Here is a 139,597-nt window from a genome sequence, read left to right on the forward strand (position 1 = left end):
GGATAATTTCACCAAATACTTCGATCCACAATTCGGTACCGGACATTGCTTACAATATCGCTTGCACATGTTCACTCCACGAACCCTTTTGTACAACTAAACTTTTATCGCAATTGCACACAAATTTAACTGAAAAACGAGGGACAAAAGGTAACAAAAGGAGACAACAGGGACATTAAGAGAGTAAAATACTAATGGAAGAGTGGTGACTCCATCCTCTTACACTTTTCTCTTACGATAAAAATAGGAAAAACCAGCACAAATTTGACTTAAAAACGAGGGACAAGAGGGAAGAGAGGGAAGAAAGGGATAAAAAGAGAGAGAGATGTTTTCACTTCCAAACTCTATTTATTGGAAATTTGTACATTACTTACATTACCCTTATCATATACCAAGAAGTATTCTATTTATAATATTATATTTAATATATATAAATATTATAAATATTAAAATATACGTTATTATTTACAAAATTTAACGGTCTTAAGTTATACATATCTTATTCGATTCCGAACATAGAATAAGAAATACTATATACATTAAATTCATATGTAGCTGCATACCGCGACAGTCGTGACGTCATCACCGGCGGACGGCGTGGTTAGAAGCCAACGTCGTTCGACGGTGAGACACACGGTTTTTCTCATCTGTAGTTTAGAACGAAGTTTGGCTCTAATAAAGAACAATGTAAAACGTAAAACGCTTGAATTCAATTATTACAGTCGAACGACGACTTCTAAAAGGAATTTTAGGGAATTTAAACGACATCTAAGTGATTTAACGACCAAAAATTCACCGACCACATGAATTATGCAAACGAAATCAACAGCCTCATTGAGCAAGCCGACGTTCTTCAAGAAGCTATCGAAGGAATAAAGACCAGAAAAAGAACTCAGACTACGAAAGGGAAAGAATTTCGGTTGGATCAGCTAAGGAACAAGTACAGATTAACAGCGAGAGCATGGAAGAGAAGTGTAAACAGAACACGATCAATTGTGTCACACGAGACCGACGTGGAACTCCTGAAGAACGAAGGACGAAATTTGCAGGTAAATATGGACGAATTAACGAAAATAAAGGAAGAATTAGAGAGTATCATAGAATCTGAAGAAGGAAGGATAGATTTACTTAAGGATTATGATGATATTTCGAAAGAAAATTTCGAAATGTTGAAGCCCGTGCACGGAAAAATGATCGGAATGAATGGAATGCAAGCCCGCGAAACTGAAGATAGAGGCCAATCGGCCCATGCGTTGAAATCGGAAAGAGAAGAATTAGAACGAGTGAAACAAAGGACTTTAGAGGAGATCGAGAAACGCAGACAAGAAGTATTGGAAGAAGAAAGAAGAATGAAGGAAAATCTAAAGAAGATTGAAGAGCAGATTGATCTTAAACTGAAATTGATGGAAGAAAAAATGAGCCACCCTGGACAAGAACAGATATCTTCGACACCGACGGAAGGGTGCTGCGAGCAGTACATCGATGAACAAATACAACAGTGTATTGACGATCAGCAAGAAGGAGCAGACTACAGCCGAGTGATCACCAACAGCAGCCCAAGAGCTAAGAGCACTCCAAATCGGCCCTACGGGATTGGCCAAACAGAGCATGCGCCAGACGTACAAGACCATAGAAAGGCAGGAGAACCACAGATAAATCCCCACGATCCTCCGTTTGCTTCAGCACGCCCACGAGAAGACCATCATGATCTGCCATTGCATCAGAATGCAAATACAACCTCTGTTAGTGTACCACAGGAAGCCCATTCCTACCCTAAGCAAGGTGAATCCAGTCAAGACTCGACGGTATCCCAAGGTCAGCTGCTGGAAGTGGTCAAACTCTTAGCTGAAAATCAGAGCAGACTCCCTCTTCCGGAGCCTAGCATTTTCTGTGGAGATCTTCTAGAATATCCGTCCTGGGTTAAGGCCTTCGAGACGCTCGTCGAAGGAAGAGCGACAAGACCTAGAGAACGACTGCACTTTCTATCTAAGTACGTTGGAGGAGAAGCTAAAGAAGTTGTTGATGGATTCCTTCTGCTTGACTCAGAAGACGCCTACCTCAAAGCCAAGGAGATGCCTGCAAAACGCTATGGAGACCCATTTTCTGTTGCATCAGCTTATCGTAAGAAACTCGACGAGTGGCCAAAGATTCGTCCAACCGACAGTAAAGGACTAAGGAAGTACGCAGATTATCTTGTCCAGTGTGAGAAGGCGATGGAGAAGATAAATAACCTAAACGTCCTTAACGATGATCAAGAAAACCGAAGGATAGCATCTAAGCTTCCAAGGTGGTTAATCGACCGGTGGGGACGAACAGTGTACCAGTGGAAGGAGGAGAAAGGAAGGTTCCCACCCTTCTCAGTATTCGTCAAGTTCTTAGTTAGAGAGGCAGACATTGCATGCGACCCCATCATCTCGGTACATGCTATGAGGGGAGACCACGACGAACCCAGACAAGCGTCAAGAGAAATTGGTAAGCCCAACAGATTCAAGTTTGACCGAAGGAAACCAAGCCGTGCAAGCGGCGCCTTTGCTACCTCCACGAGTCAAGAAGTCGACATGGGAATGGCAAAGGTTACGTCTAAGGAACAGTCGTGTTTAAATTGCAACGACAGACACGATATCGAAGCGTGTAGTGAATTTCTCGAAAAACAATCAAGGAAAGAAAGGAGGTAGCGAGGAGAAAGGGACTTTGCTTCAAGTGTTTAGTTTCTTAAAGCAACTGGGGCATGGATTTATCATTCCTCTGCCACTTTGCTAGACTCAAAAGATCTTTTCCAAGATGTAATTGAAAGCCCAGATAAAGATCCAGGATTTCAGGATTATGGGAGTAATATCGAATCTAAATATTATACCATTAAACAAATGGGAAATTTTTTCACTGAGACCAGCAGGAAGAATGGATTCTCCATGATACATTGCAATATACGCAGTCTATCTAAAAATATATCTATGCTGCATGATATTCTTTCTATAACAAAAGAGGTTCCAGATGTTATAGCTATTTCTGAAACGAAACTTAACGAAAATAGTCGGCTAAATATTAGCATACCAGGATACGAATTCTTGAATACAAATTCCAAAACTTCGGCTGGAGGTGTTGGCCTTTATTTGTCTAATCAATTGGAATTTGTCCGAAGAAAAGACCTTGAATTATCAACAATTGACGTCGAGTCATGCTGGATTGAAATTATGCGTAAGAAAGAAAAAAAACATTATGATTGGTTGTATCTATAGGCATCCCTCTGGTGACCGTGAGCTTTTTAGTGAAACTATGAAGGACCAATTGGAAAAATTTAACAATAAGGGGTATGAGGTATTTATTTTAGGAGATATAAATATCAACTTCTTGAAATATAATGTCGATAATCAAACATCCGAGTTTCTTGATATGTTGTTGAACCATGGATTTTTTCCTCTTATTACTAAAGCAACAAGAATCACGGATCATACCTCAACTTTAATAGATCACATTTATACGAATGTACCTCATAAAATATTGAAAGCAGGAATTTGTTTAGCTGATATTACCGATCACCTTCCGGTATTTTGTACAGTATCAAACAGGCTCCCTGTGACAGGCGAAAATAAGTATTATAGAGATTATTCGAACTTTGATAATGATGCTTTCTTGAAAGACATAAAAAATGTTGACTTTAAAAGCCTTATTACAAATGATGTTAACGAAAGTATGAATAGACTTGTTGAAACGCTTCAGAAGATATCTGATTGTCACGCTCCAATACGGAAGGTAACTAAGCAAAAAAGAAGACAATTGAAAAGACCATGGATTACCGCTGCTGTACTTAACTCAATTAAGAAAAAACAAAAGCTCTTTAAAACACACTTCTTAAGTAATGACCCGGGAAAAATTAAGTATTATAAAACGTATAACAATAGATTAAATAAAATCAAAGAAGCTGCTAAAACAAATTACTTTAGAGTACAGTTTGATTTAAACAAAGAAAACTTAAAAACTACATGGAAGCTCATTGGTATGATTATCGAAAGGAAAAAAGCATCGTCAGTAACAAGTATCGAAAAGATCATTCGTAACAATAAATGTCATACTGATAAAGCTAGCATTTGTCATCAGTTAAATTCATTTTTTATAAATGTTGGCCAAGATCTTGCTGGGAAAATACTGGAGGTTGATGTCAATCCAAGCCAATACATAAAAACATCGAATCCAAGTAGCTTCATGTTTCGTGGGATACTTTCAAATGAGGTACACGATGAAATTCTAAACCTGAAATTGAACAAATCATGCATTGGTGTTCCGCAAAAGTGCATAAGAATATCGAGCAACCACCTTAGTGAAGCATTAACAATAATATTTAATCAATCCCTGCTTCAAGGTATTGTTCCCGATGTTCTTAAAATTTCTAAGGTAACACCTGTCGCCAAAGGAGGAGATGCCATGGATCCAGCTAATTATCGCCCAATTTCAACTTTATCAGCTTTTACTCAAATTTTCGAAAAGCTCGTCTACAAACAGTTGATCAATTACATTGAAAAACACAATTTTTTATTCGAGTTTCAGTTTGGATTTCGAAAAGGCCACTCAACTTCACTAGCCATTACTGAAATAGCGGACAAGCTAAGGAAAGCAATAGACAATAAAATGTATACTTGTGGTGCATTTTTAGATTTTTCAAAGGCCTTTGATACTGTTAATCACAAAATTCTAGTAGAAAAGTTAGAACTATATGGAGTCAGAGGTATTGCGCTAAATTGGTTTACCAGTTATTTAAGAAATAGGCAACAATATGTTGCTTTTGGTAACAACGTATCCTCAAAACAAACGATGAATTGTGGAATTCCTCAGGGTAGCTCTCTTGGACCTCTCTTGTTTTTATTATATATTAATGATTTGCCAAACTGCTCTGATACTCTGAAATTTAGAATATTTGCTGATGACACGAATGTCTTTGCCTCGCACTATGACTTAAGGGAACTTGAAAAACTAATGAACTCTGAGCTCCAAAAAGTTAAGACATGGTGTGACGCAAATAAACTATCAATTAATTATACAAAAACAAATTTCATGATCGTGAAATCAAGTAAAAAGAAAGACGCGGTAATTGATCTGAAATTTCAAACCAGAGATGGTTCAAGCAATTCTTTACAAAGAAAAGACCACATAAAATATTTAGGAGTCATAATTGATGACCGCATATCATGGAGATACCATATTTCTTATGTTTGCTCAAAAATTTCACGAAATATTGGAGTGATATCAAAATTACAGCATTATCTCTCCATTCATCAACTGAAACAAATTTATTACAACCTTGTTTATCCCTACATATCATATGCAATATTGGCCTGGGGAAGCGCTTATAAAACGCACATTAAGAAAGTGCAAGTCAAACAGAATATAGTTGTAAGAATAATGTTCTTTGCTGTATCTTTTGGCGAAAACACCGAAAGCGCTCTTCCCTTGCTAAATCTCTTGGAGCTTCTCACAGTAAATAATATTTATCGTCTTCATGCTTTAAAATTTACTCATTTATGGCACAAAGGTAAGCTCCCAGAGACACTTTCCTCTTTTTTCAAATATGCAAAAGATATCCATCCTTACAATACCAGGTACGCAGCAAAGCAAAATTTGCATAAATCACAAGTGCGTACCAATATAGGCAAGCAAATGACGGCTAATATGGCAATTGAACTCTGGGAACAAATTCCTAGCCACTTAAAAAATGTTAATGTATTTTCGTTTGCGAAAAAATTAAAAAGTTATTTACTTGCCGACCAATTACAGATAAAAATTTAGTTCTTCCTTAGATTTTCCTTTTTCTAAATATTCTATTTCTTTCTTCATATATGTTAATATATACCATACATGTCATTACTCTAATTGTGGATTAACAGTTTTATTGTTCAGTTAAATTGTAATTATTTTTTATGTACTTGGTTCTTCTTCAGTTTACTCCAATGTTAAATTTTAAATTGCTGGGGTCTAACTCGAAAACCTTATGGTTAATTTAGACCCCAGGCTCTGAATTATGTTCTTTTGACAATTATCTATTCTTTATTTTCTTAGTTGTTTTCTATAGTTGTTTTTCACATTTCATGTAAATTTTCTTGTATGAGCAAATAAAATTGTATTGTATTGTTTTGTATTGTATTGTATTGTTTAGCACGCGGTCACTTGTCCAAGGACTGCAAAACCCCAAGATCGTGTCGAACGTGTAACAAGCCTCACCCGACATCTCTTCACGCTGATTATAAAGGGGACGCTTCAAAGAAGAACGAAGTTGATCAAAGCGGCGACAGAGATACTCCAAAGAGAGCTGATGAAATTCAAGTCAGTAAGGCAGATCGCGGCACTTCGCACTGTTTAACGAGAAACGATGAGAAGGGTATAACTCTATGATTGTACCAGTTTGGATACACCACAGCGATGAACCTGAACGACGCGAGCTGATCTACGCACTTCTAGATGACCAATCGGACACGACCTTTGTTAAAGAGACGACGCTCAAGAAGCTTGAAGCCTCGGGAATAGAAACGCAATTACTGCTGTCTACGATGCATGCTGAGTCGGAGATGATAACGTGTCAGAAAGTCAAGGGCTTGGTCGTTAGTGATCTTAGCAACCAAATTAGCATCCCTCTGCCCAAGGCCTACACGCGGAAGACAGTTCCAGCTAGAAGAAATCAGATCCCCACTCCTGATTCAGCTCGACAATGGCCGCACGCATCGAGGATAGCAAACCGGTTAATGCCGTACCGAGACGACGTTGAGATCGCACTACTAATCGGATCAGACTGTACAAGAGCTATTATCCCTCGCGAGATCATCTCAGGTGATAACAACGAGCCTTACGCACAAAGGACAGATCTCGGCTGGGGGATTATAGGAAACATACGCCCATCTCCTCCCGACGAGGAATGGGATCCCATTGGTGTCAATCATAGATTAGTAGCACATGAAGTAGTGAACTCTATCACGAGAATTATCAACCCAAACGACAAAAAAACTTGCTTGTTTTCTGTAAAGAACGAAGTAAGGGAGTTGATAAATCCACTGCAAGTCAGAAGGCTACTGGAAGCCGATTTCTTCGAGAAACAGACACGTGGAACGCCCTTGTCTCAAGATGACAGAAAGTTTCTAACAAGGATGGAGGAAAGTATTTGGTAAGCACCGGACGGCCATTACCAGATGCCTTTACCGTTTCGAGAATCGGAACCGCGTTTACAGAATAACAAAACCCTCGCCCTGCGTCGACTTAGCAAACTAAAGTCTCGCCTAGAGAATGACAGTAAACAACACAGAGATTATACATCCTTTATGAACGATCTTATCGGAAAAGGATACGCGGAGAAAGTTCCCCAAGAAGATGGAGACGAAGAAGACAAGGTGTGGTATATACCGCATCATGCGGTATACAACCCTCAAAAACCCGACAAAGTTCGCGTGGTTTTTGACTGCAGCGCAAAGTATAACGGTCATTCTTTGAACGAACACTTGTTGCAAGGCCCAGATATGACTGGTAGGAGTGGTCTGGTAGGAGTCTTATGTCGATTCAGACAGGAACAGGTTGCATTTTCCTGCGATATAGAATCAATGTTTCACCAATTCAGAGTAGACGAGCACCACCGAAACTTCTTAAGATTCCTCTGGTGGGAGGACGGAGATACCACCAAGGAACCAGCAACGGACAGAATGACTGTGCACCTATTCGGTGCAGCGTCTTCCTCCGGGTGTGCCAACTACGGATTGAAGAAAACGGCAGATGATTACGAGGAAGAGATCGGTAGTGAAGGTGCCAACTTCATTAGAAGAAATTTCTACGTGGACGACGGGTTGAAGTCTGTAGCTAGAGAGGACGAAGCAATAAAGCTAATTCAAGATAGTCAGTTGATGTGCGCAAAGGGCGGCCTACGACTTCACAAGTTCACCTCCAACTCAAAGAGGGCAATACAGTCAGTGTTGCCTGCGGATAGGTCAAAGGAACTGAAGGAACTAGACCTACTTAATGATACGCTGCCAGTAGAACGTACTCTGGGACTTCACTGGTGCGTGGAGACAGACACTTTCCAGTTCAGGATAATACTTCAAGACAGACCTCTCACGCGCAGAGTAATACTCGCTACGGTGAGTTCCGTTTATGACCCCCTCGGGTTTGTCGCACCAGTACTGTTGGTAGGAAGACAGATCCTCCAAGAGCTGTGCAAGGAGAAATCTGATTGGGACGATCCCGTTCCTGAGACGCTGCGCGTTCGATGGGAAGGGTGGAGGAGAGATCTAACGACGCTGAAAGACCTCAAGATCCAACGTTGTTACAGACCAGCAGACTTTGGATAAATAAAGAGCATCGAATTACACCACTTTTCGGATGCCAGCTACTCGGGATACGGTCAATGCTCCTACCTGCGATTGGTCAACGAGAACGACGAAGTCCATTGTTCGTTTATAATGGGCAAGGCGCGAGTCATCCCTCTAAAACCCATGACTATACCACGACTGGAGCTGACAGCGGCATTGACATCTGTAAGAATCAGTACTAAACTACAAGAAGAGCTCGAATACAGTAACATTACAGAATTCTACTGGACAGACAGTCAAGTGGTTTTAGGGTACATTTGCAACGACGCACAGCGATTTCACGTATTCGTCTCAAACAGAGGACAGCAAATCAGAGACCATAGTTCTCCCGACCAATGGAGCTATGTACGTACAAACGAGAATCCAGCGGACGCCGCCTCACGGGGTATCACCGCCCGGGAACTAGTTCATGATTCAAGATGGTTGACAGGACCTAACTTCCTGTGGAAGGCACAGGTCAAGCCTCTAGAGGAACAAGCAGAAGTCACCCCCGTACTCTCTGACGACGACCCAGAAGTAAAGAAGGAGTCGCAAGTCTTCTCAACATCGACAAAGGAGGTCATGAAATTTGCGACGATCCTCGAACGTCTAGAAAGATTCTCTAGCTGGCACAAGGCTAAAACAGCAGTGGCGTTGTGCCTGAGATACATCAACAAGTTGCGCGACAAGGCAAGTGGTAAGAACGATAAACAACCCCCACAGTTTGCAGAGCGTACGTTTAAGAAGATAGACCAGCCGCTGACAGTTGAAGAGCTGCGTCAAGCTGAAAACAAGATTATCAAGCTTGTGCAAGTGACAGCTTATTCAAACGAGCTGCGAGTTCTACGCTCACTTAAGGTGACCGACGCCGAGACGACGAGAGAGAAGGCAAGAAGGCGAAACAAATCCATGAAGAAATGCAGTCAGTTATACCGACTAGATCCTTTCGTAGACGCCGATGGAATCTTGAGAGTCGGCGGTCGCATCCGGCGTGCAAATGTATCCAACAAACTCAAGCATCCTATTATCCTGCCACGAAAGGGACATGTTACACACCTAATAATCAGACACCACCACGAAATAGTCGAACACCAAGGCCGAGGAATCACGATGAACCAGATACGAGCTACAGGCGTATGGATTATCGGTGGGAATTCTGCCGTAGCGCAGTACCTTTACAGATGCGTAAAATGCCGTAAACTTCGTGGTAGCGTACAAGAACAGCGAATGGCCGACCTGCCTACGGATAGGGTAGAACCCTCGCCCCCATTTACCTTTTGCGCGGTAGACTATTTCGGTCCGTGGGCAATAAAGGAAAGGCGCAAGGAAATGAAGCGTTACGGAGTATTATTTACTTGTATGGCATCACGCGCAGTCCACCTCGAGAACGCCAACGCATTGGATACAGACGCGTTCATAAACGCATTGCGCCGCTTTATCGCCAGACGAGGGCCTGTCAGACAAATAAGGTCCGACCAAGGAACTAATTTTGTTGGGGCTAAAGGAGAGCTAAAGGACGCCCTCGAGGAAATGGATCAGTCTAAGATCCACCGGTTCTTGCTAGAGAAAGGCTGTGACTGGACAAGTTTTAAGATGAACGTATCCGCAGCCAGCCATATGGGCGGAGCCTGGGAGAGGCAGATAAGGACAACCCGCAACGTTCTCAACTCAATGCTCGAGAACTCTGGACAACAGCTAGACGACGAGTCCTTAAGAACTTTCCTTTGTGCCGACATGTACCTTAAACGCAGATGGCGCAGAGTACAGTTTCTTGCAAATGAGTTTTGGAATCGCTGGAAGGGAGAATTCCTCCAGTCGCTCCAGCAAAGGCAGAAGTGGTTGCCCAGGAAGAATAGAAGATGACGATTCCCCGACGAGGAGCCTTATCGATGGACTATAAACGTTTAAAGATTGAGTTTAGATAAAGAATGAACTTTAGTTTGAACAGTTTTTCACGTTTGATTGATTGTAAATACCAGTAGGGTATTTAGAGGAGCCATGTAGCTGCATACCGCGACAGTCGTGACGTCATCACCGGCGGACGGCGTGGTTAGAAGCCAACGTCGTTCGACGGTGAGACACACGGTTTTTCTCATCTGTAGTTTAGAACGAAATTTGGCTCTAATAAAGAACAATGTAAAACGTAAAACGCTTGAATTCAATTATTACATTATATTTGATTGATTTTAACTGAAAAACGAGGGACAATAGGGAAGAGAGGGAAAAAAGGGGATTTCAAAGAGGTATGTTCACCCTCAAGATCTATTTGTACATTTACATTATATTTATAACACACTAAATATCTAACGGGATAGTGGTAACCCCATCTTCCAATACTTTACGTTTGGGGTAGAAGTAGGAAAACCCATCCCGCGTCTGGGTGTACGTGTACATCCTATTATTGACTACCCTGAAACCCTTGTTGATACTCGAATTGCTTCGCTGGGTTAATAATACATTTAAGTACTTCTCTTTGTTAATTTCATTCGTCTTCTTGTTAACCCCTTTACAACTAAACTTATCATAACCTCCAAAACGATAATAAGTTTTAGAACTCAAATAAATAATCCCTTCCCCAGACCACTCTTCCTTAAACAACCCCGGCGTTCTTTTATCATAGGCTTTGTTCTCCGGAGTATCTGTAGGAGGGAACCAGTTGTGTTTATCCGATTCGAAATCCTCCCTCAACTCTGGTTTCACCAAACTTTCCACATTCTCCCCAGAAATCGCTATATATGCAGAATCAGTATCCATCTCGCAATACTGATAACCACTCCGATCTAAATATCTATCTAAAAAATCATAAAATTCTAGCATTCTTAGCTTGGCATATTGGTAAACAAAGATTCCTATCTGCATGGGAAGGTTTAGACTTATCCTCTTTTTGGCCGACTGGACTTCATACGTATCGTCATCAATAACTTCCAACTGACGGAAGAAAGCTGTTGACTAAACAGGAGGTCTTGGTCTCATCACAAAACTTGATTTCTCTGTGTCGCTCTTGGTCTGTGATGGTCTTGCCATAACTAGAATTTCCCACCTGTATAAAGACGTTGATATGAGTGTCATATATTTATCGCGTCAAACAACACTTATTTTGTAGTTTGTAGAAAAAACTTACCAGTTTCATAGTATCCGCAATGATGGCTTTGTTGGGGTCTCTATCACCATCCCTTCTAGCGTTGGACACCGCTTCTCCAAAAGGCTTGAAGCATGGACTCGGTGTATATTCCACTATCTGGTAGATGTGCGTGACTTGTAAACCATGCTCCAGATACCATTTCAACAAGGGGGTGGCCAGCAAAACTTCTTTGCCAAAGTAACTTCCAATAAGACTTCTGCGCGGACGAGGCATGATTTTGTTTTCCTCAGCATATCTCTCATATCTCAATTCGGCCATAGGTTTCTTTCGTCTCTTGTTTACTTCTTTCCCTTTGGTTAAATGACAGTCATGGACGTGCCAGAAACAACCTAGAGTTTGAAAAATAACAGTAAATAGATAGTAAAAAATTCGATAACCACAGGGAACCCATTTACAGGAGTATGATAAACCATGACATACCCAAGTTCTAACTTACCGTGAAATTGAAAGACAGTTTGGCTGGGACCATGGAACCCATTCACAGGCAGTCTTTCTAGCACCAATCCTTTTCTCGGTATCGTTGACTTGATGTCGGATGCGGATACCCCGTGCTTCAGCCTCCCACTCCAACCACTCCGTCGCCATCTTGACTGAACTTTCTTTCTTAAACCCTGTCTCTTTTCTTCTTCTCCTGAATGTCTCCGTTGGCATATCTTGCATGATTGCCCAGAGGTAGAGCGCGTTGGCATCATATTCCACGATCTTCTGACAAGTTTTGGCTTCTTTACCTTGTTTTTTTCGTGGTAGCGGTGAAATATGATGCTTGGTCCACCCACCATATTCTTTTTGAACAGATAGTACAGATCTTTGTTTTTCTCATCAAACAAAGAGAAGAAGATGTCTGGTTCCAAAGTCATGAAGAGATAGGTCAGCGTCACGCCAGCGATGGAAATAACTTGTCTCAGCATGTCGATTTCCTCGTCTTTCCAGAACGCACACATCTTCTCCAAAGCTCCACAGAAAGGCTGGACATCCAGGTTGTCAACCAAACCAGGAAATCTTGGAAACACTGCATGTTATTCTCTTGCCAGACGTGATGGCAATATTGATCATCATCTTGGGTGATATTCAGTTACTGTTGGTGAGGGCGGAGTAGAAAGCTTCATGGGGAGGAAGAGCTGGGTAGTCAAGCTTGTCCAGGGAATCCATCCACCCATAGGGAAAGAACCCTAAAAATATTTAACAAAATCATAGTTTAGTGTTAGGAAATCCTTAATGACATGAAACCGTAAAAGTCATAATTACCAACCTTTAGTTTGAGGGCATTCATAGGCTTTGAGAAACTTCTCGTAACTGAACCCTGGCGCGAGGAAGTTGGTCACATCCAAGAACTTGAGATGTTCGGTCTTGAGGCACATAAAGTTGTTGTTTCTTTTTACTGCAAATTTGACTTGTTCGTGCTCCGTCAGGACGGGAAACAGAAACTCTTTGGCAGCGTTCAAGTCGTATTTCCCCATCCTCTACCATGTTTTAACCTGTTTTATTTATCAAAATTCTCTCCTTGGGCCATGCAAAGTCCCATTTCTAAACTCAACCTTTGAAAAAGACACTATGATACAGAATAACTCATTGCTGAAGAGAGACAAGCTGTACAGACGCACAAAAAAACACAAGAAAAATTATCTTTTATTGCAAGTGAAGAGCAAGAATCGTGCCAATTATTGTAAGCAGCAGTCATTCAAAACTGTAAGAAGCCAGTGCAGTGACACAGCTGGTAACGGTGTTGATCCTGTGTCATGGTTCTGGTACAAGATTCCAGTATGATTCTTCAAATTTTCATAAGATGTGCACAGTTTGCCTTGTCTCTGATGTGTTTAATATCTTTTGTTGTTAAAAAGATGTGTGTTTGTGTGTGCTATAGTGGTACATTTGTTACCAATAATATTTAATCTTCTATTTTTTCCCAAATTCTTTATGACACAATATTTGATGGTAGTATTAGTGTATATTTCTTGCTCTTTGAGGTGGGAACATTTTTATTCCTTATGTTCTACATTTAGACTGCTGTATCTTAGTTGAAGAGGTATTCAGTGAACTATTAATTCCTAGTATGAACTTTTTATAAATGTATACTGAATGTAAAGCCTGGTCATAATAATTGTGTGTACGATAATTGCAATAATCAAAACTACACTCACCCCAACGATCGCACTTCACAACAAACTTCAACACTTGGATTCAAACCACTGATCAGCTGTTATCTTAAGCCCTGCTACTTATGCTCAGGGTTGGGGGGGGGGGGGGGGGGTAGAGAATTTGGAGGAGATGCTTGTCAAAAATGTTGAAAATGGCTTCTAAAATAATGATTTTTACCCCCAAAAAGGTACAAACTATCTATGAGTGCTAAGTGACAGAAGGGAGGTAATAATCCTAAATTTCAACTGTCAGTTTGGCTTTCATTTTTTCATTTCATTTTTTTGCAAAGAAACCACCAAACCCCCTGGGATATAATAAACGATCCGTCCCTTATGAAAAGCTGCATACAGTATGTTCATGTAAAATGTTGTCTTTTCCCCATGTCCTTTTATTTGCTTGACTTCTTATTTTAAATCTAGTAATAGTTTATGGTTGAATCATCTATTTTGTATGAATAATGTTTGTCTTTGTTGCTCAGTTGTTTTCATCTCTGCCCGCATCTCTGAGTATTATGTGGGAGCCCTGACATAACACCCTGGTCCTGATATAACAACTTGTGCAGCAATCGTAGAGATTATAAAAACATTATGCATCACAGGAAAGTTTCAGTGACATTGTTATCTACTTGTTGATACTTAGAAATCGCTCGAATTATGAAAAACAACCACAACAACTTTCAAATACACTTTCCATTCGTATTTATTCAACTTCATATATTTAATCGCGAAACACGTCAGTTTAACATTTGAGTTCTAAAAAGAACCAAAATTAAATATGAGCTCGCCCAACCTGGAATATAAGATCATATTTCATGGATTAAAATCATTTTAGGATAGGAATAGGAAAGTACAACATGGATAATACAAGCTTTACTGTACGACTTTTGTGTGTTTAGAATAAGGTGGCAAAATATTATCTACAGATAGAGTACAAACACTAAAAGTGTGCAAATTAAACAATAGAAAACAATAATAATTTAACAGTATTTAGTGGTATTTATATTACACACTTATAGTGTTTGTACTCTACTCTGGGGTAGTTTATGTTATTTATGTAAATAATTAATTTTGAATTCGATGACTTTTGATTTTTTGATTCACTCTTATCAAGTTAATTATTCACATATTTACCTTTTGCAAGTCTGTCCTTGTTGACTTATGATTTGTGCAAAACATGGTGTCAAACCCAAGGAAACGTTTTTCCAACTTCAAACAGATTGAGGAGCAGTTGTGCAAAAGGTTTCTTCACGAAACTCAGCAAATACAAAGATGAATATCTTGGTTCCTTAACCTCCTTTTGTGATGCCATACATCAAATCTTTAAGTCATCAAGGTCTTAAAATATTCTTGTGTGTCGTCTTTTTTCGAGTGGCTCTTGGAAAGGTACTTAGAAAAGAAAAATTCAATAACCAAAGATCTTTTTCGTTAAAAGCATCAAAGTAAGTGAAAAAACATTTTCGAAGGACCCCTTTACCCATATGAGTGGTTCATAAAGCAATATCTTTGAAATTTTTGGGGGGAAAAACGGGAAGATTAACACGAGCGTTTACTCTTTCCTCTTGGCCGCCATTGTGAAATCGCTGAACCGCGGCGTGACGTCATACCGTCATACATGATTCATTCATTGATTACCTTGAAGACGTCTCCTCCCTCCTGGGAGATCTGCTTCACTGTTTCGGAAACAGGTAAGCCATAGATTATCTTTGAAAGCACGATTGTTTTAAAGGTTGATCGATCTCTTCCTGTCCATAGCCCTCTTTCCTTAAACCCATGATCACATAAGAACAGTTTGTTAGCTTCACATAATCTGGTCTTAACGTGGTAGGAACATTCGCAATTGGATGACAAGGTAACACTAAGTATTGTTAGATATTCGTATTGATTAATATTAAGAGGCTGTCCGCGTAAGAGCGGATAAGGCAAAAATTGGCCCATCACCAATTTTCCTGATTTTCTCAGTAAAAGTCAACTATTATATTCAACGAACATTTATCACATTTATTTGGATCAATTCGGATTTTTAGGTACTTTACGAGACGGTTTTCGATCACACCTCAAAACTTGCAAATTGACCATTGGGAAAGCTGCGATTAGGCTGTACATATCGGGCGCTGCCAAAAATTTATTACTAACTTAAATCAACTGATGATTTTACACATGAATTTCACAACTTTTGGTTATAATTTAAAGTTTTAACGTTTAAATTTAATAACATTTTCACTGAGATATGATAATTTAAAAATATATGCTAAAATTTGAAAAAAGCGTTAGGCGCTAAAATACCTGCAGTTGAAGGCGATTTTCTCGAAAGTGTAGGACCTAACCTAGAGTTTAGTCTATTATAGCTCAAATGCACTAAGACCAGTCTACAAACTTATGAAATAAAATTGTAGGTACTCTTGTTTACGTGCCGCATGACAAGAAGTATGCAATACATTAAATTTCGCCAGGTTGAGCAAAACGGATAATTGACGGAGCGATGAAAAAAGACCAAGTTTGGAACCAAAACTAACTGAATATATCACCCAAGTCATTAAATACCAGTTTTGTGTTTAAGTAAGCATTTTGAGTCTTTTTAAGCATTTTAAGCCGTTTTTTAAAACGATATTGATTTTGTATTAGTACAATATGCAAATTATATTCAAAAATTTGCATCAAACAACACGAAAGCGTGAAGTTTTAATTTTTTTCGAACGTAAATTTTATAGGAATGAAAACGCTTTTTACTTTACAAATCAGTAATCAGTCGCTCCGCTTACAACTTTTAAAAAAAGCCGACTAGATATGACGTCCATTTGCGGACAAAATTATAAAATCATAAACACCAAAGACCAACTTGAAATAATAAAATTTGAAGCCCAAAATGTAATCATCGATGTTCAAATGACAAAATTTCAACTCCAAAACATCTGAAATGAAGTTCAAAATGCATTGTTTTGGCATAAAAAAAACAACAAAAAACGTTTGGCGACAAAAATACGAAATCAATGCGGAAAGCGAACTGAAATAGAAATTATAAAATTTAATATAAAGTCCAAAATGGCGATATCAATAACGAAAATAACGTCAATTAATATAAATACAAACGTTCAATGAACCAAAACTTGAACTCGATAGGAAACGGAAATGAGACTAGCAATGTTGAATGGACGAATGCTCATTATCGTAACACGTAATCAGTGAACTATTCAAGCTAACGAGGCCCAAAATAGTATTGAGGTACTGCATTTACTCGTTTACAGGTAAGTACCGCTCCGGATTGAACGCTGCCACATAAGCACATAAGCACTGCACCTGGGACGAAAACTATTAATAAAATTAACGTTTATAATAAGCGCGGCGGCACTTAAACGAGTAAATACGGTAACCAAAATTGTGAGAATTCCTTATTATGACAGCTTTTTCTTGAAATTTTGTTGTTGTTGTTGTTGTTGTTTTACTGTTGTAATTTTTTGTTGTTTTTTTTTGTTTTTTGTTTTGTTTTGTTTTGTTTTGTTTTGGGCACGAAATTCCTCGAAATTAGTGTGATCATATGAGGAAAACAGTTAGATAGTAAACGCTCGTGTCACTTCACCCTTGTAGCTTTCAATATAAAGCTTTGTATTCTATATCCCATACAACATTCGCGTTAATAGCGAAGCGCAACCGTGACGTCATAAAATCGAAGACAAAGGCGAAATTCAGACAAACAAACTTACAAGTTTACTTTCAGCAGATAATTTTCACAGCCGATCGCAGTTGATCTTAGTTTACATGGGTTATTATTGTAACTTTAAGTAAAAATAATAAAATCGGTTCGTATAATCCTCGTAGCGGTTAAACAGAATGCAATGTTTGTCCGAATCTTTAAGCTATTTTTAGAATCAGTGCGCTGCGCTATTATCTAATCGATCCTTACTTCTTACAAAAGAGCTTAGCCATTTTATCTCCCGTTCTGATTTTTAAGATTTCTGGACATTTGCCTGTAGAAGCTACCTTAACATGTTGCATATTTAGATTTTTTCATTGTACTGAGTAATTCTGTAAACGGTCATTGTTCTTGAAATTTATCAATTTCCAGTACACTCTATACTAGGTGGAATGCTTGTAATGTTGTTCAATATTTTCTGTTGGCAGGTATAGTTGGCATGGATTTATCAAAAGATTCTTGCTCTAAAAAACCCAAGGAAGAAGCAGGATTTTTTTCTCTTTTATCTCTGTCAACTTCCAGTACACTCTATACTAGGTGAAATGCTTGTAATATTGTTCAATATTTTCTGTTGGCAGGTATAGTTGCCATGGATTTATCAAAAGATTCTTGCTCTAAAAAACCCAAGGAAGAAGCAGGATTTTTTTCTCTTTTATTTCTATCATGGATGAACAATCTTCTATATACTGGTTATACACGGCCTTTGCAGGATAATGATTTGCACGAGTTATCAGATGATCCATTATGCCGAAGAAATAGCAGAACAAATTGACGATGCCTGGGAAGATGAGGTCATGAATGCCAAGAACAGTGGAAGACAACCTCGTCTATGGCGAGCGGTGCTTAAGATATTCCCATTGCAACAATATGTGTTAGTCCTGGTTTTGAAATTTATGCACACAGCAATGGGCATCCATATTTCCAGTTCTACTTTGGTTTTACCTCAGGACTCTCAAGGAGGATTTTCAGCATTACCAAAAGTATGCTACTCTTTCTGCTGCTGGGATCAGTGTTGCTGTATTGATTCGAGTGTTTATTTTTGCCGGCAAACATCATGATCTTCAAACAAGATCTATGGCAATAAATCTCAAAGTAGCATTGATTGGACTAATCCACAAAAAGGTATCCATTTAGCTATCTTTACAAATGTATGCTACAGTGAGGACACTCGAACCGTGAACACTTCGAGTTTTTTAGGTTATTATCTCCTAACTTTCTACCATTTCCAAACCCTCTAATATGAAGTGACACACTGAGTGATCAAAATAAACCCTTTTTCAATTACTTGGCTCAAGGGATGATGTACAGTATGCATTTTTTTAAGGGACAAAAATAAAATACCCTGTTATAACGGTTCGAGTGTCCTCAAAGCAAAGAGGTACTCCACCCCAATTCACTTTAAAATAAGATATTTATCGTAATGAAGCACATTCAATTGTTTAAGAATAAAAAAGGTAATTGAAGAGATCTAGATGAACTGAGTTTAGTAATAAAACAGCAACTACCTGCCGCTCTACTGTTCCATGCCGACAGTATTTTGCAACCATTTTTTTTTTTCAATCTTTGAAGCTCAATTACACCAAACCTATTGGGCATTTAGCCAGCCAAACTAATTTGTCAACGTATTTCTCAAATAGTACCTTTATTTAAAAGTGGGCCCATTCCAGGAATTGAGAGCCCCGTTATAAAAGGTACGAAATACAGTTTGAAACAGGCACGGAACCATTCAATTGAATGAAAGAAAGTGTGGTCACCATGGCATCTCGACCACTTGCACAAGGCATGACAGTGTCGTGGACTTCCTGCTCCACTTGTATATCAATAACTGCAGCTTATCGTTACCTACACATCAACATCTACAAATGTCTTCCCTAGAAGACCCCAAGCGATCTATGCGAAACGCTTTCAAACACGGTACCGGGCCAAACCTATGCGTAGATTCCTTTCCCGCGGCGACCCTACAGTTCCTGGTTACATTTAATTTAAGATTCTAAGCTAAGCCATGAAAAATGCACGTCAATTCAGAAACACCTTAAAGAGTCGCCGTTAGACGGATTTTCACCGCAGACTTTGCAAAACGAAAGGAGGAGGTCAGGGGGTATGCTCCCAATTCCTTTTCAAGGATTTAGGTATGTGCTTTCATTTGTAGCTAGTGTAAAATAAGATCAATAACACAACAAATAAATACTCTGCTTTGCTATTCAATTTACAGGTTCTGCAATCACAACGCTACATCCTGTCTGCAGTCACAACGGGTCACATCCAAAACCTCATATCAAGTGATGTGCAAAGAATGGAAGAGTCGTACATGGTGATATCATCCTTGATAATGACGCCATTCAATATTGTCATGTCATTGGGCGTGTTGCTTTTATTCATTGGTTGGCAGTCTTTATGTGGTGTTATACTCCTTCTCTTTTTTGTTATTCTCTCCTTTTCTATGGCCAAAAAGTACGCCACGTTGCGTAGAAAGCAAGCTGAGTTGACAGATCAGCGCCTAGGTATTTTGCACGAAATCGTCTCAGGGATTCGAGCTGTAAAGACTTACGCTTGGGAACAGAGTTTTATGAACTTGATTAAAGTTGTAAGAAGGTAAGTTGACTTGTATATATTGCTGTAATCCGATCTCAAACTTAAAAAAAAAAGCAAGATTCTGTGAGACGACATTTTTAGTATTTAAAATTAAAAATGCTTCATGAATTTCAGGGAGTCTAGAAAAATGGATTTTGCACAATAATTTCGTAACAGTTTTCTCACTGAAAACCATTGTTTCCTGAGGGACGCTTAACAGTTAACATTGCTCTTTATTGAATAGTAATGAGGGCAATTTAGACTTAATTTCCCTCATTACTATTCAGGAAGTACGGTCCCTCATGTAACAATCATTGTCAAGAACCATGCCCTTTTAATTTGGCCACATTAAGGTGGACAAATTTATTCTCGTTGGCTTCGCAAAAATATAGTGCGCCAATACTTGGAAATAGATATGTGAGAACGTCAAGACAATCCATTCAATGATACTGTTTGTACAGCGCGTAGTTTTATATGCTTCAAATTTTTGATCAAATTTTCAAGCGGCGCCATAACTTTTTTTGTACTCTAAACTTTCTATCCAAATTTATACGCAGGCTGCAATAGTACTAGATGGTAAGATTCTGAAAATTTCAGAAAAATGGTACCTGAGAAAAATCAGAAAAAAGCCAAAAACCAAAAATAGCACTGTTTGATTTTCGGTCGTAATAGGCTAAACACTTGAAAAATTTTTAAATAAATACTCTGTTAGAAGCTAGGATAATCAAAACACAATATATGAAAAATCCACTTAAATTAACGCACTAGTTTTGCGAAGCGAGCGAGAATAAAATCGTCCAAAATTCGCTCTGAATTAGTTTGGATCCACCTTTAGCATTCACCAAATCCTGATTTCTCTGTATTCCTGAACTAATTGCTATGATTAATTGCACATTGTACACATGTAACAACTTACTTATTAGCATGGATTCCCCTCGAAATGGTGGAAGATAAAAAACAACCTGAATAGACAAATGATAGGGAGATAAGATAAATACACCCAAAATAGTATGAGCTGGAGGTAACAATAATCGAAAATTCTAGCCGGTATCAATTGAGCCTCTATTTCCCAGTTTTTGACAATTTTCCTTTCAAATCAGGCTTGCATTTCACGTCATGCAGTTCTTTATCTTTTTCAGGAAAGAAATTGACTACGTCGTTCGCAAAACCATATTCTACTCACTAAATAATTCAGCCGAAGATGCTCTCAATGACGTCACAACGCTAATAGCCATAGTAGCATTGATTTACTCAGGAATTCATCTTTTTTCCTATCATATATTTACTATGGCTACGATATTTCAAAATCTAGCTAATTGTATGGCTTATAACATCGATTACTGCTATCGTTATATTCAAGATATAAAAATCTCATTGCAGAGAATAGAAAAGTTCTTGTTAGAAAAAGACTTGGATTTTGAACTAGAACTCAGTCCTTTTGAAGCTTCAGATCAAGTTTCAGGTATGACAAGCAACATCGATAACTATATGATACTAAAAGGCCTATCAGCAGCATGGAGCACTAGTCAGCAAAATGTGATTCATGATATCACTCTCAAAGTCAGTCCACATCAGTTGATGGTTATCACAGGTCCTGTTGGCAGCGGAAAGTCTTCTTTACTGATGGCTATGCAGAGAGAGATTCCCATAACATCTGGAAAAATTTCATTTCATGGTAAGATGGCTTATGTTTCACAAGTACCTTGGACATTTTCTGGGACGGTGCGTGATAATATTGTCTTTGGAAAAACCTTTGATAAGATGAAATATCAAAGGATTCTTGACCTTAGCGGTTTGCAGAAGGATATGAAAAGATTTCCAAAAGGAGATCTAAGCATGATTGGTCAACGTGGTGTCGTCCTGAGTGGTGGTCAGCGGTCTCGTGTCAGTCTAGCACGCGCAATGTATTCAGAAGCAGAGATAGTTTTACTTGACGACCCATTGAGTGCCGTGGATGCTAAAGTTGGTCAACAGATCTTTGAAAAGTGTGTTTGTGAAGAGTTGTCAGGTAGTCTTAGAATTCTAGTTACACATCAGTTGCAGTATCTTCCTCGAGCCGACTGGATAGTTATAATAAAAGATGGTCGCATTGAAGACCAAGGATCGTACGAGAAACTGAAAGCAAGAGGAACGATACAACAGGAACATATAATTGAGGTTGCTGCCAGTAACAATTCGACTGCTGATAGAGCAACTTTCATTCGAACCTCGAAACAAAAAGAACCAGATGAGAAAGAATCATGTGACCTGGTGGAAGAGGAGGAAGAGAAAGATATTGGTCACGTGACATGGCGCTTGTACTGGTCTTTCTTTAGAACTGGATCCAACAGTGTGTCTATATTAAGCTTTGCCTTCTTCTACCTATTCGTACAAGGTACTAAGAACTTTGAGTGACATTATTTCTTTTTACAAGACTTGTGCATCATTCCGAGGGTAGAACTGTTTGTATATAATAGGGGAAAGTATAGAGGCTTTACACCACCACGTGATGGCAGCCATGACAGTTGGCACAACAATAAAGTCTTTCTCCCATGGGAAACTGAATTCTTTCTCATGTAAATCAGATTAGACCAGATTCAATTGTTCCTGCCTTCTGTAATGGCTGCCATCACGTGATGATGCAAAGCCTCTATAGGGGATGCTCCTTGTTTGTCAAAAATGAACATAACCATACAACTACCGGCAACAAGCAAGCCAACAAATGACCCGGCCAAATACCCAGCAAACCATTGGACTAATCTTTAAAACCGCGCCCCTCCCCACCACGAGAAAAAACAAAAACTGACAATGTAGTTGTGTATGTGACGCAATCAACACTCCCAAAAGCGATACTGAGTCGTAACTATCTTTGTGGCAAAAAGTAAAATGTTAACTTTCCATTCTTTTGAAGGTGGTCTAGTACGAAAGTTGTCCGAATTTTAATTCGGTTAAAACTTTACTGGAATAATCCTTAAGGGTCTAATAATAACTGATTAAAGTTTGTTGTTGATATTCCGATGGGAAGTATTATAGGTTTTTAAAATTTTTAACAGAGTCTGTCTACTATAACACCAAACATCGCTCTATACATTTCTTTGTCTTTTATTTTTCATTTTTTTGATCAAAATATCCGCTAGTTTTATGCTCAGTATTGAGGAAAAGAGACGAAACAATTGATTGTTATCACAAGTAATGTGTGGTTAAGTCCCTCAGGCGACCTTTGGGCATCTATATAGATAAAATAAATCCTTAAGTTATTAATGAAGAAATGTATGGAGCGATGTTTTGGTTTTGAGTAGATGACCTCACAGACCCTATAAACATTCGTAAAAATATAATTCTTCCAGTCGGAATATCAAGAACAAACTGCAAAGCCGTGCCCTGACTTAGATTAGCCCAGAGGTTGTTTTAGGGTTCTATCTATGAGTTAACCGTGCCCTGACTTAGATCAGCCCAGAGGTTGTTTCAGGGTTTGATGCTTGTTTGGCTGCAGCTATCACCCTCTTCAGAACGTTGGTTAGATTTCTTGAAGTGGAATAGAAAGCATATTTTTCAGCTGAACTAAATTTTGGACAATTTTCGTACTAGATCCCTTATTACTTTGATATTTTTCATTTTCATACTTTTGCTTTCTCACTTTTTTCCCCCAAAGCATTCATTTTTGCTACAAGCATTTTTCAAGCATTCCTGGCTAACATGTCCTACAGCGCACAGAGGAACTCCACAACCATTTTGGAATATTTTGGGCTGGTGTGCGTATCGTTTTGTTTGGTTACCCTACGAAGCTTCCTTTCCTACTACCTCGTAATCAAGTCATCTAGAAACCTTCACGCAAACATGATGGAAGCAGTGATCAAGTCTCCAGTGCTGTTCTTTGATACCAATCCAACGGGACGAATAATGAATCGCTTTTCAAGAGACATTGGCATCATTGATGATGAGCTTCCTAGACGATATGGCACGGCTTTGCCGATTATCGTCAAGTGCCTGGGAGTGGTTGTGATGACAACAGTCATCAACTTGTGGTTTCTGCTAGTAGTAATACCACTTGTAATACTTTCTTATTATTTCTCTCGCTATTACCTCAAAACATCTCGTGAGCTGACCCGAATGGTAGCAATTCGCTACAGTCCCGTGTATTCGCACGTCACTGAAACAATAAGAGGGCTAGAAGTCATTCGTACGTCGCATAGGGAAGAATGGTTTGTCAATGAATTGATCAGGTATATATCTTATTCTATCTAATATTAGCAACGTACCCTTGGGAATAATTAAGAAATTAATTTTTGTTAACATTTATTAACATGTAATGAACATTCGTACTTTCAGACTTCAAAACCAGCACACCAAGGCTTTCTATCTGGTTGTCGCCTCGAAACAATGGTTTGCACTTCGTTTTGATATCCTGGTCGCATGTATTGTCATAGGCGTGGCCTTCATTGGTTTGTTTGCCATTGAGGACAAAGGTAGAATGCAAAATGTCATTGGTATAGAAGAGGCTGGACGTCCATGATAAACCAGCAACGTTTTAATGCAATTACTACCTATATACCAACCAATATATATACATAAAAAATGTCGTAACAATAATCTATTTCGCATACTCCCAAATTTAAGAGCATTATATAGTTACCATGCTATCAAATATGTTGAACTGTTACGACATCTCCATCATTTAATCAAAAACTCGGCAAAAACAAAACTTGGACTACTACGAATGAGAGGAAAAACAGACAAAATTCATAAGTTTTGCGGTAACATTGTGGAATGGAGGCTGTTGTAGAATGAAATCTCTCCCTACGAGTAATATATAACGTTCCGCCCCCACAGAGTCCTGTGAATATCAACATTGTGTTGCAAAGCCATCAGTAAGTCTACAAAAATGTTGTGTCTCAGAATACCTGATATATCAGTTTGTTTTTTTTTTTTCCGTACAGCTTTGGTAGGTATGCTGTTAACTCTAGCAGGATCTCTTCTTGGATTAGTTGAGTACGCACTACGCATGGCATGCGACTTAGAAAACAACATGACGTCAGTCGAGAGAGTCATGACGTACTGTTCTCTTCCATCAGAACCAGGTTACAACAGACAAGATATTAAGACAAAAACCTGGCCTGAACAGGGTATGCTTAAACTACAGGACGTGTCTCTACAGTATGTACAAAATGGGATAAAAGTGTTGGAAGATATCAACTTACTAATCCAACCAAGAGAAAAAATAGGTATCGTAGGACGTACAGGAGCAGGCAAGTCATCCTTGATAGCCGCCATTTTACGTATGCCAGAGCCTCAAGGACGGGTTCTTATTGATGGTATAGACCTGGGTACCATTAATATCCAGACTGCACGGACATCAGTAGCTGTCATATCCCAAGACGCGTTTCTTTTTTCTGGAAGTCTCAGAAGAACTTTGGATCCATTTAATAGTTTTACAGACCAACAAATCTGGACAGCACTTGAGCAGGTCCAGCTGAGTGAAATGGTGTACAACATTCCTGATCAACTAGATTACTACATAGGAGAGTTTGGAACTGGTTTCAGCGCAGGTGAGCGACAACTTCTTTGTCTTGCAAGAGCTTTACTAGAGAAACGTCAAATAATGATCATGGATGAAGCAACAGCCAACGTAGACTACAAAACTGACCCGTTAATTCAACATGTTATACGACACCAGTTCAAGAACCAAACAGGTACTAACCATAGCACATCGAATCAATACAATTATAGACTACGATAAAGTAATAGTTATGGACCGAGGTCATGTGATGGAGTACGATAATCCGGTGGTGCTTGCTGAGAATAGGGACAGCATTTTTCACGAACTTTTGAAGAATCAGGGAACATTGACCAAATAGATAAACTTACTTTTTGTACCAGCCTGCATTTTGTGTAGAGAGGGAAATCAAGAAGTTTCTTTGCCTGCTTGAGTTATTGTTTTGTTAACGCGAGTCGTGGGCCTTATTTTTAAAATGGTCTCTGGCAGACTGGTAGTATAGGAAATCATATGGTTCCAGTGAAATTTTCAACGAATTATTGCAAATTTGAGCAAGTGAGTTTTTCATTCGAGACTACTGCACTCGGTGCGCTGGGTGGGCCCGTAGGACGATAGGAATTTGCAGTCGAATTTCTCCTGAATTGAACAAGAAAACTTTACCCATATGATCTTTTTGTTATTAAGGACGGTGGTGTAGAATCATAATAGTAAAAATATTGAGTTAGGTGTGATAGTAGGGGCACATTAACGTTGACACTAATGACGTAAGCATTTTTGAATTGAATTGGTTTTGCCAATGTTCTTGAATATATATTTTTAGTTTATCACTTGATAAACGTCTACTAAATAAATGAATAAATAAATAAATCATTTACACTTGTATCGCTTCTCGCACATGTATAAACATATTCAAATTTGAGCGCTTTTCACCAAGAATGTAATTTTTCCACATAATTATAATAATATGAAAAGGAATTTACAATGATGTTCTTAATAAAATTAATATTTTAAAAATAAATATTAATGCTAAAATTTTGAATGGAAAATGGAAAGGCCTAGATTTATTAAGCCGAGTTTACACTAGAAAGTTTTGCGGCGAGTTTTTATGCGATTTTGTTCATAATAAATAATGGTAAAAAATTTACTTGTAAAGTTTTATTCAGGATACCAAGATTTTCCTAGACGAATGTCTCTTTTGAAGGATGAGACAAAAGATATTATATTTCCGAAAATTGCCACAAAAACCGCAGCAAAAATCGCCACAAAAATCGCCAGTGTAAACGGGGCTTTAACGATAGTGTCTGTGAATATTGCTTAGCGTCCAAAACCTGCTTGAAATAAAAAAGTCTAAATTTGCAATTCATAGTGTTACATTCCCTGATGCTAGGGGGAGACCGTTCCAAATCCAAGCGCTGCAACAACAAACGCTCGTTCCCCGAAGGTCTTACATCTGGGGAATGCCACGTGGTCTCAAGTGGGAAATTATTTACGTCGAGCCGAGGAGGTCTATAGCCCCGGCCCCGAAAAACAAAAGGGAGCCAGTGAAGGTTCATTGACACTGGTGTGATTTGCACGAATCGAGGACTACAAACCAGGTTACGTGCTTAGCAGCGTTACTGAAGTTCAGCAATCTCTAAAGGCGATCCATCTGGTACTGCGAAACTCAGTTCAATAACGACTTGCAGAAGCCCAAGTGTGAGGTCATAAACGCGTTTATAAGAGTCTTAGAAGACTCCTCTGACAGAGACCTCTATCTCATTTTGTTATCAATGTTAACCTCGGCCAGCCGACGGAATCCCGTAAACAGAATGACTCCGTCTTACTGTCATTTAGCATGAGCTGATGGTGAGCCGTCCGATCTCGAGTAAGACGATAAGTCAGTTGCGTATCATCTGCATATCCTTGGACACTGAGTTGGTAGATGTTTCTTCGTGACGTGGAACAGGCGAGATGCATACTTTTTAAATAGTATACACTCTTGGTCAAAAATGTTGAGAAATGTTTAGTTTTAATGGTATTTTCATGAAAAACATGAAAAATTCCCCTTAAAACGACCCCCTCCCCCCTTAACAATGTTGTTCAGGAAGACAGGGCTGCTGTCCTGAGGGAGAGGGGGTAAGGACAATAATTTTTTTAATAAAGGAAATTCTACTATTTCATGATTGGATGAAAAATTCTCAACCCTTTTTGTCCAAGATTGTAGGTCCAATAGTATAGGTCCCGCCCAGCTTCTTTGAGAAACTCCACTAAGGAGGTCAAAGTCCCGGGACTGTTGCAGCTCGATGACCTCCCGCTGTTTCATCTAAGCGTGATTCAGTTACGCCAAACTTACTCTCTAATAAGTCGACCATGTTCTGTGATCAATGGCATCGAGAATACCACAATTATATCCAGGATTTATGTCGAGTTTATGATGCTTCATGCATAATTTATAGACCACTCAGTGAATACATAATAACCAAAGCTCTTGATTTATTCTAAAATTTATCAGGGACCCATTGTTGCCAATATCGCATGCAATTTGAGATTTTACGATATCAAATTTTAATATATATATATATATATATATATATAGATTACTTCATAGAAAGTGTGGCGTACGGGGTTATATTCAGTTGTTTGTGTAAAACACGAACGACGAGTGAATATAACCCCGTACAAAGCACTTCCTATGATGTCTTCTCTTTATTATATTGAAGAAATAGAAAACGCGCGCGCGTGCTGTGTGCTGCCATAAAGCACTTGGGGGTTGGCAGAACACTCGAGAAGTGTTAGGAGAAGCACGACGCATAGCGGAGTGCTACTCGACACTTCTCGAGTGTTCTGCCAACCCCCAAGTGCTTTATGACTGCACGCAGCACAGCAAGCAAGTTTTTTATTTCTTTTATAAAATACAAATTACAATAATAGATAGGAATGACGCGACGGAAGGTGCGCGCGCGTGCAATGTGCTCATAAAGCACGCTCTCCAAACCAATCAGAACGCGACATTCACAACAGTTATTTTATAAAGTGGCACAGAACGACTCGCCATTTTGTCCACATCAACAAAACTACAGAAACACAAATTTACTTTGGCGGGAAGCCATTCAAATGTCACAATTGCTCGTTTTATGATTGGTTGGTTTGGACAATTCTATGTTTTGATTGCTTATATTTTTACACTGTGAAAAGCTGTATGCGACGCTGATTGGTCGTATTGCATTTTTCACCAGTGAAATATAAAGCATAGAGATTTTTATAATAGAGATTCATTGTATGGAATTCTAGTTATATATATATAATAAATATATATCAGAGTTAATAGATTAACTATGATTACATAAACAAGAAATATGGGAAAAAACGTTTCCTAAACCGAGGAGCTCTGGGAACGAGAATGGGGAAACGGGAAGGTATAATAAACGCATGCGCAAATCACGTGCACAATTCAAAATGGCGGAAGATTCTTGTGAAGATTTGCCTAAGGTTTTATAATCATCCTCATCTCAGCTGGTGTTTTATCGAACTGAAAATGTTGTTAAGCAAGATAAAAACGTTTGTCAACGAAGCAGTAGAAGCTGTAAGTATCTATTACTAGACATTCTTGATAGATTTAACTGATCATCAGTTTATGGCCACGTAGACGTAAAATGAAACTACAGTACCTTCAAGGTTAGGTCGTATTGACCGAAGGAATTCGTGTTTTTTTACAGCTTGCTCCTGACTTGCCTCCTCAAGAGGACTTCGTATTCCACTGGAAGGCTGTGACGAATTATTTTATAGAAGCTACAGGTGAGATTGAAACACAATCACTATCCTTGTTTACGAGTAAAATGACATAAGCTTAAGCTCTGTCAGGGGAGCAAGAGACACTTCATCGAAGATGTACTTTGTACTTGATGTACCATGACCATAATGAGGCGAGTTTTTACCACTTATGGAATGCAGTTAAATCGTTCATTTCTGTCCTTGCGAACAGCCGAATATTCCTCGAATATTCCTCGAATGTTTTACTGTAAATAAGATTCTTCGGTTTAATAGCCTCCCACTCTGTGTATGCTTATAGGATATACTGTAGCCTTTAATTGAAGCTTGTACACAAGGGCGTAGGCAGGGGGCCAAAAGGACCATGCCCCCGTTGTGGCAAAAAAATGGCGGCTTTTTAGAATTGATACTGTAATTTTCATTTTCTTTTCCTAAGTTCCACGAAATTAAAACCCGCTGCCCCTTTTATAATACCATACACTGCATTATGGATTTCCTACATACAGTACTCACAGATCTTTTCACTCCAGCCCCCTCTCCCTTAGAAAAACATTATAATGTACATTTATATTTATATCTAATGAAATTATTACTGCCTTTATCTTGTAATTAGATGAGAAAGTGCCAGTTCACTCCACTAATATTCCATATCATTTGGAAAAAATGTTGACAACTCTGAGGCAAGAAGAAGAAGAAGCATCTGGTGGATCTACTGTATGTTCAATTGACTTTTTAGTTGTGTTTTTATCTATTTTATTTATTCATGAGCTTTCCAACCAAGTGAGCATAAACATACATCTTTATAAAAATACAATGTTACAAGTTACAATGGTAAGAATTAATTAATAGACCTTATTCGTGGTGTGACAATGTTTTCCCAATTCAGCGTGACAAACCTCTGGGGGAATGAAGAGCTGTTAGTTTTGAAACTTGTTGGGATATCATCGTTATTCCTTTCGTATCCTTTGGGATACTCATGAATTTTTCGAAGAATAAAAACAAAAGAAAATGAATCCCCTGGAGGTTCGTCACTCTGAATTGGAAAAACATTCTCACACCATTAATAAGGTCTATTACAATGAAAAATACTACGCTGCTGTGCTAACTGATTGAGGTACAACTGACCAACATCACTTGGGTCCCAATTACAAAGGTCAGCCAAATTGAGACTTGTTTTTCATATTTCTAACTAATTTCTACCAAAATGATAAATAAATAAAATAAATAGGATTTAAAATTACATTTGTAAATAATTAGAAGTTGATTTTTGTAGAGGGAGGAAAACCAGAGAATCCTGAGAAAAACCCTCAAAGTACAGGAGAGAACCATCAATAAACTCTACTCACACTGACTCTGGAAATCAAACCTGGGTCTCCTTGATGAGAGGCAAGCACTCTCACTGCTCTGCCAGTTGTGCTTTAGTTTGTTACCCTTCAATACTCCATTTTACAGATCCATCTAGTGACCACGATAAATAGTTCCTAGCCGAGGCTGGAGTTTTCGCGCATAGCAAAACTACAATTTATCATGCGAGGTTTATCAGCTAATATTAATTAGCTGTAATTTAGATAAGATACTGTACATATTCTGAGTTAATATTGTAAAACATAAATGTTTTGAATAACAGGGCCCTTGTTTGGAATATCTTCTGCAACACAAGATCCTTGATACTCTTCACACCTTAGGAAGAGCTGATGTAAGTACTTTGATAATTGTATTTAACTGTCAATGGATAGAGCATCACCTACAGTATTCTTAAAATGAGCAGTTGTGTTAGAATAATCATAATAATTCAAAACTCATTTTTAAGTGCACTTGAAAAGCTCCTGAATATAGCAAAGTTGCTGGATACTCCTGGAATTCTCCTTAAAATTGTAACATTTTTTGATTGTAACATTTTTGTAGCACCAATAACGGCAAGCGGCAACTGTTAAGAAACAAATTCACAAACAAAATGGTCCTTGAAAATCATATTTTTGAGCCTTGGAAAGTCCTTGAAAAGTCCTTGAATTTTTTGTTTGAGATGTATCACAAACCCTGTGTAAATCAGATTAAACCATTGTCCTCATGAATTATTAAAATATGAGTTTGAGAATATAGTTTCTTGTGTCACATTTCATGAACTGAAACTTAGCATTCTTACCAATACCAGATAACGCTGTGAAGAACGCAAACATCATCAAGTATATACATGTACATGTACACACATTTCAAGAAAAACATGGCTTTGTGCCAAACAATATCAATAATGACTTTAAGATCTTGAAAGGATGTAACAAAAAATTTGATTGTCTAATTTTTGAAATGTTGTTTACACAAGAAAAATTTCCTTATTTTAAAGTGACTCTATCAAGGCCAAACTATTTATATAACAACACCTTTTGTTTTTTCACAAGTAATTTATATGTTAATTCAGTTGATCTTAACTACTGTACACTTGCAATTCAATAACACTTGATAATGGAGCAATGATGACACCAAAACATTGGAAAGTAAAAACTATGTGTTTCCTATGGTTGTCCTTCTTAATACCCAGATAATATTCTCATTTCTGTTGTTCATTTTGACAAAGCGTTATTTACAGTAATGGAAGGTGTTAAGTGTCGTATGTATAATCAATAAGATTAAAATATTTGCATATTGTTGTTCAGTGCCCTCCAGGAATGAAGCAGCAAGTATTATCATTCTTTGCTAATCTTCTGGCCAAGATGAAACAGCCATTACTGCCTCATGTGAATGTCTACAGACCTGTACATGTAAGTCAACTATTTCTGCACAAAGTAAATTAAATTTACGGTATAGCCTGGTTTACAATAGCGTCAGAATCAAGTTCAAAAGTGACATATGCTCACAGTATGTAGTGTACTGCTCATAAACAGTGCTGGCCTTTTTTTCACATATTGGTGATAAGTGCAATACTGAGTCATCTACATGTACATGTATGTTGCTTCCAATCCTGACGCTACATGTAGTAAGAACCAGGCTTATACAGCTATTTCAAAAAAAGGTTGAATACTGCACACTGAATAGTGCATTCCAAGACCAAAGGGCATTCTAAACATACAGCAATTAACTCTCTACATGTAGTTAGATGGAATACACTAAAAATAGAATAAATAATTATTATTAATCCTACTTTAGACAATGTCACTATGACTCACAATGCACTTCAGTCTTGGATTTTATTATGCACTATTCAGTATTCAGTATTCAACCTTTTTTGAAATAGCTGCATCTAAGCATCCTGTTATTGCATTCCATACCACCACAAGACAGGGAGATGTTTGTGTACTTTAGTGTCTATCTCCCCCCCCCCCCCCCCCCCCCCCACCCAGCCAAGCACTGAATTGAGTGCCTCGCCATAGAATGTTCCATGTGTTTCCTTCAATCACACATAATCCTTGAGAGGTTGTCAATTGTTTTCCAAGCTTTGAGATCACCAAACCCATCCTTGAGGGGATGTGATTCAAGATATGTGTCATCATATTGGTAACCAGTCGTTTCGCACAATTGCCTTTTCGCACAAACCCGTTCGCACAACTATGACCTGTTCGCACAATTCCAAGAGTCGTTTAGCAGAACTTTAAAATACAGTATATGGTCACTAAGAAGTCGTGAAAATATCTTTCCTCTGTTCCTGTAGATGGGTTTTCATCCCCAATAATTCTGTTTCAAGACTTTATTAGCATCCAAGTTGATCGAAAATTGCACGAAACAAACAGCGCCATTACTTCCAGTGTACCAAAGTGTAATCTTTCCTTGACTTGCCAACTTAATCTTCATCAAACTTTTTGTTTATTTATTTGCTTGTTGAAAGCTTGAGCATATATCTATTTTCTCCAAAGTGTTAATGAGAATCTCAAGGTGACTACCACCAAAGTGAAAAAAGAGTCAGGCTAACGAACTGTTACAATTGTAAAAATAAGAGTTTTACGACTAGTCAACAATGAAATCGACAACTAGCTACCAAGTACTTTCAGTTACCGTCGGTTCGCTAAAACCCAAAGTCTGCTACCATCATGAAGTCCTTTTGCTACCATTGGAAATTACCAAAACAAAACTTCGATGAGACTTGTTAAAAAGAAACATAGTCTCTTGAAAGACATTTGTATATGATTTTGAAGCATATTTGGAGCGATCATTTCACAATACGATCAGTGAAAGTGGAGGTCTAAACGCGACCAAGGACAGTGTTCACTAAGCTACCATATCAAGTCTGTTTCTACCAACTTTTGACTCGGATGACTTTATTTCCCCATACTCTTATCTATGAAATGTGTGTTTTGGGTAGCTTTATTATTCTTTATCATTGTTTACTTGCCAAAGTTCAAGGGAAAAAAAACCTTATACGTGAAACATCGATCGACTCTTGGAATTGTGCGAACAGGTCATAGTTGTGCGAAGGGTTCGTGCGAAAAGGCAATTGTGCGAAACAACTGGTAACCATCATATTAATGAATATCTTATTGGCTCAATTACCGGAAAGTGGGAAACAATTGTTGTTAAATTGTTAAAAACTTGACATGGAAGAAATCAAATAAAATATACCATATGAAGCTGAATCCCTTCATACAATGAAATACTCTATTTTTGACAACACTTTTGTTCCAAAACCAAAAAAGGCATGATTTGCTTTTCATTGCTTTGCCATACATGTATATAAGCACTATTAATTTGTACTGTAGCTCTATTAACTTTTGTGAATCTGCAGAGGTTGATTCGTCTGTGTGGTGAAGTGCGTGCAGCTCCTTCTGAGAATGAGGAAGTTCACTTTCTTTGTACAGTTTGTTCCAAACTGAGACAAGACCCATATCTTGTTAATTTCTTCCTTGAGGTAGGTGTTTTTACAGGTTATACAGTGTATTGTCATTTGATACAATTGCAGTACATGCACTTAACAATTATTTGTCAAAGGCGCAGTGAATATCGGGGAATATCTTATCGGGGAATGTTTACTGAGACACGAGTCTTCAAGCGGCAACATAAATATCCCCGATATTCACTGAGGCTGAGGCAAATAATTGTTTTAGTATAAATACACAGGTGATTCTTTCAAAGAAAAAAGAAAGAAAAAAGAAGATAAAAGACATTTTTTTCCGGTAACAGCAACCACCATTTTGGATTATCACTTGTGTGATAGTGTGAGTTTTTCGACCAATCAGCACACGAGATTTTCAATAATCACCTGTGTATTTTTACAGGTTGCAAGGTTCAAATTTGAATAATCCTTATGAAAGTACCTTGGTGAATTATTCTCTCACTGTTATTTGTCAGCTACTAAATCCTGCAATACAGATGCTGCAAATGCTTATTTTATATGGTGCAGATTGATCACAATAGCCTTCTTTTTCTGTCTACTGACTCAACCATTATAATTTGAATAAAAATATGCAAAGTATTCAGACTAGTTGAGTCAGTAATTTATTATAATTATGTGACACCTGGGCAGATAATTGGCTTACTATTAAAAGAATAATCAAAATATGCATTTTTAGATATAAAGAGAATAAAGATTTTCAAAGAAAACATAAATTCATCTAGAAATCAAACATATGATGTCTATTAATTCAAAATAAATTTTATTTAAAGCAATTATATACTACTTGTTTTAAATTGTCGAATGCTTCTAAATTGAAAGTGTTTCTAAAGTGTAAACCATGTGCAAGATAAACGAGTGACTAGTTATTCAACAGTATTTATAATATCTTTGTCGTTCACCTTGATCTCTTTTGTTCTGCATGAGACACTTTCTTTTCCTTTGCAGTTCCTAAATTACATAAAATCAGTTATCCATATTGATTATATCTGAATCAGATCTTCTTAATTCTCACTGTGTTTCTGTGTCTTCTAACCACAGTTCACCTCTATAAATGCCTGTTCTTGCATTGCCTGTCAACAAACACACAATAAAGACTCTTCTACTCATAACACATGTGTAAGTCTAAACTCTGTTCTTGCAAACAGAACTGTAATATTCTTATAAAGTAAAAGATTAAACCTTACTGCTTTGTATGCTATGTGACTAGGGCACAATAGGGTCCTGCAGTCAGGTTTCTAATAAATTAACTGAAGCGTATTTTCCATTAAATTAGTAATATATGCAGTATGAGTGGCCGTGTTGTATCAGATATGCAAACTCCAGGCATAGCCGAGAGTTTGTATATCGGAGACAACACAGACACAAATACTGTATATTACTTACCTTTGTGCTTCACTAAAATTTTCAAAATTAAAGTGAATCTGGCCAAGAAAATCCATCTTAAAGTTTATGCCAATGAACACAATTTCGTATCTGATTTACAACACTCTTCACGGTTGTGATTTCTGTTGTGTTTTCCTCATGAATTATTAATGAGTTTGATAAATATAATTATAGAACTTACATTTTCATTTATAACTTACATTAGATGGAGATTGTCCTTTATTATTACTCTTTTATTAACCTCTTGCTTCCTTTTTCTTATGATAAAATAAATAAAGATAGATAAAAAAACATATTTTACAACCACCACTCCCCATAAGGGGCTTTTCTTCATTATTAATCATAAATAATATGAAATCATTAATTTTTATATTGTTACAGTTCAAAATATTTTCCTCTTATTACTCGCCATGCTCTCCTCTCTTATCAGACTACTTCTTCTGAATATACTAGTAGTTTATCACAGGTATGGATTTCTTCTTGTATCAGATCCCATGCACTGCCATTCTCATCAATAAAAGTTGATTTTCCTACTAGATTCTTCTTAGCAGTGCATCTTACTTTTTTCTTTCTTACATGTACATGTATACTATAGTGTACAAATCACACTATCAATGCAGCACATTCAGTCTTTATCACAATTCTATAACATACTATACAACTGTCATGTACCTCATACCATGTTGTATCACACTACTGTCAATGCAGTACATTCAATCTGTCACATATCGCATGGTGTAAATACCATCAACTGTCTCGTTTTCTCACTCGAATCTGAAAATGACCTCCTCTCAGGTTGTCGAAATGTCAGTCACCACCAACAACAGTCTTTCTAAAAACTACGCTCACCCGGATGATCACACTTCACAACAAACTTCAACACCTGGGTTCAATTCATTTACTCTTATATCTCATACCATGCTGTATCACACTAATGTATATGCAGTACATTCAATCCTCATAATGTACCTGGGTACAAGGGCAGATCCAGCCAAAATTTTAGGGAGGGCTAATTGAGTTTGTTCCGTCAACAAAAAGCATCTAACTATTCAGTTTTGTTTTGTTTTGTTTTTTTTTCTTGCTCCTCCCCCCCCCCCCCCCCCCCCCCCCCGCCCTCGCTGAGTACCCTGTATCCATCATGTATCTCATAATCACACTACTGTCAATGCAGTACATTCAGGGCCCGGTTGTACAAAGCCTGGATAGCGCTATCCAGTGGATAAGTTGATGCTGTTATCCAATACATTTTTCCATTGGTGAGAAGATTTATCCATTGGATAGTGCTATCCAGGCTTCATATGACCAGGCCCAGCATTATAGTCAGCTTTACTGAAAACGTTTATCAAAAATGTTTACTGATTAACTTCACGTAAAATTAAAGTTTAACTAATGCTAATCAGTCTCTTTTTTAACTTACTGAACTGAAAATGATTTATTCATAAATCTTCAACTATGAATGCAAATAACACTTTGTGATTTATGAATGAGTGCAACCTTTTGTATATAACTACTAAACGTTTTTTAATGCCTGCACATTCAGGCTAAGTATTGCATAACACCATGATACAGTATGTTGCTTAGTCCTGTTCGTTCCCTTGGGATGCTATGACCAAGGGCACTAGGACACCGAATGTGGTTGGATTTCTATAGGTTTTTTTTTCCTTTCGATTATTTGAATTAAATTAACGTTATACTTGTTTGACTTATCTTGTGTCCATGTTCCTTCGTTCGCTGTTGTAATGCAGACGTTTTCATTCCAAAGGTCAAACGGTTTGAATAGCCTATGAGCATTACTTCTTTAACGGCTGTTCCGTACTTGACTCTGTTTGTACTATACCAACAACAACGCGACCGCGCAATGCTCCTTACGTCAGTAATGTGCAACCGTCCAGAGTTAATATGGTTAATCAAATTCACCTTAAGTTCCATATTCTAATTTGTTACCAACTTGTATTTGAATTAATTATTGCACTGCATGAGTTGAATCTTTGGCCAGGGCTCAGAACAGAGCAGAATGACTCCATTTTGATCCCTGAGTTAGAATTAATCTTTTTTTCTCTGCACTGCATCACAGTGTGTAGACTGTGTTTGCTTCAAAATGACTGCATGTTCATTGCACTTGTCACTTTAAGCATGCCTGTTGCATCTTGTAAATGCAATCAGTGTTAGACTTGCTTAATAACTAATAGAGCCCTTCACAGTTCCCTGCACCATCTTGAAAGGTAGCCATGCCTTTGCATTGAAGCAAGACGAATGGTGAGCTTGCAATGATAGAGACATGTGAATAATATTGTTCAAGGTGTTAAAAAAGGTCTCTATCATTCAAGCTCACCATTCGCCTCCCTTCGATGCAAAGGCACGGCTACCTTTCAAGATGGCGCAGGGAACTGTGAAGGGGTTTATTGCCAAGTAAATTGATCATCCTTTGAGTATATGTAGCTAACATTAGCTAGGGGATTTTACAAGAACTTAATCCATAAATATCTAAAGATGTAACCTGTGTAGCTTTACTTTATGCATGATTATTAAATTGCTCATCATGCTGCATCCATGCCCTTCAAAGAGTTCACACTTCTTTAAATGAAGACCATTTCAAGTTTAACAAAATAAGGTTCATTCATGCCTGGGTTTGGTGTAAACAACATTATATATTATAAGACATTACAAACAAATGGTGTTTGCACCAAAGCTGCACCACGTTCGTAACCTCAGAAAAAATGCTTGGAAATTAGGACAATGAGTATTGTACTCCCTTCACTACCTTTGGGCACAATAATTGTACTATAGGGAATAAGATCAATTATTTACTAGACTAAAAGTACATAATTGTATTGCTATTTGTTTAATTAGACACACTTTGTTGTGGTGCAATGTTTTCCCATTACAGACCATGTGTCATTCCCTAGAGAATGAGATTCTTTGTTTTAGTTATATCCATATTTATGTGTCTTGTTATTTGCAACTGTTAATAAAAAATGGTACTCTAGGGAATGTCATGTGTTCTGGTGTTCTGTATTTGGGAAACATTGCATCATAATGAATAAGGTCTATTGCCATGCCCAGTTACCTCTTCAAAAGGAATTCTTAAGTAGGAATGTACTTATAATGTACTTATAATGACCCAAAACATTAATTGAATAATTACGTTTTAGTCGATAGAGAAAAATGTACCTCATGAATCTGGAGCTGGCCAGGATTCATCAACACTGCAAGACACCAGACGTAGGGACAAACCTGATTATACACTAGTAAACTCTCTGCTTAACATGACCAAAAGTGAGGTAAATACTACTGATAATGGTTGATTTAATTAAGCAAGCATATTCCACTCTTAGTAATAATTAGACCAATGTGTCGTCAGTTAATCCCACTTTTCTTACCCTTTCTATGCTAAGAAATGGAGTGCAGAAATTATGCACCTAATTGATTTGAATATTTTTTTCTTTTCAAATGTACATTTTTATAGCAAATTTCAGTAAATTAAGAACTAAGTTTAGACTCAAAACCAACCATGTCTGTACATACATCAAACCCTGTTGCATTTCAACTCAATATCACAGCTTAATTAAAGTATCATCATTATCCTCCATGCCTGTTTGGCACGTAGTGCTGACACCAAGGACTTCAGAATCAAAGTACAAACACCACATAATATTGGGGCACCCTATTTGTCCATCATGTCATGCACTCTTATCACTCATATTTTGTTTGTGTGTGTTTTTTGTAATAGGTTAGTTTACTTTCACTCTCATCTATCAAATACCTTACTTGGTTTTCGTTTTGATCTCTTTTTTTTTTTTTCATTAGGACAGTAGAATAGCAGTGAAGGCTTGTGAAGGACTCCTGCTGTGTGCATCATTACCTGAGGACCATGCAGCTACTGTTATAATCCTCTATACACCATTCTGTGAAATTATGGTCAGTAGTAACGGTCCCTCAAAACACTCAATCACCAAGTCTTAAGAGATATAAAATAACTGTTATAAATGTCGCGTTATGATCGGTTTGGAGTGCGTGCTCTATGAGAGCACATTGCACGCACGTGCTTTTTCCATTGCATCATTCCTATCTAAAATAACAGTTATTGTAATTTGTATTTTATAAAAGAAATAAAAAACTTGCTTGCTGTGCTGTGTGCCGTTATAAAGCACTTGGGGATTGGCAGAACACTTGAGAAGTGTCCAGAAGTACTCCGCTACTCGTCATGCTTCTCCTAACACTTCTCTCTTGTTCTGCCAACTCCCGCATGCTTTATGACTACACACAGCACATGCACGTGTTTTCTATTTCTTCATTATAATAATAAAAAATTTAACTATAATTTAGACTTGAAGATAGAATTTCACACGCTGCGATTGCTCGAGTGACCAGTGATTCTGAAACGATATTCACTACTCCAGCCGTTATTATGAGGTTTCCCAAAGTTTGCCAGAGCAGAAGTAATACCAAAACCTTTTTTAATCCTGAATTTTGTCTTTTCTCTGATATTCAATTCTAAAATTATACTAAAACAATATTGTAATCACTTCGCTTTCAGTCAGTAATTCGTTAGATAAAACCTATTATTTGCCAATTATAACAATAATCTTTATTCCCATTTATATTTTCAAATGTGTAATGAGAAGTGAACTTTGTCATCTAAAAAAATAATAAGCAAAATAACAAATTAAATAGTCAATTATTTTTTAATCAAAACTTGTGCAATTATAGACTGAATTTTCGATACTAACTTGATAGCTGTTGGTTTATACTAAAACGGATATTACTATTTAAAACAGATATTTTTATCAATCTATGGGGGGGGGGGATATTTTTCTACTAATTCCTTTTTATTGTATTTTTCTTTTTATGTGACGACGTTCGTGCAATTTGATGTATATAGTTTATAATCAATAAAACTTACTCATCTCATTTCCATTTTTTTTTTTCTTTTACACATGTAGGCAGATCGATTAAATCCCTTATTCCAAGCTCTTCAACAGTCCATGGATCCTGCAGATATATCTAATGCCTCGGCAAAATGGGGGTAAGTCTGTCCTTTAGCAGTATCGACAGTTTATTTTTACTTAACAGAACAAAATTATATATGAATTGGCAGCAGCCCACTACCTTTAACAATAATATCCACATTACATGTGAGCAGCACAAAGGGCTGTATACAGATGATAAAGCTAATTGTCTCGTAAAACTAGAGTTAAATTACATTAAATAAAGGTTATACAGGAGTCTGATCATCCATCTTGGATTACTGCAAAGCAATACTATCTTGTATTATCCAACTATCCTTAGTAGAGTACAATAAATTGTTTTGCAAAATATCCTGCAACATTTTGTATCTTAGGTTACTGTATTTTGTACAGTGAAAAAAGGTATTTGGTTTTTGAAAACTAGTTCACCGTAAAGCCTCAGTGGCTGAGCGGTTGAGATCTCGTCTAGCAAACGAGAGGTCAGCGGTTCGAGTCCCGCAAGAACGCAACTGAGGCAGATTTTTTAATCTGCTTATACACTCGATGTAGCATACACTTAACATATAGATCTTAACCGAGTGACACAAAAACATTTCATTAGTTCAAAGTTATTTATTAATTAAACAAACATTCTTGGACTAATCAAACAAATGCTTGATATAATATGAGTCTTACAATGACCCAGGAACACTAATATTTGATTAAATACACAGTTGACAAAACAAAGAATGTCAATATGTCTGCAAGAAGTTCCATGGAAACACATGATATTTTCACTGTACGCTGTATTCAGGGACAGATTTTTGCTGGAGTGTACTGCCTGGGTAATATTATTATGTTTGAGTGTCTGAGTCTTTCTTTCCAGTCTTGATCACATTGATAATGATGAAGATATATCAATCTTTCCTGGCAAGAGGCAATTGATATCATTTCTGTCCTGGTTTGACTATATTGATCAGCTGGCCAAGAATTCTCACAAGGTAGCTTTCTCTTTTTTGACAGTCTACCCCTACCCATGGGATCATATCACATATTTGTATAATAGATCAGCAGAGTGAATACTGGGCTGAAGATATAAAACTAGTCTACATGCTATGTTGAGTCATATATTAAGCACTTGGAAAATTTTGAGAATCCAAAGGAGGGCTCGGAGAAGCACAAATCCTCGTGATCTGTGTTAAGTTATGTAAATTAAGGGGTAGTTGACCAATCAAAGCATGCAATTTATTTGAATTATTTTATAATAGGCCATATCACGGATCTTGTTAATCAACCTCAGCCTCGTCAGCGTGTAATTATTCTTTAGAATTTGACTACAGTCCGCAGTAATGAAAGGAATTTACACATCAACAAACAATTGAAACACTTAAAAATTTCACAGGTTGTAGGCAATTTCTAAAGTATATATTACACACTGACGAGGCTGAGGTTGAGTAACAGGATCCGTGAAATGGCCTATGTAAGTATACATGTACCCCACATCCTATTAAGCCTTTTCAGTGCCAGTATAGTTATCCTGGGTTCCAGAGGGTCTCACTCCAGTCAGCTTCCCAGTTGTAGGTTTTATAATTGTTGTAACCACTTTATTCCCATGCTGGGAATACACACGACCACAGTAGCAACACTGGAATTTATTATCATGTTTAAATAAAAGCCATTATTATTATTATAGGTGTAGTACCTACATTTGTAGTCCATAAGTGAATCAAATGTATCAAGCTGATTTTTTTTCATTTTTTCGTCTTTCAGTTAGTTGCCAAAGCACTTGCTGTCAGTGTAAGAGAGAGGTTCCTTCAGCCTATTGTTGAGCCACGTTTTATGCAGCAGTAAGTTACAGCCCCAGCACTGCAAAAGTATGACTGGTGACAATGTATTCAATTAATTTTATGCACAGCGTTTTGTAAATAAAACTGATACATTTTGGTGCAAAGCTGGCTGGTTTTACAAAAGAAGGCATTTAAATGGCAGCAAAAAACATGCGCATGGAAGCTTGCAGTTACATGAAATGTGGTCATACTTTCACATGTCGTGCTTTTAATGTGGTAAAGTCTGTATTGTGATTGGTTCATGGCGTTAAGCTGTCATTTCATAACACAAAATAGAGGAGTCTAATCTGTGTAATTCTTGCTACAAGAACGTTTTGGGAGGCTGAATTGGATTTGCTCCATCCACTGAATCTTTTAAAGGAAAACTTAGACATTCCTATTTGACGCATTATTATTGCAGTGTATATATGTATATTCATTTATTCACTAATTATTGATTTATTCTGTATTGTAAGAGAATTGAGATATTATGTAATGCGCTAGAATAAAATTATTATTATTATTATTATTATCATTATTTTTTAAAATTTTATTTATTAATTTGTTGTAAATGTATTTAGATATTGTATATATAGATTTTGATTACATTCTTTGGCTAGGATCCAACGATATTGCATTATTAAAGCTACTGATTGTTTATTATTATTATTATTATTATTATTATTATTATTATTATTATGCTGTTACCCATGTTAGGACATCAGCTATAATGTAATAAATACGTGATCAGATTTTCGTAACTATTTTTGATGTTATTCACACTGCTGAAATGTGACCAATGAATTATTCCATTAAAAATATTTCTTTTCTCTTTTATTCACCCATCGTTTCTTTTCTTTATTGTTAATAATCAGGTCAGAGCCAGGAATCATTACGACCACAGCTATAATGCGGAGATGTTTAAAATCTATAACGTCCAATCACTTGCTAACAGGTACAGACATAGCCTCTTCCACTTGGCTACTCCATATTTATCCTTCAGAATATAATAGAGATTCTTGTGTTAAAAGAGAGGGAGAGGGAGAAGTAGCATCTTTTCTTCTTTCTTCCTTCCACTCTCCCTCCCCCGTCGTTTATTTTCCTGTCCACAGGAAGACCAAGGAGCCCAAAGGAGATTCCTACTGAGGAAGCTAGTGTATAGACAGCCGAAATGACATGACTTATCACACCAGGGCCGTAGCCACTGGTACGGTTGGTCCAGTTTCAACCAGACCAACTTTCGGGAATAAAATATAAGAAAAATATTTTTAAAATGTAACAAAAACCGGAAACCCTCGAAAACCGGACCAATCAGAAATTTGTGGCTACGGCCCTGCACACTGTATATTGTACTTCCTTTTTCTGTTTTAATTTAATCCATTTTCACTTCATTTACAATCATGATAGTAAATAAAGATATGAACTATATATTGCAGTGGGGGAAGGACTAGAAAGAGACATAGGAACCATGATTTAAGTGGATTTTGTTTTCGCCTTTCACTGTTATCTTAATTGGGCCTCCTGTGATTGGCCATTGCTCCATATGGGAAATCATTTTCTATCCTATCCTATCCTATCCTATCCTATCCTATCCTATCCTATCCTATCCTATCCTATCCTATCCTATCCTATCCTATCCTATCCTATCCTATCCTATTCTATTCTATTCTATCCTATCCTATTCTGAAAAACAAATCTATTGCAGTTTCCTATAATTGTTTTCGAGAAAACACTGACACTTGATTAAGTTTATCCATTTTTTGTGTAACTAAAATTGATAATTTTTCGTACAGAATTTTCCATATTCCTTCTCGGTGAAAGTACTAGTCCTGAGACGGAAACTCTAGCGGCTGAGAATGCCCACAAACTACGCCAAAAACTGATTGAACGATGTGATCATATCAATGATGAGGTAAGTATCTGGTGCAGTTATGACTGTCTACCTCCCCCAGAGGTTGAACGTTCTACGAATGTGCTTACCTCACCAAAACTTAATACTGCTTTCATATGCATTACTCGCTAAGACCATAAACTGAAATTCTCAATGAATGAGAAAATTATGACCTATGACGTTGCAAATGTATGGCAATAGCAGAACACCTCTTGTAGCCAATGGCAGACCCAGAACGATTTTAAGGGGGTGACGGTTACCTAGAAAGGCATCGAACAGTGTCCTTTTAGGTCTTACCTTATTGTTTATTCTTATTACTTTTTTAACTCCAAAGGGAGAAAGGGGGTGATTAGTCATCCAATCCCCCCCCCCCCCCCCCCGAATCTGACCGTGGTACCATTAAGGCTTTTCACTGAGAGTTCGTTACTCGATAACCGTAAGATGAACCGTGATATAACCTGTTTTTACTTGGTATTTTAACAAGTTTACCTCTTACGTATTTTTTAATTTGTTAACAAAATTATGCCGTACCATTCTGGAGTTATTATCATAATAATAAATGAAAAATCTTTATCACCAGACCTTCGTTAAAGGCCTAACGTCTGCAACGTTTGTATGTTGACGAACACGGTGTTAAGAAGTTTCCGTTTTGTTAACTTATTTTTATACAGTAATGATAAAAAGGTAAATTATACACCGTGAAAAGATGAAAAAACTTACTGACGTTTCGGACGCTAGTCCTTTGAACGCTAGTCCTTCGAACGCTACTCCGACGAAAGACTAGCGTCCGAAACGTCAGTCAAGTTTTTTCATCTTTTCACGGTGTACAATTTACCCTTTTATCCTTACTGTTTCATTAGAAACACCGACGCAGCTTACGCTAGTTTTTAGCTACTTATTTCTTCTTATTTTTATACAACTTTACTTGAAGTTGTTCCTTAGATTGTGGTCTCCAGCCTCCTTAACAAGCCCTAACAAGCCCTTCCCTAACAAGCCCCTCCCTCCAGGGACACACTTATGGGTTTTTAATGTTTTTTCTTTCTTTATTTTTAGTTGAGTATCGAAACTCTGAAGCTATTTGAAACCCTCCTATTAAAACCAGCTCAAATAATCCTCGACAATTTGGTACTTCGTAACCTGACAAGCAGAAAGTATTCTAGCACACCTAGTCTAGCTAATGGTGATGTGACAAATAACGATACACCCCCCTCCCCTAAGACACCAATATCGCCTTCTTTGACCCCAGATGGAAGTACGTCGCCTACATTAACCACAAGTGCAGGAGATGCAAAGAGGGAAGAAGTAGTAAAAACTGTTAACAGGTGGGATTTTTCAAACACAGTATATCGAACAGGGAATATTCTTCGTTTGCAATAGACGTCATAGCCGCCATGTTGGAAGAATTTGACAAAAGATTTTTCAATGAATTCTTTTGTTATATCTTCCAACATGGCGGACATCCCTTTTGTTATTGTGCTCTCTTGGGATTGATTGCAAACCAAGAATTGACTGCGAAAAGGATATTACTTATTCACTATTTTCCATTAATCGGTTCACTGGTCAAATTCAAAGCATTCAGTCGAGGTTGCAAGGTTCAATTTTGAATAATCCCTTTAAAAGTACCTTGGCGCCTCGCTTGAGCGCTTTGTGTTTGACCAATGATCATGAACTGATGTATGGAAAATGGTGAATACTCCATTTTATAGTTCAGTTTAGTGACCACGAATAATAGATCCAAGTCGAGGTTGGAGTTGCCGCGCATGATAAAGTATAGTTTTGCTATGCGCGGAAACTCCAACCTCGACTTGGAACTATTAACCGTGATCAATGAACGCAACTGTGAAAAGGAGTATTGATCATTGGCAAGAATAATGGTACATGTTCCTGGTTTTTTTGCTTTGTTTGGGTTGCATTTTTGAAAAACAATTAGGAAGCCATTTAATAGACTTCTCACGGTAGCGTGACATAATATATTTGATGAATTGGAAACAGGAGCTCACGATTAAATCTGTCACATTGATAATAGTAAAAAATTGTAATGTTTTGTAGAGATTGCTCATAAACAAATATATGAATGTTTGTAAAGAAATGTATGTGAAATACATGAAAACGAGGCTCATTGGGCATACATTTCTTTGTAAAAATACTTGGATGCAAAAATTTATATTTCAGTTTGTGGGCAATCGCTACGAAACTTTGCGACATTACCATTATCAATGTGACAAATTTATGATGGCAATTGAACTGAGTGGAGTGCAATTTGTATAAGAAAAAGGCGAGTGCAATTAAAGAACTTTCAAAACATTACGAGTGTCTATTAATTCCAAATTGTACGAGAAGATCGTGCGATTTTTTGTTTATAGTTCACTCAACAAAAGTTCAGTAAAAAATGCGAAGCGACGCCGTTCATCTTTGTCTATTTGGCGGCCGATTTTCAGTCCATCGCGCAACTGAAATGCATAAAAAAGATTAGTTCTTACGGTTTTGAAATTTTATTTATATGTTTTTTAAGTACAAAATGATAGAAAATAATTGTTTTGACATTGTTTTGGCCGTGTTGCCATAGCGACTTAATTCGGTACTCCTACGGAGTACAATTAACGCTATAATTGTACTCCTCTCGACCAATCAGAGTCGAGTAATTTTGTTGAGTGTACTATAAGGTCTGAAATCAAACGCGCGATTACAAAATTTTATAAAGATTTCAGACCAAAATTGCACGACACGAAGTTCAATTACCACTTAATCATATCCTTTTTGTAATCATACACAAGAAAAAGACACAATAAAGAGTGCAGAATAATCAATTCAATGTAGTAGAAAAACTAAATGCGAACAAAAAAAACATCTAAAAAAAATTTTTTTTGTTGATTTTTTTGTTTTATTTTGTTTTGTTTTATTGTTTAAAAAACATATTTTAAGGATGCGATTAAGAGCTCCAAAGGATGCGATTTGGGAATTAATCGCACTCCTTTGAACCAATCAGATTGCAGGATTTGTTAGTGATTACAAAAAGGATATGATTAAATCGTAAACTCCCTTTTCCAATCAATCAAATATCTTCTAATATCACGCTACCGTGAGAAGGTTAAATTGTCATGGCACTTTTTTTTACAATTTCAACAAAATTTTTTCTCTCGAGGAAAATAGTCACTCTCTGGCATTTTATCAAAAGAAAAAGGTTTGGGGCTTTGGTATCCGCGGAAATTTAGAAGAGGAGCGTGAGAAACGGCAGATTGGTCCAGTATTCAAAGTGGAAACCAATATTACTCAAAATTCCTATTCGTGCTGTCCGTTGGCTGTCTTGGGGTATTTATTAATAACAGCTGGTTTCGTTGCTTCTGTCACTAGCTTCTTATCTCTTGTTCCCGAACAAGTGAAGTCTTCAGCGTTAGCGGGAGACACAGGCTACGATATGTATCTAGGTGATGCACACAAACAGGTATGACTCATTTTTAACCCCGATGTACCGTATAAGACTGAAGCGATATGACGTTTTACCCCCAACTCTATACCGTAATAGTTTTTGAAATTCTTTCATATTAAAATTTTTGATTCCTTAGAGAATACAGGAACAATAGTCATAATTAAAGAACAAAAGCAATGTGAAAAGGATTATGGTCTAGAGACGGGGGTAAAACGTCATCTCGCTTCAGGCTTATTGAATGCAACCTTTGGATCATAATAGCTAATTTATTATGTGTTCACGTCTTTTGTAAACAGTTTCGAGACCGTGCTTTCCAGTGCTGTCAGTTTCGATGGCCGTCGTCTGCTGCTCCAACAGATGGTAAGGTTCTATTAAGGCTCCTATTGCACGTGGACTGCTTATATGCAAAATAGTCTATTGGTTTTAAAAAAGAAAGCGCTTTGGTGTTGCCTTCGCATTGTTTTGATGCACTTTCTGTATACACCTATTTCAAAAAACGTTGTCATCGCCAGAGGCGATTGGCAATAGGCGCAAAGCGATAGTCGATAGGTCTTTCCAAGATCCAACAATAGCTGGAATGACTTGTGTTTCTGCTTCTTATTCTCGTCAAGAACATGGACCTTAGTGTTAAGACTGATTCAATGTTCTTTGTATTCAACGAAACCATTTCCATATCTAAATGACCTATCGCCTATCGCCGTTGGCGAGGACAACGTTTTTTGAAATAGGTGTATACTCAACCCATGAATCTTCGTTTTGTCTTTGTTTTCATGGAATTGCCGGGTGTTTTTTGTGTACATTTTGCACTTGTTATTAGTTTAAGGAATATAAAACGCGCGCGCGTGTCTCTGTACTGTAATATAAACACGCTGGGAGATGTAGAGCAAGAGAGAAGCAAGCTTAGGAACATAAGGCATAGCCAAGTGTTTCTCTTGCTTCTCGAGTGCTCTAGATCTCCCAGAGTGTTTACATAAGCAGCCGTTTTATAATGCTTTTATAAAATATTTTTGAATGATTTTGCGCGAGTGTCTCTCTGTCCTCTGATATAAACACGGTAACCAACCAATCAACGCGCGCGTTAAATCTCAAACATTGTATAATTCCTAATATAAGGTGTACTTTTGTCTTTTAGGAGAAGACGCAAGAGAATCTTTTTATGAAGGAGCTTTTTTGAATATGTTGTTTAAAAAACTTCAAAGATTGCTCGATCAAGTAAGTAAAACATAGCCATGTCGTATAGGTAATCCTATATGTTAAGACTTGTTTACGTATTTGTCCATACCTTAGCGAGTCTTGCCCCCCACCCCCTCCCCCCCCCTCATTTTGCTTTTTTCTTCGTTTTCACATGACATCATAGCCACCATGTTCGAAGAATGTGACAAAAGATTTTTCCATGGCTTTTGCTATTTTACTCCCTTGGAAATGAAACCAAAAATTAAGGTCTGTTGCTATAGCATTTACACGGCTCCATGCGGAACAGAATCATGGTTCGAGAGCAAGCAGTTCAGATAGATATTTAACGAATACACATCAGACTTTCACGTGTTTGTCCTCTTATTGACGATAGATTGCGTCATCACATTGTCAAAGTAGTATGCGGATCCGCTCGGCTACGCCTCATGGATCCACACTACTTTGACAATGTGATGACGAAACGTATCGTCAATAAGAGGACAGACACATAAAAAACCGGTTTATTTGTTTTTTACAATAACAAAAACGATAACAACTTCTCATTTTTAATGATCAAAACAACCAACGAAAAGAGCGCGCGCTCGTTGACGTCAGCTTTATCTGTCTGTAATCTCATTGATGATAAAAAAATAACCAATCAGCGCGCGAGAAATTTGTAAGTTTTTGTAAAAAAATAGAATACTCACATAAAGCCTTGCTATTTTTCTTTTTCAGACTTACGAAATGAACCTGCAAGTTACTTGTGTTACAGCGTTATTGGCTCAGTTCAATCACCCTCATCTACACGAGTATCTACTAAACCCGGATCTACAGTTAGCAAAGGGATGCAGATCGCTATACACTACACTACAACATGTAAGCGATTAGTATATAGAAGATATTACATGGTGGCGCGAAAATATGAAGTTTACCTTCGAGTGGTGAAATATTTTTAAACGTGAGAAGATAAACTTCATATATTTTTCAACATGAAAGATAAACTTCATATCTCCACGCCAACGTATAATTTTCTTTTTATGCAATATATACAGTATGAGTGGCCGTGTTGCATCAGATATACAACCACGAGGCGTAGTCGAGTGATTGTATATCTGATACAACACAGACACGAATACTGTATATGACTTATCAAACGTCTAGGTTAGTTCCTTTGTGTTTCACTAAAATTTTCAAAATTAAAGTGAATCTGGCCAAGAAAATCCAACTTAAAGTTTATGCAAATGAACACAGTTTTGTATCAGATTCACAACACTCTTCACGGTCGTGATTTCTGTTGTGTTTTCCTCATGAATTATTCATGGTTTGATAATATTTATACACACATTCTCATACTCATTAATAATTCATGAGGAAACCAGCCAATCAGTGGGCTATTTTTTGGGTCACATGATGTTACTTGAAACCTGGTAAAGTCCTGTCAAAGGACAGAATTAATTTTGTTCAAGTCCTTAGGCTGGATTAATTCAGTTCAGGGAAAATCTGTCCCTTAATTATTTCATTCCTAAACAAATAACCTCCCGAATTATTAATGAGTTTGAGAAATATTACTTCACAAACAAAGGCTTGTTGAAAACTTCAGGGTGACTTCATCGATATATTGACGTGTGAGAATATGGAAAACTGAATGTGTCAATGAGGTCCCGGATGTAGTTCGCATAAAAAATACGAGTGGCGTACTTCCCAGTAAAACACTAATGTCTATATAATATATAGACTTGGATATTGTCTAAGGCGTTTTAAGGTCACTGGGTAAATAAACACTGGAGCTAAAAAATGTTCAGAGGCCCATAAAAATACCCTTATAACTATAGAAATACTCTTTGTAATTGACAGGTTGTTAAAGACCTGAATGGTAGAATAGATAGAATACCTAACTTCCAAAAGAGCGTGGTAATGATACGAAAACAGTTAATGGGCGTGGATACGACAGCGCCAGAAACCAATAGGTACGTATGTCTGTTGGAAAAGGAATTGGAACACCAAGGGTTTCATTTAGAAATACAGTCAATGTCATTAACGTTGTCCACCGAAAAAAGACATTTACACATTTACACATTTACACATTTACACATTTACACATTTACACATTTACACATTTAGATATTTAGACTAAAAGAAACATCACGTGTTTCCTCGAACGTTCTGACATAAAACAAACGCTGAAATACCATTCTCCATCTTAAATCCTCACTAAATGGTCAGGGCATTCTGGATTTTCGATTCACGAGTTGAATTTTACATTTAAAGTTCAGGCTGACGCACACGAGGCAAAGAATACACAATGAAACACGTGATATTTCTTTTAGTCTAAATGTGGAAATGTGGAAATGTCTAAATGCCTAAATGCCTAAATGTCTAAATGTGTAAATGTCTTTTTTCGGTGGACAACGTTAAGGACATTGACTGTATAACCCAGAGTGATTCCCTACGCTTCTCTCTCGGCATCTCGTCTGTTTAGACCAAAGCATTCAAAACGGTAAACTGTTTTATCTCTTTTAAGTCCCGTTTACACTGGCGATTTTTGCGGCAATTTTTGCTGCGATTCTTATGGCAATTTTCGGAAATATGAAATCTTTTGTCTCATCCTTTAAAAGAGACATTCGTCTAGGAAAATCTTGGTATCCTGAAAAAAACTTTACAAGTAAATTCTTTACCATTATTTATTATGGACAATATCGCAAAAAAAAAAAAATCGCAGCAAAAATCGCCGCACAAATCGCTAGTGTAAACGGGGCTTTACAAATAACAATTTCAAACTCAGAGCGTGCGCCCCGAAAATAAAATGACGTGAAGGTTCTAGATACCACCCGATCTAAGGCATTTCGACTAAACACGCGCGTTATCAACTCAGTTATTTTACAATCATCTTTTCAAAACTGGGGCTAGTTTTGAGGTTATTAAAATGTATCAGCCTCTTATAATCTTCTGTTCGTTTGGTTTAGTATGGCGCACAATAATCTTTTGGAAGCATGCATCGTCCTGGAGGAATTCTGCAAGGTATGTACGGACCATCTATGAAATCATCCCTAGTAGTTCAATGTCGGTACAGCTGTATAAGCCAAAGAAAGCAATATCGCAGAACATTGCCCTTTCTCCCTTTGCTATATGTAAGCAGATGCGCGATGCATTGCTGCACTTCTCTTACGATAAGTGGTAAAGTAGAGTACAAACATTAAAAGTGTGCAACACTTATTTAGTAGTAAATAGTGCTAATTAAACAATAGGATTAACATAGTTTAGCAGTATTTAGTGGTGTTCATGTTACACACTTACAGTGTTTGTACTCTACCAGATATGATTTTTTAAAAAATACTGTTATAAGTAAGAGCAACGAACATGCTGTTGTTTTTCTATTTTTTCGGCTCAATCTCGTGTGATTCTTGCCCTTCTGCCGTGCTTACAGCCTCTCAGTTCACTGGCTTTCTTCCCATTCCTTAATTAATAATGGCTTTAATATTTTGTCATAGGAATTGGCTGCCATTGCCTTCGTTAAGGCTACGTCATCCCTACATCACCAATAACCAGAGACAAATTTTATTACACAGAAATTAATAGCAAGCTTTCAAAGATAGTCATCTATTATTTGCAAGAAACAGCATCTGGGATCGCTGTGGTAAAAGTTTTGAATCTTCATGGTTGTTATAGAAACAAATCAGGTTCCAGTGATTATTACCAAAATATCTTTTTAATATCGAATATTAGTTCTTTCTAGATATTAAAGGACAAAGAAAATTATTTTATCAAACAGATTGAAATGGGAAAACTCGTTATATAATACTTGGCCAAGGGTTAAGGCTATTAAATTAATACATTAGAATATAATTCAAATGGTAATTTTTGAAGGTGATTCTATTGCAGCACTTACTTCTCCGCTAAATCAACTCAGGGTCTGCTTACAAGAAAAGAAGCAATGTTTTTCTTCCAAGACACATCCATTTAAAATTATTTTTATAACTTGGTCATGCCACCTTTGAGCAAGTAGGCCCTTGTAACAAAGTAAGGCGCAAGAGTGTGTAACCAAAGTGCGTCATCTCTATTTAACCAATAAAAAAGCACGACGAATGACCATGAGTTCTCATAGTCATACGTCGTCCTTTTTAGCATGACGTAAACTGAAAAACACACTAGTATCGGTGTTGTGATCGGTAATGAACAGTCTTACTAGTAAAGATAGTTGGAGAAATACCAAGGGCATTTTTAGCTGAGATCCCCAGACTTGTGTAGATATCAGGCTTGTAAGACATCCATGTTCGAATACCCGCGTTTCTCAGGCTTCTCTCCACTCTTCTGACATCGGGTTCATCTGTGAAGTCTTTAGTGTAGACAAAGATCACATGTTCTTCGTTTGGCTTTTTCGTGCTGACTTTTGCTTCGTTTCCAAGGCTGCCTGCAATAACAGCTTTGGCAACAGAAAACCAAAGATCATCTACTTCATATCTGAAATAAAAATATTCAGGGATCGGTGAAAGCAAATATACTTCTTAGCCTCAGGTCAAACGTCGAACTTCACATGAGCCGAACCAAATTGAAGCAATGAATAGCAAGGCGGTCGTCTTTGATGTTATTAGGTTTACATGGCAGCAAACGAATTTTTAAACTTACAAATATTTGACCAATAAATACCATTTCAGTACACGGAACCCTTACTTTCATTTTATTCAAAGTACGTTATGTTTACACGAAAGCGAATCAATACGCTATTGGTGGTTTTTCATCTGATCATGCGCAAAGCACACTCCCTACAGTTTACCGTACGAAAAGTTATACGAACAAGGTGTTGACGACACGAGTGAAAAACGTCTGCGCATGCTCTGAATCCGTATGCAAATTAGTCAAAATATTTGTAAATTTGACTTTCAAACATGCCTGAGAAATTGGACTTCACAAAATGCCAAAACTCAGTGTCCATGCTTGAAACTTAAGGCTAATTCTTTCATATTGTGTTTGTTAATACAGTATCTTGGTTTGACAAAAGTATACTCTCGAACTTTTTTGTATACTTTGAAAAAACAAAAAAATTTCTCACTCAATTTCTTCAAAATTCTTAGAAAACGTGCTGAAATGCACGCATGCGCAAACGTTTTTCTCTAGTGTCGGTGTTGACACGGTACCGTCCGATTCACATTCGTGCTAGTTAAAAGTTCGACCTCAATTTTGCAGGTCCCAAATTTGCACGGCTAGGCATATGAAGTTTTTGTACGGATAGCACGGAATGCCTAACGCACAACATTTTGAAAGGTTTGAATTTTTTTTTAAATTCGTTGGGTACCGTGTTAACGCAGCCTTAGTCTAGATACAGAAAACCAAAGAAGATTGGGTTGGTGCGCGCTATTATTAGGCCACACTATTACGACGACAGTTTACTAACGAACCCCACCCCTCATTACCACGTAATGGGGCGTTTGCACGGTCTAGCGTGACATTTAAAATATTAATTCAAGACAAATAACAATGCCATGACTCGAAAAAGTATCTTAAAGCAGTCGTACATTATGTATGGATTTGTATTTTGTACCTAAAATATGTGTGGAATGTTAAACAAGTTCTGACCAATAACATGCGGCAGTTAATTAGAAATTCATTCATTCTCGCATGTGATTGGTCAGAACACGATGCTTAACAGACATATTTTAGATGTTCACGGTTTTCTTAGTTTGACTGTAACAAACCTGCTTGTAAATATCATCCATTTTCCAGACATGTACCCATACTTGTATGCAAGGTCTCTGAGGAGTTGTGCTCCAAACAATTTTATTCCCCTCTTCTTTTGTAGTTCTTTCCATTCATCCTCGATTTTTACAAGCATATCACGACAAAAGGGGCTATCTTGGTGTGTATTACTCACAGATATCCACAGAGCATCTCTACCATTTATCTGCGAAGGCTTGTTTCCTTCCAAGAACAAATCAAGAGATTCTTTACCATCATAGCTCTTACAATCTACGTGATGGACTTCGCGTCCTTTGGTATTCCCAGTCTCTTCTCGCGTTCCATATCTCATATCACGAGTTACTTTAACGGCTTCGCTCTTAAAAATAGTTGGAGCAATACCAAAATCATTGTTCACATAAATTCCTAATATTGTATATATGTCAGCCTTGTACGACATCTTTCCATAGAATCCCAAATCTCTCAGGCCTTTCTCTACTCTTCTGACGTCATCTTTGTTTGTGAAGTTTTCAGTATAAACACAAATTACGTGGGATTTTTTGGGGGGGTTTTTCGTACTCACTTTTGTTGTCATTCCAAGTTTACCTGCTACAACTGCCTTCGCGATAGTGAACCAAATATCATCTATATGCTTGCTAGAAAAAACAAATATAAATAAATTTAAAAAGGGTCGGTTGGTTAAACTGCTTCTATTAGGCCCCGTCCACAGTATGCCGGATAAATTCGAATCCGAATTTTTATTTATTCGGTTAGGCCTACCATCCACACTAGTCCGGGCGAATCCGGAACAATTCTTCACCGAAAACGAATTTTCGAAATGGAACCGAATAAATAAAAATTCGGATTCAAATTTATCCGGCATAGTGTGGACGGGGCCTTATTGTCGTTCTATTTAACCCTGAACACTCGAGTTTGTCAACCAATCAGATTACCAATCCAAAACAATAGAATTGGAGTTTCTCGTATTTAAAGTGCCTATCACCCTTCTGACAATATTCATAGTATTGATTCTACATGGTGTAAGATTTTGAATAACACGGAAAAAAATTATAGTTTGAGTGCGGCTTCTTGAAGTTATAAAGGTTTTTTCATGTCATATGCAAATGCTGTGACGTATGAGGAGTAATCATTTTATATACAACACATTACTGGCACAGATAAATTAAGTTTGAAATCCGTCATTGTTTTCCCCATTGCTCTTATAAAAATTATGGCAAGTTAGTTTTCACATAAAAGCCGGTAATTCAAATTACAAGGAACAACAAATAACCATAAATGCCTCCTCATACGTCACAGCATTAGCATATGGCATGGAAAAACCTTTATAACTTCAAGAAGCTGCACTCAAACTATGAAGCTTTTTCGGGTTATTCAGCATCTTACCCCATGTAGAATCAATACTGTGAATATTGTCAGAAGGGTGATAGGCACTTTAAAGTCTATAAAAGCTAGTCAAGGAGATGAAATGATTAAAGAGGAAGAAAAAATAAAAGTATATTTACACAAATAAAAAATAAAATGAACTCGAGTGATCGTGGTTAGAGTAGAAAGACAGTAGGGCTCAGGTCAAACGTCGAACTTCACATGAGCCGAACCTAATTGAAACAATGGATAAGGCGGTCTTCTTTGATGTAATTAGGTTCGGCTCATGGGGAGTTCGACGTTTGACCTGAGCCTAAGAATATCGAAAGTTAAAACTTTCAATGTTCTGGTTGAGGGATCAAGCACAAAACATTTTGAGTCGAGGCTCCGGGAAAACAATAATGTACGTGTTTAATTGTCCTAATTCACTATGACGTCACAGCTTGTTTATGTGGGGGATAGAATCGCCAAATCCAATAGAAAATTCAACCAAATTTGCTCCTAGCGAAACAGTTTAATCTAAAATGGCCTGGTTTTCAGATATGATATGTGTTAATATGTACTAAACAATATTCTGAGCGTTTGCTGGCTATTCTACTTCTCTTCGTGGATTGATACGGCTTAAAACGATTTTCGGTGAATTTGATCCTTTGCGTTTAAACAATAGATTGTTTTGATGTGACGTCGCGTCGTAGTGAAATAGGGCAATTAAATATTATGAGACAATAAATTCGGGTCACCAGCTAACCTGCTCGCAAATATCATCCATTTTCCTGAAGTGTAGTTATATTTTAATGCCAGCTCTTTGAGCGTTTCGCTTGTCACCATTTTATCGTGTTTATTTTTAAGCAGATCTCTCCATTCTTTCCTCATGATCATATACAATAACCAACGAGGGAGTTCTGTGGTATCTTTTAGTTCACCTTCTTGCTTTTTACTCTTGGATTGTTCTGTATCTATGTCTCGCGGTTCGTGTTCTTGTCGTTCTTGTTGTTTGTTCTGTTTTTCTAGTTCAACTATTTGCCCTTTGTCTTCTTCGCCACCTTCTTGTACAAGGTTTTGTACTTTTTCTTCTCGTTCTTCATCTGTTTGTTTTTCTGCTTCGTCTGGTTGTTGTTTTCCATCATTTGCTCGTACCGACCTATGTTCTTCGTCGTCCTTTTCTTCCTCGTCTTGCTCTTCGTCGTCTTGCTCTTCGTCGTCTTGCTCTTCGTCGTCTTGCTCTTCGTCGTCTTGCTTATGTGACCACACAGAAATCCACGAGGCGTCTTTAATACTCACTATTGAAGGTCGATTTATCTCGAGAAAGGCACTTAAAGGTTCTTTTCCTCGGTAAATCCTCCATACTTCACAGTCACTGTCGCTACTTTCATCTTCACTAGAGTCTACAACCCCATTCGTATCGTCCATGATGAGAACTGCCTTTATTCACTTGCGAGTATCTGTTTTCAACCCCGATTGTGGTGGTTTCTTTCACAACTGGCTTGATGTAATATATTCAAAATAATCTACTTTCGTTTTATTTATAGTTTTAGTTGCGATTCATTGCTCTCCCCAACTGCCAGGTCATTCAAATTATACCACAGGACGCCCAATCGTAGTCAGAGCAGCTCGATGACAAAAAAAAAAACAACAGAATCATTCTAATCTCCTGAGAATTGAAGCCTATCGATTGAGGACATTTAAAAAATAATTATTTTTGCATCTCTTTATCGGTGAATGAATGAGGAAAATGTGCTGAAATGAATTTATGGAAGGACATAGGTAAGTAAATCTATAACTTTATTTGGAAAAAGGACCTTTACATATGGGACCCTTGTGTATACAACAATGGAAAATAACGCCTAATAATAAGACCAGGATTATTTTTTAATCTTTATTTATTTTACTAAGCGCACGCCTGTAATGTTCATAATGTTTATAATATATCTATAGAGGGCTGTCGTTAAAAAGTGTCAGTTTTCGACTATTTTGAGATGTTTTTTCAAAATGAATCAAAAATGAGAATGGTGACCCCTATTTTTTATTTCAGAATTTTGATAAATGCAATGCTCGCCATTATATATCAAAATATGAAGGAAAGATTATTGGATAGATTTTGAAATATTTTGATGGGAATAGTTGACATGTGCAATTTTTGGACGTTCGTAGAGGCGCACATACCTGCATTTTTCGCTAATAGTTCAAGAATCATAGTCATCCAATGTCTTTGATGGATTTAATAGCATAGATTATCTAGTAAACTTCGAGTTATAAGTACGTTTTGTTATATGAAAGTGCTTTTAACGGTGAATAAAGGTTCTTGATTACAGCTTCCGGTTGCTACCGTTTTTCACTATAAAACCCATAAATTGACATATTTGGAGAGCATCTAGCGTAAAAACGAGAATGGTGACTATTGGCTAATTGATTTTCGTCAGATAACCTGGACTTTATGACCAGTTCCTTAGCTAAACACAGGAATCCCACTTGAAAATTCGCGAGCTGAAGGAAGAGATTCCTACAGGAATTCTCCTTTTCACCCGTACAGGCAGATCCAGTTGTCGACATTTAACTGCCTCTCTTCGAAAAGCTAAACAAAGAAATCCCTTTTTTTCCCTAGCTCTAAATGATATGCACCCTTAAACTTCGGCAAGTGGAACGTTTGGTTCCGCTTGTTCCGGTTGTACATTCCTCTTTTGTCCGCTCGTTACCGTAGTACATCCACCATATCAAAGTCATTGCATACTCATTTGAACATTTAGCATGTTTTGGTCCCAATCCTCTAAATTGCTTCTTGACATTCGCAGTGTAATTTGATTCGTGACATGAAACGCAAACGTGACACATTTTCAAGATGGTGCACGCAAGGAAAAGAAGGCAGTGTAAAATTCCAAAGCGATATATACTTCGACAAAATCTGCAAAGATAAGCCAATAATAACAATAACAATAACAATAACAATAACAATAACAATAACAATAACAATAACAATAACAATAACAATAACAATAACAATAACAATAACAATAACAATAACAATAACAATAACAATAACAATAACAATAACAATAACAATAACAATAATAATAACAATAATAATAACAATAATAATAATATTAAGTACAGCACCAGCCCTGGGTGGGAAGATTCGTAAGTCAACAGTGGAGTGACCCTGAAATATCACGTTCCACCTATGACGTATTCAAGCAGTGGAAGAATGTCCCGGATATAGTTCTATCAGTAGACACTCTAATTAGACAACAACTGTTAAACACAAAAACGTATAGAATGCACAAAATACAAGAACTCATAGACGACCTAACTTGTCGAATCTGCTCGGAGAACCAGGAAACTGTTTCACACATCCTCGGAAGCTGTTCCAATTTAGCACTAACGAAGAAGAAGAGGAAGAAGAAAGAAAGAAAGAAAATGAAAACTAAGGATAACAATGAAGTGGAGATATTGGAGGTAGACAAAACGGGAAACCTTGTTAACATTAATAGTCCGTAAGAATCGAGCAAATTTAGAATAGGCCGGCCGGTCAACCTCAAGGATTTTCTCAAATTTGGCAAATAAATTAAACTTGAATCAAATAGTTCCTTGTTATTGGTTGTTGTTACATTCATGATAATTTGTCTTATCAACCATAGATTTAATAATATGATCCGAGCTTTCGGCTTACTCGACCATCCTCAGGGAAATGAAAAACGTTACAATTGACAAAGAAAAACGCGATCAAACCATGGCATATGTGCGCGCGCATTGAATTAAACAAATTCGCGCGCGCTTAGGAATAAATAAATAAAACAAATTAATTAATTAATTATATAGCTTCTCATTAATCCCATATAGGTAACTGTCCAATTATTTTCTTAATTGGACAGGTCTTGTTGATATGGGATTAATTAGGCAGCTATATAATTAATAGGTAATGGGATTTCATGCTCCCCAATCAAGAAATAATTAGACTCGAAAAATTCCTCTGACTACCAAATTGGATTCGGCCTACGGCCTCCAATTTTTGAAGTCCTCGGAATTTTCCTCGTCCAATTATTTCTTAATTGGACAGCATGGAGTCCTATTACATATAATAATTTTAAAAAAATTAATGAATAGATAATAATAATAATAATAATAATAATAATGAATAAATAAATAAATGAATATCCTTGCAACAAACTCTTAATTTTTAGTTTCGAAGAAATAGAGAGGCTTTTTCTTCAGCATTAGGAATTTGGAAAATGCTTCAATCTCTTTTTTTTTGCGCGACATTCGACGGGGGGAAAAAATCAGGGAATCTGATTTGACAATGAATGTCACGTGCAACGTGTCGCACACCGCCTAGGTCACAAAATTGAAAAATGCAAATTCAGTAAAATTTAGAAGGCAGTTTTATGTTCAAAGAAGAGAATAATTAATTTTACGAATTCTTATCGAAAAACTACGGAGCCCCTAAGGGGCCATAGTAACAATTTTTTTTTTGTCAACCAAAGGTCGACTTATATGTCGACTTATTAGTCATTACGTTTAAATAAGTCGACTTATATTTTATGGGACGACTTATAAGTCGACTTATAACTCGTCCGTCGACTTATAAGTCGATTTATATAAGTCCTTTCCATTTAAATAAGTCGACTTATAAGTCGTCCCATGAAATTAAAGTCGACTTATTTAAACGTAATGACTAATAAGTCGACATATAAGTCGACCTTTGGTTGACAAAAAAAAATTGTTGCTATGGCCCCTTAGGGGCTCCGTATTTTGCTACTATTGATAACTTTAAAAAGTTGCTCGCTGAATGGTCAGGGACGGCGGAACGGGGGGGGGAGCACTTTTTGTGAAACTTTAATACATTTTCACTAAACTCAGCCCTCCACCTTGCCATACAATGTCACTATTGAGCCCCCCCCCCCCCCCCCCAATCAAAAAACTGCTCCGCCGTCGCTGATTGCGCATCAAATTCCGTCGAGACAACACTGAGCTACCAAAAAGTCTGTCTTACATTTATATAGGGAGAATATATAATTGATTTGCAGCCGATATCTATGCAGCCCAAGCTTTTTTATTACACTACCCAAACTATTCGAAGAGGATCTTATTGAAACACTGTCATATAAGTGGGCTTAATAGGCTATTCGTACGGCAGTCAATTTTATTCTTTAGTTCTGTTATGTTAGTAACATGTTAAGTATGTTAAAAAAGTTGTTCGAATCTTAATTATCCTATCTTGTTTAGAAATAGGTGAATTTTCAACTATCCCTAGCTGTCATCAACTGAACATTTTTTTACATACTTTAACGTGTAAATTTGCTAAACTTAACATTGGCCTATCTAGGGGGCTCAGGGGTGCCTGTGACCCCATTTTCAAAGCCAAAGATAAATCATCTGACCGTTGATGCAGTATGTGATATGATGTCATAGTGACAATTTGGTATGTTGTGACCCCCTCCCCCTCCCATGACAAATCCTGGATAAGCCCCTGCTTAACGTAATTCAGCCATGTTGCCTGCAAGTTTTTAAGTTCATTAAACTATATAAGGGGAAGTTAATCTATATATAGGTACAGGAAACCATTAGTAGAGAATGATGAAAATAGCTAGGGATAGTTGATCATAGCTAGGAACAGTTGATCATAGGTAGGTGAGGGACGGTTCATCATAGCTAGGAACAGATAATCGTAGCGAGGGAGAGGTGAGGTATAAGTGTGGAATACTTCTATGGGAGAGTATACGTAGCGACTATATGACATTCTACCATGAAATACATCCCTTCCAAGGAAAACAAACACTTGATCGATCGATAAAAGTCAATAAAATACACAAACTGGACGACAAACTCGATGGAGATTCAATGTTTTGGCTGGTTTCAGGTCGTTTCAGGTTGTTTCAGGTGGTTTCAGGTCGTTTCAGGTGGTTTCAGGCCGTTCATTGTTTTAGTAACAGTACCCGCACGAGTTATATGTTATTGTATTAACTAAAGTAATGATTTTTGTTTTGGTTAGCTAAACGTATCTATTTCTAGTCGAATATTTTTATGAAAAAGGGATTTTCATGCCGAAACCTTCAACGAGTGGGTGGACGAGGAATTTACTGCGTCATAATTTACATAAAAGAGTACTCACACGAGTTTTATATTAGTTTATTTATAGTTCCTTTCACGGTTTCCGACGCCATATTGTTTGGGGGGCAAATTTACTAAGAAGCGTAGGGAAAGAGATACGTTTTTCGTAATATTTCCATTCTGAGGTTACCCTGCGAGCAAAGTCTCCTTTACCTTCCCCCGAGTGAGAGAAAGGAAAGAGTCTTCTTTCCTTTCTCTCACTCGGGGGAAGGTAAAGGAGACTCTGCTCCCAGGGTATTCTGAGGTAAATTTTTGAAGACCAAACTTTTTCTGTAGATGGAGAATCCTCTGTTCAATTACGTTTTGTGTGGTGTTTTTGAGCCGATGGAGCCACCATAACACTGGTTCTCAGAGAGACGGAGGCTTGCTTTGGGGTTTGCGACCAAGACTCGTTTATGCTGGTTCAATTTGACCGTAAAAAAATATTCAGACCGAATCCACGGACTTTCTTCTGTCTTACAATGACTAAATCCCAAATAGTCTTCTACTCTATTCAAAGTGTCCAAAGTGCCCAGCACATTTGACACGTTTTCCCGTGTCAAAACTTGTTAAACTTAAAAGTTTGATATTTACTGGGTTGTGTGTGGCAGCCCAGTCGTAAAATACCTTTGCACGTTGGGCTAGAAGGACTAAAAAATATGTCTCATTTTGGCAAAACTTTTTTGATTTTTGGAATATTCATGAAGCCGCCATTTTGTTACTATTTTTAGAAACAAAATGGCGGTTTCATGAATATTCAAAAAATCATATCTTTTGGTTCCCATATCAGAAATGAACAAGTTTTGCATCTTTGAATTGATCATGTGCAGTTCTTTCAAATGCGCTAGTTACAATTTCCATTGAGGAGTATTTCGATTTTCCGCTAAAATTGATGACGTCATTTTACCGCCAAAAATGTTGAAGTTCAAAAAAGTAAAACGACAGAGTTGTGAGATTTGTTAAACACTACAATGTTCCGAAGTTTCAAGAAATTTTGATAAAATACAAAGAAGTTTTGCCAGAGGCTAGCGATTGCGAATATCGCAATGCAAACGATTGTTGGCCGAATCATATGAAGGTAAAGCTAGCGTGATCACATGGATAGCGTGCCATCGAGTTGACCCATTAGCAATAAATAGCTCAGCCCTGCTCATGACCAAAGATAATGCTAGCATAATCACCAGAATAGCGTGTAATTGTGATAGCGTGTGTTTCACGTATATATAGGTGACCAGCGGGCAGACAACAAATGGAAACAGCGGCGATCGTAGACTATTCGCTGCTACGTAGATCGAGTCTAATTTTGCCTAAATTATAATTAACCACATTTAAACTCATTACTAGTGGATGAGCTTGGCGTTAGGGACGTGTTCAATGGGATGAGAGGTGCCTGGCGCATAAAATCGCGGTAGCCATGGCAACCCTGCCACAATCAAAATATTGCCGGTCCAAGGTGCTTGGAGGAGAGGGAAATTGAACAGGAACCACCGACCGAAATGAACCAAGCACCAGTCCACTCGAGCAACAAGCGAAAAACGGGACTAGCATAATTCATTATAATTATTTCATCAACCCGACTTGAGTCTTTTACATGCTGGCTAGAGATACGAAATTACGATGAACGTTAGCAGCAATTACTTGAGCTCGACAAAGACTGTCAAATGACTTGGATTATGGATGTGAACACGGTATAAAGCGAGTTATATGAGAAGGAGAATCTAATCACTGTCTATTAGGCTACAGGCCACACAACATTTGCAGCGTGATGAAGGTGGCCTATTAGAGACACCAGTTAACGTTCACGATTGATGAACCAACGACGTGGCCGCCAGCCACGGTAATTACCCATCTTATAGTACACTCAACAAAATTACTCGACTCTGATTGGTCGAGAGGAGTACAATTATAACGTTAATTGTACTCCGTAGGAGTACCGAATTAAGTCACTATGACAACACGGACAAAACATTGTCAAAACAATTATTTTCTATCATTTCGTACTTAAAAAGCATAAATAAAATTTTAAAGCCGTAAGAACTAATCTTTTTTATGCATTTCAGTTGCACGATGGACTGGAAATCGGCCGCCAAATAGACAAAGATGAACGTCGTCGCTTCGCATTTTTTACTGAAATTTTGTTGAGTGAACTATAAACAAAAAATCGCACGATCTTCTCGTACAATTTGGAATTAATAGACACTCGTAATGTTTTGAAAGTTCCAAATTGTACTCGAGATCGTGCGATTTCCTATACAAATAGCTCAGCCCCGCTGATGACCAAAGATAATGCTTGCGTAATCACCAAAAAATAATAAAATAATAAAATTTATCAGGGAAGATTTCCTAAAGCCACCCTTGACAAAGCGCCCTAGCTTACCAAAATCAGAAAGTCCCAGTTTTGAACAAAATTTAGTTAGAGTGTCACGTTAAATACAGTATTTTTTGAATCAGGACACACCTATGTGTAGCGGGGAGAGAGGGGGGGTAGGCTACTTCCATCTAAATATGAGCCTATACGGAGACGATTGTTCCCGCGCCGCATAGGACGTGGTTTATCGGGATTTTGGTCTTAGACAGGAAATACTATTTCCATTTTATTGTCTTGAAAAGATAGTCATCTGTTTTTAAAGTTAGAACCATATTTAAAGTGCTACTCTGACGAAAATCGCTCAAACTTGGATTCAGCTGAAACTTCCTAAGAATACTCTTTAAAGGTTCAATAATCACTGTATGAAGTGTTTTCTCGATATTCAGCACGAAAGTATGATATTTTTACGATTATTTTTTGGAGTTTGTGACGTCATAGACTCAACATCGAACTTCGCTCCATACATTTCTTTGTAGTTTATGTTCAAAATATCAGTAGTAAAGGGAGAAAGAAATACCCAAACACCCCAAAATATAAATTATACTCACAAGTAATGTGAAATAAGCACATTAGGCACCCTTTAGGCTTCATAGGAATAAAATAAATTAAGGATTTATATACAAAGAAATATATGTAGCAATGTTTGATGTTGAGTGTATGACGTCACAGACTCCAAAAAATAATCGTAAAAATACCATACTTTCGTCCTGAATATCGAGAAAACACTTCATACAGTGATTATTGGACCTTTAAAGAGTCATCTGTTTTTAAAGTTAGAGCCATATTTAAAGTGCTACTCTGACGAAAATCGATCAAACTTGGATTCAGCTGAAACTTCCTAAGAATACTCTTTAAAGGTCCAATAATCACTGTATGAAGTGTTTTCTCGATATTCGGGACGAAAGTATGATATTTTTACGATTATATTTAGTCCCACATCTAACTGATGAACACAAAAGGTTGCTAAGGCAAATAACTGGCGTAGATATATCATTCAAAAAACTGTAAAAAAAATAAATTCTTTTGAACTGCAAAAGACTATCGTGACTGAGGAATCCAGAATGTATGCTTATTCTGTGTATGCGTTTTTCATTTGTTATTATTGTTGAGGGTTTTTTAAATGAAATTTTAAATAAAAATAGAAAGGAGAAACACATTTCATATGCTTTGCTCGAGCCAGGTCATAATACCCACGACCTACGCCATAATACCCAAGACCCACGACCCACGGCCTCCAGTCACTCCCATATGAATTCATTCAGGCTCATCGTAGAGTCGTTAGTCTACTTTAGTCACACAGTCGAATGCTTGATAAAACAAAAATAACATGAAACATGAAACTACTATAGTGTATTCTTAATAAAACAAACTGCTCTAATGCAATTTTTGACTGCGATACCTTGAAGGTGTCGCTAACCGTAGCATGAAACTACTTTATGTCAATCAAAGTTTAAACTTTTTTGACCAAAGCTCCTCATATTTATCTCAATTTCAGAGTCGTCAAATTAGCATATTTGCCTATCTGCATAAAAATTCAAATTTCTCCCGAACAAAAAAGAATTTTGCAAAACTAAGTGCACAGGGGTTAATGTCATATGATGGGGTATCTAGCTATAAAGTATGGACAAAATCTTTATTTTGACCGTTGCCACCTTATGTCTGATTTTTGCTGACAGTTGCTCTTAAGGAGGCTCAGGGTAGTTTTGGTCTGGCACACCTAGCCGCATTGAAACGGCTACAACTTCGTCTTGAATAACTCGATCTGCAAGCGCTTTTCACACAATGTCAGGAAAGGATTAAAGGTTTCAAAAATGATAAATTAGTTTAAAGCGGCCTTTTGATTATAACGTAATGATGACATCATAGAAATCGTTTACCGCTTATTTTCTCGAAAACTAGACCTAAACTTTCAAAGCGACTTGCACCAGTCGATAGTATTCATCAAGGCACCCAACATATTGCAATATGAAAAAAATGTATGAGAGCGTTTTCCAAATATTACGCGGTGAATATTTTCATGGACTTTTACTATTATTTCCAGCGTGTCAACTTTATACCCTCAAAATCGGGACTTTAATTTAGTGGATTCAATATTTTTAGTAGCTAGAATATAGGTACGGATATAGACACTGTCCTTATTGAGTATGAATCAAATTGTGACTTTCTTTCTAACGTTATGGATTTTTTGATATGAAGCTAAATGACCCCATTTGTTGTCAAAAGCGATAGAAAATATCTTTGAAAGCGGCATTCAAAAAATCGTCGAACGATTTTTTCTAAGTGAAGTCACTAAAAGATGTATCTTTTACAAATATTCTCCTTTAATTTCATATGCATTGAAGGGTTTTAAGGCAGTCAAATAAAAATAAGTACGCTCATAACTACTTTCGCTCACGACTGCTTGTTGATTATTCACGCTTGACTTCCGTGTTATTCCTTGTCGTGTGCTGTTAGTATCGAGCGTACTTATTTTTATTTGACTGCCTTAAAACCCTTCAATGCATATGAAATTAAAGGAGAATATTTGTAAAAGATACATCTTTTAGTGACTTCACTTAGAAAAAATCGTTCGACGATTTTTTGAATGCCGCTTTCAAAGATATTTTCTATCGCTTTTGACAACAAATGGGGTCATTTAGCTTCATATCAAAAAATCCATAACGTTAGAAAGAAAGTCACAATTTGATTCATACTCAATAAGGACAGTGTCTATATCCGTACCTATATTCTAGCTACTAAAAATATTGAATCCACTAAATTAAAGTCCCGATTTTGAGGGTATAAAGTTGACACGCTGGAAATAATAGTAAAAGTCCATGAAAATATTCACCGCGTAATATTTGGAAAACGCTCTCATACATTTTTTTCATATTGCAATATGTTGGGTGCCTTGATGAATACTATCGACTGGTGCAAGTCGCTTTGAAAGTTTAGGTCTAGTTTTCGAGAAAATAAGCGGTAAACGATTTCTATGATGTCATCATTACGTTATAATCAAAAGGCCGCTTTAAACTAATTTATCATTTTTGAAACCTTTAATCCTTTCCTGACATTGTGTGAAAAGCGCTTGCAGATCGAGTTATTCAAGACGAAGTTGTAGCCGTTTCAATGCGGCTAGGTGTGCCAGACCAAAACTACCCAGAGCCTCCTTAATAATTAAAATTCTTTATTTTATGGGCAAAAGACCTTCAGCATCGAACATGTGAATATCTATTCAATAATATCACGTCAGTGTGTGTACAAGCAAAAAATAGAAATTCAACATATGTATGTGAAGCACACAGCTGACTTCAAATAAAAAGAACCAGTTACCTTTAATTAAGTCGAGCCATGATGAAATCGACAAGGTTCAGACATGAATTTCTAAGGCCCTGGCTAAACGAGGAAACAGGTTTCGTTTAAATGTTTCCAAAGGTGGCAAAACTGTCAGGAAACATCGGGAAACATGTTTGCTCAATATCGGTTAGCGCATGCGCACTTTCAAGATAGAGCTAGCGTTGCTAAGTAACGAACTTTTAGAATGTTGACTTTCGTGGCTAAACGAGGAAACATTGGGAAACATTGTTTCCATGCGTCTTGGAAGCATGAAATGTTTCTGCCGCACAGCAGAAACATTTTTGCGTTTTGGAAGCAAAATTTGTTGCACGTAGCAATGTTTCGCATGTGGCTAAACTTGGAATCATCGGGGAACATGTGCGTGGGAAACATATTTCTGGAAACTTGTTTCCTCGCTTAGCCAGGTCCTAAATTCAAATTATATGAAGCATTTGAATGGTTTCTTTCAAGTATGTCTTTTTTCGCATGTCTTGTTTTGAGTTTTCATCATTTACAAATGCCAACTATGTGAACTTTTTTCAGAAAAATGAGTCGCCCCTATCAATTTTAAGATAATAGTGTTTGAAATTTAGCTGGACGTTTACTAAAAAAAAAGTCAAATTATTGAGGGGGCCCAGGCCCCCTGGCCCCTCCCCCCGCTACGGGCCTGTTAAAAATACGGAATATCAGTCACAAAAAAACTGGTAGTTTTAATATAAAGTCGTCATTTTTGAATTACCCAAATGCTTACGTTTTATGCCACGGACGTAGTTTTCACAACTATATTTAATGCCTTTACATAGTTCTTTTCCCCCGCTACTCTTGCATGTTGTTTTCTTAAGTTATTTTACAAACAAAAACGTAAGACTTGGAAAAATTAAGCCCCCGGATGTTTTCACTGCTTGGCCGGCATTTCGAATTATATGAAGCCCTGCGGGTTTAGCCTCGTTTTGATGACTCAAATTAAATATGCGCATATTATTTATGTATAGTGACTCAGAGACTCAGAAACTTTGTACGGTCGGCTACCAAATAAGCGCCAAATAATTCAATTATCACGACTAGCAGACCATACTGACACGGCTTCAAAACAAGAATTCTGTGACCAGCATAAACGACCATAAACATTACCCAAACTTGCATTGACTATGACTTAGTAAAGCTCTTCTGTATCACTTATTATTTCTTAACAAGCGCAGGATAGTTTGATTCGAGTTTTTAAAATTACCAAATATACGACTGCAATATGAAAGGTTAGTTTATAAATGAACGAACGGTCACTGCCGTTTCTATCTCTATTGGCTTTTCGACGATAAAAGCGAACTTTGTGGCACAGATACTTGGTTTTAAACAAACCCCCTGTCTTCCATGTGGCTTAAAAAAGCATTTAGTTTGGTTGGGTTGAAGAAATCGGGTTAACTGGAGTGTTCTTTCTCAGTGGCTTTTCTGCGGCAAATTATGGACTTTGTTCGGTGGCAACGGCCGATAGAATCCTTGCCTTCTGTATTCAAAACTCTGTTCATACATCCAAAACTATAGTAGATCATTTTGATCAATTTTTTTCGTAGAGCTTGAGGTTTAAAACACGGTGAAATCGTTGTTAAAAGTGTGTTGTTTTTTTCAAAGATGGCGACTGATTTTCCTCGTAAGAATATTTATACATATCAACGACATTAGATACCATAGGGGAATTGTATAGGAAAACAAAGTCACGCACGAAAAAAATGTTCTAGTGCATTCCGTTCGGTGGCAACGGCTGATAGAATCCTTGCCTTCCGTATTCAAAACTCTGTTCATACATCCAAAAACTATAGTAGATAATTTTGATCAAGTTTTTTTTGCAGAGCTTGAGGTTTAAAACACGGTGAAATCGTTGTTAAAAGTGAGTTGTTTTTCAAAGATGGCGACTGACTTTTCCCTTGTCAGAGTATTTATACATATCAATGACATTAGATAACATAGGGGAATGATATAGGAAAACAAAGGCACGCACGAAAAAAATGTTCTAGTGCATTTTTTATCGATTCTTTTACTCTTTCGTTCTACGTAGGGCGTTCTCCAATTGGTAGAGTCTCACTCTTTTAGTGCTAATGTCTCCAGCAAACACTGAATAAAGGGAAAAATTGGAAAATGGGCTTACACAATGGTACCCCTTACTATAGTGAAGGCCGCTCCATAGCTGCTAAGCCAAAAACACCATATGTAATTAGAAATGAGTGCAAATTTATCTTTTGCCTAATGTATATTGACAAGTTAACCTTGCTCATTTAACAATCGATCCCTTTACACTCATTTGGTATTCTGCTGGTCAGTTCCGGTATTCGAGAAACCTGTCTAATTTAAAATAAAAATGTTAAAAATCGAACCAAAAAAAATGACCCCGATGACCAGATAAAAAATACCAAGTTTCTATTATCCTTGTGTTTCCAGATGTTTTCATGATCAAGAGCACAGATGTTGAGTACTAAGCACGCAAGTAGTCGGTTGAAAAGCGGAGAGATTATCAACATGTTTGACCCACGACTGACGGACGGATGGCTCGCGCGAGATGCGTGCGTTGAAGTGCGACTTTCGTGTTGTGACGTATTTCGGATGCCATTGCTCTTTAATTCTTTAAAATGTGACCTAAGAGGCTCTTCGCAACTAGACGCTGGGGAGTTTTAAACAACAAGAAGAATATCGCCAAAAAGCAATTCCAGTTTCCATCTTCTTTTGGTTTCAATACAATCCGCTATATATTATCACGTCCAAACTCACAACCTCTGGGCCTGGTTGTACGAAGGGTGGATAACGATATCCAACAGATACAGATAAATCCTTATGCAGCAGATAAAGTGATGCTGTTATCCAAAAAATGTTCCTAGTTGATAAGATTTATCCGTTTATCCACCCTTCGTACAACCGGCCCTGATCTGCACATAGAACACTTACGGTACACATATCTTCCTCTCTTGCTCAACATAGTCTAGCAACTTATTCTTAATCGCTGGAAAGATTGCTGATACAAGAACTGAAATAATGCAAAAAATAGTGTGACTTAACCTTGGGTACACAATAACTAAACCAACTTAACTATCAAACCCATCCGGACTCTCATAATTGCTTCCGCCAAAGATAAAATACCAGTTTAAAACAGCGTATTAACTAACCAAATTTGAACTCTAAAGGTACAGCATACAAGTGTCCTCTGAATTTATCAGATTTTGTTTGAATTATCGAGAAAAACAGTCGAACCTATGGCTTTACTTACAAATAATCAAAATATGGACACCGCGCTCTTGCAAAGACCCTTATTAATTAACCGGTAACCGGGTCCCCTCGCTGTCCTCAAATAAAAGTGTTTGTCACATTTTTTTAAAGATTCATAATTTATATGTTTTATATTGTAGCGCTTTTTAATTACAATTTGAAACTAAGCTGTATTTCATCCATTTTTCACTCAGCAGTATTATCCAGCCGTTGGGTTTAATGCCTTCAGTGAATAAATTTTATTGGGAAAAAAAAAAAAAAAAACCGGCAAAGACTTTTCCAAAGGTATATTCTTATTTTGATTTAAAAAATCGAAAACGTTATTTTGCTTTTGTACATTATTCTAGTGGTGTACAATATGTCCTGTGACGTCACTCTCTCCATGCAATAACTTTTCCGCCTCACATTAATTTACCTAAAGCGCGGAATATAATTAGAAAACTTAAATTGCTCACGATCAAATGAGCAAAATCTAGGGCTATTATAAAAACCATGTCTTTAATCATTTCATTACAGAACTAATGAACCGCTCAACTAGAACACTAAAGTCTAGATCGCTACTACTACTATTCACCGCGATCAGAAAATCTGAAATTGAAAATCTTCAATCCATGTTAAAATTTAGTATCTTAACACAATCGTACTGTAGATGTCTGGATAAGTGTTATTCGAGAGATTTTTCGCGCAGAGAATATGGAGTAGGAAGTCAGGAATAAAAATGGGAGGTCTGTTCTATTGCCCAGCGGCCAAGTGACAATTAAATCCAGTTGACTTATTTACGTGCCTCGAGGGGGAAACCTACTAGCGGCGCTTTTTGATTTTCAAGCAAATAGTACGAACCGTACTTTCCAAAATATGAAAACTCATGTCTGACCAAACTAGTGGAGCTAACTTAGTCACCTGTACGCGTTTCATAATTTCTGTTTGATTTTCTTTCTTTCTTTTTCTTTTTTCTCTTTCTTTCGTTCTTTTTTATTTTATTTTATTATTTTATTTTTTTGTTGTAAAAAAGGATGCAGTTTGCTGCCAAATAACTAAATAAAGCTCATTTTTTAACAGAAAAAATTCAGGTAAAATATAATTACTGATTAGAAAGAAAATAAAATTAGTTAACCTTGGAAGGATGACTAATTTTAATTGCTGCAGCAGATATGCGGTATGTTTTTCTTTTCGTTCGTGACCGTTCGTGCAGTCCTGACACTTTCATTTGATCATGTTGTTTTCCTTTCAAAATGTTAGCGCTTTCAACCTTGGTTTTCAAAATATAATGAAAAAGATTGCAGTTTGACAAATAGATTGTCCAATGTACCAAATCACCTTTTGGACAATAGATTTGACAACATTTATTCGTGACGTTTCAGGCATTCTGTGCCTTCAGCTCAATAGAAAAATTTCACTTCGGTACAACCGCCTTGAACGACACCTACTTTTTAAAAATTTAGATAAATATTATTAGCAAAAAACCTTATGAACTCGCGACAATTAAATTTCATAATTACGAAAAAATATCAAATGATTTATTTAAAAAATTCCTCGTCGAAATTTGATGAGCTTTTGAGATAAACAAAACTAAATAAGCAATTTTTTAAAAACTTTCGATAGCCGATTGAACGGGTTTTTAAATAGCTTGTGGGAAGCGCTGCTTTATTGGTCATTATTTTTTTGCTCGTATTTTTCAGAGTCCATTCATCATTCAGTGATAAGAACTATTAATAAACGTGTTTATGATTAATGCTCTTTATATTCGAGTGACAGCAAAACTATACACGAATCTTATGAAGTGTTAACACGGAGTTAACCAAGGCACTCCGATTGGTAGTAGCTGACGAGTAATCTGACAACCTAAACGGACTCGAATTAAAATAAAATCCTGGATTAAAATGCTAAGAAGTAAAGCGAGCGTCAAGTTGTTATCCAAGATTCGAGTGGCCGCTGAATTTATTATATATTCGGTCAGTGTGACCATATACTATTGTTTTTATTGTGACTCAGTCAAACAATCTAACACTCATTTCCATATCAGGATTCCGTGTACATATATCACAAGGACGTAAAATAAACTTAGGGTTATTGATTCGGTTAGCTATTAACATATCAGGTTTTGTGGTCTGGGCAACATCTAACCTCGCAAGACAGATCCAGACTGGTTCTGAGCCACCAAAGCAAATCTTTGAATCTAGTCATAGTTAAGGTAAAAACCTTGAGCAACAATAGTGTAAACTAGTAATTATTAGAATGTTGTGTACATAAGCGGAGTTTGAAGTAACTATGGCCGAGTTGATGAGATCTGAATCCAACCTCAAACCGAGCGAGCTCAAAGCGGCTTACAAACGAAGCCAACACATCGACGCTTTACTTGACAAGGAGCGAGAAGAGAGAGAACAAGAGATCCAAATCTTGACACTAGGTGAGCAATCGATGTTTTTTTCTCTAATACACTTAACTTATGCTTGTAAAAACTGCTTGAGTCTCGAATTCCGCTGTAGCCAAATTATAATACTTGTAGGCTTCTTCCGATAGTTTCCGTCGTTCTTGCTCAATTATCAGAGTTCCATTTGTGATTGATTATGGAGGCAAATGATAATTCTTTGGAATTGATCCAAGCGGTGTTTTTTTTATAGAAATTACTGGTTTTTATCAAGAGTATCGAGATTACGCTATGTTTACAACTGGAGTATGATCCAAATAGTGGCCGAAACGCATTAGAAGTTAAGGCAGTTGGCAATGTTGTAAATTATTTAAAAAATCAAGTGCCAAGTACTACAAACGGCCGTCAATTCCAAGCTATAAAAGTGAAGTTAATGATTTTCGATGAGATTTTTGTGACTGTTTTGAATTTGAAGAAAGAAATAGAGAGTGTTCTAAGATTTTTGATTTTAAAAAGTTATAAAGTTATAAAGTGTTTCAAACGACCTAAAGCTCAAAGCAGTTTTCCTTTGGTTATCTGTTCGTACCATCTGATACAGTACTGTGTATTTTAGAGCTAAGAAAGAAAGGCTAGAATACTTCTTCATTTCTATCCAGGAATATTGTGATATGACCCTTCGGAACATCTGTTTACGTCCATTCTATTTCGTTGTTTAACAGCTGTCGTATAAGACAAATAGCTGTTCAAGGAAATGCTTGTTTTCGTACTATGTCAAAACATTATTCAAGGCATTGGGAATAAGAATAAGTGAAAAACTGAATGCAGAATTTTTTGGTCTTTATTCGCTACTTAAAATGTTATTAGTAGTAAAGCTATATAATCTTGTAATATCAAGTATTAATGTTATTCATGAAAACGGCGCGCGTGGGGTCATGAAGAAAACGTCATTAACACTGATATACACCACAGGAAACCCAATACCAAAAAATAATCATGGTTAGATTATTAATGGTTTTAGGTCTTTGTATATGTGTGAGTTGGCGACCAAAAACATTTTATTTGCCACTAAAAGAACAACAGACTAGAAGTAATCGTTTTATCTTCTTGTCAGGTTTGACCTCTTCATACTATAGACGCGTGGCCCTTGTAGATACTGATTAGATGTTCCATCCTGCAGCTAGCGATTATCTCGTATCAGTGCCTAGCTTTTGTTATGTTAGTCAATTGGCTGTAGATATTTAATTCTCTTGGCTTCATATGAAGGTTTGGTTTCAATACCATTCATATTTACTATCGAAACTCAATGGACGGCTCACAACATCCACATCGGTGTTCTTGATTCGAGTATCTATTATTTGGATCTTAAAATCCTCAATCTTTTTAAATGTTTTTGTTTATCCTTTGAATATAGCTCATAAGAACATCATTCAAATGAATTTGCCAAGTTAGTTAGAAGTCTTTTTCCGACTTTGATTAATTATGATTGTCTACAGTCTTTGTTTATTATTGATTATATAAGCAATCATCAAAACTTTGCAATTATCGCCTTCAGCACGAAACGAAACTTCACCGAAATCTTGCTAAATCATACTTGTTCAGAAAATAAATGAAAAATAAGCTTGCCTCTTCTGGCAGGAGCCCAAACTAAATTGTTTTTTAGATTGTATTTTTACCGAGTGAGTTTTTCAAGCCTTTGTTTTGTTGCATGTTGATTAGATATCCGAGTGTCATACTGTTCTTCCTTTGTTATTCAACAATATTTCTTAGCCTAAAAATAAATTAACATAACAGAGAGGGAAATGTTGGTTTTTATAGAATGGACAAGTCGTTTAAAACGTCGCGTCTTTTTAAAATTACCCTGGGTTCCAGAGGGAGTTTTCCCGCGAATTTACTGACTGAGTAAATCCGCGGGAAAACCTCCCTCTGGAACCCACGGTATTTTAAAATCCCAGTAGCTGGGAAGCAAGGTTGGTCTCATGGTGAAGGCGCTCTCCTCTCACCAATGCGATCCGGGTTCGATCCTCGGATTCGTCGTATGTGAGTTGAGTTGTTTGCTGGTTCACTCCAGTGATTCGAGAGTTTTCCTCTGGGTTCCCGGGTCTTCTTTCCTCCTCAAAAGTCAACTTTTAAATTCTAATTTGATCTAGAAGAGCCTAGATGAAAATTTCGCTGTGCAATTCTTGTAAACCCTGAGAAAGCAAACTTACTGCATTTTATATCGTTTATCGGTGAATGTGCCTGCCTGGCTGTTTTAGATACGTTTTCGGTTTTCTTCAGTCATCAAAAAATTCTCAGATGGCTGGAAATTTGATCATTTGACGTAGCGGCCCTCGATAATTGTGAGCTTGGGATTCGGAGGGGGACTGGGAAGGAGGGAATTAAAGCAATTTGAAAACCTTTGAATAAATAGCTGTAACACATTAATCTTTTAAACCCTTCTTGTTTTCCCCTTTAATAATCATATTTTACAAATATCTTTCATTTTTTCTTCCCTACCTTTTTTCTCTTCCTGTTAGTTTCCCTATCTTTTCTTTTTAGTCTTAAGGGTATCAAGCTTTTGGTTTGTTTTCTTGTTTCGTTTGGGTGTCTTTTTTCTTACAGTTTGATCATTTTATTTCATAATACATTCAATTGCAAAGTTATTGTCGGGTTCAAAACATTGACTATAGAAGCTGAGGTGTGCCGGGAAATGGCGTTATGATCCTCTAATGTATTCATTTTAGACACACGTACAGTCGATATGAAGCTCTTGAAAAGTTTCCATGCTTTCTGTCTGTGCAATCATTTATGAACATTCCGCAAATAGTATCGCTATATATTTTTTATAACTGCAATTTTCATAAACATACGAACTCTGTGTCTGCGAGCTGCAGGCTGAAACTTGTTTTTTTCGCTGCCATCATTCAAACCTAATCAGTCGGTACCTTTCATATTTTTGACTGGCGGCAGCAAAAAAAAAAAAAAACAAAAAAACAAAAACAAAAAAAACAAACAAAAAAAACAAAAAAAAAAAAATTCAGCGTGCAACTCAGAAACACAGTGTTCGCATGTTATGAAAATTGCAGTATCTTACCACGTAGCATTTATTCTCAGTTTTTTCAATTCTTATGTTTTGAACCCGACAATGATTTTGTAATTGAGGCTTTGCACCGTGACGCGATGGCAGTCATGACAGGAGGCAGAAACAATTGAATCTGGTCTAATGTGATTACATAAGAAAGAATTCAGTTATCAGAAGAGAAAGATTCTATTGTTGTGCCTCCTGTCATGGCTGCCATCACGTGATAGTGCAAAACCTCATTTGAGTGTATACGTACTCTATTCAGTTTCATTATTTTTCATACCTCTAGCTTCTGTTTCTGTCTATAATCTAGGTTCTGGTGGCTCAGGTAAAAGTACTTTTATAAAACAACTAAAAATCTTGTACGACAATGGATATACCGAGCAAGAGAGAATGGAATTTCGCCCCATCATATACCAAAACATTTATGAGAACATCTGTAAAATCGTTCTGGCAGTTGATCGAGAGGGTCTGCAGTTTGACAACGAAGACGTAAAGGTAAATAAGAAAGTCTTTAGTAAATAACCAAGTTCACTGACCCAAACTGTTCTTTATTTACACAAGGATATAATACATTTCAAGCTTGGTATGCAACATGAAACCAAACCTTCCACAGCCTTATTTTTTCAATAGCTGTATTAATCTGTTTTGAAATAGCTGTATATTGCATCCGGAATGTCACGGTGAATTTCTCTTTATTACAATTAGTCAGTCTATGTCCATGCTTGCATTACTCGTCGAATCATATTATTCATAGCCTTTATTATCATATGACGTACGATATTAATTGGGCTTCCTGTGTTAAATATTAAGGCCGATTTATTCTCCACTTTCACATCTCCATCTCCATCACCCATCAAAAAACTGTCCCAAATTGAAAGGTTTCTTAATTAAATTTATATTATGCCTGCTTTTATCTGTACAATACTGATTATCAGTTTATACCAAGTTATTTTTGCGTGTCAATGACAGATCATCATGTATTGACTTGCGAAAAAATGTTTAAAATTTGCCTTAAACGTCTTCAAGCTTCTATCTTTTTCTGTTTTTTTATTTCTTCATTTTATTTTTGGATACCAAAAAAGGTATTGTCAACATTGTCTGATCAGCCTTCAGCAAAATAAGTGGGTTTTTACCCTCTGGTTATCCCCAAAGACACAAAGTAATATGGGGATGTGAAAGTAGAGAATACGGTACAGTTTTTCTCACACCTTTTGCACGCAACACGCTAACGACACGAATGGCTTCGGTCGTTTATATTGTGAAGCACGGGTGGCGTTCACTGCAAATGTGTCGCCTTGGCCTCTTAACAATGCGACCCAAGTTCGATTCGTGCTCGGCTTTGCTATGTAAGTAGAGTTGTTTGTTGGTTCTCTCCTATGCTTCGAGGTTTTTCCTTCGGACCCGCTTTTCCTCCCTCCACAGAAACCAAATTCCGATTTGATTGGGAATTGCCCGCCAGATTGGGAACAAGCCTCCGTGCTGTATCTGTTATACAATCGTGAGACAAAGCGTATTTGTTACTTTCTAAATTCCACGGCACATCTTGGTTTAAGCATGTTGTGCGCGACGGTGGTGAGAAAAAACCGTACCGTGTAAATCTGGCGCCTTATTCTTTTTTTAACAAGGTTTTAAAGGGGCATCACACGTTGCAGGTTTTCTTGCAGCCTATTAGCTTTGAATTCAGTAACGGCACCATAACTGACAATGATAATAAACGTTCTGATTGGACGAGAGCGTTGCCTTTTGTGTTTACATGAAACTAGTTGCGCGCAACGTTGCAAAAGCCAGAACTCGACCCCACTGTATATCTGCTATGTTAGCGCAAACACCAACCCATGTTTATATTCAATTACAATTTAGTGAAAATACACAGGTGATTATTGAAAATCTCGCGCGCTGATTGGTCGAGAAACTCACACGATAATCACCTCCAGCGAAAATCCAACATGGCGTCCAGCCGCTTTGTTGCTGTTACCGGGAAAATGTCTTTTCTTTTCTTTTATTGAAAGAATTACCTGTGTATTTGTACTAAAACAATTATTTGCCTCAGCCTCAGCGAATATCGGGGAAATATTCCCCGATATTGACTTCGCCTTCGGCGAATAATTGTTAAATATTTCACGATTATCCGCCGAAGGCAAAGTGAGCGGCGAGGTAAATATTCCCCATATTTACTGAGCCCGAGGTAAACAATTGATTTAGAATAATCTTAGACTTGAATATCAGGGGGAAAAAAGGAGAAATTTAAGATTACAAAACGTTTTAGTATTTCTTCCGCTCTGGCAAATATTTGAAAACTTATAATCATCGCTGGAGCTGTGATTATCTTCTCAGAATCACCAATCACAACGCGCGAAACTCGGCATTCAAGTCTAAAATTATTCTACAATAGTTTGTCTGAAGCATTACGTAACTTCACCTTCAAAAGAGGTTTTGCATTAACACGTGACAGCAGCCATGTTAGATTTTTTTACATAATAATAATAATAATAGTAATAATAATAATAATAAAAGCTTTATTTAACGAAGGTTTAAACTTTCAGTCATAGACTGGTTTACAAAGTGCCTTCACATTTTACATTAGAGCACAAGGGGATTTTATGGTTCTACCATCGAACCACAGGCATCCCAAACTGTATTATGGTCGTAGGCACGTGATGGTGCAAAACCTCTATAACAAGATGCTTTGTGATCTTTCTTATTCAATCTCGTCATGGAAAAAATAAGATTTGTTATATACAGTCAAAAAAAAAAAAAAAAAAAAGAACGATTAGAAACGCGCGGAGTAGTTACGGAATTAAAAGTTCCGTTTCCAAATTATCGGGACACGTATAGACGGGACCTATTTCAGGGGGACCAATTAACTGATTCAGGTAGATTGTTTTACCGCAATACACCCTTTCAAAAACTATTGATGGACGAACGGCAAATGGCAAACTGTGATTGTCGATTGCACGACCGAAAGATACAGTGGGCATGCATCTTGACACCAATAATCAAGTTGTTTTAAATGATTTGTCCACTATGGGAATACTGAATATCTCAGCAATAACATATGTCGTTGACAAGAATAATGAAAAGAAGTACAAGTAAGCCTAGCTATTTTTGCATCTTGGAATGACCTACGTCCTATCATCTACCACTTATTACACCTTTTGCTGTTCATTAACAGAAAATGTACATTCATTTGTGCCAATAGTTGTATCAATAACGTGTAATGTACTTTCATCAACACCACAAGTAACATCATTAGCGCGGATCAACTTTCAATAACGACAATTGAATATGCGCGTACATTCATAGGCATCAATGGACAATCAATAGCGCGTTTGTACATTCATATGCGCGGAATGTATTTTCGTTTGCGCGAAATTCAACTTCAGTAACACCAAATGACAAACAATAGCATTTATGGACTATCATTTACCTAAAAGTGAAAATTCATTAGTGCTATTAGCATAACCATTGACAATCTATAACGCGTTTGGACAATCATGAGGGTCAACGTTATATTCTATAGCGTGGTTCAACAAACATTTGCATGATTCGAATGAACAATAAGAGAAATAAAACAATCATTAGCGATTTTTTTAAATCACTTTAAAACATATAAAAAACTCAGGTAACTGCTTCCATAATAGCGGCTGCGTAGCAATTAGCTCACTTAAAGCAGCAATCAAAGACGACATCAGCCGTCCAGAGATCCAACAACATACGAACGATCGGGCTGAGGCAAGACCACAAGGGATTGCTCTAGGTCACTACAGAACGCAGTTGCTAATGGAAGGGTTCCAGAGAAATGTGGCAACTATCACTATCGCTAAATGTGGTCTGTGGTTCAGTTATATGCAAACGTATTTGCCACGATGTATGAATGGCGAAGAAATTAAAGGCTAAAATAAATAAAAAATCGCTAATGATTGTTTTTTTTCTCTTATTGTTCATTCGAATCATGCAAATGTTTGTTGAACCACGCTATAGAATATAACATTGACCTTCATGATTGTCCAAACGCGTTATAGATTGTCAATGGTTATGCTAATAGCACTAATGAATTTTCACTTTTGGGTAAATGATTGTCCATAAATGCTATTGTTTGTCATTTGGCATTATTGAAGTTGAATTTCGCGCAAACGAAAATACATTCCGCGCATATGAATGTACAAACGCGCTATTGATTGTCCATTGATGCCTATGAATGTACGCGCATATTCAATTGTCGTTATTGAAAGTTGATCCGCGCTAATGATGTTACTTGTGGTGTTGATGAAAGTACATTACACGTTATTGATACAACTATTGGCACAAATGAATGTACATTTTCTGTTAATGAACAGCAAAAGGTGTACCTATCGCCGTTCATTCCTTCGACCATTTTTGAAATAGCTGTAACCAATAAATGACACTATGATGCAAATTTGTCCAATAGTCTATTTATAGCATAGATTATTCAATAGACTGTTTATGGCATTTCTTTTGTTTCCTAGATGTTTGCTGAAGAATGTATAACGCAGTCAAAGAATGAATGCAACAATAACGGCAATTCCGTATTTACGCCAGTCGGGAAGACTGACCTTATAACTGCATTCTGGCAGCAGCCATGTGTCAAGGAATGCTTCAAAAAGCTTACACGATATCACATCGATGAGACTTCACAATAGTAAGTCATACATCCCAAACGTGGTATTTGTGCCTTCAAGGTGCAGACACACGATGCAACCATTGCATGTAAGACTATTTTTTGGGTGTCACACGGTGCTAAGCATTGCATGCAATGTTGATCGCAGAAGTAAAAAAATTCGACTAATTGTTGCGACGTCGCTTGCAACCTCGCATCGTATGCGTGCGCCTTTATGTTACTGCAACTGTTTGCATTTTTGCGACTAAAGTTTTCTTAACAGGTGATATACCCACCCCCCTCGCCTTGCCTCATCTTTAGAACTTTCACTAAACTACTATGGTTAATGCCAAAAAAGCGTTAGTTTTCGAATGACCTCATGAATACGGAATTTATTTATCGTGTTTGGTATTGACGTTTTTCTGCATCCTGCGGCTTCGTCATGAGCCTAATAGTTTCCGTTTTCATAGTTTCTTTGCAGAAATTGAACGAATAGCCAAAGAAGATTATGTTCCTGAATCGAAAGATATACTACGAGCTCGAAATAGAACGCAAGGGGTAGTGGAAAAAAAAATTAAAGTCAATGAGTACAATTATAGGTAAATATTTTTCGATTATACTTTACAGTCTTTCTGAATAATTGGCGCCAAATAGTACAATTTGCCGTCTAGACGAAGTAGACGTTCATAGACATTAATCAAGACTTTTTCATAACATTCCACTGCCACATGTCTTGATGTCAGCCTAAGTCATTGTGAACGATTGAGTACGAATATTAAAAAATCTGGTGGCGCTGGATTGAATATTGGGTGAGGAGTAGGTCCAGGCCCCCACACCATACTTGTACTGTTTTAAAGCCAAAATCCCTTTAAATTTCGCACATGATTTCCTCCGCTGTGGCGCTATAGAAATAGGGAAGACGCCCTTCCAGAAATGTCCATGATGGGTAATCAATCAATTTTCACTGGATTCTCTTTGCTTAGACTGCGAGCAGTGTACAGTTGACTCTCTTTGAACGACCACTCTCGTAAGCGACCATCTCCCGTAAGCGACCACTTTTTGAATTTCCCGTTTTGTTTCCCATATAAACTCCTGGCCCCGAGGTGGTCGCTTACGGGAGAGTCGACTGTATTTCCATTGGTCTCTGTATGGTGTTTGATTTGGAAAAGTGATTTTTCGTCCCTCATTCCCCTCTCTGGGAATATTTGACTAAATACTTATTCTCACTCGGCCAAATTAAATCAATAAATCAACCTAAGCAAATATCAAACAGTGACCAAGGGAAATACAAGAACTGCTTGCTTTCTACTCTTTACCTAATTCCATTCCAATAAACAAAACTGCTTCTTAGTTAAAAGAAGCTCGTTCAACCGAATAGCAAATAAAGGTAAAACACACTAGAATTAACGAATACGAACGTGAAAAAGGAAAAAAACGAAAAGAAAAGCAAGAATGCAGGTTGTGTGAAAACGTAATGTATGCCAGGTTTTGGCAACGTACAGTTGCCACATACGTTGAATCGCATGCATTGCGAGGTAACTATCTGATGATTTCTTTACGCGTGGTTGTAGGGTAATCGATGTGGAAGGTCAGAAGAGTCAACGCAAGAAGTGGATCCATTTCTTTGATAGGGTCACGGCTGTTGTGTTCTTTGCATCCCTTAGCAGCTACGACGAAGTCCTGGAAGAAGACGAGTCAATTGTGAGTTGTTAAAGTTGTTATATCACCTAACTCAATATTTTCAGTATTGATTCTACATGAAGTGAGCAGTTGAATGGTAAATTATTTTTATATAGTTTGAATGATGCATCTTGGAGACATCATGGTTTATACTTCCAATATGTTAATGAGTGTGATGTCATAGGAGGCATTATTAAATATACAAAAGTTTTCTGGGGCAGTAAAATATCCCGTATAAAACATTTTGTTACTTATGGTTTATAGAAAGGTCATTGCAAATTTGTTTTCTTATAATAATCAGTGTTTTAATTTCCAAATGATGACAAATAAACTGAAATCAATAAAATTATATCACACTCATTGACATATTGTAAGTATAAACCTTGATATCTCCAAGATTGAGATAACTAGCTAAAAACCAGTGTGAATCCAAGATTCATCACTCGAATCACATAAAAAGAATTACACGTAATTATTCACTTTATGTAGAAAATCAATGCTGAAAATATTGAGTTAGATGTTATAGGCACTTAATACTCAAGTTGATTTTATATGAAAATGCGATCCGTTACTTGGTCAGTAGTTTTCTTTAGTGACAACTGGACTATTACTCAGTATATCAATACAGTGCTCGCACTTAACTGTGACACAGTACAACGTTTATTTTGCACCATATGGACAATATAGTGACGGCTCGGAAAATAAACGTTCGCTTGAATTTCTTTCCATTTTTGATGATATTAGAGTGACCACAGTAAATCCGTGAAACACTAATTACTAAATAGTACAATATAGTGCTAGTTAAACAATAGAAAACAATGGAATTTGCATGAAATTGTGCTATTTAGTATTACTAAAGTTTCACGTTTACATTGTTTGTACTCGGTTGATGGTTTTCAACCTTTCCCAAGAGAATTAAGTAACAAAAGACAAGGCGGCCATGTTGGAGGATATAACAAAAGAATTCATTGACAATTCCTTTGTTAAGTTCCTCCAACATGGCCGCCGTGAAAACCATCAAAAGGCACTTTAACTTTCAAGTTGATAATACTCAAGTTGATTTTATATGAAAATGTAATTCGTTAATTGGTCAGTAGTTTTGTTTAGTGTCAACTTGACTATTACTCAGTATATCAATACAGTGCTCGCACTTAACTGTGAAACAGTACAACGTTTATTTTGCACCTAATAGACAATATAGTAAACGGCTCGGAAAATAAACGTTCGCTTGAATTTCTTTCCATTTTTGATGATATTAGAGTGACCACAGTAAATCCGTGAAACACTAATTACTAAATAGTACAATATAGTGCTAGTTAAACAATAGAAAACAATGGAATTTACATGAAATTGTGCTATTTAGTATTACTAAAGTTTCACGGATTTACTGTGGTCACTCTAGCATTATGTTTATCAAAATTATTGCTGGGCATCGACGTAAGGGAATTTGTTTGTCCCAGAAACATGACATCATGTCCCATGCGCAGTATTTTGCGTTGTAGATAAAGTATTTGAACTTGCTTTTTGAGGGGTTGGAGCATGTGAAAATCTCTTGCTAATGCACGCGGTATCACAGGGAATTACTGACAATTACAAGTTCTTTTCTGTCATGCTCATGTTGAATATAATGATAGGACGTGGTGCTGGGGTAAGCATCGCTTGATAAAATAGGTGATACGGTATAAGGGCAAAATCTACGTGACGTTAATGCTTCGGAGAGAGAAGTGACCGAAGAGAGACTGGGAAAAATTCTCTGGGGTCCGTAAATATATTCATGCTGGGCATGAACCGGAAGTCGGATCAAATTTCATGCTTGACAACTGGGCATGTAAATTCAAACTTCATGCCGGGCATCATGAGAACCGTATGTTACATAACTCAGTGGGTTAATACGTCACCCTCTTTAAATAAAGTTTATTGATTGATTGATTAACCGGAAGTCAGTTCAAATTTTATGCTGGGCATGAACCGGAAGTCAGATCAAATTTCATGCTTGACAACTGATTAAAGGGACAGGGTAACCTTACCACCAGGGCCCAGTTGTTCAAAGCCCGATTAGTGCTAATCCTGGGTTAACTCTTAATAAGACCTATAGAGTTAATCCTGGATTAGCGCTAATCCAGCTTTGAACAACCCGGCCCCGGGTAACCCTGATGCGCTGGAAAATCGTGGAAATGAATGAGAGAAAACACATAGAAGCTAGGGTAGCCCTATTACTAAGGTGACCCTAGTGATAGGGCTACCCTTCTCGTAAAGAGGCCCTTTATAAAACGTTTGTAAGCGTGCACAAGTTATTGCGTTAGTAAAAAAATCATTAATTCCGTCGTTTTTCTTATCCCCCGGTTTGATTGAATAAGAAGAGTGTCGCGGAGTTTTCTGCACTGTTATCGAAGACTCTTAAAATTCCAGTGTATGCGGGCTTAGCCTCGAATCCACGAGTTGCTTGTCTTGTTTTGTTTGTTTTTTTGCTTTTGTTTACCGACCTCACAAGTGAGGCTAAGCCCCCACACACGGTAGTTTTAAGAGTCGTCAATGGCAAAGCTACATGATTTCTATAAATTCTGTTTTATTTTCAGAATGCTATGCGCGACAACTTGGACCTATTTGAAGAAATAGTTCACTGTGAATACTTAGCCAATACTCAATTCATCCTGTTTCTAAATAAGCAAGACTTGTTCAAGGACAAATTAGACACATCGAATTTGTCAGAGTGTTTTCCAGACTACGACGGTAAGTATGTAGCTATTTAGAAAAAAGTTGGTGAACTTCTTATTGCATGCTGCAAAAATCTCAAAATCTCTTGAGATATGGAATCGCCATGTTGGTTGCTCTAACAATAGAATGCTTTGTTATCGTCAAACAAGATGGTGATTATGACGTTACCTGCTCATGAAGTAACGTATTTTCTTCTGTGCTGACATTATTTACCTATTAATGCTCTTCGTTGCTCGGTGTCAACTTCATTTCCTCTCTCCAGAAGAATGTTTCTCAGCTAAATCGCTCGTTTCAGCGTCTTAACCTGACCACCATTTTGAGCAGTGATTCTAAAATTTTATAAGCTGATTGAAATTTAGCAATTATTAAGGTTGACTCTTCACATTCTCCCTCTCAGTCTTCGTTTTCATGCCTTGGGTGATAGGGAGACTGCGGAAGGGCCTAGCAATTGCATTGATTGGTACTTGCTTTAAAGCCCCTCCTAGTTATGTGTTTTACAACATACCTTTACAGGTACATTTTGCCATAGTTCATTTTCTAAAGATTGCGAACTCATCCAAATCTTTAAATGTTTTATCAAAAATACGTAGTAGCTCAGTTTACAACGATATATTAGAATCTGGCGTTTGATATTTTGTGGCCCATCAAAATTGGATAGACATGCGACCTTAAGAAAAAAAGGTCGATTCTACTTTGCAGTCCAACGTTCAAAAAATGCTTTCCTTTTCCTGATCCTTCTCTGGTGTTATGTCATTTCCCGCGTGCTTCATAACTGCACACAGCAAGTGCGCGCGTTTTCTATTTCTTTGTTAAAGTTTCTAAAAAAGGAAGGTCAAATATCTCCAATATCTTTAAAAACATTCACAAACGTGTAGTGTTTTACTTCCACATAGACTTGGGGCACATTTTTTATTGATGTGTAACTCATCTATTCATTTCAGGCGGACCTGACTATGAGAAAGCATTGTCTTACGTTAAGGAGCAATTTATGATGCTGATCCCAAAGGATAAGCACATTTATGTACACGTGACTTGTGCAACTGACACCGACCCGATGAAGACTGTTTTACAAAATGTATTTGAAATACTAGTGGAAATTAATCTGAAGAAAATAGCTGTACTTTAGAATGACGTGGCCTCGAAATGTTTTAAAATAACGCTAATAAAGATTTATACAAATCCAATATTTACTGTTTTCCCTTAATTCTTTTTAAAACTCCCGAGTTTGATTGTAAAACATACATACTTAAAAGCCCTGTTACATGAGGCAATCTTTATTGCCAATGCAATGCTGATGAAAGCAGAGCGTTGCAAATTGCAATTGCGATGTCAGACGCGTTCAACTATCTTCGGAACTTGCAGCAAATTCTTGGTCTCAATAGAGAAGAGCTGCGCTCTGATTGATTTTTGCGTCAATGGTTGCATCGCAGGTTACTTGTAAGATAGTACGCGCTACAACTTGATTCACAACGAAGAAGCTAGTTCAACTTTTACTGCAACTGGCCTACACGGTCCCTTGTCCCCATGGTACATTCCCGAGTCCCACGGGGAATCCTGAGACATTCGTTAGCAGTCCATTGTCCCTGGCTTACCCTCAACACTACCAGTGTCTCTCCCTACCCCGAGTCCCCTGGGATCCCCTGAGACATCGCTTAGCAGTTCACTGTCCTTGACTTACCTTCGAGACTGCTAGTATCTCTTCCATCCCCGACTCCCCAGGTCTCCCTTGTTTTGCACTGCGAATGGTTCTTCGTGTAGTAACAAAATCGTGAAACTTATACAGTTTAGCGATTTACCTTTTATATAATAAGTAAAATTATATCCAAAGCTAAATTTTACTGGCTTCCCATTTCTTTAGTAAAAAAAAACCAGCGATTTTCGCAAAATTTGACCCAATCTTCTCTCGGAAAAGTACATTCCTCGAACGGGTTCGATTCCAGGAGGCACGGCTACGGACATTTGCAAATTGTACAATAGTACTTGAACATGATTAGATTCTTATCTTACTTAGTGTAAAGTCATGCAGTACGAAAACGAGAATGGTAACCCCTTTTTATTGCATTTTTCAAACATCCATGGGGCCACGAAAAGCTATACAAAGTTTTGGGGAAATGACAATTCTTCCATTCCAAAGGCCCTGTTTCAGCTCCATTTTTCTTGCATCGTGCAATGCAACAACGCTGACGAAAGCATAGCACTTCTGGCTTACCTTGACTACTAGAGTCTCCTGAGAATGCCCTGACCTGAACAATCCCTAGTGGCCTCGTCTTTGGCTTACCCTCTAGACTACCAGTGCAGCTCCCATGCTCCCACCCCAAGTCCCTGGGGAGGCCCTTAGACGTCTCTTCGCGGTCCCCTGTCCCCGGATTACCTTCTAAACTACTGCTGTCTGTCCCATCCCTTAGTCTTCTGGGGATCTCCTGAAACATCCCTTAACTGTCCCCTGTCACTGGCGTATCCTGAAGACATATTGTTTCTCTCCTTAGCTTACACTCGAGACTACTAGTATCTCTCTCATCCTTCGAGTCCCTATGGGACACCTAAGGAATATCTCAGTGTATCCCCAGGGGACTGCCAGGAGCTGTTCAGGAAACAGGGGACAGCTAAGGGATGTCTCAAGAGACTGGGGGAGAGACACATTAGTAGTCTTGAGGACAAGCATGTGGCATGGGACAGTTAAGGGCCTAAATGCCTAAGTTGTACCCACATCATTACTAATCCTCATCGCATAAGCGAACCCCACCTCATAAGTGATCCCTATCCTGTAACTCATCCCACTGCACAGGTTTCCCCCCACTGCATAAGTTATCCGCACCTCGTAAGTTATCCCAACCATATAACTGGTCCCAACAGCACAAGTGCTCTCCACCGCTTAACTTAGCCCCATTGCATAAGTGATCCCCACCGTGTAAATGATCCCCACCGCATAAGTGATCCCCACCATGTAAATGATCTCCACCCATTAGAGAACCGATAGAGCACAGGGCCGGGTTGTTCAAAGCTGGATTAGCGCTAATCCAGGATTACCTCTATAGGTCTTATTAAGAGTTAACCAAGGATTAGCACTAATCGGGCTTTGAACAACTGGGTCCTGAAGTAAAGTTTTTTTCATCGGATAATGGTAACAAAATTATAGTTTTTTGGTAATAATTTCCAGGTTTTAAGTATTCCGTGTATTTATTCCAGATTCCGGATCCCCAATTTCGAATTCGAACTTATGGTCTAACCCAAGCAATAGTCCATTTCACGGTTCCCTGCGCCATCTTGAAAGGTAGCCGAGTCTTTGCATCGAAGCAAGACGAACGGTGAGCATACAATGGCTTCTGTCTTCGGTGCTTCTGAGGTTGTGGTCGATATCCCGCTGTGGACCTTGTCATCAGGATCACATGTATCACTGTCTCCAGCATCATCATCATAATCGCCATCTCCTTCTTCATCATTTTTCATCACTATCAGCTTCATCATCTCCTTCACCAGCAAGATATCTATAATCATAATATTTAACAATTACTCGCGTCTCGGTAAATATTCCCCGATATTCACTGAGGCTGAGGCAAATAATTGTTTTAGTATAAATACACAGGTGATTCTTTAAAAAACAAAAGAAGATAAAAGACATTTTTTCCCGTAACAGCAACAAAGCGGCTGACCGCCATTTTGGATTATCGCTGGAGGTGACTATCGCGTGATAGTGTGATTTTCCTGACCAATAAGCGCGCGAGATTTTCAATAATCACCAGTGTATTTTTACTAAACTGTGTTATTGTTGATCATGATGGCCAAAGAAATCCAAACCAAATAATAGAAGGGATTTAAATCATCAGTCGAATGCAAACCTGTTGATTGTCAGAGGTAGTGATTCCATTCTGACTACACAGAGAACAATTGATATTTTTTGGAATTGCATTCAAATGATCAGCTTGTCTATCATCATGCTCTTTAAAGCAACATTTGTGAAAAGTATGGCCACAATTTAATCTCTTCACGTTTGGTTTTGAATCATAGTCAGTATCACATTGCGGGAGGTCGCAAAACACTGCAGGGTCTGGTTAAAGAATTTCATTAAATGCAAATGCCAGTTGCAAGCGTCTTTGGTCCACTGTAGCATCAAGAGCTGGTAAGTAAAATGGCTGCAAAAAAAGCAATTTAAAAAATATCATTAATACTTTTGAATTATTGTTCACCATGCTTATACTTTTATTACCTGGTACTTGCGACGACCTTTAGGAATTTTCACTGTCTGCTTGGAATCGTCTTGCGCTTAATACATGTGCTTGTTGTTGGATGTAATCAGGATTGGCCCACATTGGTAAAGCTCTGTTGAAAAGTAAACCTATTTAGATATATGTTTAATATTTTCTCACTTAGGATGTTATTACCTTCGCAGCTTTGAATGAAATACTTCAACTTTTTTCTCTGTCAAGATGTTGAGATAATTGGAGGTTATTTGCTGGAAGTGCGGCTTGCTCCTCAGATGATGAAGTATGTCTGATAAGTCGCAGATGTTAGCTTTATCATATTTAGAACTGCAATAAAACACCATGGGCACAACATCATCAAGCAAGTGCAAAAGAAAAAGATATTGTGGGTCTTTGGAGTAGAGAGCAAACTGGTTTTTAAACATGTCTTGAACAATGGACCAGCCTCCAAATGCAGTTTATATGACAAGTGCAATCTTTTCTGATTTGGGACGCTGTGTTAACACCTTGTTGTTTTCAAATAGGACTTTGTACAACTTTCCAAAAACTGGCCTGAACAGGATGACAGATGTTTCTTGGATATTTAAAGAAACATGAAAAGGGCCTTGCCATGGTATTATTGATGGTATACACTGAGGTATTGTTGTTGGGTACTTATACTTACTTTTGTTTGTATGTAGTATGGTGGGCTTATTTACATATGTGCCACACAGCTCTCATGCCGTCCAATGGCAAGTTTATATAAAATGTTTTTGTTTCGTTATGCTACCCTTTCACACACAAATACAATATTTGTATAATATAAATATGCAGATATTATTGATTAACATGCTGCAGTAAATGGGCCATTCCATTTTAAAAACGCATCCCCCCCTATTGAGGGGTCAGGATATCCTAAAGGGTTAGGGGTGCACCGACTAATATATCCTAGGGCCTAAACCTAAGTAAGACAAAAAAATTCCAAGGGGAGAGAGGGGGAAAGACAAAAATACTTTAGATATATTAAGGTATGAGGCATAACCCCTCAATAGGTTTAAAAGGTATTATAATATTAAAATCAAATTTAAATATTCCAAGGGGTAACGAAGTTTTTCCGTCAATAGGGGAGGGGAGGTGCGTTTATAAAATGGAATGCCCCAATATAAAATTGTGGATTGTTGTGAGTAGTTTTGAACACTTATTGATACACGTGATTAATGTCATAAATGTTCGAAAGCAGCACAAAGTGCTGAAGAAAATTCTGTTTCAAGCGGGTGCTGGCATGAGTAGCTTGTCATTTTGTGTATCAGTTCTCTTATTGATCATTGCTAGCAGCCAATCAAATGACAAGGTATTCTAAGATTCTCTCTTAACTTGGTTATGCTTCATTTTAAATTGATTGCTCACCTCACCAACTATCTTCTTATATTTCTTTGTAGGATAACCTCCACCCAAGATCAGTAGGAAGTTATTCGTGTAATCAGATAGAACAGGTGCTGTATCAAGTAAGTGTTGAAGGGCATTACGATAGTCATGTTTGATGTGCAGGTCTTGTTCAAACTCATCTATCAGCCATGTGGTGTTAAACAGCTCTAAGGCAAGCCTGTCTTCCCCTGTGTATGTCCTATTTTATTTAAAATAATGATAAAGCATATAAGTTTGTATGTTTGTATGAATAGTTCATATTTATTGTTATATCAAATGTGTCTGAATAGAATTGCAATTTTGCAAATATTATTGACAATTTGAGTTGATAAAAACCTTAGATCTTCACAGCTTCCTTTTGCAATTGACACGTCTATCTCTATATATTCTCTTGGTGCTGCCTCAAGATAACTGACATTATAATCACTAAACTAAGCCAAATAATAAACTGCCCTCTTCAAAACGTGCGGCCAGTGGACGTAAATTGATTTTGGCGGGTCGCAAATACATTTGCAGCCCTGTTGCTCATTGGGTAAAAAGGGCTCGTACGACCGTTCTCGACCAATCAAATGTCAACGAGAAAACTATTTGAAAGCGCACGAGTTGTTTTACACCGACTCGGTTTTTGTTTTGAGTTTGAAGAGATTTGAGGCAGCTTTTTTTTTTTTTTTTTTTTTTTTGTCAAAATACCGTTATAATATGGAAAATTATCCACACTTTGAGCTAGAAATGAGTAGCCAAAGTTCGGACTTAGGCCAGGACGAGATTGAGGCAAAAGCTCAAGCAAAAAATAACAAGAGAGCAACTGAGTGGGGCCTGAAAAAGTTTTACAAATGGGGTGAGAAACGAAAAATCAGTGTCGACTCGAAAACCATTACTCCGAAAGAGTTCAACGAGGTTTTACGAAAGTTCTACGCAGAGGTGAAAACCGAAAAAGGACAGCCTTTGACCCCAAGTGCCCTGACAGGGATAAGAGCAGCCATACATCGGCATATAACATCGGCACCACTTAGCCAAGGTGTCAACATCCTACAAGGTTGTTCACGAAAGAAAATAATAGAAAACCTCGGGGAAAAAAACAACAATCTGTTGATCCTGGAGACATGGAAAAGTTAAGAATATACTTTACAGATGGCCAAAACAAGGACGGTGTTTTGAAAGACCCAGAAAAATTAACAGAATTTGTGTGGTTCTCGTTGTACTACCATTTTTGTCGCCGCGGCAGAGAAGGCTAACGAAAATTGACTAAATACTTTTTTGAGATTATAAAAAAGATGTGGGATCTCGTTGTGTAAAAGAAAAGCTAACAGAGCAGACCAAGAATCACCAAGGAGGCTCGAAACAGTCTGAGCAGCTATTCTCACTGAGAAAATAACCACGATTTTGCTCCCGCGTTCAATAAATAACGTTCAGCATGATGGTTATTGCACGAGGTGCGTGCAATTCCATCCCTCGGGGCATTGGGAAGGTTTTTAAACCAACACCGAGCCTGTTTCGCCGTCTTTTCGCAAATCCGGTTTGGGAAGCAAACTCTTGCTGCTCTTGTTTTTTTCCCCGTCGGCGAAGCACTCATGGCCGCTCCAGTTCAACCAGACCCAGTTCAGTTACAAAATTTACAGCAACCTCAAGTTCCTGTCTCTCAGCCAGACCAACCACCTTCACCGCAAGACCAACAGCAAAACCAAGATAATCTTGCCCAGCTGCAGAACCAACCCAGGTTGATGCTCCGCCAAATGAGGTATCTTGTTTGTATCCCTTATTTCTTATTTGTTAGTTTTTACAATCGTGTATTTATCAGTAAAACTTGGCCCCGGGGCGGGCTATGTGTCATGTCGCCCAATGCATCAGTTTAGCCATGTGGCGGTCAAATTTCTGTGCTCTGGCGTTTTTGGTCGTGTGGCGTTTGGGAAGCAAACTCTTGCTGCGACCCTCCCTCCTCCACTTCGGCGACGTTCACTACTTCACATACCCTTCACCACTCAATGTCTCCGGAATCGCGTTTCCCATATCTTAATTCCCTATCCGGGACAATGAGTGGTCAGCCTCTCAGTGAAAATGTCTTACTATACGCCGATGTTCGCATGCACGAAACTTCAAATGCCCTTGATCCGGTAGCTGCTTTTGAATTCTACCTAAGCAAGATTCACCTAGAATGTGAGGCTCTTTTTTAGACTTCTGACAAGCATGTCACAAAGAGCAAGTCTAGCATTAACTACTGGTAACAAAAATGAGCCACTTGGCAAAAACACTATCAGTCAAATGACGGAAAGAATTTCATTTAAGGTATGAGAACTGGGTAAAGTGGATGTCATTTCCACAAAATTTATTTACACTGTATCCAATACACCTAAAATAGTACTTCACAATAAATATATACATAAGATTTCCTTTCAAAACTGCATGCCAAAAGTGTTAAATTTCACAGCTAAGGTGTCAAAAAAACGCAGGCAACCCAATGCTCGTTTTCATCAATTGGAAAATATGAAACATGACCTATGAAAATATATTGTGTAAAGAAAAAAAATTAGGCAGCTCGGAGCAAAATATTATTTTGGCGAGCTATAACTACCGTGGACACGGTTTTCGGTCGTAAAATTTTATCAAATTAGGCTTTTGCTCCGGGCTGCCTAGTATTTAATCTTTAAGGTCTTTTAAGCTTTGTACCAAATATAATGATAGTACGATAAATAGAAAAGAGTTTATCGAAGAACGCGTAAAGGAGAGTTGTAATTTGAAGCTTTGAAGTTGCTATACTTCTTCTATTTTGATCCAAACGAAAGACTTCGCCGCCATATTGCTTCTGACATCGAACTACGTCATTACTCACGATATTAAGTGGATTCAACCACGAAACCACGCTATAATTTTAGAGAAACTGCGACAGACTTTCTTCGAGTGTATTTTTGATATTTATTAGTATTTCTTATAGTAGTTATTGTTGTATGATGTCATAGCCTCGTTCCCATGAATAAAGCTAGTCTCGTTTAGCACATGGCGTCCGCTCGTACATGTAACATGGTGGCAGCGGTTTTTAACCCAAAAATCTAACCTCAAAACGATCTCTCCGTCCTCCTAAACATTGGTAATATCGGCGGTACATCCTAGAGAAGGAACAACCCATCCAAGAAGTTCAAGTCAAGGGAAACGGCGACCACAAGAGTCGATTTGCCATCAAGACGGACTCAAGATTCTTCAGTTGACAAGTGAACAACCAAGATTTACATCCAAGCTTTTCAAGCCCTCAAGACTCAAGACGAACTTATATACCTCCAGAAGGATACAAGTAAACATAGACTGTAGTACTTTCACTGTTAGAACAATTTAGTTTTAGTTTTAACTTAGTTATATACAGTGTTTGAACGTTTGAAATACGTTTTACCGCCGAGTAAATTTACCTCGCGAGTCGCGCGAGGACTAGGGCTAGCCACAGGAAGCCCAACGATAGAAAAAAACTGACAATATTAGCATTTCTCAACTATTTTTAGAAATTAATAGTGAATTTTCTTGTTATATAAACATATTATTGTTAGCTATATCATATATATCTGTAAATCATGGCTACATATCAGATTCTGCTCCATCACCTATGTCTGTTAAGGGAGACGTGGCGGAGAATTGGAAGGACTTTGAAAACTCGTGGGAGTACTACGTCATTGCAACCGACCTCAGGTCTAAAATGGAGGAAGACAACAGCAAAGAAATCATCGCAGGTACACTCTGCCAAAGAATCATGAATTCCCTGCCAAGCCTCTCTGCCGAGGACAAGAAAGACCCGACTAAGATCCTAGAGGAACTGAAAAAGCACTTCATACCCCAACGAAATGTCCTTTATGAGCGCTTCATCTTTAACTCCGCTTCTCAGAAACCAGGTGAAACAGTTGATGAATTCGTGATACGCCTAAGACAACTAGCTAACTCGTGTGAGTTCGGAACACTCAAGGACTCTCTCATACGAGACAGAATAGTGATTGTTACAAGCGACGAAGGGGACCGAGAACGTCTCCTGATGGAAAGACCTGTACCCAACCTATCGAAGGTCATCGACAGTCTACGTGCGTGTGAAATATCGAGGACGCACAAACTTGTCATGACTAAAAAAGATCCAGACACCGTCAACTACACGGCAGAGAGAAGACGCCCCTCGAACCAGCCTAAGAGACCCAAGAACGGAGGCAAACCTACCGACCGTAAGAAGCCGTTTACACCAAAACCAAAGCAACAGCCATCAACAGGCAACTGCAGGTGGTGCGGACGAAAGACAGACCACCCTCGTAAAGACTGTCCAGCCAAAGATGCGAAGTGTCGCCTGTGCAGTAAAAAAGGTCACTTCGCCATCGCCTGTCTGTCAACAAATCACGTCAACGAAGTAGGAAATGATGACTACGTTGAAAGCACCTACATGATGGGAGAAGTTAGCGGTAACAGAGATGAATTCTGGTCTTCAGAGGTGAAAGTCAACGAAAAACTCTGTGATTTCAAGCTTGACAGTGGCTCAAAGGTCACAGTTGTTGGCGATCAAACTCCTTGGGTCAAGGGGCTCCGTCTCGATCCTATAAAGAGCGAGTTCCGAGGCCCAGGAAATGTAAAACTGTCTCACCTTTTCAAATGTCAGATTACAAATGCAACTGTAGAAGTCGGCGGAAAGAGGCACAACGAGAATGTGTACGTCATGACAAACCAATCAAGTAACTTACTGTCAAAATCAGCGATACAAGCACTCCAGTTGCCCATCCCTGCCCCAGAGGTACACAACGTCGAAAAGGTGCCAGACTTCAGAGCAGAATACCCGAAGCTCTTCAAAAGCCTGGGATTGATGAAAGAAAGCTACACCATCCCACTCAAGGAAGACGCAGTTCCTGTCTGTTTGTACACACCCCGGCGTGTGCCTCATCCTCTCCTACAAAAAGTGAAGGAGAAACTTGAAAACATGGTACGAGATAAAGTCATCTCACCTGTGACAGAACCTACCGACTGGTGTTCCGGCATGGTCGTTGCCCCTAAAAGGAACGGAGACGTGAGGGTGTGCGTGGATCTAACGAACCTCAACAAACCAGTCAAGAGGAAAATCCACCCTATGGCAAGTGTCGATGAAAACCTAGCCAAGATTAGAGGCAGCAAACTGTTTTCTAAGCTCGACGCCAACTCTGGATTTTGGCAGATCCCTTTAGCAGAAGAGTCCCGTCTGCTAACCACGTTTGTGACGCCCTTCGGGAGGTACTGCTTTAACCGCCTCCCATTTGGGATCAGCTCTGCACCGGAGGTCTTCCAACGCACAATGTCTTCAGTGCTGGAGGGACTTGAAGGGGTCATCTGCCACATGGACGATACCCTCATTCACGGCCAAACCCAGGAAGTACATGATGTCCGCGTCCGGCAAGTCCTAGACCGACTACAAAAAGCAGGCATCACGCTAAACGACAAGTGTGAGTTCTCCAAACGAAAGATGAAGTTCTTGGGCCACGTGATATCAGAGAATGGCGTTGAGGCAGATCCAGATAAGACAAAGGCGATTAGAGAGTTTCCACGGCCTACAAACGTGAAAGATCTTCAGAGGTTCAACGGTATGGTCAACCAACTAGCCAAGTTCGTCCCAGAGTTGGCGACGATCAACGAGCCACTACGTCAGCTACTGAGAAAGGACCATGCATTCCTGTGGGATCAACCACAAGAACAGGCCTTCCAAGAGATCAGGCAGAAGCTAACCTCACCTGATGTGTTAGCCCACTACGATCCAAGCAAACAAAGTGTTGTCGCTGCAGATGCGTGCCAAGACGGTCTAGGGGCTGTCTTGCTACAAACTGACACCTCTGGTCTTCGCCGCCCGATAGCCTTTGCCTCTCGCTCTCTCAATGACACCGAAAAACGCTACGCCGTCATTGAAAAGGAGGCTCTGGCAGCAACATGGGCGTGCGAGAAATTCAACGACTATGTCCTGGGCACTGAGTTCACCCTGGAAACAGACCACCGACCACTCGTCCCTCTACTGTCAAGCACAGATCTTTCCAAGCTACCTCCAAGAATCCTACGCTTTCGCCTACGTATGGCAAGATATACACCGGAGGTAAAGTACGTACAAGGAGTACATCAATGCACAGCCGACGCCTTGTCAAGAGCGCCAACCAGTGAGCCAGACCAAAAAGACCTACCGCTCATCGAAGAGGTGGAGGAAATCAGCGAAGCCACTATTGGATCTCTCCCAGCTACTCAGCAACGTCTCAACGAGATCAAGGCAGCACAAGACGGAGGTGCAGTCTGCACATAAATAAAGACTTACTGCCAGGAGGGATGGCCCGACATCATGCCCTCTCAACCACTTCTGAAGCCGTACTGGGAGAACAAACAGCACCTTACTGTATCGAAAGGACTGCTCATGTACAACAGCAGGATCGTAATCCCGCAATCGCTCCAGCTGGGAATGTTGGAGGTTATCCACGAGGGCCACCTCGGCATCACTAAATGCCAAGGTCGAGCCGGTTGCTCAGTCTGGTGGCCACTTATCACCAGACAGATAGAGGACATGGTAAACCGGTGGCACATCTGCTCCAGACTGCGCCCTGAAAGAAAAGAGCCTCTTATACCACTTTCATATCCCAGCATGCCTTGGACACGTCTTGGCAAAGACTTGTTCGAGATTGACAAGAAAATGTACATTGTTGTAGTAGACTACAACAGCCGATGGTTCGAAGTCAAGCAGCTCCATACAGTCACAGCCAGCGCAGCAATATGCGTGATGTGTGAACTCTTCGCAATGCATGGCATACCGGAAACTGTGGTCTCGGACAATGGGCCGCAATATGCCTGCCAGGAGTTTAAAGAATTCGCCAAGGACTGGGGATTCCAGCACGTCACGTCCTCACCGATCTATCCCCAAGCTAATGGTGAGGTCGAAAGAGCTGTGCAAACAGCCAAGAACATACTCAGAAAAACGCCAATCCATACCTAGGACTGCTAGCATATCGGACAGCACCCCTGCGGAATGGGCTAACCCCAGCAGAACTGCTTATGAGCCGGCGGCTTAGAACAAGATTACCAGCGATACCTGAAACCCTGGTACCCCACGAAGTTGACCGCAGGGAAGTTGAAAGAAAAGAAGAAGCATATAGAGAAAAGTATGCCAAGAACTACAACCAACACCACAAAGTTGTATCTCTCCCAGCCCTCGAAGAAGGAGACCGAGTCTATATCCGTGACCAACGGAAGTACGGAGAGGTACAAGGGAGACACTGCAACCCGAGGTCATACAAGCTGCTAACGGATACTGGCGCCAGAATCAGACGAAACCGAAGTTCACTGATCCACACCGGAGAGAACGCAGCCGCGATGGATGAAGGATGCACAGCAACTACCACCACCGGCCAAGATCCATCAACCCCTCCGCAAGAGCACTTACCTCCAATTGTCACGTCTCCCACCACGGATGAAGCTCCTGTCCGTCGGTCTAGCAGACATGTTAAGCCTTACCAACAGCCTGACATGCATTACTACTAGGAGCTAGTCTATATTTTGATAGCACCGAAGACATTTGTTCAAGTTTATATTAATGTGATTTATACACCAGGTAATCGAGTAGTAACCGTATCTTTGTAACTAGGATAATTAGTTAACTTTAGCTAGCAACCCACATTCAACTCGAAGGGGAGATGTTGTATGTCATAGCCTCGTTCCCATAAATAAAGCTAGTCTCGTTTAGCACATGGCGTCCGCTCGTACATGTAACAGTTATAGTTAGTATATGTATATTTAGCTTGTCAACGAGTGCAATAAATATGTGCACTAGAGAAAAAAGCCTGAAAGGTCATGAAGTTCGTGGTATTGGAAAACGCTTCGCGTCTTACTTTCTCTAACCAAGAACTCCAAGAACGTGGTTGTCAAGTGGAAAAGTCTGGCAAGGGTTTCAAACGGACTTCAATAAATGGAAAAGTTTTTTATTCGTCGAAGGCGGTGAGGGCATACTTACTTACCAAGAAACAAGTGAAAGCGACTATGATCCAACTGCAGCCAGTGCCAGTGACGACTGCTTTAGCTCCCCTGAAAAATCCAAAGTACCTCTGCCATACGAAGCTTATAGAAATGGAAAAAGGTAAGAACTAATAATCTATTATACAACATTCCTGATTTCTGCCAAAAAAAAAAAAAAAAAAAAATCGAGTTGTAATTGAAAGGTTTAATTCTATACTAGGACCCGATTTCATATTAAAACAGGACAGCCGATACAGCTTCCGAATAAGTGTCATATCGCCATGACTGTATTTTGAGGCACAAACTCTGATCTGTTGTTCTAATTGTGATTGATCTTCTTTTGTAACAGATTTTTGAAATATACTTTGAGTTACAACCTCTGATCTGTTGTTCATATTACATGCATATTACATATTCCTTTTTATGCGTGTCATAGTATTCCTCCTCATAAACATTGATCGAAATTGATATCCTGATTAGTAAATAGATAGAATTACCTCTCACGCGGTTTTCACGGAGCACATGTAAGCTGATTATACAATACTACTGAATAAAGCATTTTTACCCACACAAGTAACTTCGACATGGCGTCAGAAGTGGGATGTCAAACATATTGATTCAAGTCCATCATATTCAAGCATCCTCAGCAAAAGAATCAAAGTTTCAACAGCAGATTTCGACATTTCAAGATCTATCATGGCTGATCGTTTCACGCCACCCACTATGGATTGGGAAAGTCCGGGAGACATGTACAAAAGATTCAAACTTTTCAAACAAAAGTGCGAATTAATATTCGACGGCCTGCTAGAGAAATCACCAGAAGGGAAAAAAGTTCGACTCCTACTACTCTGGATCGGCGACAAAGGCCTAGAAATATACAACACGGCAACTTGGAGTAACGACGACGACAGCCTCAAACTCCAACCCGTATTTGACCTCTTGGAAGGCTATACAAAGCCGAAAAGCAACCATATCCTAGCTCGTTTTCAACTGAGATCATTGAAGCAGAACGACATGTCTTTAGAAGACTTCATGACAAAGGCAAAGGGACTTATAGACGAAGGCGGATACCGCCAAGACTTCAAAGAAGAAACGTTGCGTGACACACTAGTATTTGGATTGAACTCCGACAAAGTTCGAAAAGATGCTATCGCTCTAGGAAACGAGCTAACATTCCAACAAATATACGACCTTGCCAAGACTGAAGAAAGTACAACAGCTCAAATGAAAGCTATAACGCAAGGCAGCAGCAAAATAAGGATCAAAGAAACGCATTCTGTGCGTAGTAGCAATACCGGAAATACGGGTCGAATTTCAAGACCACAGGGAGCCCAAAAACACCCAGAGATGCCACAGGAACCCCAACAATACCAGAATCAGGCAAAACCAACGCCACGAAAATTTAAGTTCAAGTATAGTGGATGCTTTCGATGTGGGGGCAATCATGAAAGGCAAACAGTGTGCCCGGCCCTGAACGCAACATGCAAATTCTGCAGAAAGAAAGGACATTTCCTCAAAGTATGCATGAAGAGAAATGTAAAACAGCTACACGTAATTGTCGACAACCCCAACTACGAGGGACAGGACATACACTTACGACCTGATGACTGCACAGAGTCTGCTGTCAACACCTTTACTTATGAAGAAAATGGATCCAGCGACACAGAAGCCATCACAGTCATCCTAGGCTCTGTTTCTACTGAGAATGCCTTACACAGTCTGAACAGCCACCAGAACAGAATCTATAAGACCGTTCGACTGAACGACAAGTGCAATGTGAAGATGAAAATAGACACTGGCGCGGACACCTGCATATTGACAACTGACGACCTCCAGATATTACCCAACTCAATTAATTTACAGCCCTCCGACAGCATCTTAAGAGGATACGGTGGATCAAGGATAGAAAACCTCGGAGTCACAACGCTTAAAATTACTTATGGAAACCAATCGGTGGAAACAAAGTTCAATGTAGTTGAAGCACCGGGTAACCCTTCAATGATAGGATGTAAACAAGCGCAGGATCTCGGAATAATAACCGTGAATGTCAATGAGCTTAACTCGACTCCAACCTCAAGAGCGCAACAGGCCGCAAGCAACGGTAAACTGTCAAAATCAATCGTTCAAGAAGACTTCAAAGACTGCTTTGACAAAGTCGGCTGATTTCCAGGGGACAAGTACCACATCCAACTCGTTGACAACCCAAATCCAGTTATCCACCCACCACGAACAGTCCAGTCCACATCCTACCACTCTACAAAGCTGAGCTGGATAAGATGATTCAAAATGACGTCATCACGGAAGTAACTGAACCGACCGAATGGGTCAACTCCATAGTCTGCAACGTTAGCAAAACCAAAGACGGAAAACAGAAAGTACGTCTATGCTTAGATCCCAAAGACTTAAACAAAAACATTCGTCGCGAGCATTACTACACCAGAACCATTGATGAAATACTACCCCAAATGCATGGAAAGGAATACTTCTCAGTAGCGGACACTAACAAGGGATATTGGCATGTGGAACGCGACGAAGAATCAAGCCTACTTTGTACCTTTAATACCCCATTTGGCAGATACAGATTCAAACGCCTACCCTTTGGGGTAAGCGTATCACAAGACATCTTCCAGCGTAAGCTTGATGAAGTGTACAAGGACATACCAAACGTCACAGGCATCGCAGACGACATTATCATTGCCGGTTCGACGCAACAAGAGCATGATCAAGCATTCATGAGCATGCTTGAAGCAACAAGGAAGAACAACGTAGGCCTCAATTCAACAAAGCTTCAATTCAAGCAAAAAAGCGTCAGTTTCTTTGGACATACCATAACGGCAAAGGGAATCCAGCCATCCAACGACAAACTGGAGGCAATAAGGAACATCCAAACCCCAACCAATGCAAAAGAGCTACTCACCATACTTGGAATGATCACTTACCTCAACCGATACTCGACAAAGCTAGCACAACTAACATCGCCCCTTAGAGATCTCATTAAGAAGAACGCACACTTCAAATGGGAAGAGCAGCATCAAACCGCACTCGACAAGATCAAGGAAGAACTTTGCTCAGTTCCAGTTATGTCATACTACGACCCAAACCCAGAGACGGTTACTGTCCTTCAATGCGACGGGAGTCAAGAAGGATTGGGCGCATGGATCCGACAGATAGAATCAGACAACAACAAAAGGATCATCGCAATGTCATCACGAACACTCACAGACACCGAAAGGAGATACTCCAACATCGAACGTGAATGTCTGGCCGTGGCATATGGTCTTGAGAAGTTCGAATTCTACTTGCTGGGACGGACAACCATCATAGAGACAGATCACTCACCACTTGAACAGATATTCAAGAAGAACATTAGAGAAGCCCCAGGAAGACTACCAAGACTCCTGCTGAGGTGTTTGCGGTTCGATGTTCAAGTGAAATACAAACCAGGAAAGACAATTCCCATAGCAGACGCACTATCAAGAGTCTGTTTCGACAAATCACAACAAATCACAGACAACGAAGTTCACCTTGTTACAGACACACCCTGCCCTATCGACATCAACGCAGTGAAGTCCGCATCAGCGCTGGACCCGGTCATGATTAAACTAAAGGACACCATCTACAGAGGACGGCCTGCCCACAGAAAAGAATGCCCACCTGAACTACTAGACTACTGGAACTTCAGATGCGATCTAGTACTCGAAGACGGTCTAATCCTCAAAAGCGACAGTCCTCATCCCAAAGCAACTAAGGAGGCAGGTACTAGACGTAATCCATCTTGCACACCAAGGAGAAACGAAATGTATTCTGCTAGCAAGAGAAGCGGTCTTCTGGCCAGGGATCAACAATGACATCAGAGAAATGGTAAAGGGCTGCGAGACCTGCAACAAGTATCAGCCAGCACAAGCCAAATTGCCAATACTGCAACCAGAACTTCCTACTAGACCATGGGAAAAGCTAGGAACTGACATATTCGAATTCAACTCATCCAAGTACCTGATGGTCGTAGACTACTTCTCAAGGTTCTCAGTTATACGACTCATCAGCAACATGACAGCCAACACCATATGCAGCCACTTCACCCAAATATTGTCAGAGTATGGGCTACCATCGCATATCCATGCAGATTTTGGTACCCAGTACGTAAGCAAGGAATTTCGAAAGATGTGCGAGAACAGCGGGATCAAGCTGACGTTCAGCTCCCCGTACAACCACCAGGCAAACAGTGTTGCAGAAAGAGCCATAGGAACGTGTAAGTCAATGTGGAAGAAGGCACTAGATGAGAAGAACTGCCCCTATTCGGCGATGTGGATGTACAGAACCACACCCCTATCACACAATATGCCATCACCATATGAGCTGATGTACCGACGCAAGCCTAGAATACTGATACCAAGTAGCAACCACGCTCTACAGTCAACTCATGCGGACAACCTCCACCACAAAGACATGAACCAACTCTACCAGGAGAAACAAGCTGAGTACTACAACAGAAAAGCTAGTCAAACTGACAGGCGACCTCTGCACTCCAACGAACTCGTGTACATGTACAACACCCTCACAAAGACATGGGACAAAGGTAGTATAATGAAGATTCCCAATCCTAACAGTGAACCGAGAACGTACATCGTTGAGAAAGATGGAAAGCTGTACCAAAGGACAAGAGAACATCTGAGACCAAGACCTGTCCATCAAGAAACATCAGATAGAAAGCTCCATCCAATACCTACGCTTAACTTAGAGCCAAACCAGTTTCCAAGCCCACAAGTTAAGCAAGTAACCCCAACGACCCAAGAGCCAGTAAAACCAGAAGCGGCCACTCAGGATAAAGCTGGTGAATCCTCGACTCATCCAAGACAAACCAATCAAGACCACCAACAAGGACAGTACACCACTAGATATGGCCGCACAGTCAAACTACCGGCCAAACTACTTGGATTGTAGACAATATAGTTACGACAACTGCAAAAAAAAGCATAGCTTATAACCCATTAGTTTTAGTTGCCGTTAAGAACAGAAAAGGGGGGATGTCATAGTATTCCTCCTCATAAACATTGATTGAAATTGATATCCTGATTAGCATATAGATAGAATTACCTCTCACGCGGTTCTCACGGAGCACATGTAAGCTGATTATACAATACTACTGAATAAAGCATTTTTACCCACACAAGTAACTTCGACAATGCGTTTTGAATTCCTTATATGTGCTGAAAATGTTTATAAATGCTACTTATTTTTTATTCTCACAGGAAAGATGATTCCAATAAAAACACAAGACATGGGACTTGGTGGGGTGGGGCAATCAAAGTATGGTTTGCCTGCTCAGGCTCTGGCCATGAAATTCATTATGCTAGTAGTGAAGTTGCACTGCAGTTGCGCAATAGGAATTGTGTTTCTATTGCTACTGCTCTCTGTTTTCTGGTCTATGGCCAAGGTTATCCAAATTATTACAAAGTTTTGAAATTACGGCTTGGAATCAATGTTCTGGCCAAGAGCAATTTCCATCGGATAATCGAAATCGCTTATCCACATGTAAAAACCATCTTAGATGGAATGTGTACAAGGGCAAAAGAACGGATGCAATCAAAAGACCGATCTGAGTTAGGAAGTTGGCAAAGAGCAGTGACAACCTCAGATGGGTGCTGGCTAATTAGAGGATTCCACAGTCAGTGTTGCACCTTTGTGACCATTGATTTTCTCTCTGGTGCAATCCTTTATTATGGTCACTTGTGTATGCGAGGTTCCAACAACATTTCTGAAACAGATTTGTGGGACGGTACAGCAAAGGCAGCAGAGGGACATCTGGCACATCTGCTATTTTTGAAAGCCAAAGAAGAAGGAATGAACTGTGCATTGAATTGGCAAGATCAGGACTCCTCTTCAGGAATTTCATTTAGAACCGTGTTTCCGGATGGTAAGCTCAATAGAATAATGCTTTGTGGGGGACATGTTGGCCGTTCCCATGGAAACAACCTGAAAGAGTACAAGGGGAAGAAAGTCGTAGACCAAGGACTCATTTCTAAGCACAAGTTAAGCACAAGAGTTTCCAAGCATTGTAAAAGTACAGTGTGTTTGTGCAAAAATGAAACACTCAAAAGGTTGTGGCTGCTTAACAGATGATTTTATTGCAGCGGGAAAGAGAAACCAAAGAGTGGGAATTTCCCAGAGGAGTATGCTAGGAGAATGAAAGTGCTGGTTAAATATTATTGTCGTGATATCCACAAATGACTGAATGGGAATATGAAGTACGAAGAGTGTGGCTTCCATCCAACCTCTGTGTGCTCCTGTGGGAAATGTGGCAAGAAGACTGTACATGAAGACGAAGCCAGCCCTGAAGAACTGGCAACTGATGATGATGAAAAGAACAATGTCGATTCTGATGGTAGTTACGATGTTGGTGATGATGATGCAGATATTGTTGATGGTGATGTTGATGATGCAGATAGCACTAGTGTCGATGACAGTGGTGATGATGCTGATGCAGAAAATGTTGATGATGACGATGCGAAACAAGAAAATGAAATGATGGTTAGTGGCAGTGGTGATGAATATGTTGGTGAAGAATCAGAATTTAAAGAGGCATCAGGTAGTGAGGTGGAATCAGAGAGTGAAGAGGAATCGGAGAGTGAAGAGGAATCAGAGAGTGAAGATAGTGATGAAGACAGCCTTGACATTCGTTGTGATGGTAAGCCCTACTCTGCTCGGCATGTTTTAAAGTGTGAGTTTCATGCATTGCTTTATGAAATAGAATGCATGAGGATTGCAAGGAAAGCAGAGGACGTTGTTCATGAAGAAATGGGAAGGGGACATTCCAGTTTGCCTGAAAGTAAATTCTATTGAATATATGTATAACAATAGAAACAGTAACATCCTTCAGAAATATGTATAATTATATAAATATGTATGTATTTACGAGATTGTTAAGAAAACTATTGAAAAGAAAGCTATGTTCAAACAGAAAAGGTTTTTTACAAACTGAATAATAAGTGAATACCTTTTCTGATAACTTTCTGTGTACTAGTATGTATGGTCAATAGACCTCTTTACCTTCGTATGCAAATTGCCCATTTCAGACCACAAGACATTCCCTTGAGAACTGTTCTTTTATGATGAATATTTAAAAACATTTATACACTCAATTGAAGAATCGTTGTCGGGTTCAGAAACACAGAACATAGAAGCCGAGACCGAAATGGCACATGGGAAATAACATAATTATATTATAACTATGCTTATTTTCAATACAAATTTGTAGGCAAAAACTTAAAGACCTGGCCGATTGAGCAAAAATGGGAAAACTAGTTATGACAATGGTAGTGCCCAACAACAGCCAATCCAAAAATCAACAAAAAATAGCGAGATGGTACTTTTACAAAATGAAACATATTTACAAATGATGAATCTTATACAAATCTTATCTCAAAGCGAGTGAAGCTTTTTTAAATCCAGTTTGTGCTGTCAAAATTAGTATTTTGTCAAATTAGTGATTTCTTAAACAATTTTCCTATCTTTAATTTGTAGGGTGTGACTTGAAAAAAGAACTTGGCAACATAAAATCAGTATTACAGAACAAAAAAGAGTAAAATATCTATGACCGTGAACAATTTAAAATTTTATGTGATAAAGCAAAAGCTCACAAACTTTTTAGAACTTTAAGGAATGCCATCACAAGTCCAACTCATTCAAAAGAAAGAATTGAGTTAAATGAGAAGAGGGTGGCGGTAGCCATTATTCACAAAATGTGCTACTCATTAAGACAGACATGTAATATTTTTCAAAAAGACCACTCATGATATGAACGAAGAAACCAAAATAATCAAGAAAGTCTAGACACACAGCACATATTGGGCAACACATGTTGCAGACGAACAGTAAGCAAAACTGAACATGAAATGGCTAGTAATCACAAGCTTAAATTAGAAGAATTCATTCCAAAGGCAATTCAGAACAAATGGTTACTCATTAAGTAAGCATAGTTTAAGATATATCGGGCCGGTTGTGTGGGCTAAGTTGCCAATGGATATTAAGAATTCCGAATCATTCAACTCATTTAAGAGAAAAGTAAGGAAAGTAGATATTGATAATCTCATCTCAGAGAGATGTAAAAATTGTTATTTATACAATACTAAGAGCTTTATTTAGTTGATGTATTTATTTATATTTTAGTTTTGTCTTTTTTTGATAATATTCTTACATTGTATTTTATCTGATATTTATTTTGCGGGGTTTTTTTAATACTTATTTTTAAATTACATATGAAGGGTAGATGGGATGGGAGGGAGTTTTATAATGTATATATAGGAAGATAGGAAGATAGGTGTCCTCTATTAGTTCACAATTTATTGTAAACTAGAAAATTTCGACACGTAAATAAAGTTACTATTATTATTATTATTATTATTGATTAAGTAAAGGCTGAATGTAAGAGTTAAAGGAGAACTTTACATTTTTACGACCCAACCTTATATTAATGGCCACAGTTCACTTAACATATTTACAAAGTAGTGTTATGAGCACTACATTAGCTCGTGTTTTTTGTAAGTAATTTAGCTTCTTCGTACAGGGATTTCTGGATAGGATTTGAAATTGTAAACATGAGTTCCTCATCCAGTAGTACTTCTAATATCAGTGATATGTCAAGTGAAGATTTGGACGAGTTTTTTGCTGAAGAATTGGAGGAATCGTTTGATTTTCAGGGATATCAATTCCAGCTAATTCGTCGTCGTTCATTAAGTGAGGAAGAAGATTCGGATAGCAACTCTTCCAGTTCTTTAATTGAGGCTGTGAATCTCCGACTACAAAATTCAGATTGGTATATAGAGTGACTTTATTTATATATTATTATTTCAGGTCATTCAATTAAAGGTATTATTGTAGACTTTCGCCTTGTGATTATTCTTTAGGTGTACGTGCGAGCATTGCCAATTAATGGATCGAGATGTTGAGTGTATTTGTTGTCATGAAGTACCTCAAATAATAAGCGAAAATCAGCAAGTATTCGAAGAGGAAAATCTTAGCGAGCCAATTTCTTGTGTTACCAATAATCCTGGTTTCAAGGCAGTCTGTTTAAATCGATGGGTACTGGAAGCTGCATGGTTTCAGTATCGACAGTATTATGGCAATAAGACTTTATACCAAGGTCCTGAACATAAGAGAAAGCGACACATTGCATATAGGCAGTTGGTTCGATTGTGTTGGGGCGTTTTAGGTAAAGAAATCAGGGTGGTTTTACCTTCATGTGCAGTGATGTGTATTCGTGCCCATTTCCCACCACCTGGCCTTGAGGAAGATTTTGAGTACACTGGTTTTCTTTATGCTGATGAGTAAAACGTTATTTTGTCCCATTTCGCTAAGATATTGAAATAATGAAACATGTTTAAAGTTATTAAGATAAATCCTAGAAGCATCTAACTAATTAGTACGAGATAGTGTAGCATTCATTAATAATAGAAAAACCCAAAGTATATTTTGCAGAAATTATCGTTTTTGAAATTTATTATTTTTGAATTTTGAATGTTTAGAATTTTTAGGAGTATATTGGCAGTAGTCTACTTTAGCTTATGAACATTTAATTTTTTAAAGTGACATGTTCAAATCATTCGGTGTTTTACCTCTCCATGTTGTCCATTCATCTTTTCACTTTCTCCTTGACCCTCTGCTTTGCTTGCCGCCAAAATATTTTTTAAGTATCAATAAGCTTGAATGTATGTTATTTATCTGTTATGTACTGTGGTTGTGTTGTGATGAAGTTACTTGTAGCAATCAATTGATCAATCACCTTTTATCACACTTCTTCCTTCTTTTTTAATTTCTTCTCCATTCTTGAAATATGTTCCTTGATTACATCTTCTTTTGGTGGTCTTTTAAGAGACGCAATGTTCTTTGGGATGTGCGATGGTACTGCAATCGCCTTCTTTTCCCCAGCCTCATGGTATTTCATTGTCTCATCCATCAGGTTTGTCACAAAGTTGTATGATTTCTTCTCTAAGATTGGCTTAGCCAACCAGGGTTTGCGATTTTTTGGGAATACGACCTTGTACCTGCTTTCTCCCATCCCCTTTCCCCTTTTCACCATTGCTTGTTGTCTATCACAGTTGCTGTTATGATCCAAGATAGTCAGCTGTGTTCTTCCCACCATGCCTTGGTAGGAAAAGTGATTCCTTTTGGGCAGATATTTCAAAAGGTGTGAGTGATAGACTTCCAAGTTCCCTGTATGATGGAACTCTGTTAACTTTTCAATGGCTTTTAATAATTAAGAAATTAATGACGTTTTGTTGGTTTTGAATGATTAAGTATTTAACTGAATTTGTCAAACAATGAATGTGATTGAAAATGCAAAAAGAAAGAAAGAAAGACAATAAAAAGAAAGATAAAAAGAAAAAGAGAACGAAAAATTTGCGTCTTTAAATAAAGCACGAGAAAGACTGGTACAAATTCAATGGAAATGGAATAATCTTCATGGAGAAATAATAATGTTTCGTGGCCTCCATATTGAAATGGCGTTCTTGGAGTTACTCGGTGGATGGCTGAAAAGGAGCGGATGGACAACTGCATTGACGGACGCAGAAATAGCCTCAGCGGGAACAGCAAATTCATTCCTGAAGGCGTCAAGTGTTACGCGAACAAGGCGGGCACATCAAATCACAGCAATCAGCTTGTATATCCTACTTCAACGTGCATATGCCAAGTACCCAGAGCACGCAAGCGCAAATGGAAGCCCAGCATTTTTATTTTATGAATGGTGTGAGAAACAGAAGTCAGTGCCACAGTTCTATTACTGGTACGTTGCTATGCAGCTTCAACTTTTACTACTGGTGTTCCTGAGATCAATTCGCACATCCAATTTCAAGCAGTACACCGATTCTCTTTCTAAAATGATTCCCTGGCTTTTTGCTACGAACCACATCAACTATGCACGCTGTCTCCCTGTTCATTTGCTGGACATGGGCAGACTTACCCAGACTTCCCCCAGTGTTGCATCAAAGTTTGAAGAAGGCCTTTTCACAGTATAGAAATCATCCAGGAACTTTTCGAGTATGGCCATCGACCAGGCTCATGAGCAAAATAATTCCATCGTAAAAGGAGAAGGCGGAGCAGTTGGTCTAACTGAAAACCCCAACGCTCTTCGACGCTGGATGGTGGCAGGTCCTGAGCTAGCAAAACTTGCGAAAGAAATTGAAGCGGATATGAATAGAGAAGCAAACCATCAGATGCCAGCCACATCACATCATGAATTGCACAAGAGTTTTCAGACGTCATTTTTAGTAGATGTTAAAGCCCTTGTAAATACCATGGAAGAGCTAGGAAATCCTTTTTTGGAAGACAGCCAAGATCTTATCGCCTTAGACACAAAAGAAATTCCCGGACGTGAAGCTGTATCAATGATGATGAAGGCAGAAGCTATTGGTCAAGAACAAATCCAGGTTTACATATCTGAGTGTTTAGTGAACCGAAAAAAGTCGATGTATGAACCAATCAAGAGAAACAAGATCTACCTGTTTAATACCCCAGCGCCAAAGACATCTAAAGCATCTCAAAAGGTCTCATCACTCAAGAGGGACTGCTCCCTTTTTTCCAGATTGTATATTTCACGCCAGTCAAGGGACGGTGATCTGGATAAGTTTTTCCAGCATGAAAACCAGCGATGTCCAACAGCGTTATCTGACCTCGGAAAGCTACGACTTCCAAGAAACAAATCAGAATTGGTAGAATGTCCTCAGTCTCACACAAGTCCACGGAGCACGATCCCAACGAATGTTGACGTTATCATAATTGACGGCGCAGCTCTGGTGAATATGATCAAACCTGGCGCACAGAAGACGTTTCACCAATATGCCACTGAATCTTTCTTGCCGTATGTCAAAACACATATCAGCAAATCTCAGCGTGTTGATGTCGTATGTGATGAGTATATAGAAAACAGCCTGAAACAAACGACTAGATGTGATCGCGGAACTGGTGTCCGACGAAGTGTTGAAGCAAACAACCAACTTCCTCGCAGCTGGAAAGATTTTCTTCGGGTGGAGAACTTTTCAAGTTTTTAGCCGGACTCATTGCGTCTCAAGCATGTTAAGGCCTGGGTTGAGCCAGAAAAAGGGCTTAATAGGGGAAAAAATCATGTTTTCCCCCGAATGAGCTAAAACTCTGGCTGTTTATTCTTGGTATTCCTGATTTAAAAATCCAATTACATGTCATATTTATGTCACGTGACGTGTCACATGACCATTGTAACATTTCATTGAATTTACAAAAGTAGGTGCCGAGTTTTTCATAAAACAATCTAATTTTTATATTTCTTAAGACTAAATAAATATATCTGCCCTTTCACGTTGGGAATGGTTGTCCTTTATCCATTGGTTGAAAGTTATTGCCTTGTTATTCTGGCTTCTCTCCGTTAGGTGCAATTTCGGTGGAGTTCTGTATGTAAAATACATCTATTCTCAACGTAAAATTTGAAAACTTTATCAGTTCATTACCTTTTGATTATCTATTCCTTTTCTTAAATGATATTCATCACCTACTTTGCAAAATCCTGGCAGTCCTAATAACAATAGCATAATGTCCGCCATTTTGTCATCTTGAAATCCTAAGAAGCTTGGGCTCTAGGAAGGTACTTCATGCACTGGTATAGTGAAAGGCTCTAGTACTGAGAAATCCAAGATGGCGGACAAAAGGATATTGAGTTGCCAAGAAAAATAATTTGGATTATACTGAAGTTTTCGTCAAATTTTGAAGAGTTTCTTTTCTTTGTTGGATAACCAAGACTCCCACAGTGTATTCAGTGGAAAATAAACTCAACCACACGAAGAATTATCACAATAAATATGCATTAACTTTTGCTTATTTGTTTTATTGATTGCTTTTACATTTTTATGGCTTACATTTTTTAACACAGATAAACCGTATTTGCTCTATATAAATATTTCTTAAGTACAGCGATATATTATACAATAAGCATGCGCGAATTTTGTATGGTTTGGCGGCAATTTCAATTTTCTAGATTTTTGCAAAAACCATCTTTGTTTATGTAATGCATCAACCATGGGCGTTGATTGTGGTTTTTCAAAAGTGTTTCTGTGGAAAACAAAGTCAAAAACTCTTGAATATATCAAACAAGAAAAGGGGGAAAGCAATCTCAAGTTTAAAATTCGAATAATTGATGAAAGATACCGGTTAATATGTGAGGAATTTAAGAATTATCCTCGTTTGCATCTTGATAAAGGTAGGACAATTATTAAGTATTATTTACACACACACACACACATAATGGGAATAAATATCAAGCTAGGTTGACTTGTCTGAATTTAAATGTAAAAATTCTTCCAATGAAAAGCTTTTTAGCCATGAAAAAGCAATTCAGAACTTCCAGTCAATAAAACAATGCAATAAATTAACGCTTTATATTACATTTTTTCGTTTATGAATTTAATTAGCCATGTTTCTGAAACACTACAAGACTATTGATCAAAAAATGGCTCAATGGACCCCGCCACAATCCAAAGCACAGTTTCTTTCAACATTTTCTTCCCAAAAATGGTACAGCACATCTGAAGGACGAAAGAATTGCCATACCATAGCTGACTGCAAATGCTGCCAAATAGTACATCCAATCCAATATGCCCTTTACCATTCAAAGCCAAAGTGCCAAAAGAAGTATGTTAAAGGCTGCATTGCTAAAAGGAGATTGCCCTTTACAGATTTAAATCGCTCAGCAAAGGAGGCTCTCAAGTCATCTCTGCCAAAACCTACCCAAAAAGAAATAAGAGAGATTGGAAGTGCTGTATTTTCAGAATTCGATGGAGTGTGTAGGCAGCAGCTTGAAAAAACATTTCAACAAGTACTTCTTCAAATTCCTGAGGCTGGTCTACAGAAAAAATTGAGCTCTGCAGAAAAGAAGAAAAGAGACAGGGATGAAAAGAGAAAGTTCAAAAGTAACATTGAAAACTTTTGGAAAGAAAATGATGCTGATCTTCACCTCTCGCAGCATACTTCTTTTGGTTTGAGAAACAAACAGCGCATGCAGCTAGGGTTTGAAACAGTGGAGGAAGCAAAAGAACGCTGGGAAAAATCACCAAAAAATAGATCACATTGTCCTAAAGCAATCACTGGTAACCTGGAAGAGCTCTTAACTGACATTGAAAATTGGCCCAAACAACCAATCAACTGGTCTGAAAAAGCAAAAATCTACAATGTACACAAAGCTGAAAGCGATTCCCCACCACCAAATGCTGGCCAGCTGCTAAAAGAATATCTTAAGAATGAAGGAGTAGATATTGCACCATTTGAAAGCCGATCACAAGGTATAGTAACTGAATGTTGAAACAAAAATTGAAGGGCTGAATTATTCGGATTATTATTCTGTTTTTTTTAAATGAAATAGCCTGATACAAAAATATCACATGATTATAATTACACAATCAATATAAATAATATAATTCCATCATCCCCCCCCCCGGGATAATTTTTTTAAGACCCCCACCCCTCTACCTCTAGAAATTCAACTCCCATACAAACTCCATAATTTTGTTCTTTCTCTCAGAGCCCTTACTCCCAACCCCTCTATGTGTGTGGGGTATATATAATTTCTTAAACTAGCTACACAATTAGGTTGAAATTTTGTACCTCTGCAATATATAACACTGTAAAATTTTATAGTTTCAAAATCATGCTAGATATAAGATTGTAAAAAGGAGTGAAGGGAAAGGGTCCAGGATTATGTAAGAAATTAAATAACAATATCTAAATATATATAACAGGTGTACAGTATCAGATGAAAATAATAATAATAATAAAATTAAGCTAATCCTTTTTGGGAAGTTTTATAATTAATATTAGAATTATAATTTTTTGTAACAGTTTTGAAACACATTTTACAGGTCCAAGAATTAGAAGAGCAAAGCGAAAACAAATTGGTGGAGAAATTAGTATCCCTTTACCCAGGAGCAATCAGAAAGTTAAGCAGTCAATTTTAGATAAAATTTCTTCAGGACAATTCAACTTAGGAGTTCCTGTTCTAGAAACTGACAGCACAAAGTTCATTATCACCCCAGAAGGGAAAATTGAGAAGCGATCATGCAAGTTATCTGCAAGAAAGTACCCCTTATCTGAAATTAGAAAGAAAAGCCTTGAAAGAAATAAAAATTTCATTAGAGTAAGAGCAGAAGAAGAGTATGAAGAGATGACAAGAGAAGAGGCTTTGAAGAGGTTAGATGAACTAGATGAACTAGATCAAGACTGTATAGCATTAGAAGATGCAAGATTGAAAATCAAAACCTTCGAAAGATCTAGACACTGGCTTATTTGGCATGACCATTCAAGTATTGCAAGTAGTGGTCTCATACTCTTCATGGTTAGAGAAATGTATGATCCAGCCATCCATCTCACCAATGAAGAATATTTGGTTATCAACAAGAGAAAAATAGATGTCCAATGTGTTGTGGACGAGCTACAACTATACATGATGGGAGTATGTGGGGCTGCTGAAGCAGAACAAATTCTCTTTGTCCCGACAAGGAGAGAGTGTCTTAGAAGTCTTGCTCAACCATTAGCTTTTATTCCATCCCTTGGTATTGAAATCCAAGATAAAACGACATTTATGAATGGAGATAATCCAAGTGTGGAATTTGAAGATGGCACACAGAAAGGAGGACACAGGGGGTGTGCAGGTTGTGATGGAGATCTGACAAATGGAGATGACTTTGAATATATGGCTAATAGGAGCTACAGGAATCTGAAAGAAAAGCAGAAGCTTGTTCTGGATGGCCCTCATGGAAGATCAGGAGGATTGCATCCTTTTCAAGACCTAAAGGTAGAGCAGTTGAGAGAAGAGCTCAAGGCCAGAAATGAAGGCACTACAGGCCTAAAGAAAGAATTACAACAGCAGTTAACAGAAATACTTGGAGGAACAGCAAGAGTCCCTGCACTCCTTTGTGGTAATAACAGGTTGACACTGGAAGATCTTAACCTTCAGGATTATGAGGTATTGTTTTTTGAGCCGCTGCACTGCTGCATGAATCATATTGCAAACATGCTACAAGAATTACCTCATCATATCAGTGATGTTAACACCTTGGTCTTACTTAAAGAAACCCTCTCCATTGCTCTAAAGAAAGATAAACTAAGATGTACTGACTATCGTCGCACTCTTCTTCAAGTCACTATAATACTACAAGGCAAAGCAGAAGAAAATGTAATTGAATGAATTACTACATTCTGTGAGATGATGGGAATTTTCTACTCCCAAGACAACAACCGAAGCCCAAAACAAGTACTGAGGCTTTATAATCTGGCATTCAGACATGCTCTAGCAGTAAAAGATGTTCTTACGCCCCCCAAGACAATAACCATGCGGAAGCTTTTTGGTATGTACTATCACAGCATAGTTGATCATGCATCATTTCTTTATAGGTAAGTGTTTTTCTGTGGTATTACAGGCAGCAATATAAGTATGTTTTATTAATCTAGCTGTTTTAATTTGTAACTCCAATCTTAATATTACTTACAGGTTAGTCTGCCTTAGGTCGATCAATGTTGAATTGTTTGAAAGATATTTTGACCGCATTGTTGACATCACAAGGAAGACAGGGAGCAAACATGCCAAAAATCTGGTGCCAAATGCTTTTCTCCACATACAAGCAGAGGATTCATTGGGTCAATCGGAGAACACCATGGCAGCTCAAGAACGGGAAATAACCAGACTAAGTAAATGCCTACCCCAACAGCCCAACACTGTGATAAAGAAGAATCTTCTGATTAAAAATTCTCGCATGTGGCAAGCTCATCTTCAGAAGATATCTGACTATGTGTGTCTTGGTCCTGGTGTGTGGTGGCAGTGGCACAGTGATGGATCAGTTGAATTCTTTGATGGGCCAATACAACCATCTAGACAACCAGAGGGACCCCCAATCTCTCATTTCAGGTCAAGTTCCATCAAGGAAATAAAGAGAAGGCTAGATATCAAGTGGGAAAACTGCCTGAGAAGTGAGAAAGAGTTGCCTTGGTATAAATTAATAGACAAAGATGGGAAGCTAATCTACAACAAGTTAGGATCTATAGACCCACCTACACCAGATGGTGAAATGCCAGAACAAGGTAAGTAAAATATAGTTTATAAGATTGGTTGGTAGATAAAAAGTACTACAAAATCTGTTGCTTGTCATTTTTAGACTTGAGCTTTAGAAATAACAAGGGCAGACGAGATGGTTCTTCTGACAGCTGTCATCAAGATGAAGAGATGCCATGAGCAAAGTAGATAAAAATATAGCTAATAGGATTGGTGGGTAACAGTAATTATAATATTTGTTATTTAGACTGGAGCTTGAGAAATGATGAGGATCACGCACAAGATTGTCATGGTGACTCAAGCTATTATCAAGATGAAGAGATGCCAGAGAAAGGTAGGTAAATATAGCTCAAATAAAATTGCTTGACAGTTAACAATTATTAACAATTTAATATTCTGACGAAGGCAATGACTTTGGCAGAGTAGCCGGAACATCAAGCTCAATTAATAAATTTATTCCAACGAAAACCATAAAACCTTAAGTGATGCACATAATATTTCTTAATTGTTATTTAGAATCGAGCTTGAGAAATGATGAGATTGACACACAAGAGGGTGACCCCAGCTATGATGAAGATGTTCAGAGAATTGAATTCGAAGACCCTACAGCATTTATTGAAGAAGACCTTCATCTACCTGATAATGATCCACACCTGATACCACTTTTGCGTCTTCCAATAGTAGCCTTAACCAAGATCCACAAGGAAGCACCCCTTGCGTTGGAAACAAACACAAGTCAGATAACATGATCACCTTTTCCTTAAAGAAACCAAGGATGGATGATAATTATTACAATGTTCAATCAAAAACAGCTAAAGCAGTTGAAGTTGTGTTGGGCAAAACACCTGAAGTGATTGAACTTGATAAATTACGCCTTGGCTTAACACGCAACAGATATGAAAATCACCTTGCTATAGTTCAAGTTCACATCTTAAAGGCACTGAAGCAGCTGAATGAAAGTCTTAAAAAATGGGATACCTCCTATGTAATGAAATATGGCAATCTTCCCTCATTGTCTGATTACAATTCATCAAGTGAAGCAAGCAGTATTTATAATAAGAGAAAAGTTGCATTTAAGCTTCTTGAATCTTGGAAAATAACAGTGCATTTAATATAGCCTAAATTTTTTAAAAAAAAATTAGCCAAATATAGCTCAAAACTGTTGATTAAGCCTATATATGCTTGATTTGAAAATTAAGTGAATATACAGTTTTATATGTAGCTATAGTTTAGGAACGCAATCATTGCACAGCAGATAATATCTACTGTACAATAGCCAGGTTTACCCTCTATTGACTTTCCTACAATTTACAGCCTAAGTTAACATAAACTCACACCATATACCTGGTTGTGTATTTGGTAGAAGAAAATAAATGGTGGAAATTAATCTGAAAAAAAAAGTAGAAGGCATTTTATTATCTAGGCATTTGTTTTGATGTTATATATACTGAGCCAAAGGTGATAGGCGGTAAGCGATAGGGGCAAGGTTATCACTTATCACCTTTCCTTTTAGGTTTTTACAACATTTTTTGCAACAGGTGTATAAAGATTATACCTTAATTTATATAAGCTTATATATTTTTGAAAGTGACTTTAAAAAATTCTTAAGAAATCATTATATTAAATTATTGTTAATCTTTTATTCTTATCAACTTTTACAATAAAAAAAAAATAAATAAAAGACCATGAAACATCAGCTTTATAACTATGAAGTAAGAATCTAAGACTAAAAATTTAGGCTGCAGCTAAATTAAAGCAATATTAAATATATATATAAAGCTTAATAAAGCTTACCAGTTTGAAGTTCATTTTACCTTATAGCTAAAAATCTAAGTTTGCACAGGCTCATCATCTCAAATAGTTGGAAGTAAAATAATTTATAAATGTTTATGAACAGTTAACGAATTTCCTATATCTCTAAAACGTCCACGCGTTTCAAATGAAATTGGATTCGAATGATTAACGGCATATAAGTTCGAAAGCAAAAGATCTCTTGATTTGATGGTTTTGAGTTATACATACCTTTTAAGGACAGGTCGTGAAAAGTCTTCCCGTAAAAAGTCTTCACAAGAGCAATAGCGTGCTTGGAGGCTTCAAAACTTCAAAATCCGCAAACATATCAATCAGTTTTTCCCTTTCCGCCGTCCGCCATCTTGGATTTTAAAGTCTCACTCTAAAACGTTGCTGGGGGTCTATATCAAAGCTCCAACCCAGGCCTTAACATGCTTGAGGTCTCTTAATACCGATAAACTGGTTGTTACAACGTATGGCAAAGAAATACGGTGCACTGCTGCTTGTGATACTAACAACTTATCTCCATGCTTGAACGAAGAAGCAGAATGATTTTGCATCATGCCGACGCAGTTGAAGAAGACTATCACAAGATCGTAATCCGCACTGTCGACACAGATGTGCTTGTATTGGCCACTGCAGCTTACCATAATCTGCAAACAAAGAAGAGTACACTAGAGCTCTCTGGGTTGCTTGCTTGGTACGGGGACACGCCTGCAATACATCGCTGCCCACGAGATAGCCATTGCCCTGCAGAAACCATTGCTCTTTTGCACTCCCGTTTTTCCATGCCTTTACAGGATGTGACACTGTTTCCTGTTTTGGTGGGAGAGGAAAGAAGACAGCAGTTGAAACGTGGAAGCTATATCTAGAGGTAACCGATGCTTTCCTTGCGTTGTCTTGTTGTCGAATGGATGTCAGTGAGCCATGCATGGAACGTCTGGAGATATTTGTCATTCTCATGTACGATCGTACAATTGACAAGACTGACATCAAACAGGCAAGGAAACAGCTGTTTGCCCAGAAAGGGCGCCCTCTGGAATCAATCCCTCCAACAAGGACTGCACTGGTGCAACACACAAGAAGAGCCGCTTATCAGGCTGGCTACTGTTGGGGCCAAGTAATTTTACCGGTACCAGTTCTTCCGAGTCCACAAAACTGGTTATGGGTCATGAGTGACGATGGGATGGGTCATCCCTACCAGATGTCACCAGGTCATGTATGGAGCTCGTGAAATGTGCCTGCAAGAAAGGTTACTCAGGAAGGTGCTCATGCATGTGTGAAGGCTCAACTTGTCTGTACCGCCTTATGTGGTTGTCTTGAGGACTGTGGCAACGCTGAATGACTGTTTTAAAGGACCTCCGGTTGTGAGTAGTCTCACTTCCGGTTTAAACAAAATTTTTTGCCAAAAGTCATTTTCACCACGATTAAAACTGTTTTTGTAACATTTTATTACGAAATGCGTATTTTACTTACGAGTTATGCAACTGTCGTCTTAAAAAATGAATTGATTGTCAATCAGCGTTACTTTTAAGGAAATGACATTTTACTTCCGGTCAAGATGGCCGCCATTTTGAAAATCTCCCTATAACTAACCTCAGAACCCGATTTCAAGTTGGCTCCATATCAAGTCTTAATTATCATAATAAAACCAATAATCAGTGCACGTTTGGTGCTTTTAACCCAAAAGTGAACAATTCAAGCATATAACCGCTCAACTATCAGTGCCATTCTGAATATCATCTTGTTCTGGCCCTTCTAGATTATAATTTATTAAAAATTCAACTTCCTAAAAAAAAAAAGAGATATGACCCCAATAGTCTGTTTAATAATTATATTTCAATGAACATTATCTGAAAACTGTGGAAAATATATATTACATTTATTATTTATATCCCCTGATAATTTATCTGTATTTCTATAAGGATCCTTTTCTAATAAGCTAATTAAAATAAAAACAAATGAAAGTTAAGGTTATCTCTGTTTTTTCTCGTTTTCGTAGTCTTTGTATGGTCTTAAACCGTTCTTTTTTCGACCTTGTATGGGGAAAAATGGTTGGAACAGACCCGGACTTAAGAATATTGTTTCCTTTCTACCCCAAAAGATGTTTAAAACTAACTTCAAAACACTCTTGCTTGAAATGATTGCTACACACGTAGCAAGAGTTCTCTTTTCCAGGATTTAGACGGCCTGTTTTCGAGATCCAGATTTTCTTCAATTTTGGGTCTCTGGGCAAGCGGTGATAAGAAATATCTGTTCCTTTTGTCTTTTTAGAACCATTAGTACAACCAGGAACCATGCAGTGAGGCATTTTTTTCAAAAAAGAGCTATTTAAATGAGTTAAAATACGTGAAAGCAACTAAAATGTTCTTCAAAATTCGCGCTATCTGCATGTAAACACCGGCCGCGCAATGACGTCACGAGAGATGACAATGACCGCTGACTGCTTGCGTGCAGAAGAGCTTCCAAGATGGCGGCGACCATGCCAGCGATTTAACGCTACTTTCAAGAATTATTCCTCGGCTGCGTTACAAGATATGCCTAAGACACTTTGCAAATATGTTAAGTGAACTGTGGCCATTAATATAAGGTAAGGTCGTAAAAAAAGTAAAGTTCTCCTTTAATTACCGAGAACGGAGACAATGAGCAATATCGTCATTTATCATTACTGTTTCAATAGAAACACCGACGCAGCTCACACTAGTTTTTAGCTAGTTATCTCTTCAATTTTTTTCATCTTTTCACGGTGTATAATTTACCTTCTTATCATTACTTAATATTTAACAATTAGACTACGAGGTCGAGTTTTCTATGAGTCAATAGATAGTCGATGATAGCATAAACCTACTAGCTAATAAATGTAGTATTAAAAGCAAAAAATGACAATGAAAACTTTACTGTACAAAGCGACGGTCAACCGGCAGCACTGTTTTCATTCATATTTGGGAACTCGACTCGAAGTATTAACGTAAAGCTTAAGGTGGCTCGACCCCCTCACGCTTGACCGCTACCTTCCACTTTTGGAACGCTAGTGCATAAACGTCTTTTATCCTATTGCAAATCTTTTTTGCACATAAGTCACATAAAGATTGAATTAATGTTTGATGCAGTTTTTTATGAGATCGGACGTCATAACACGTGATTATGATGAAATATTTGATTTCGTTTAGAAAATAATTTTAGCCTTGCAGAGCGTTCAACACTAAAATGCTTCGTACCACATAATTATATACTAGATGCCTCCATTTGTGGGGATTTTTGAAAAAATCTATCTAGCTAATAATGAGATATTTGAGATTATTTAAATATAGTGCATAATCTACTTCAAAACTAAACAATGGATTTCATACGGCCGAAATTAATATTTCAGAGCTATATGTTCACAAAAGTCATTGCTCATTTAGTTTTACTCTGTATCTAGTTTTAAAAGGAACATTTTGAAGGTAATCGACTTATGCGATTTTGTGAAAACGTATAGTGCAGAAGACGGGGTAAACATTTGATGCGCACTTTTCATCGCAGTTTTCTAGTCAATCTTACTAGATCTTCCATTATTCTAAAATTCGCTGATCATTTCTCTCAAAATTACGTCAGGATACAAATTTGAACTTAAACTAATATTACACAAAATTGCAAGACTATTGAACTCATTTAAAGCGATCTAAAGCGAACAAGAAATACAGAAAACATTAATCGTTTCCCAACGATTTGATGCTCTGGGAATTCTATTGTTTGCTAATGATCATAACATCAAATACTTTCGCGCCATGCACGGTCTCATCTCGCTTGGCCGCTTTCCGATTTATCCCCGAAGTTTGGTAACAAACAGTTGTTTTTTTATTCAAACGTGGGACGTTTGTCATGATGTACTTTGTCAGTGTGAGTGAATAGAATCAGCGAACATGCCTCAAATTAAAACTTCAAGAAAGAAGCGAGCAAGACTTTTGAGTTTAGATAGAGAACCATACTTCGGGAGTAAATCGGAAAGCAGGCAAGCGAGATGAGACCGTGCATGGTGCGAAAGTATTTGATGTTATGATCATTAGCAAACAATAGAATTCCCAGAGCATCAAATCGTTGGGAAACGATTAATGTTTTCTGTATTTCTTGTTCGCTTTAGATCGCTTTAAATGAGTTCAATAGTCTTGCAATTTTGTGTAATATTAGTTTAAGTTCAAATTTGTATCCTGACGTAATTTTGAGAGAAATGATCAGCGAATTTTAGAATAATGGAAGATCTAGTAAGATTGACTAGAAAACTGCGATGAAAAGTGCGCATCAAATGTTTACCCCGTCTTCTGCACTATACGTTTTCACAAAATCGCATAAGTCGATTACCTTCAAAATGTTCCTTTTAAAACTAGATACAGAGTAAAACTAAATGAGCAATGACTTTTGTGAATATATAGCTCTGAAATATTAATTTCGGCCGTATGAAATCCATTGTTTAGTTTTGAAGTAGATTATGCACTATATTTAAATAATCTCAAATATCTCATTATTAGCTAGATAGATTTTTTCAAAAATCCCCACAAATGGAGGCATCTAGTATATAATTATGTGGTACGAAGCATTTTAGTGTTGAACGCTCTGCAAGGGTAAATTTATTTTCTAAACGAAAACAAATATTTCATCATAATCACGTGTTATGACGTCCGATCTCACTAAAAACTGCATCAAACATTAATTCAATCTTTATGTGACTTATGTGCAAAAAAGATTTGCAATAGGATAAAAGACGTTTATGCACTAGCGTTCCAAAAGTGGAAGGTAGCGGTCAAGCGTGAGGGGGTCGAGCCACCTTAAATTTGCTCTATTTTTATAGCTTTTTGTCTCTATTATTACTGTCAAAACTCTCTTTCTCTCTGTTTTTTATCTTATCAGTTCTTGGGATCATTTTTCTTATTAATGAGTGGTTAATTGAAATAATTTATTTACAAATACTTTGTTGTCAGGTCATTCAAAGCCGTGCCATGTTTACAATTGTCTTATATACGATTCTTGTCATTAACTTGCACTTTCTTTGTTTCGCCTGTTCTTACCGTTTAAAATTCTTCTTGAATACATGTGAATAAGTTGTCTTTTGGATTTTTTCTGTTCTTTGAGAGAATGCTTTTAAAATGCCATCACTATCTCAGTAGCCAGTTGTTTGTCCGTTGAAAAGCTTGCACTTGAAAATCTCAGCGAAATCTGACGGCCGCTTTTTCGTGTTAAAATTGCCATATTTCTTCAGTTTTTACTTATCTGTACCGTTCAAAACCTCAATTCCTTTCCTTGATACAGTCTTGTCTTTTCAACAATCGATTTTTTAAGACTTTTTAGAAAACAAGCAGAGAATTCCACGAAACTTGAGCATGCACTTGTTTGTTTTTCGCTACTCACTATCTATCACAGGAAAGATAGTGTGTACGTTAGCCAATCAGATCGCAGGATTCGTGATAGTATGCTAGTAGGTTGATGCTAAATATGATTAGGTAACAAATCAATGCATCTCTATGCTTTCCCCCAAGGATACATGTATTATTGTAGAAATATTCACTAAATAGAGAACTTCCGTGTAAGTGCAATAAGTTCACTATTTATGATGAGTCAACTAAATATTCAAATGAGTTTACAAGCCACCCAATTTATCCAGCTCATACAAAATTTATGTATTTTATTGGAAGGAACGAAACAAAAAGTCTGACATAACGTGGGTGACTGCGAATAGAGTGTCAGTTCTATATATAGTTCTACAAAGGGCTTACAATTCGACTGGAGATATCAATTCTAATTATACTTGTATTTTCTTTTCTTTGTGAGTCTTTGCATATATTTTTCGACATTTATTTTAGGGCTTTGGCAAACGTAAACTTCTCTTGGTCATCGGCTTATTCAATTATCTAAAGAACATTAACATTAATATAACGTCAGGATTGCCTGACTTAGATATACGCAATCGGCTATTGTCATTCACTTGAACTCGAACTGTCTGCGCCATATTTGTACAGAAGCATGTTCATCTTATCCAAAGTAGCCATTGCCTTATTACCCATTGCCACATGTGCATCTTAAGCCTTTCGTTTTCCTTTCCCTTTAAATCGTTTTCGCTTTTCTTTTGGACTTTCGCTCTCAGCTTGCTTCACGACTTCCTGTACATCGCTTTCCTCATTTAAGCTTGATTCACCACCGATATCAGTAGACATATGACTCAACTTGGTCTTCCATCGATCTTCCGGGCTCACCTTTTTCGCATACCTCATTTTTGATGCCAGAATCTCCGACATAGGTCCTGTCACAGGAATAGAAGATTCGCTAGCAGCTTTAAGTTGACTTCTTACGATACGGCGAATACGATTAATTGCTTGCTGACTCTCTTGTTCAAGATAAAACTTTACAACTGGAGAAGACAATGGAAGCGATTCAAGATTTCTCTTAACATGTTGAAGAACATTTTCCCAACTTTCTCCGCTTTTTTCTTCATAACACTGAAGAACCAATGCTTTTTCTGGTTCAGTTATTCGTACACGTCTTTGTGCATGTGATGGACCTGTAGTATAAAATACCGAGATTAAAATATTTGTTACAAATGCAAACTTGGGTATTGATCAATTGTTCAGCTCTTGATTTTAAATACCTTTATCGTTCTTATCCATCGTAGGTTTGCTTCCTTCTAGTTTTCAGCTTTATCCCTAGGGTACAGCCAAGTGTAATTGCACCCACAGCAGGAAGAGTATTGCGGCAAATAATCAAGCAGTTTACCAAAGCTCGGCTGATGGTTGTTCTTTTAATTATTCAATTTTCACACGAGCCCATAAAACTATTCCTCATGAAGTGTGAACAACGATTTGATTGACTCATATGTTGAAGCCATGTCGCGTGTGGCTTCAACCAAAAATACGAAAAGAAGAAATAAACCAAGAGGTACAAGAAAAAAGAGACGTTTACTTCATATTTCTTTAATACTGACAAATACGCTACCGCTCATGGTCCCTCATGTACGTTCGTCAATGCCAAAGAAGAGGAAAATTAAATTTGAAAAATCAAGTGTTGTTAGTGATGATGTGGCTCCGTAAATACCCTTATCTGGATAGCCTGGCATTGTTATTCGACATAAGCATACAGACTGTGTGAGCAATTATATATCATGTGGTTACTGTCTTCGGGAGATATTTCCAAAGCCAAATTACATGGCCATCGGTTGCAGAATGGAATGCTATACGAGGTAATTGTCCATCGTTTCCAGAATGCTTTAGACCACGTGGACCAAGATGGACGCCGAAACTTTGAAGGAAGAAATTAAAAAAGAAGTTAAGAAGCAGGTGAAAGCCGAACTAATTCATCTAAATAATGCAATTAAAGAGCTAAAGGATAAATGTACTACATTAGAGAATTCACAAGACTTTATCAGTAAACAATTTGAAGAAATTACTGAAGCTTGGTCAGAGACGAAAAAGCAATCAGCTCAAAAGATCAAACCAATGGAAGTTAACATTCAAAACCTTAAAGACAAAGTTGATAAAGCCAATACTGATCTATATAACCTACATTCTGAGCTCGATGATGTTCAACAATACTTACGCAGGGATTGTATTGAAATCGTTGGAATACCGAAACTCGAGGACGACGACCCCGTAGAGCTTGTCAAAGAGTTGTGTTCTTCGATCGACGTAGAGCTCGACGAGGACGACATCTCAACAGTCCATCGATTGCCGGATACTCGTTCAGTTAAGGATCGTATGATTGCCAAGTTTGTTCGCCGTAGTAAGAAAGAGGAGGTTTATAATAATCGACAGAAGTTGCATGGCAAGACCGCGAAATCATTGCCATCAGTGAAAGCTGACAATAACAACAACAACTCGAAGTCGCGTATCTTCATAAACGAATCCCTCACTATCAACAGGAAGAAATTATTTAGCAAGGTATATGATTTCAAGAAGAAGAATCGTTACAAGCACTTATGGACAATGAATGGCAAAATTTATTTAAAGAAGGATGACTCGGGGCCAACCTACTTGTTCACAACATTGGAGGCCTTCGAAGATTTTGAATATGGTAATTATAAGTAAACTATTATAAAATAGGTCCGCCGAATAATGTAGATAATTTAAGTGACTTGTACGATTTGATTTCAAATCCTGATAGGTTTGATGACTGCGATTCTGATAATATGCTACAATTACCTTGTTCTGATTATTACTCTGTCCCTGACATTAATTCTATTTTGCAATCAGATGAGCAGCTCTCAAACTCACTATTTTTGTTACATGTAAACATAAGAAGCCTCTCAAAAAATATCTCAAGAAATATCTCGATATCATTGGTGTTACAGAATCTAGGCTAAATGATCGATCTATATCTAATGTTGATATATCTTGTTATGACTTTTTTCATGATAATTCTTTAACGAAGGCAGGGGGCACTGCAGTTTATGTAAACAAAAGTTTAAATGCAACACGTCGATCTGATATTGAACTAAATTTACGTGAAGTTGAGTCCACTTGGATCGAACTTCAGACAAACAAATCGACTGTAATAATTGGTTGTATTTATAGACATCCCAATGCTAACCTAGAAGAATTCACTAATCGTTTAGACGAATTACTGAAGGAATTTAACAACAATAAACTTTTTGAAATATATGAATCATAACATAACCGAAAATTATGTTAACGTGTTATTCAGCAATAGGAAAAAGGTGTTAAAGTTCTTGTCCTATTTTAGTGAAGTACTTATACAAATATTCTTTACTAGTATGCAACCTACATATAAAAAGTGTGAATATAAAAGTTATGAAGAATGTTTAATTAAAAAGGGAATTATTGCTTAGGACCCTTTTGATATTAATATTTCATTTAAATGGGTTTTAAACGATTTCAGCGACAATCTTTATCTTTAAAAGTAATATCATGCCAATTTCACTTCTAAAACCCTTTTTTTCCATAAAATAATCTTCATGGATAAATTCTTGCATTTCTTTGTACTCGACGTTTTTTGGAAACCTAAGACTTCCTCACTCTTTCTTTCAGTACTTTCATCACATACAGGTCCAACATGCAGTGCTAAACAAATTAGAGAGTCAGCAATCTGGGTAGATGAAATCAAAGGAGAAAACAAAGAAATTCATGAGACCTAATTGGCTAAAAAGCTTGACTGCTATTCCACGAATATTACATCGGCAACTTCAACCAAGCACTTTTCCACTTTTCCAACAAAAGCTAGTCAATTTCTCAAGACCTTATTTGACAAAGCATTAAGATCGACCCCAAAACCATTGGAAGAAAGTGCAACGTATAATAGTGCTGGGCTTTTATCTTACCAAACAGAAATCTTTGGCCAAGTGTCTGCACATGTTTTTTTCCTCTTCACTGTACCAGACCTTCACGTGGATTCGTAGATTGAAGTTGAAATCCAAGAAGTCATACATCCGAAAGAAATGTGGCCATGTTATCCACCAAATGTGTCTTCTTTCAGATTCCAGCAAGCTTAGAACCAAAATTATGTACAAGTCTGAGCTGAAAGCCTTATGTGTCCTGTATAAACTAAGCACTGATGGTTTAAAAGAAAAACTCTATAAACGTTTAGATGACTACATCAAGTCAAATCCAACACTTCCATGCCCGAGCTGTGAGACACAACACAATTCTCCAGCAACACGAAAATTTTGCCATACTTGCAAGCAGTTTAAATTGCCTTCCTCTGCTACAAGTAGGAGCCAGCAGCAGTAAGGGGGACTCGCGGTCAATGTCAAAGATTTACGGGTTTTACAGGCGGTTTAAGGAAGGCGCCGGCAGCGGGAAATACCCGCGTCCCGTTATTTGTTGCTGCTATGTTAGGAATATTTGTCTTATATATGCATGAATGTAAAAAGTTCGCCAATGACTTCTGTATAATTTGCCTAAGATCCAAAGTTAACATACCCAAGCCCAAGGGTTTCTGGTGTTGTGGTAAGAAAATGCAAATAGAAGACGACACGTCAGCACAGTGTTACGAATGTGGTAAGAATATTCGTAATGCCGTACCAAATGCTACCAGAGAGCAATATTACGCCAATGGAGGTCGTAAGAAAACCCCATACAAAAGAATAAAATACTTCAGGGACTGGATGAGTCATATCCAAGGTTATCGACCGGTATATTTAAACAACGAAGTAAAGAAGAAAATCATAGACCATTTAGAAGAGCCAACCCCGCAAAGTCTACCGAAAACATTGAAAAAATTAAAACTAGGGAAATATTACAAAGCTATTCCCTATCTTTTGTCTGAAATTACCGGTAAGTCTATTCCCGAGGTTTCTGATATGACAAAAGCCGAGTGGATGTTTTGTCGGCTGGATAAGAATATTCCTTATTACCCTGACGTAATTTACGAAATATTTTACAAAATAGACCCCAACCACCCCCTATTAGGATGGATTCCGAGAAAATAAAAATGCAAAACTGGCGTTTATTTTGCCAGAAACCCCACTGGGGAATGCATCGCGCAGAACACCAAGCTATCCCCAGTGGGGTTTTTTGCATTTTGGGCTTACGGGGCTTATTTCATCCCGCGCCAGAGGCCCTCTAGTACATACACATATATCTTTCTTACGACCCACCAGAGGGTGAACTCCGGACAGCTTCCCGAGACACCCCCTGACTTTTCCAATCGCGAAACCCCCCATCGCGGGGTTGAATCGCACTTTCCACCCCTCCCCCGCCGGTTGCTGTGAGTGGGGGAGGCCTTTTTTTTTCACTCACAGCAACCGGTCCAAATGCGTCTACAGCGAGGCTTGAACTCGGGACTTTAGGCCTCCCCAGCTCCAAAGTCCCACGATCACAAGTGAACGCCAGACACATCTGGACGCTTATGTATGTGAAAATTATTATATTTAATTTGCATATGAACCAGACAGCCGGCGTTTGATATGTAAATAGAATCCTGTCACGATATTTACTGAGCAAGCTTTCTTTGAAGCTCTTCTTTCGCTTCTTGGTAAATCTTTTTGCGAGATTCCTCGGAAAGATCTTTTACGACTGTTTTTTTATTCCTTATGTCCGACTTTAATTTCTCGTACTTTTCCTCTTCGGCCAGAATAAGCGAGAATTCAACGTCGTCTATCTTTCTGTCACGCAAAGCCTTTGAGACAAGATCGGTAATAGTATTTACTTTAGCCCTTGACAGAGCTATTGTCGTGTCATGCTTGGATATCTTGCTTGACAACTGTTTCATAATACCCGTAGCAACAGCCGAAATAATACCACAGGCTGCCCCAACGCCGGCCAAAGGAACTCCAACAATTATTCCCGGCCCAGTAAGCGAAGTAGCAACGCCGGAGCCCGTTAACACAACAGATATGGACCCTGAAGTTATCGCAATCTTATGTAGCGTGCTACGGGCTCTGACGTACTTTTTTCGGACTTTTTCATAGTGTTTTGTTTGCCCTTCCAAGTAAGCCAGGATTAAGTTCGCTTTATTAAGCCTGAAATTCTGCGCGTTTAGTTCGTTAGGTGTAGTATAGGGAACATCTGGGTACAACTTAGGTGCTGAAGGTATAACATCCATTATATATACTAATGTACGACGCTTTTGGGAATGATATTGAGGAGCAGCCACATCACGACAACCGGGATTATGCCAACTGGAGGGCCTTTAGGAAGATGTTTCCACATGCAGACCCTAGTAAGTTTGAGCGTAGACCCGATGGGATTTACTTTAAAGGCTCCAGAATGTACAGTAATGCGGACTTGGAGCCAAAGGCGACCGCCGAGCATCCTGAGACGGTAGAAAAGGAGTCAAACTTCCCAGAGAATCTACTAGTGACCACCCAGAATTACCCATTTTACGACAACAAAGGTGGAGCGGATGACTTTGCTAAGATGGTTACCTCCTTAGAAATCCCCGTGGGCCCTACGACTTTCAAGACAAAAGTCAGAGACATCTTTAGAGAAACTGCCATGAAACATAACTCGGGGAAAGAATCCAGAGAATGGTTATCAGGTCCCAACATGCGGTATTGGCCGCAGCAGTTGAACTTTGCTGTCTGGGCTGCTACTAAAGGATGTGGTATAGCCGCGGATATGTTCCATATTCCTTTCCTAAGATTCCACGTTGCCTTTACTATTCGCAGGATATTGTTTGAGTTAGGAGCGCCGCTTCCTAGTGACGCTATCTTTAACCCGAAGGATAACAAGTATGACAAAGTTGCATGGGAGCGATTAAGGAATGAGTTTAAGCTTACCAACTTTGATTTTCGCAACAAGGAGGGCACCGCCCATGGTTTAGGAGAGACTTACACCTATGCTTCGTATGTTGGTGCCAGCATAGAAAGGCCGGGCATGGGGTATCCTAGCTCTTACGAATTCTCCGACTTAGGAGGCAGCGGAACGAAGGGTAATCTAATTTACTACATAGAAAGCAAAGAAAAGTATCCTTGGGCGCCTTTCTTTGCCGCAAAGGGCATTGGACTGAAAAACCTAGCAAGGATTAATCGAAGCATCGAAGCCTTTGTTTACTGCATTCTAGGGGCCCAGGTTAGCACTCGCAGCCCCATCGTAGATGCCTCCGGTGCGTCGCAGGAAACGCAACAAGTATTCCTTGTCCTCTTCGAAAGCGCTGTTATCGAGAATGAGATCTCTAAGTTGGTGCAGAGATATCAACTTGCAGTGCAGCAGTCTAAAGTGCGACTGGATTACGCTTTGTCGCCTGGTTGTTGGTTAATGCCAAGTAATTTGGTTATCAACGCCAATTCCGTCGTGGGTTACAACAATAAGCTGCAGCGAGCTACCAAGGATATGAAGTTTGGGGTGAATGACGTGAACTCTGACACTCTTAGGAACATTCCCCATTTCGTGGAGAAGCCAAAAAAGGAGCACGTAGAGAATCCTGCAGGGAAACCAAAGAACGTAATCAAGAAGAAGGTCCTGCCTACGATACCTGAGGAATATGACCATAACTTATTAAAAGCCGGCCTAGCAGTAGCGGGTGTTGGTCTGAGTTATTATATATGGCGATGAATAACCCCTACGTAGCTGGAGTAGATTGTGTTTATACGACTTACACAGGCGAGAAAAAATACACCCAGGCATCTTGGGTTGATGTCACGGGCATGTCCGTGAATTTGAACTACTCAGGAAAGAAGTTAATCCTTTGTAGTATTTGCATTGGCACGAGCAGCCACGCCAACGTGGGCTTCAGGTTCCTGGATGACAATGGCATACTGCAGCCTATGCGCGCGAAGACGAACAACAGGGAGCCTGTACATTTTTCCGTAGAGCCGCCAACGAATAGCGCTGAGAATCTTACGACTTGGACTTTTCACATGGTTGCTGATTGCCATGGGAAGGTAAAGTTGCAAATACGCGTAGACGACACCGGGAGCGTTTGCGTAAATAGCATAGAAAATCAAAGGGATACGACCTATAACCACAAGACCATAAGCACTCTTACGGTGCTTAGTCTCTAGAAGCAAACTATGTTTGCTGAAGTATATGAATCCACATTGGAAGGAAGCCCATTACGCTTATTACTTAAGGGATGAGCGGTATACTGATCACGCCTGGCTCGATATTGGGATGTGGGTTGAAGTTGGAGGTCTTGCGTTGATCGTTTGTAGTATTATCGTTAACTCGGGGCGGGCGGGAATCATAGGGTTTAGGTTGGCTGACGAGAACGATGAGCCTTTAGCCCCTTATAGGGCATCTACCAACAATCGAAGTCCTACTCATTTCTCAGCGCAGCCATATCCATTTAGTTCCGAGGCGTTTTACGTGGCTACGTTTCAAATGGTAGTCAATTGTAAGTATGCTAAGTTACAGATTTACCCTGACGGTAGTAGCAATCTTGGTTATTATGCTTTCATAAATAGCACGGACGGATACGCTAACACCCCCGACAGGACCTGGCATCATAAGACCATTTCTACTATGACCGCCATACCACTAGTTCCGCATTATCAAGGCGGCGCGAATACTATCTTTACTTATCCCCAGTCGAGGACGCCTCGGACACCCGACGACGATAAGCCCGACATAATACACAAGGATAAGATTAACCCTTCATCTTCTTCAGGAGTACCACGCCGATAGCTACTACGAGGATCCAAATGTTATTCCCCACGAACTTCAACAGTTCTCCGCCGGCCCTAAGTGCCAAGGAAACAACCGAACCCAGCAGCCCAGGAAGACCGGCTGCCATTTTCCCCCCTAATTCGGTTAAGCCAGCCCCCAATTTCTTTACGCCTGCGCCCGTAGCCTTAAGCGCGTTAAGGATGACTCCTACTACGCTTGAAATGGCGACCGCAAATGCTAGCGGAATGCCATACTTTAAAAGACCTCTTAATACTTTTTCCTTGGTGGTAAGCCCCAGCTCCTTTTCCAATTTTTCCTTTTCCGCCTGCAATTCTGCGCGGCGCACCTCAAGCGTTTCTACTTCCTTTTGAGCTGCTTCCCTTTCTTCTTCGGAGCGAGTTAGGTCCTCGATTACTTCCTGCTTTTCGGATATGTTATTTTCCAAATCTTCGATGGCCTGAGTCCTTTGCTGGATTTGCTCTTCTTTAATGTTGATTTCAGCAATCAACTGCCGCCGCTCTACTAAAGACCCCTCTATGGTGGTGTCTAATTTCCTAACTTGTTCCTGGGTCGTGTTTAGGTCCTGCAAGGCAAGCCTGAAGGCCTGTCGAGCTGTATCCCTTTCATCTAAAGCCTTTTCAGCCTCTCGTTTAATTTGCAGTATGCTTTCGTCTTTACTTTGACCCAGCCGCAGTAACTGCTTTTTATAGCTTAGTTCCTTTTCCTTTAACGTTTTTTCTAGCGCCTTTGTTGTTGGAGCGTGCGATTTCTTAGCCTCCTCCAACTCCCTTTCTGCTTTATCCCGATCACGTAAAGCCTGATCTAAGTGTTTCGTCATTTCTTCCATTCTTACGTCTCGTTGACTAAACTTTTTCTCAGCATTAGCAAGTAGTCGACTTTGCTTTTCGTACGCCGCCTCTTTTTCTTCCAGCGCCTTTTGCAGCCCCTCGGCGCGTTTTTCTAGTCTGACCCTTTCATTTAGGGTTTCCAGCCTTTCTAACATGCTCCTAGTAGCCTGCTGAAAGCCTTTTAATCTTGAGACGTCACCCCTAACGTCACCATTCTCATCAAAGAGGGGTTGTGGTTTCGTCCAGCGGTCTTTGTCGGGAAATCTCAAGTCTTGGACGCTTATTAGGACTTTGTTTCCGCGTTCTGTGAGTCTTATGCCGTCGGCATCGAGGTGGGAATAGCGCTGCGCTAGCTCTTGCTTTGCCCACTCTACGGTCTCCCGCGCGGCTGCCTCCTCCGGCTGGTCCACGTTTTGAAGTTCCAAGTACTCAGGAATGGGTTCATTAGGCTTCTTAGATATCCACTTATCTCTTAAGGCAGCTTTGAAGCGTTCCCATCTGCCACCATACTTGTTTTCTAGGGCTGCGTCGTAAACTAGGGGGTCGGTATCCGCGCCTTTAGTCCATGCGTCGAATTCGTCGTCGTTAATGTCGACTTGACCTTCTTCAGTAAGGGGATCAAAATCCGTTCCTTCTACTTCCATTATATATGATAAGCTCAAAGTTAAACCCCAACGTATTACCTAAGCAGGTTGGCGGACTGAAAGCAGAACGCACCTTTCACCGGGTCACATTCACGCCTTCTAGCGCTAAGCCAGGGGAGACGCTGTACGTAGGCGTGCCCCGCCTAACGGATAACCTAGTATTGGTACCCGGCACCTTGGCTTTAAGGTTTGACCTAGCAATACAACCAAGCACCAAGGACAACCGCTATACCGTCAATAACGTGGGTAGGAACCTCGTCTCTAAGATGAGAATCAAGTTCGCAGGGGAATCCCTCTTGGATTTGAATAGGTACGATTTGTACACCACGTATAAGGATCTGTGGCTAACAGCCTTCGACCGTGCACAAAAGATAGAGCAGGGAATTGGAAGCGTTATCCTTCGTAAGCTTCGCAGTGAAACCAACCCAGCGCCTACGGACTCCAGTGGAGCAACCGCAGTAGCAGACGCAACAAGGGTAAAGACCGCCTATGGTAGCAAGTATGTCATACCACTGGACTTTGAAGTGATTACGAATCATGGCGTGTACTACCCCAGACAGTTATCCGAGTTACAGTTTGAAGTAACATTGGCGGACACTACGAACGTCATAGGAGGCATGGACAGCGCAATTAGTGGAGCCGTGGATCCCTATTCCATCACCAACTTAGAGCTGCAGTATGAGACCGTGTACAGCGAAGAACTGGCCCGTAGCGCTGGCATGGAATACAGCTCCGGCAAGGCATTCCTTTACGACCACGTAGTGATGTATAAGACGTTCAGCTTCCTGGATAAGACGGATGAGGTTATTAACCAAAGCATTAACCTCCCCCGAAGGAGTCTCACGGGGTTGATGTTGGTGTTTGCTAAGCCCTATGAGGCCGGTAAGCGCGACTCCGAAGCCTTTCACAACCCCAACATTACTAACGTCGGCGTGAATATTAACGGGGTTCCAAACAAGGTCTACTCGCAGGGAATAAAGCCTGCAGACGTGTACAGAGAAGTAAAGCGTAAGTTTGGCGACCAGGTAAGTCCCGAGGAATTCTTTAAGGATAAGTATGCGTTATGGATTGACATGCGCACCATTAACGACGAAGACCTACATGGCCAGGGTTTACGTCTAGTAAACACCCAGGATGGTATAACATTGGAGATCAAGCGCACCAAGAACACCAGTGCGGGCGACGGTGATAAGATAAACTGCTACGTTTTCGTAGTCTCAGACGCGCAACTGAGCGTAGAAATGAATCAGCTAAAGAGCGTTGCTTATTAAAATATTCCTTACGTATAATATGCTTCGCGTATTTCAAAACAACGAAACCAAACTGCAATGCATAGTGCAAGGCGACAAACTGTACTTCAGGGGAAAGGAGGTGGCTTTGGCGTTGGGCTATGAGCGCCCTAGAGATGCAATTAGAGCACACGTATCTGAGAAATACCAGAAAAGATGGGTTGATCTACAAGGGGCTTCAAATCACCGCTCCCCTACTACGCAACCACATTCCGTGTTTATATCCGAACCTGGTTTGTACGAACTGATATTTAGCTCTAAGCTACCCAAAGCTGTGGAGTTTCGTGATTGGGTCTTTGAGGAAGTCCTACCCGCGCTGCGTAAAACGGGCAAGTACGAGATAGAAAAGCGGTTTGACGGTCCAAACAAGTTGGTATTCAAAATAGAAAATGAATTCGACCTGCATAAAAAGGTAGTAGACTACATCCGCAGGTTTTACCCCCAAATGCTCGTGACCCCTGGTCTAGGCGAACTGCAGGATTCGGATGGAAAGCGCATAAAATGCTGGCAGAAAGGATATCAGCGAGGGCAACCCGACCTGCTCATCCTGAATGCGCACACCCATTACCGCGGCTTCTGCATCGAGCTGAAGACTCCAAAAGGCAACGGGGTATTATCTGAGGATCAACGCCGCCTCTTACAGAGGTATGAAGAAAACGGTTATAAAGTAATGATTAGCAGCGACTACGACGTCATTTGCAGGGAGATCACGGAGTATGCACAAGGAATTCGCCTGCCATGTAGGTGGTGCTGCAAGCGCTTTAAGAGCGCGCAGACTCTGGCAACGCATTTGAGAATATTCCATAGGTATAATGGATAAGGATAAATTTAACGAGTTAAAGTTCATACAAACACACTGGAGGGATTTAACCGTGGGGGAGATTTACGAGATAAAGAATTACGTAGTCTTTGAAGACTTGGACCGCCTGCGTTTGGTCTTAAAGAATAAAAAAAGAACATACACCCTTTGGGCGCCCGATAGGATAAGGTACGCCATCGAAGGGCAGGACGTTACCCATGTCATGAGTCATGGTAAAAAGGATAGCTCAGCACGTCGACTTGAAGGAACTTGCGGGCACCTTTGGTGCCTCTTGGAAGGACTTCAAGAAGGACAGAGAAGTCGAAAGGGTATTCGAGGCGGCACTTGCTGAGGTACCTAGTCAAGTACCTGCAAGTGACTTATCAAGTACTTGCTTAGGCACCTCAAGTACTTAGTCAAGTCATTCGCGGGAATTACCCAGGTCGCCTCAAGTACCTAGTTAAGTCATCCTTAAGTACTTAGTCAAGTCGTCTTAAGTTACTTATCAAGTCCTTCAAGTCCTTAGATATAAATGAGTGAAGCTGAATCGAAGGCGGAGGAAACCCCTCAAGTAGAGGAGCGACGAATCACCAAGGCTAAATCTCCAGGCAGAGTTGCTGCCGGTAAGAAGCTCGCAGAGATGAACAGGAAAAACAAAGCCAAAAAAGAAGAAAAGGTGGAGGAAAGAGAAGAGGAATCCTTTATTAATCCTGGGTACGTCATTGGCGCGTTAGGAGTTGCTATAGCAGCAGGCAGCCTCTACTTACAATGGCGGGCTACGAAAAAGGTAGGACCACCAACATATCACGCGCCCGTGCACGCACCTGTGGAACCGGCTGTTAGAAAAAGTAAGATCCCTGAAATGGAGTAACCTTCTCGCTTTGTAATATAATGTCAACCAAATTAATTGACGCCGTCCAAGAAGCTGCTATCACAACCTCCATCATCGCCGGTATTGGCTGGGTAGGTAAGGAAGTCCTAAAGGAGGACCTTACTGAGGACCCAAGCAAAAACCTGAGTAACTTTGCTAAGATGACCGCTGCCGTATGCGGGGCTATCATGCTAAGAAATTACCTACAGAAGGAAAAGTACCTACCTACGGTGTGAAAATCCCTGTGATTTTCTAATATATATGGCTGGCGTGTTCGTAGGTGGAGTTATTGCAGCTTTAGCATTCACTGGAGCTAATTATGGTGGTCAGTGTTTGGATAGATTAGTCAGAGGCGACAAAAGCGGAGAATTGGCCGCCGAAAGGAAGAGACACGACTTAGCGCTGGAGAAATATCAGCGAGACGTGGCAGCTTGGAATGAAAAAAGACAAGCTTACAGGGATTGGTTGGATAAGAACTACCAAGACAAGATGCAGGCGGATAAGAACTTCGAAAACACAGACTACGCCTTCAAACTTTATGCGCAAGCACACCCCGCGGCATTAACGGGGTTGAAAAGGCCTCAGTTCAAGAATTACTACCAGCCTTCTAAGAAACAAAAAGACAATGAGCTGGTATTTGTAGGAGTTGCAGGGCTGGCAGGAGGCGCGGCTTTGGCGTATCTAATATAATGATCGTCTTTTTGGAAAGCGACAAGAATGACTTTACCACTTACTTGAATCCTCCCATCAAAGCCCATAAGGTTCGGCTCATAAGTTGCTCTTTGTACAATTCTTGGCATAACCTGATTAGGGGCATAGTCACTGAGCATACAGGAGGATCTAACTATCAAGCCGTATTGCTGCCCGATGGACATTACACACCAATCACACTGGCCAAGGAATTAGCAAAACACGGTTATACTCTCACCACGGGGTTGCCGCACGAAATGACCCTCAAACACAATATGCCAAACTATTCAATGACTTTTGGAAAGTCTGACCCATTGGGATCTTTATTATGTGCCTCGGGCAAAACAATTACCGACACAGCCATACCTGTGAAATGGAAAGTCGCATCCTCTTACGAAGTCTATTGCGACTTGGTCCATAGTTACAACAATGGAGAAAAGTCTTCTCTTATGTCCAAGTTTCCGCCTAAAGGTAATCCATTTGACCTGGTAGAATACACTCCCATTTCTTTAAGCTATGACTTGTCTCATTTGGTAGAAAGCATAAACATCACCATTAAAGTGGACGGAGAGACGGTGGATTTCAACGGGCGAAAGATCAATCTTGTTTTGGAATTCATATAATGGGCCGCGTAGAGGACAAACTCAAAAGGATTTACTACGGGCCTGAAGGCTATTGGAAAGGACCGTCGGCTATCAAGAAACTCGCGACCGCGGCCAGGGTATCAGATGAAACGGCTAAGAACTGGCTAAGAAAACAAACCCTCTGGCAGGTTTATCTTCCCGTGCCCAAGTACATTCCCAGGCCCAGCTTCACCGTAAATGCCCCCAATGAAGTTCATCAGGCGGATTTGCTCTTCTTACCGCACGACAAGGTGAGAAAAAAGACCTATAGGTACGCTTTGACCGTAGTCGATATCGCAAGCAGATATAAGGACGCCGAACCCATAACCAGCAAGGATTCTGGGGAAGTCGCAGAAGCCCTAGGTAGGATTTATAAGCGCGTCTTGAAATGGCCTAAGCTACTGCAAGTGGATGCGGGGACAGAGTTCATGGGCGTGGTTACTAAGACCCTGAAAGACCACAGCACTAAAATTAGGAGAGCCAAGGCAGAGTACCACAGGGGTCAGAGCATTGTCGAAAGATTCAATAAAACCCTGGCCGAGCGTCTCTTTGGATACCAGTATTGGAAAGAGCTGGAAGATCCCTCCAAACGCAACAGGGAATGGACTCAGAGGCTCCCCCAGGTCATCGTGGCTTTGAACAACGAGGCGGCCAGGGCTACGGGAATGAAACCCAGGGATGCCATAAAAAAGAAACACGTGGAACACAAGTCCTACGTCAGAAGTTCGAGGGCGGTCGGACTGAAGGAAAAGAAGCTCCCCCGCGACATAGTGGTCAGATACCTCTATCAGCCGGGGGAACTCGAAGGTGGCAGTAAGAGAGCCACGGATCCTAACTGGTCCCTGGAAACGTATGAGATTTCGAAGTCCGTCACCAAGGAAGGGCAACCCGTGTTGTATTACCTAGATGGCCCAAGTCGCGGATTTGTCAAGGAAGAGCTGCTCATAGTCCCCAAAGACTCAGAGTAGTGCTAGCTGCCCTTCAAAGTAGCGCAGCACCACGCGCCCGATTACACTCTAGGCATGTCAACCTTACGTTGCCTCTACAATGGCCGCGTTTATTATTTATGCGATCCACGGAGAACTGCTGATCGTGATTTGGGTCAAACCTCCATAGTAGAGGTATGTTACACTTGGCACACCGTGCCCCTTTCTTATAGACGTCGTCCACGCATAGGTCGAACGTCATATTTTTTTCTTCGTCGTGCCGCTTGTAGCGAAGGAGTTTCTTGGCGATATTCTCTTTGGCTACGTCCTCTGGCGTCTTATCGTAACGCAGTTGCGGCCCCCAGGCTCTTTTCAACTGCTTGGCATATTCTACGCGGCTTACGGCGGTGTAGATAAGGTTGCTCCAACACAGCCGCTGGTCTATGATCCATAAGGTTTCTTTTATGGTAAGCCCTTGCGCGCTGTGGACTGTCATGCAATAACCTAAGCGCCAATCTGGATGGGAGGTTATTTTTTCCACCTTTTCTATGGGTACCCAGGCTTTATCATGCGTTACTGCGTTCTGCAGTTGGATGTCGGTACCAGGTACCCAGACGTCGCGGCGCTGCATGCGGGTGTCATGGGGTTTGTAGCAAACAGGTACGGGATGCGTGGGGAAGCGCTCTTGGTGTATATTTAGCAAATCCTTTTGTATGCGAGACTGTGCTGCGCGTTTGCTGCTCAGCACCAGATCCTTTGGATGCCATGTGTAAAGGAAGTCCTCGTATTTCTTCGCCCGTACGCGTTTGCGCAGTGTTTTGCATTGCTCGGCGTCACTGAGGCCCCTTAATTCCGCTTTCAGGTATCTTACTTGATCCTTGCTGCGGTAGTCGGCGTTAATTTCCTCCGCATGGTCTACGAACCCCTTTAGCCATTCGTGGGGCATCTCTCCGGCTATTGGAGGAGGCTGGCAGGGATCTCCGGCGAATATCACTTGACACTTTCCACGGAGGAATTCTACGAACTCCTGCAGGATTTCCAAAGGCACGGTGCAAATCTCATCCCAAAGTATTACTGGTGGTACGTCGTGGATAGCCTCTGGTACCCACTTTTGGCCATTCCAACGAAAGAAGCTGTGGTACGTTTGAGCGTCGTGGCCCATTTCGCAGAGTTCTCTTTCCAAACGGTGCGTTGGCGTTAGCACCTTTACTTTTGGGAATAACTGCAGTACGCGCGTCGTCTTACCGCTGCCTCCCGTACCGTAAAGGTAAGAGAAGCGTTGGTAAGAGATTGGGTCCGCAACCGACGGTAATGGCTCTTCCGTCGGCGTTACGGTGCCCCGGGTGTGCTCGCCGTGATATTCTACGCGTTCTCTCCAAGCTTTTATTTCTTCATCTTTGACACGCCATTGACCACTT

At 38.8% G+C, this 139,597-nt stretch overlaps 9 protein-coding genes and 1 pseudogene across 13 annotated transcripts; 7 read left to right on the top strand and 3 right to left on the bottom strand.

The window, feature by feature from the left end:
* Positions 1–7,169: 7,169 nt before the first annotated feature.
* Positions 7,170–8,315, top strand: LOC116303218 (uncharacterized). The gene has a single exon (XM_031712719.2). It carries the CDS (start codon positions 7,170–7,172, stop codon positions 8,313–8,315), a length of 1,146 nt encoding a protein of 381 aa, XP_031568579.2.
* Positions 8,316–8,426: 111 nt separating this feature from the next.
* On the top strand, positions 8,427–10,178 carry LOC148912075 (uncharacterized). The gene has a single exon (XM_089027940.1). The coding sequence runs from the start codon at positions 8,427–8,429 to the stop codon at positions 10,176–10,178; it is 1,752 nt and encodes a 583-aa protein (XP_088884066.1).
* A 2,347-nt stretch (positions 10,179–12,525) lies between these two features.
* On the bottom strand, positions 12,526–12,914 carry LOC116308572 (uncharacterized). The gene is made up of 2 exons (XM_089027941.1): positions 12,707–12,914; positions 12,526–12,626 (listed from the first exon to the last, which is right to left on the bottom strand). Exons 1-2 carry the CDS (start codon positions 12,912–12,914, stop codon positions 12,526–12,528), a joined length of 309 nt encoding a protein of 102 aa, XP_088884067.1.
* Positions 12,915–18,014: 5,100 nt separating this feature from the next.
* LOC116303219 (ATP-binding cassette sub-family C member 4-like) lies at positions 18,015–22,245 on the top strand. The gene is made up of 4 exons (XM_089027942.1): positions 18,015–18,151; positions 18,228–18,402; positions 19,493–19,872; positions 20,991–22,245. Exons 1-4 carry the CDS (start codon positions 18,015–18,017, stop codon positions 22,243–22,245), a joined length of 1,947 nt encoding a protein of 648 aa, XP_088884068.1.
* A 1,422-nt stretch (positions 22,246–23,667) lies between these two features.
* On the top strand, positions 23,668–26,071 carry LOC148912076 (ATP-binding cassette sub-family C member 4-like). The gene is made up of 2 exons (XM_089027943.1): positions 23,668–24,017; positions 25,162–26,071. The coding sequence occupies exons 1-2, from the start codon at positions 23,668–23,670 to the stop codon at positions 25,565–25,567; spliced, it is 756 nt and encodes a 251-aa protein (XP_088884069.1). The 3' UTR covers positions 25,568–26,071.
* A 2,686-nt stretch (positions 26,072–28,757) lies between these two features.
* Positions 28,758–53,197, top strand: LOC116303215 (FHF complex subunit HOOK interacting protein 2A). 4 transcript variants are annotated; one of them, XM_031712713.2, is made up of 23 exons: positions 28,758–28,886; positions 29,020–29,098; positions 29,685–29,785; positions 30,699–30,767; positions 31,723–31,827; positions 33,783–33,905; positions 34,929–35,006; positions 35,704–35,739; positions 38,426–38,554; positions 39,081–39,191; positions 40,217–40,299; positions 41,106–41,220; positions 41,990–42,066; positions 42,921–43,000; positions 43,839–43,957; positions 44,990–45,258; positions 47,288–47,378; positions 47,660–47,723; positions 48,496–48,575; positions 49,272–49,412; positions 50,391–50,503; positions 51,500–51,554; positions 52,025–53,197. In XM_031712713.2, the coding sequence occupies exons 1-23, from the start codon at positions 28,839–28,841 to the stop codon at positions 52,076–52,078; spliced, it is 2,220 nt and encodes a 739-aa protein (XP_031568573.1). In that variant the 5' UTR covers positions 28,758–28,838; the 3' UTR covers positions 52,079–53,197. The 4 variants fall into 4 exon arrangements, with proteins under 4 accessions (XP_031568573.1, XP_031568574.1, XP_031568575.1 ...); XM_031712714.2 differs by lacking the exon at positions 35,704–35,739; XM_031712715.2 differs by lacking the exon at positions 34,929–35,006.
* LOC116303216 (uncharacterized) lies at positions 49,087–57,149 on the bottom strand. Of its 2 annotated transcripts, XM_031712718.2 has the most exons (4): positions 56,338–57,149; positions 54,790–54,862; positions 54,227–54,585; positions 49,087–52,994 (listed from the first exon to the last, which is right to left on the bottom strand). In XM_031712718.2, exons 1-4 carry the CDS (start codon positions 56,997–56,999, stop codon positions 52,682–52,684), a joined length of 1,407 nt encoding a protein of 468 aa, XP_031568578.1. In that variant the 5' UTR covers positions 57,000–57,149; the 3' UTR covers positions 49,087–52,681. The 2 variants fall into 2 exon arrangements, with proteins under 2 accessions (XP_031568578.1, XP_031568577.1); XM_031712717.2 differs by having other exon boundaries at positions 54,227–54,862.
* A 15,479-nt stretch (positions 57,150–72,628) lies between these two features.
* On the top strand, positions 72,629–86,231 carry LOC116303224 (guanine nucleotide-binding protein G(t) subunit alpha-2). Its single transcript, XM_031712725.2, has 7 exons — positions 72,629–73,009; positions 76,345–76,529; positions 80,522–80,694; positions 81,123–81,251; positions 82,224–82,353; positions 84,909–85,062; positions 85,989–86,231. The coding sequence occupies exons 1-7, from the start codon at positions 72,871–72,873 to the stop codon at positions 86,171–86,173; spliced, it is 1,095 nt and encodes a 364-aa protein (XP_031568585.1). The 5' UTR covers positions 72,629–72,870; the 3' UTR covers positions 86,174–86,231.
* Positions 86,232–89,270: 3,039 nt separating this feature from the next.
* LOC148912077 (uncharacterized) lies at positions 89,271–92,657 on the bottom strand (annotated as a pseudogene).
* A 32,055-nt stretch (positions 92,658–124,712) lies between these two features.
* On the top strand, positions 124,713–125,620 carry LOC116303223 (uncharacterized). The gene has a single exon (XM_031712724.1). The coding sequence runs from the start codon at positions 124,713–124,715 to the stop codon at positions 125,508–125,510; it is 798 nt and encodes a 265-aa protein (XP_031568584.1). The 3' UTR covers positions 125,511–125,620.
* The last annotated feature ends 13,977 nt before the right edge of the window (positions 125,621–139,597 follow it).

The sequence above is a fragment of the Actinia tenebrosa genome, unplaced genomic scaffold (assembly GCF_029948245.1).
Source record: "Actinia tenebrosa isolate PJP-AT-01 unplaced genomic scaffold, QUT_ActTen_1.0 PGA_scaffold12__29_contigs__length_12842862, whole genome shotgun sequence".
NCBI classification, from domain to species: domain Eukaryota; kingdom Metazoa; phylum Cnidaria; class Anthozoa; order Actiniaria; family Actiniidae; genus Actinia; species Actinia tenebrosa.

Excerpts from the sequence above, each read along its gene's own strand:
- LOC148912075 (XM_089027940.1), top strand. The coding sequence starts at position 8,427 with ATGGGCAAGGCGCGAGTCATCCCTCTAAAACCCATGACTATACCACGA.
- LOC116303216 (XM_031712717.2), bottom strand. The coding sequence starts at position 56,999 with ATGGACGATACGAATGGGGTTGTAGACTCTAGTGAAGATGAAAGTAGC. Across the intron at positions 54,863-56,337 it reads TGGATGATATTTGCGAGCAG|CAAGCATATAGATGATATTT; the intron begins GTTAGCTGGTGA and ends TGTTTTTTCTAG. Across the intron at positions 52,995-54,226 it reads TGGATGATATTTACAAGCAG|ATATGAAGTAGATGATCTTT; the intron begins GTTTGTTACAGT and ends TTTTTATTTCAG.
- LOC116303224 (XM_031712725.2), top strand. The coding sequence starts at position 72,871 with ATGGCCGAGTTGATGAGATCTGAATCCAACCTCAAACCGAGCGAGCTC. Across the intron at positions 73,010-76,344 it reads GATCCAAATCTTGACACTAG|GTTCTGGTGGCTCAGGTAAA; the intron begins GTGAGCAATCGA and ends TCTATAATCTAG. Across the intron at positions 81,252-82,223 it reads GTCAATGAGTACAATTATAG|GGTAATCGATGTGGAAGGTC; the intron begins GTAAATATTTTT and ends GCGTGGTTGTAG.
- LOC148912076 (XM_089027943.1), top strand. The coding sequence starts at position 23,668 with ATGATGGAAGCAGTGATCAAGTCTCCAGTGCTGTTCTTTGATACCAAT. Across the intron at positions 24,018-25,161 it reads CTAGAAGTCATTCGTACGTC|TAATATCCAGACTGCACGGA; the intron begins GCATAGGGAAGA and ends CCTGGGTACCAT.
- LOC116308572 (XM_089027941.1), bottom strand. The coding sequence starts at position 12,914 with ATGGGGAAATACGACTTGAACGCTGCCAAAGAGTTTCTGTTTCCCGTC. Across the intron at positions 12,627-12,706 it reads TGAATGCCCTCAAACTAAAG|GGTTCTTTCCCTATGGGTGG; the intron begins GTTGGTAATTAT and ends AAATATTTTTAG.
- LOC116303218 (XM_031712719.2), top strand. The coding sequence starts at position 7,170 with ATGCCTTTACCGTTTCGAGAATCGGAACCGCGTTTACAGAATAACAAA.
- LOC116303219 (XM_089027942.1), top strand. The coding sequence starts at position 18,015 with ATGATCCATTATGCCGAAGAAATAGCAGAACAAATTGACGATGCCTGG. Across the intron at positions 18,152-18,227 it reads TTCCCATTGCAACAATATGT|GACTCTCAAGGAGGATTTTC; the intron begins GTTAGTCCTGGT and ends GTTTTACCTCAG. Across the intron at positions 18,403-19,492 it reads TTGGACTAATCCACAAAAAG|GTTCTGCAATCACAACGCTA; the intron begins GTATCCATTTAG and ends TTCAATTTACAG.
- LOC116303215 (XM_031712713.2), top strand. The coding sequence starts at position 28,839 with ATGTTGTTAAGCAAGATAAAAACGTTTGTCAACGAAGCAGTAGAAGCT. Across the intron at positions 29,099-29,684 it reads TTATTTTATAGAAGCTACAG|ATGAGAAAGTGCCAGTTCAC; the intron begins GTGAGATTGAAA and ends TCTTGTAATTAG. Across the intron at positions 35,007-35,703 it reads CTTCTACTCATAACACATGT|ACTACTTCTTCTGAATATAC; the intron begins GTAAGTCTAAAC and ends CTCTCTTATCAG.
- LOC116303223 (XM_031712724.1), top strand. The coding sequence starts at position 124,713 with ATGGACGCCGAAACTTTGAAGGAAGAAATTAAAAAAGAAGTTAAGAAG.